Below are 144,179 nucleotides of genomic sequence, written 5' to 3'. Positions count from 1 at the left end.
GTAGGGTAAAGAGCAAACAAGCATAATTTTATTAAGTACCAGTCAAGCAGATTAAAAAAACCCAATTATTTAGATCAAACACAAATAGGTACATGGGAGTAGAGCTACACTACAAACAACTGACTTTGTTCTTTGGTCACCAAAAATACTTCCACATTTCAAATCATTATACTATCCCTAAAGAAAAGTATTAGTATTTTACCTGTTTGCCACTGCCTCGTTTCACCCCTTCTCCTCTTCTTGGCTTTTTGTTTAAGTACTTTATTCGTATTAATGCTATCACAAATCTGAAGGTACTGTGCTGCTGTACTACTTCTGTTTTCTAATGCTGAATCCAAAGTATTTCCTGAAATAAAAAAAATCAATACACGATTAAACTACATATGTTCATACATTTTTGTTTTTTGTTAGATGAATTACTAGAGATGACATGGCATCAAGTTGCCATTGTGATACTAAATTTCACACTGTGGGAGTAAATTTCACAAAGTATACCCCTCTTCTCTTCTCTCTCTTTTACACTCTTACATACACACACGTGAATAAACAAACACTTTAAAAAGGATATCATATGAAATTAACTTTAAAATATCCCAATTTATTCATCCTAAAGAAATTAACTGATATGGTGAATGTAGCATAAAAAACTGAAATTTGTGACCCTAAACAGGATTTTGGCATCAGATCAACTTCTCACCAATGAAGACTGATGAAGTTAAAGAGATTTAGCAAAGAAATACATGTGTCAGTGAATCAACATAGTCATGGTGACTATGTGTAATACATAACAAACAACAGATCTCTTGCTTTAGAATAGTTTACTTAATGTAAAAAGTATTAAGACTGATTTTAAGGGTTAAGATAGATGTGGCAGGCAGTTAACCATAATTTCAATGGGATCAGTGGATACAGAATAAAGAACTCAATAAACTCTCAATTCTCACAAATCTGCTGTTATGCAATTTAGTTTAAAATTGTAGACCTACAAAACTGTCTAGGTTATATGCTGTGATATCTGACTCTCATCAATTCCTTTGAAATCTACATTTAAATTTAGAGTCAAACACCTCCTAAGGGTAGAAATGGAACAGTCAGATACTTTATCATGAGAAAAAGTCTCCTTGTTTAAGAAAATAAAAAGAACTATCAACCATGGAATAACACTATATGGAGTGTATTAAAACTAAAAAACAGAGAAAAGAAAAAGCTGACACATGGGTTTTATGTAACAGTTACATAAATCTACTGTGTGCCATAAAAAAATAAGAAAACAGTTCTGCCCCAAGGAAGACATTAACAAGTAGTTGATATCATGGACAATTTTTACATGTCTGTCAATATAATGTCTATTTTATAATTTTTTTACATAGCAGCCTTTTATGGTCCTTGTGGTAAAGTAAGTTGCATGATATTTTTATCTTGAAGTAAATCTAAAATGAACTGCATTAACAGAATAACACACATTATGCTGTACAGATTAATCAATTCCCAAAACACGCAAGTTCCTATGTAACTAATTAGATAAGATATGACCACAAACTAATAACACTTCATTTACCAAGCAGAATACAAAACTGGCTATTAAACTTACATCTCACATGTAATACTCTCTTACCTGATGCTTGACAATCATCATACCTTCGTGAAACTCTTCTTTCATCTCCTAAAAAAAAAGACTAATTAAAAACTGATATATCGAGTATATTAGCAGATCACACCTTAATCTACAAAACCTTACTTTGACCAACGTTCCTTAGATAAAAATTTTTTTCTTGTTGAGTTCTTCCACTCCCATAGAGTAGATAATTTCAATTTCACACACTGAAAATAAGGGCTGCTGTCAGCATCCTTGGAACTGTTAACATCTAGAACCATCTTACTTTCTAAATAAAAACTGGGTGGCTATTTCTGCAGAGTATCCTCAAAATTGAAGATTCTCAATAAATGACTGTTGAATGAATGAGCCTTTAGAAAAACCAAGTTAAGATAAATTAATGTATTTGAACACCAACATTTTTCAAAGTAAAGAGTATACCTGGATCATCGTGTAAATTAAGTAGGAATGAGATAAAATAAAAAAGAAAAGAATAACTTGATAAATTTACCTTCCATTACGTACTTTCTAGAAGAGCACACCTGGATTTCTGGTCCTTTGCAAAAACCCCAAAATCTTATTATTTGTGGTGTTAGTACATGAAATAAGTTTTTCCAAAAGGGGGGAGGGGATCGATTTTCAAAGGATAGTCCTATTTTAGAAAAATAAAACTTTTTATGGCACTCACTTATACAGGTAGGATTTAAAATAAATCCTACTTGAAAAACAATGCATTAAGCAAGGTTCATTTTAAATAACACAAGATATGTGGTAGGAAAGTCAAGTATGTAATTAGAGATGAATCAGTCCACAGCAAAACATTTATAATATTAGCCAACTCATGGGGGCCTTAGCACAGCATATTTAATGACCTAAAAAGGCTGATCAAATAGATATGTTATGTACTTATCAGGTGAAAAAATGCCAGTGTCCTACCATATGCCGCAGCCCAGACAACAGGGACAATTGTTTTATTAACATCAGAGTCCTCAAGCTGAGTCTCAGGGAGAGAAGTTCCTTCCTCTTCCCCTACAATGACTTCCATGTAAACTTCATCTGCTATTTCAGCGCAACCTAAATTTTAGAAATAATTGCTTGTTTATAACCCTAAATATTTAATAAATGGGTAAAAATTTCCAAACAATTTAAATCTTTCAACTTTCAAGATTTCAATTTGGTTAATTTAAAAATTACATTAGGCACTTTGGAAGCTAGTGCCACTAGGAGACAATCATTTATCAAAACTATTTTTCTCCTCTTAGAACCTAGTATTATAGAAATGACTTTTAGATTACATAAAACATGTGCGCTTGAAATATGTTGACTGACTTTACAGTTCACTGGGCATTACAAATTTATAAAAAGGGTTGTATTCCATGATTCTGACTGATGATAATTCTTTGGAACTCAGAAAACATTTCCCATAGAATCAATACTAGAAAAGTAGTCTACTCTATCCCACATACTGTAATTTAAATGCAGTACTGTATATGCAATGAAAAATAGTAAAAAATACTAGTAACTGAAAAAATTTTAAATAAAAATCATTAAAATTATATATATATATATATATATATATATATATATATATATATATATATATATATATCATATTATATTATATATATAATGCTGGTGCTCAAGAACATGTAGACAGATGAGGCAGGATTTTCTGAGACCCTACTGAGGAAAAAGCATTGAGACTCATTTTTTTTTTTTTTTTTTTCAGTTTCAGGTGAGACTCATTTTTAAAAATACAGTATTGATGTAAAAAAATTTAAGCCTGGAGCGGGGGTGTCCAAACTTTTTTCAATGTTTTTTACCAAGGGCCATATGCGGTAAAATACACAAACAGCTGGGCCACTCACTCGAGGTGAAGTACGTATTGCCTCACCTGGTTTATTTAAGTAAACTAAATATATTTTTGGAATTTGCTGCAGGCCAATTAACAATGGATTGCGGACCGCAGTTGGCTCGCAGGCCGCAGTTTTGACACCCCTGGTCTAGAGGGTCACTTAGTATATTTCATGTGAAATAATCCACTTAGATTTAACCTGCTAAATAGTAAATTGGCTTAGATTTATGCTTTTCCTTTGATTCACATACTGGAATCTTCTATCCACTATAGAAGAAATGTGGGGAAAATGTCGGGAAAAAAGTGCTCCTCTTTTAAGTTTCTGTTCTTTCCATTAACCAAAAAGAGACACGGGTCTAAGTTTTCCACATCCCCATGGAATTCTGGAATCAGCTAACCTAAGTTTCAATCTCCCACCTTCTATTGTACCCCTTTACTGACCAATGACTATAAATAAATAAATAAATAAATAAGTAAATAAACAAACAAATACATAAATCATAGAATTTAGAGATCAAATAGAAATTGTTTCATTTAACTCTTTACCTCTTCAACCAAATCCTCTAGACTCACTCATTTTGATATTTTCAGGTGTGGCATATTATTCATGTTTGGGATTGCAATTCAGCTCCCCATGGCTTCTAAGGGAAGGAAATTTGAGGAGTAGGGATCAGAATGCAGTACAGGTAAAACTGAGAACTGTCCAGGTAATGCACTGAAGTGGAGGCTCTTACCCTTCTAGGGCAAAACAAAGTAGTTTTTTGTCTCAGCATGGCAAGAAAACAGAAGAAGCCTTAGGGTAGGGCTGCATTCCTACATAGAGGTGAAGAGAAAGTAGGCAGAGAATAAAATGTCTTCATAAGGAAATGGTAGGAAAGGAAATCTGAGGATCTCTTTCCACTCTGTGGAATTCAGCCTCAAGAAGCCTTAAGCAGCAACTACTTGGAGACCATCAAAGGCATAATAAGTATAGACTTTGGCAGCTTATCTTGGAATACTTACTCAACTAATCCCTCAGGGACAGAAGGAGCACAACCAGTTAGCCCTTCCCCTGCTAAATCCAGAGAGAGGCCAACAGTGCTCACTGCCATGTGTAAAGAACTCTGGCGGTAGAATTAGACAGATAAGAGTTCAAATCCTACCTTCTTCCCTTCATATTGGAATGATGTTAGGCAATTACTAAATTCCCTGAGCATTTTTCCCTTGCATAAAACAGAGATAATACCACCTACCTCAGAGATGAGTTGTGAGAATTAAATGAGATAATATACATGCAACATACATACTAACACAAAGTAGCTTCTCTGTATCTTTGTGGGCTGTACTGAGGTCAGCAACCACGTTGCTCATGTCTGTATCACTAGCATCTAAGACAAAGCATTTCATGTTTGCCAATTTCAACAATACATTTATGCATGAATGGTCAAAAAGACCCTTCCCTTTTAAATTAATTGCTGCAAAGGGTCAGGCTTATTTTAGTGAACTTGATTCCTACATAGTGCTTGTATCTCTGAGATTGCTTTATTCAAAAAAAACAAAACATGATGATTACTGATAAGTCACTACAGTGCCCTTTTCTCTTACTGATATCATCATCTTGAGAAGAATCTTTAACTGCCATGTAAACCATCTTCTCCCGCTGCATTCGGCTCTGGTCAAGCACTCCAGCTACAGAATGTCCATTGGTGTACTCACTCTCTGTGACAATTTCTGTTCCGCCTTAAAAATTAAAACACATATCAAAATAGAAAAGTATCATGGAACAATTTCCTAAATTAATAAGGAAGATATACAAGAAATATTTTCCTTTAGAAAAATATTTCCCCAATATAAATATCTGTCAAGAGAATTTTCTTATAAATTACACATTAACTTTTCAGTCACCACTAAGAAATAACAGATCATATTTATATGCCAAGCACTATAAGTTTTTTACATTTTTCACCCATTTAATCCTCACAATAGCCCTAATGAGGTAGTTACTATTCTTGTGGCCATTTTATGGATAAGAAACCTGAGGCAGAAGGTTATGTAACTCCCCAAAAGTCACTCAGCTAAATCGCAGAACTAAGATTAAAATCCAAGCACCCTGCCTCTAGCCTGCCTAAAATAGTCATTATTTCCTACTCTGAACCAAATCCTCTCCACTCATTTGTTTTGATATTTCAACTGTAATATTCTACTCATGTCTGAAAGAAATCTAAGAATGACATATTCTGCATTACTGCTTTATATTCATATACAACTTTTTAATATTCCATCCTCAAAGAAACCTATAAAAATCTGCACTTTGAAGACAATTTTAGAATAGTTGCCAGGAAAGTAAAGAGTAAAGAGTAAGTTCTAATTCCTATTATAGGAGTAAACTAACATTAGTCTTTGTACCTATTTCAACATCATCTTCAGCCTCAGCTTTAAATATATACACTTTTATTACTTCTGAACCAAATCCATCTTCTTTAACATCTTCTTGTGAACCATCACTGCCGATTTTTAACGGTGTATTCCCCATATGCTCTAATTTCTCCCCAACATCATCCACTGTAAAATATAAAAAGGAAACTATTTCAGTCAAAAAGTACCATTGAAATTTAGTGGGTGTTAAGCATAAGTGCAACATGAAATAAAGTGTTAATCACAGACCCACTATATTCACTTAATGACCTACTATGCCACCAGTAAGAGTGGTGTGTTTCATGAAAAAACAGTGTATAAGATCACATATACTACACAATCACAATTACATAAAAAACCTATTCACAGATTTCAATTTATATATATGAAATATTTAATAACCATACAATTTTAATTAAAATGGTTTGGGAAAAGATTAAATAATCTTCTATCACGTTCAACATGTTAAGTCAAATCCTAACACCAAAATTAATAACAGAAAAATTAAAAACATAAAATACATAGTACTCATAAAATAAGCTCACAGAAACAATTCCCAACTTAAATAGCAATATTTCTAAAACCAATCAACATGTGAAATCTAGGATTGAAAAAAGAGAAAACAGAAAACAACTGAATGGTTTTATTAAAAGGACTTTTCAGAAATAATTATAAAAATAAAATCTTAGTAAATACTTTTAATTTCTGTTGAGTCAACAGAAGACAACTTCAAACGAAATTTTGTATACTTCTAGATTTACTGACATACACTTTACTTCAAAATCATAAACAAAAGCAACAATATTTGAGATTAGTTACATTGTATATATACTTTAAAAAGTTGATTCTCTGCTACAGTGTTTAATATCTTTCAGTTTCGCATGAATACTATGCACAAACTATGCAATGAATACATATTAATAAACTTTCTTTTGGACCATAAATACTAAATACTGTATTTCCCTAAATATTACATGCTTACCATTTTTTTATTTCAATGCTCGTCCACCCAAAAAACTGAAATGTAATCTAAATTGAAAAATCTGTATATCATAGTATGATGTGTGTATGTGTGTGTGTGTGTGTGTGTGTGTGTGTATGTGTGTATATATATATATATATATATATATATATATATCATAGCATGATATATGAAAAAAATCCTGGCCTCTGACTACATCTAAAAAATTCCAGAACTAATGAAAACAAAATTAGAAGTTATTAACTCAGTACTCTTAAAATATGAATTTCAGTTAGATCTAAATGGGTCAAAGTCTAGATTTTCCCTACCTGTTTCAAATTTAATATAGCTTTTCAAAAATATTCCTTTGGCCTTTCAAAATGGTGAAAACAAATTTCAGAAATTCATTTTACAATGTATAGCTATTTTAACTTTATGATTAAATATAAATGATTTCATACTATTTAAGAATTCAAATAGTTTATTTGTGAAAGAAACTAAATATTTTAATTCCTTCACAGTCCCTAATTCTATTACTGCATTTTTGGCAAATATTTTTCAGGCAATGGAACAGATTAAAATAAAAGAACAAAAGATGATGAAATATCCGTTATTACTGATTTAATAGATTCTCTTCTAAAATATGTTGAATAAAACAAGATCATAGAAAAAATTAAAAGAGGCAAGTTAAGTCTTTAGTAAAAAAACTACTTTCTCATTCTTGAAAATGAAGACAAGATACACAGAAGCCTCAAAAAGTGTTCAAAATATGAATTTCTTAATTTGGAATAAGTTATAGTAAATTAATGAATAAAAATACACTCGTGATAGATAGAACTTTATTTGTACTTGAATGGTTTAAAGTGATCCCAGTTCCTTCTGGGATAAACTGAATTAAAACTATAATTCACAAAATTAAAACTCATGAAATAAAATACACATTTTTTGTCATTTTCAATAGTTTGTGTCATAATTTTCACGTTAAGTATTGAAATTACTGTTGCTACTCTGATTCCATTTATACATTTTTTAAGGTCCATAATTGAATGTATCCATTATTTTCTACTTAGATTCCTCAGAATGAACAATTTTGAAATGTACTGTGTAACTAAACTTGTTTTGTGTTTTAAGTTCGTAGAAGGCAACAATGTTATTAAAGATGTTAGACTGCAATTTCAATAGACAAGCCATCAACATCAAAATGTATTCTATTTCTGGGCAGCCAGATGGTTCAGTTGGTTAGAGCTCAAGCTCTTAGCAACAAGGTTGCCGGTTCAATTCCCACATGGGATGGTGGTTTGCGCTCCCTGCAACTAAGATTGAAAATGGTGACTGGACTTGGAGCTGAGCTGTGCCCTCCACAACTAGATTGAAGGGCAACAACTTGGAGCTAATGGGCCCTGAAAAAACACACTTTTCCCCAATATTCCCCAATTAAAAAAAAAAGATTTATTCTATATCCTTTGTTACAGGAAGTTCAAGGTTAACAAAGACCTAATAGGCAAGCAACTAACTTTAGAAATAGATCCTCAAAAATGTTCTTAACGCAGATAATATTCAAAATACCCCAAATTCAAACTTAACCTTTTTGTTCATTGTAAAGCTTGCAATATTCAAGTCCCAGTGTTGTTTCTCAACCCATATGCCATTTTAACCCAGTAATGAGCTAGTGGTATTATATACACCACAGAATTCTATTGGCGCTAAATAGATAGGGTTATCCTATATTACCGTTTATTTCCAAGTTACTTAGTTAGCACAAGTGGGAGAGTCTAACCATCTTCAAAGATAAAGAATTTGTGACGTTTCACCTGAAAGCGGAAAAAACTCAAACGCATCTCAGATACTGAGAGAAGACAAACTCTCCATCTCCTAAAATTCAGCTACTGACAAGATTTCCTTATAGCATTATCCAGAGATTCAGGAACAAATTAAACTCTTTGGTAATAAAGTGATCTAAAATTAAGACATTATATTTATTATAAATAGTTATAAGAAGGCAAAGGTCTGTTTTAAGTCCTCAACTTTATCTCTTAGATATTTTGAAAATCTCTATTTTTGGGAAAAACAGAAAAGGACTTTTTAAACTAACATTGAATCCTTTCAGGGCCATTTATTCTCTAACTCCTGAAAGATTCAATGGCCAACAGAAACCAAGAGGTACGGAATATGAAATAAAGATTAAGAGATAGAAAAAAAAACTAAATCAAAATAGAATATATGAAAATTGTAAGAAAGAGTATCCAGTCCCAATTTGAATATTATATTCATTATTAAAATGGTCAAGGACCTGGATGGTGGGAAACTGGGTGATATAAAAAATATTTAATTTTTGTATATCCCTTTTTCCAAAAAAAAATTGCTTGTTTTAAAGAGTTTTTTTTTTTTTAAAAAAAATGCTGCTTTACTAATGCTTAAAGATTTAATTAATCCCCAGTCCAAATTCACCTTAGAATGATCCCACTGCAGTTCCAACATTATTCAAGCAATACAATGTTATTTATAATTTTCAGTCCATTAGAGTAGAAGGACAGAAATCACTTGCATTTTATATATATGGTAATATCAAGATAAATATTCTAAATTAAAATTTTCTAGAAACATTTTTAAAAGCCTTTTGCAGAATCAAATCATAGAAGATATGCTAAGGTATGATTATTCATAATACATATGATGTCTAAATTTTAGATCACTTTAATACCAAATAGCATACTGAATTTATTTTGGTACAGAAAGATTGCCAATTTTTGCTACACAATTTTATATAACCATAACCATAGTTTTTTTTTTATAATGTCAGGTTAAAATGCAAATATGTAGTTACTTTAGTAATCCCTGTCAATTTAAAAAAGGTAGCAACATTTACACTCTTTCAGTGGCTTAAATCATTCCCTTAAAACCAATGCAAATATTCACCTTTAAAAGTTCTTATAAAGGAAAAAGTTAATACACTAAACTTCAGAATCGTATTTACAAAGTAAATTAATCAGTTTTTCATTTTAAATTCACTGATACATATAACATACAATCACTTTATATATACATACACATACTCTACCTGGCAATGTACTTCCCAATTAACCATTTTTTATTTTAAAAAGAAAAGAACAAAAATAGATACACTATAAGACCCAGCAATTCTACTTCTGGGTATTTATCGAAAGAAAACAAGAACACTAATTCGAAAAGATACTGGGGGTACCAAAAAATGTATACAAGTGGACACTTTGGTCAATGTTGCTCAAGCAGTAGTTCACCATAATCAGAAGTGTCTGGACGCTGATGGTAACCACTTTGAGCACCTCTTGTAATTGCAGAAGTCAAATGTGACTTGTATTCATCTTTTGTTATTGGTACATATTGAGTATTACAATTTTAATACAGTTTTCCTTTTTTAAAATGTGTATATATTTTTTGGCACCCTCTGTATATGCACACCTATGTTCATTTCAACATTATTTACAATAGCCAAGATATGGAAGCAATTTAGGTGTCCATCAATAGATGAATGGGTAAACGGGTAAAGATGTGGTATCTATCTATCTATCTATCTATCTATCTATCTATCTATCTATCTATCTATCTACACACACACACACACACACACACACACACATATACACTGGAATATTATGCATCAATACAAAATAAAACCTTGCCATTTGTGACAATATGAATGGATCTGGAGGGTATTACGCTAAGTGAAATAAATCAGGCAAAGAAAGACAAATACCATATGGTTTCACTTAGATGTATAATCTAAAAACAAAACAAAACAAACAAACAAACAAAAAACAGACTCATAGAAACAGAGACCAGAGAGATGGTTACCAGAAGGGAGGGGGTGGGGGTATGGGTTGAAAAGGGAAATCCATAATATTGTGGTAAGTTTACACAGTCACAGATGATTACTAAAATTGATGGGGTGATCACGCTGAGTATAAAAATGTCAAATCACTATATTGTACACCTGAAACTAATATAACCAATATAAGATTGTATACCAACTCTACTTAAATTTAAAAAATGAATAAATAAAAGGATAAACATCCTCCCCATGGAAAAGTAAAGTCTTCATCTAATCTTTACTACTTCCAGCATGATCCCCTCAAATTTTGTAAAGAATAGACATACTTCTTCCTCCAGCTCCATCAATAACTTATCATTATATTTTGACTATTGTTGCTATTCAGGCAAACCCACCACTTCAAATGAGAACAAGATAGTTCTATCCTGCTCCTTCAGCTAGAGTGTCTTAAGGACATTAGCTTTCTGAAATAAACACATTAAAGTGTTTTTGTATAAAACATACAAACACATATTTAGACAAACAAAGTAAACACAGGGAGAACTGTAGAATACAATCTAGGTTTATGATCTACTTTTCAAGTATTTAATAAAAAACCTAATTACACATTTCTTAAAATATTATGCTTAAATTCCTGAGAAAAAGTAAACTGACAACTCCGATAGCTGAGATATTAAAAAGTAAGCAGTGGTTACATAAAATAAATTTGCCATTTTGAAATACTATATACATTTACCATTAAAATTTTTTGTCAGTTAATCTTCAGGTTGAACCTTAGAATATATGTATTTCTGTTCTAAGATATTAATAAATTGCATTATTTTACTTCCTTTTGTGTATGCATTTTCATTGAGTAAATTTTAAAAATGAACAAATTTAAAACAGCATCTCAACAACACAGCTTTGAAAAAAAATATTTTTTTTCAAGAAGACTACCATGACTTTTATTAAATAGAACCCCCATCCCAGAAAACCTTTCCAGGTTATATATAAATCAAATATCCCGAGTAATTATGTTTCACTTACAAGATATCATTAAGTAGTCTTCAGAAGTGCTCTTGACATCATCATCATCGTCGTCATCATCATCATCATCATCATCTTCAGTTTTAATAGTTACTGTAGAACCAGGAACACCACCAGCTGCCTGAATCACAGTTTCTGTATCTGAATTAGTTACAAGAACCTCCTCTGATACCATTGTGGGAGAGTCAACTCCTGAAACACAATCTTGGACCACATGTTCTAAATGTCCATCAGGACCAGTAACAAGGTCAGCCACAAAAACCTGCTCAGGTACTCTAACTGTTTCTGTAATTAGCTCAGAAGTCAAGATGTGGTCACCATCATCTTCCTCTAAATCTTCTTCAATGGCAACATCAGCTTCAAGTACAGCTTCAGGAACAATTACACCTTCTGTAACTACATCAGTCTCGGTGATGATATCAGGCCCATGGACAACTTCAGCTGCAAGGCCATGATCAAGAGTTATCCCATCATCTGTGACAACATCAGAAACTAATACAGCCTCAGGAACTGAAACAACAATATGGTCTCCATCGATATGTGCAGTACCAGCCATTCCAGCCACTATAATACAAACAATTATCCAAAAAAGTAAAGTTATTTTATTAATTAAAAGTACTGTATTTAATATATCAGATGACATAAAATACTTTTAAGTATGAAATAGTCCTGGCCCAAACTATTATTTTTTAAAAATCACTGACAATTCTGACAATTCTACTGCAATAAAAACCATCACCAACTACGAATTGGGGTGCAGGTGGGTGAAAACAATGTTAGTAGATTCTAAACTAAGACCTTAAAAATAATGTACTTTATTTTCAAGAATAACATAAAATTCACAGTGAGATATCACTACACACTAATTAGAACAGCTAAAATAAAAAACAATGATACCACCACAGGTTGGTGAGAATATGGAGAAAGTCGATCTCTCACACACTGATAGTGGGAGTGTAAAATGGCAGCAGCCACTGTGGAAAATCGTTTGGTAGTTTCTTACAAAACTAAACATGTATTTACCAAATGACCCAAAAACGGCACTCTAGGACATTTCCCCCAGAGTTATTAAAACATATGTTTATAAAAAAATTGTACTTGACTATTTATAACAGCTCATAGTAGCTATTATTCATAGTAGCAAAAAATTGGAAACAACCCAAAAGTCCTTCAGAGGGGAATGGATGGTTAAACCAACTCTGGCACATCCTTACCATGGAATACTACTCAACTACTCAGCAATAAAAAGGGACAAATTACCAATACATTCAACAACCTGAATGAATCTCCAAAAAATTATGCTGAGTGAAAAAAGCTAATTACCAAAGGTTACGATACTATGTAATGTATAAATGCAATCATTTATATAGCATTCTCAAAATTATAAAACTATAGAGACAGAGAATAGATTGGCAGTTGCCAAGGGTATGTGTGTGTGGGTGTGTGTGAATATACTGGAATAGCATATATATGGTAATGGAACAGTTCTGTATCCTCATTGTGGTGTTTACACAAATCTATACATGGGACACATGGGGCACAGAAGTATACACATTCACACATACAAATATATGATAAAAATTGAATGAGGTCTGTAATCTAGTTAACAGTAATGTTAATTTCCTGGTTTTTATATTGTACCACAGCTATATAAGATGTCACCATTAGAGGAAGATGAGTAAAGAATGCATGGTACCCTATGCACCATTTTTTTCACTTCCTGTGAGTCTATTATTTCAAAAATTAAAATTAAAATAAAAAGCACACATGAACATGAGAGTGCTAATATGTTAAATTAAGTGAGTTAACAAAATGACAATCTTAATACATTATAAAATATGTATCATTAGTATAAACCTCTGGATTTCTTTAACTTAAGAATTACTACATTCAAAAGTAGACGGCATCTTTCAACACCTGGTTTTGGAGAAAAGAACAAACTCATTTTAGACAAAGATCTGGCTTGATTAAAAAAATCATACATATGGACTCTAAATTGTATTAAATTCTAAATTAGTAAATCTGCAGAACAAAGCTTTAAATGTTTTTCTTGAGCACCATGGTGAACACCAACTCCTACTTCCCTTGTAAATATTTTGAGTATAAAATCTCTTCATGAGGAACTGTTAAATTCTGCCTCCCTGAGGTAGTACAGTGAACAACTTAATAGTTTGTGGACCAGGTTATAATAAAATTATCTACATTAAATAATGCAGTACAAAGCCTTTTCCACATAGTGATCACTTTCTATAAAGTAATACCTGAAAGAATGCCATTTGCTATAGAGTGTTCACTATTATTAACCAATTCATTATGGAAGCTAATTAACAAGTTATGATGTAGACCAGTGGACACTGTGAATACACAAACCCATCAAAAAATAAAGTGAGAAGGGAAAGCTGCCTTTCAGTATCATCTTCCTTTCAACCCTTCTATATCCTCACTACTCTCAAACTCTTACCTAAGCACCATATTACCCCAAAAGAACATGGCCTCAAACTTGAAAATCTTGTAGATAAAACAAGTGCGTATGCAATTAATACTTTCTATTCACTTATTACTCCACTGGCCATTTCAGAAGGCAAGCGGAGTTTCAAATCCAGTATTCAACCAAACTGGAAATATGGTTTTTAGCAAGGAAAAATTAAATGGTAAGCCTATAAAATTCACATTATTGGAATTATATGTATATAAACAAGAAAAGTAATGCTCTAAAATCTTTTCACAAGTCTAGTATTTCAAAAATTAAAATTGAAATAAAAAGGACATATGAACATAAAAGAGTTAAATATGGGAAATTCCATTTATTTTAGAGCATTACTGGAGGTTAGTTTGGTTCCTGAGAGTAGACACTAAGGAAGGATGGAAAGATGGTTGAGAAGATTCTAAAATGATGGAATAAGTGCTTTTCAGTTCACCTAGCCTCTACTCTTAGAATACAAAACCTTATAGGTCAAAATAAATCAGATGTAAACCAAAAAAACCTAAATATGCTTGTTTACACTGAACTAAATAATGTCAAATATCTTAGACCAAGAATTGATGAGTTCCCCACAGTGTACTGGCAGATTATTCAGACCAAGATCCAAGATGTCCACTCTGAAATTTGCTCTTTCTTTTTATCAGTTCATCTGTTAGATTCCATTGAATTTCTAAACAAAGTCACTTATTTAGCTTTACACTAAGGCACATTATTGAGCACTGACTATGCACCAAGCAACCTACTAATACTTTTACATATATTATCTTATTCAAGCCTCAGAACAACTGTATATGCATAATAAGGTGAGTTGTTATTATCCCCATTTTAATTATGAAGTAACTATGGTTTAGGGAGGTTAAATAAGCTAGCCCATGACTCAAGCTTGGAAGTGAACTCATTGTTTGACTCCAGATTGGATTTTTTTCTACTTTCCTAAAAAAGGAGAATAGAATTTACTTACTCTAGGGACTGTTTTTTAAAATATTTATAGGGTTAACCATGTGAATCACCACTAAAGGAATAGTGTAAGAGTAAAAAGACTTATCACACACTCGCTCATTTAAATTTTAAAGCATTTAAAGCAGCATTAAATGGCATTAAAATTTTATCTCACTAGGTAGCAAATTATAAACAGTAAGACAAATCATTAAAAAGTATGAAATCAATTAGATAACCAGGTAACAGTAAGAAACAAGTCATCATTTCAAGCATTTGCCATTCTACTAAAGCTATTTTATTTAAATGTGAATACCTGGAATTTCACTAGAGGGGTAGCATAAAATTTGGTATTTTTGGGGTCTGTCTTGGGTCACTATCTAAGACTGTTTTCTGTGTAAGTCCCAAAGCAACACAGGCTTTTTGCAACAATAAAATCTTAAACAACTATTACATTCAATGGCACACAATCCAAGAAGAACCATTATACTGAGACATGAGCAAGGTTATTAAATAATGTTGCAAATTTTTAAATTTCAAATATCCTTCAAAAGAAACTGGTCTAATGAATTACCGAATTAAATTCATGTTTCAGCTTCTTAATACAGTAGCCATCCCATCCCAACCAAGCATCTTATATAATTTAGAGATCCTGTGCCACATAGTATATTTACTTGATGATCTTTATCTTTGTATGCTAAACTCTATTTCACAAATATCATTAATTTATGGAATTGCAGACATCTATGTTTTCATGTTAGCAGAAATTTCAAGAGAATGCATCTAATTTTGTTTGGTTTTTTTAAATTCTTTTTTTAAGTTAAAGTTTATTGGGATGACATTGGTTAGTAAAATATCATACAAAAGATGAAAACACCTATGCATGAAATTGAGCTCGGAACTGCACATCAAAAAAATACAAAGAGTTTCTGCCTTCTAAGATTTCAGAATTTATTTACCAAGGACAAATTCCTTTACCAAGGAAACCTACTAACTTATATTTTCGGTCGATATCATCCCTAAACACAAATGAGTGAACATTACCCATATTAGACATTTCTGATCTAAATGGATATTCAGAAGAATAATTTGACCAAAAATGTAAAAACAATTCAGCTGCTATCCATTTGTCTCAATTTAAAAAAGCATAAAAATTAAATTTAAAAATAATTTTAAAAGAATGCCTCTTTTCAAAAACCAATAACTACAAAATACTACTAAGCAGCTGAATCACGAACAGCTGCATAACCAAAAAACTGTGGCTTTAAATTTTTTGTCATAAATAAGTTGATTTACTCTACTAAATTCATTTTAGAAAGGGCTTTAAATTAAGTTTGGATAGTTCTCAAACTTTTCCATTTTATTATCCACAAAAAGGCAGAAGATAGTGAATGAAAATTTTGCTTTCTATCCCATAACACATTTATGTGAGTATAACTGTATCTATATGTGTGTGTATGTGTATTCTCCCCAATTCAAATGAAAAGTATTCCAAGCAGATGGACTGTTTATCCTGTGGTTTCAGGTACACCTTGGCACATTGCCACATGCCTCCAAGGGCACTTACACTCCAGTCTAAGACACAAAGCTTTAGGTCAAACAAAAAAAGCATTCTAATGCGTTAAAAATATTTCAAGAACTCAAATGTCTGTCAACTGGTGAATAAACAAACAAAATGTAGTTTACCCATGCAGTGGAATATTATTTAGCAGTAAAAAGGAATGAAGAACTGATACATGCTACAATGTGGATGAAACTTGAAAACATTATGCTAAGTAGAAGAAGCCAGATACAAAAGACCACATGTGGTATAATTCCACTTATATGAAATGTCCAGAATAGGTAAATACATAGGAAAAAAGATTAGTGTTTGCCTAGGTCTAGGGGTGGGAGGAGGTAGGGAGTGACTACTAATGAGTACGATGAGGTTTATTTTTACAATGACAAAATGTTCTGAAATTAGGTAGCGGTGATGGTCGTACAACATTGTGACTATACCCAAAACCTCTGAATTGTATTCTTTAACACAGGTGAATTATATGGTATATTAATTATACCTCAGTAAAAACAAATAAGAAAAAAAGTATTTACATAAAAATATTTCAATATGCATGTTCCACTTCCCTAGCAGCTAAAAAGAAATAAGGTACTAGATGTAATAAGGGAACTAATTAAACTTCAAAACATTGAGGAGGAACAATGAAAAGGATGGTAAGAGGAATACCTAATAAATATTCACCAGCACCAATCAGATATTTTTTTTAATCTTTGAAAGGAATCACGTTTTACTTGCTAACAGGCAACTTCTGGAATGAAGGGGGGGTCTGGCACTTACCAAATTTTAGAGTAGGTACCATTTTGTATTAAGTGGAGAAAATACTGCATTTTTTCCATTTCAAAAACATATTTTTAAAGGTAAACAATTAAAGTTGACATTTCAACCAAAACTTATTTAACATATTGAAGTTCAAGTGTTCACAAGTATTTTTAAAAATCTATCTATAGGAAAGAATTCACAAAATTATTTGTGAAATCTTACTCTTCAGCCCTTTGTCCTTCTAGATTTTATTCCTGTAATTGTTTTCCCCAAAAATCACTTCAAGTCATCCATAATCAACACAACTCAGTTCTGACTCTTAGCAGAATAAATCCATGATTCTTTTCTATTTCATCAATTAACTAGTCATCTTGATTGCCACTACATTCAATCTTCAACTACACACCGCACCTTTATTCATCAGGCAGAAATGTCAAGGAATCAAAGAATTGGAGAGGGCCTTAAATGTTATCTAGTCCAACCCCCTCATAAAAGTGAATTAAGTAATCTGCCCAAGTTTACACAGACAGTGAATACACTGCCAAGACCAGAATACAGGTTTTCTGACTCTCATTACTATGGGCTTTATAACAGGGGACAAAATTACATATTCAAGCATATTATCTGAAAACAGTAGTAGCATCTTCTTAGTTGAGCAAAGAATTGTCATCCTTAATTTTATCTTTGACAATTCCATAATACCTCATCTTTTCTGTTTACTTTTCATCCCAATTTATCATTTGTCTTTTGTATTCTTATAACTTTCAGTCTAATCTTTTCTTCAATTCTTAACACCCTATTCCTGCCTTGTACTTCAGATACTTCTATCTCTTCTATAATTCAGACTGACCCTGCCCAAACTCAGTTTCTTTGTGGATTGTCAATGGAGTCTTAGCATCTTCATCAAAATGATTACTGTTAAGAGGCTCCAGAAAAATAGCCACAAAAGTAGGAAATCTTTTCTAAAACAAACAAACAAAAAAAAGGTAATGCTATCAGTAACAACTTTCTGAGAATACAGTATCAGAATATAATTAATCACCTAGTACATAACTTTCCTATATCATTATATAAGCATTTAACTTTTAAAAATTACTGAATTACTTTTTTCCAGCTTTATTAACAATTTAACTTAAAATGTATTTTAGAAAGCTAATTTAATAGTTCCTATGTGTGAGAACTGATAGTTATTTATGCAAACTGAATTTTACATTTCTAATGATATATTACCATTATATTCCAAGTTTTCTTACTTCAACCTTCCCACAAAATTTTAAGAATGATTTTAAGTAGACTATGGACATACAGCTTTAAGGAAATAAGCCCTACAAATGTATTTTCCTAACAAAAAAACAAGTTTTCATTGTAACTCTCCCCTTCCTCAAAGTAGTTTTTATATTTAGTTTGTTCTGACTTTTAAACAAGAAAGAAAAAAATACAACAAAGAAAATGCTTTACCAAAATCCTGCATAATCATGGTATGGGCCATTCTAGAGTCTGATGTGTGCAATCCAAGACTTCCTCCAACTGAATCCATACTTAGCAAAGTTCATTCACAAATCTCTGTAAAAGAAATGGTTTTTAAAATAGTTTAAATACATTTAGGCTGGTCAGCTGTTTGAGAAAAATAATGCAATTGAAAATATGCCTCTCAACCAGGTATGCAAATCTCATTACAAAGGAAAACAAAACCAACAAAAACCTTGATTAGATGTTTTATGTGACAACCATAAATAAAAGAAAGGCCAAGCGGAAGTAAACCGAAGATAATGGAGAGTAAGACACAGTAAGGGTGATGAGCCACAGAGAAGTGATAGAAGCAAGCAAAAGAACGAAACTGGAGTGCTGAGGTTTCAGTTAAAATATAGGTAATAAAAGCAAAAGAAAAAGAACAAGATGACAACAGACAATAGTTGGGATATACATTACTAGAAGACTCAGGTGTCTAGTATTAGTGAATTTCATCCAGTGGCTCTCATCCATTTCTTCCAGACCCAGATCAGCCCTGCAGCGGAGCTCTGCAGATAAACCTGTGTTTCACCTCTGGCTCCCGGGATTCTACTAATAATGTAAAATGTTCTATCCCAGTTTCCCTGGAGTTCTTTGAGTCAGTAAGGACTTCCGAGCTCACGCTACTACATTCTCTTGTCTTAGTTTTGAGGATTCATGAAACATGACTGCTTCCTAAATATGGTAGAGATAAAATCAATCACATACCAACATTTAGCAAATTGTTTCTTTTAGAATATGGTTTACTTATAATTGTAACACGGACTTTTTTTATTAATGATTAATAAAGTCATGCTAGCCTCATGCTAGTTTTGAAAGCAAGAACTCAACATATTTCATTTCAAATGACTTATCCTGTATCTAAGATCACCAGATAATATGGAACCTAAAGATGTTGTTACTCAATATATTTCTTATAGTTACACATGTGTATTTCCCGTTCAAACATAAGATTCTAAGTAAATCAACCAAAAAATCTGCCAATTTTATTAAACATTTATGTCATTTTTTAGATAGTATTTAATAAATAGGGCTTTATTGCACAAAATATCATTAATGAAAGTTTTAGAATGCTGCCATGTAAAACAACTTCATCTATCCTTAAGTATAGGAGATCACTAAGATTTTGTTTTTCTCTTGTCTTAAAGTTCTATAGGTGTACAGGAGGCAGGAGAGTCTCACAGAATAATCTATCAACATTTTAGTCATGTATATAAAAATCCTACAGCAGTAGGTGACATTTCTGTGTATCAAATGATTCAGACAAAATTATCTTATGTTTTATGGATGAGCAAAATTACAAGATTATAGAAATTCTTAGTTACATTTTATCTTTTTTCAAATGCCACATTGTTTTCTGCCTTTAAAATGAAGTCAAGAGAGTTCACAATAAACTACCTGTGTGTTCAGAGATAAATTAAAATGCCATAAGGACTTATTTTTAACATCAGCAACGGTTTGCTGTTTGAACCTTAATTAGAGTAATTGCTTTCTTTGTCACATAACTAATAGAATTATAAATGTCTTAAAAATGTTTCAAACACTTAATTTTGTTTATTAGATAAAACATTGTAATTTCTTAATCACCTTATATAGTGTCTTGGAGAAACTGTAGATTTTCTTACATATTATAAAATAAAATCTGCAGCAATTTCATTTTTATTTTTCCTTCTGAACTGCTGTTTTCTTTGGAAAAACGTTCTTTACCTATTGTAAAAACACATTCAAAATGAGATATTTTAAAACATCTTAAACCACATCTCTTACACAACTTAAGAATTTTTCTTTACATTTTTAATGTGTAGGGTGAGGTTGGGAAGGGCTCATATGCTTAAATTTGTTAATCTATTAATAAAAAGCAACCAACAGAAACAACTACCTATTACTATATAAGCAAGGTTATTACTTAGAATTTGACCGCTTGATTAAACCAAAAGCTTCTCTAAAGCACATTTTAAAAATCACTAGCAACACCGTATTTTGGAAAGTGAAAAAGAACCAACCAAGGGCAAGCTTTATCCTTGCCAAATCCGTGGAGAAAAATCTGCACCAGCCCTCAATTAAGTCTAAAAATCTGAACACATAGTGCAACTATTGTGGGAAGTATCACACTGTGAATATCAAATAAATTGTAGCATCTTTTTTCCCATATAGGAAGTTTCAATAAGACCAATAATAAATGAGGTACGAGAACAACAGTGTAAGTACTCAATAGCCAGTAGATAGCTCGGCTTCTCAGTCTTCTCAAGAGACCTTCTCACATCCTTATTGAATGGAGGTAACCACTAAGTACGCTTCAAGTAAACACCTTTCCAGCAATGCACAGGGAGCAGAAATCTTTTTCACGCGCGCGCGCAAATGTGTGCGCGCGCGCGCACACACACACACACACACACACACACAGACACACACACACACATTTTACTCTCAGCCTTCTCCTTTAAACACAGCTCACTCAGGACCCAGCTTATCGGTGATGTAAACAGGGTAAGGGATGGAAGAGAAATCTGAGGCGGCAGAGCAAGAGAATGTGAAAGTACTATTTGCAAAGATAGGAGACAAAGGAGCCCTGGCAAGTAGCAGTATTGCAGCTTTGGACGCAACACTCTTCCCGCATAAGTCTCCCATTCCCAAGATCATGCCAAGTTTCAATCATTTCGAGCAGAACGCACACACACGTGGCCTCTCATATATTACCCTTCTGACCGGATCTTAAACCGAACAAGAGAACCCTCGCTGTGGAAAAGCGGAGAGCAGAGACAAGAATACCTTTTCCCCTCCTCCCTCCTCTCACTTGGTGCAGCGGTCGGCACCGCTGCTACCCTCGCGGTACTGCCCAACCCCTAATCCTCCTCCCGCTCCCTCTGCCCCGCTACAAGGGATACGGCTGGGAACCAAAATGGTGGTGTGTTAGCGGAGGCGACACTTGCCGCACACGCCCCCCCACCCCTCGGACTGACGGCTCCCTAGCCCCTAAAATGCCCGATTCGGTGCCACCTCCTCGCAAACGCCGCCATCCCTCGCGCATTCCAAGGTTACCATTCGCGGCGGGTGGGGGCGGGGTGGGGGGGGCGCCGAAAAAGAATGCCAGGGGGACGTCGCATTCTTCACTTCACCGTTTTGTTTTCCGCCATTTTCCCGTCACCCTAAACCACCGACGGCCTCAACGACGGCTCTCGCCCCCAGGGCCTCTGGCCTACGGGAAGAAGAGGTCGGCTGAGGAGGACACACTTCCCTCAATTCCTCCAGCCACCGCCTGCGGCTGAGGACAAAAACTGTGCGCCCGAGGCGGAGGAAAAGCTTAGAGACTAGACGCCACTTCCATTGTTCCCATCGCCCTACACCACACGCTGGGTGTGAGCCTCTCCCCTCACTTGAGCGACACTGAGCGCCGCGGACCCAGGTCCATCTACTTTCTCCTCAGGAGTCTCCTTACCTGCCGCCGCCGCCGCCGCCGCCAGTTGGATTCTGACCGCGCTCCAGATTTCTGCGGGGGGCAGCAGCTGTGGATCCGTAAGGTCCTCACATTCTGGTTTCCGAGGTTCCGCAGCCCGAGCCAATCACAAGCTACTCTGCGTCTGGGAGGCGCGCCGCCTCGTCCTCCTTTATATCGCTGCTGACATGCTGAGGTTGCATTACGTCACATTACCAATGCTGCAGGGTAGGGGGCCGGAGGGGGAGCGCGCGCAGGCGCGCGCGCAGGAGATCGAGAAGCCCGCGCTAGGTTTGTGCTTAGAGACCCCGCAGACTTGCAGGGGGGGCTGCAGCGCCGGGCGAGTCCAAGTGCGCAAACCTTGATCTTGGTGCGCCCCTGAGGAGTTTCTTTGGGAAGATTTTTCTGTTTTCCAGGTTTCCCAAGGGAGAGGAAGCGGGGAAAGGGGGAAATCAATGACTGAATGGCCACTTACTGAACCTCTAATAGATGTTGCAAGACTTTAAAAAAAAATCGGTCCTACCCTCGAGGATTTGACCAGTTAAAGATGACCAGAGTGATAAGAGGTATGCCTTCCCCCAGTAAAACCTGTGTGTGTTTTGAAGTTTCCCTCCCTCCCTTCATTCCTTTTATATTTCGTAATGGTAGACAAGAAGAAAGTAAAGACTGAAGGAAGGCAAGGAAGGCATAGAAGGGAAAGGTGGACAAGGCACCTAAATGAAGTGAACACTGAGTATCTCTTAAATGTGTCACTTTCAACTTGTATTTGCACAAAATGGGAGAACAGTGAGAAATTCAGTGGTGATGGGTGGGGGAAAAGTGATCAGATGTAAATAAAAGGTTGCTTTTGCAAAGGGCCTTATACTGTATTCTGAAATTTCAGCTTTGGCGCTTTGAGCATTTGGAATGAATAGCAGTGTTTTAGCAAGGAAAGGATTGGATTCTTTAAAAATAAAGAAGGAAACTCACTACCTTTGCGTAAATAATTTGAATATTTTACAAATAAAACATGTTATTGTTCTCAATTAGCTAGACAATTTCTCCAGGTCTCTTAACTTACTATGCCACTAAAGATTTTGACAAAAATAGAGACATGATGTGAAAGCCCTAGCACAGTACCTGGCTCATAGTAGACCAGGGGTCCTCAAGCTTTGTCTGTGCAGGACCAGGTAGTAAACATTTCAGGCTTTGAGGGCTATAGGATCACTGTCACAAGTGTTCAAGTCTGCAACTGTAGCACAAAAGCAGTTATAGAATGTATGTATACAAATGAGCATGGCTGTGTTCCAGTAGAACTTTATTTATGCACACTGACATTTGAATTTTATTTCATTTTAGGGTGTTACGAAAATTCGTCTTCTTGGAATATTTTTCAACTATTTAAAAATGTAAAAGCCATTGGAAAAAATATATATATACAGGCAGCCATCCAGATTTGGCTTGTGGGCTGTACTTTTCGCACCCCTATAGGTGTTATTTATTTACACTTTTACTTTCCCTCCTACCTAGGTAAAGAAAGGTGTTTTTATGAACGTATTCCTATACATGACGTGTTTCTATATTGGATACTCTGGCAAATACTGCTTGAAAGGTCTTCTACCAGTGACAATTCCAATAGGACACTGAAGGAAGAAAGCTGAGAAAGATGTAGAGTTTTTACATCAATCACCTTTGTGAATGGTACATTGTAATAGATAATTTTTAAAACCTGAAGATCATCCTTGCTCCTCCCTCTTTTCTCCAAACATCTGGTCCATGAAAATGTCCTCAGAATTCTATTGTCTTAATATCTGTGAAATTCATCCTTATTTTCCCCCCAGTCCTAGTGTCCTTACCTGTTTAGATCTACATCCCTTGTTAACGTGGATTACTGTAACAACTTCCTACGGTAACTAGTTCTTCTGTGTCCACTTGCTCATCAAATACTGAAATCAGAAATCACCAAATCAGAAAAAATATCTCAAATCAAGGCTCCCCACTCCATTTTCACTTCAGCTGAGGAGGCTCTCAATAAACAGGACTGCGCAATAGCCTCCTGACTCATTTCTCTGCTACAAGTCTCTCTTTACTTCACTTGATTATCTTTTACAGTGTAGAGTCTATACTATCACAGAGATCACTTGCATAGCAAAACTGATTGTCTTACTCTCCTGCTTAAATATTGCTGTCAATTCCATTAGAAGTCAAGGTTGATACCCAGACAAGGACAAAAGGAGGCTTGTAGGAATCCCAGCTGGGCAACAATGTGGAAGACCATCCAACATATGTCTTTTAGATATTTGGTCAATATTTATTTAAAAGAGTACATCGGATGCTATATTAAGAGTGGCTGTTTGTGCTATCATTTTAAATAGTGTTTTTATATCTGTGCTTCAGTGTTTTTGCAGTTTCATATTAGCCCCAAGACCAATAATATCACATAATTGTTTGTCACAAACTCTTCGTAATTTGTAGCTTGCTTTGTTTTGTAGCTTGCTCAGTTCATTCCCTCTACTTCCTCCGGTAATCTTGGCTAACTAATAGTGTACATTTAGAAGCTACATATTCCTGTCTCTTCTTCTTCATATGCCTCTGGAGTCACAGTTTGTCATCAGCTATATTCCCTTTAACCTCAATCTCTTCTATGAAAACTCTCTGCCTTCTTGCTTTACTAGTAACTTGACCATTCCCCAGGTAAATAATCTAAGATAAATTAATATAAGCACATTCTGGTCATCTAGAAGACCACCTTATAACTGAACACTGTCATACGTTATCAACACTCACAATTGTATTTGTATTTATAAGCACATTGACATCAGATAGTACCAAATTAATTGTTTTGGGTTGATTTGAAATGAAGGAGTCAGACTTTCGTTTGTAATTTATATGGTCCTATGCCAGGTGTGCTGTACATACACGTAATACAATTTCTTGGTAGTTAGAATAAAGTGGTGGGGGAAGTGAGTTATCCCATAGCATACAGGAAGACAAGCTACACTTGATATGCCATTGTGGAGTCATATTCATGTTGTGAACTATAATTTAGTTTCAGTAAAACAATATAATGTATAACATTAATGCTGTTAATTAAGTATTATAGTTTGTTGTTTATTGTTTAGGTTTTATAATTAATTTTTATATTTATATATAATTTTTATAATTAATAAACACCATAAGCCTAAGGCATTTATTTATACATAGCCCTACTCTTATATTCAAATAACATTATAATAAAACTACTTTAAATCAACATTCTCTGCTTTTCAACATAGTGTTGGAAGTCCTTGCCAGAGCAATCAGGCAAGAGAAAGAAATAAAAGGCATCCAAATTGGGAATGAAGAAGTTAAATTATCACTCTTTGCAGATGACATGATGCTATATATAGAAAACCCTAAAGACTCCACCAAAAAGCTATTAGAAACAATCAACGAATACAGTAAAGTTGCCGGCTACAAAATCAACGCACAAAAGTCCATTGCCTTCCTATATACTAACAATGAAATCTCAGAAAAAGAAATACAAAAAACAATTCCTTTTGCAATTGCAGCAAAAAGAATAAAATACCTAGGAATAAACTTAACCAAGGATGTGAAAGACCTATATGCTGAAAACTATAAGACATTTTTGAAAGAAATTGAAGAAGACACAGAGAAATGGAAAGACATTCCGTGCTCATGGATTGGAAGAATCAACATAGTTAAAATGGCCATATTACCCAAAGCAATATACAGATTCAATGCAATCCCCATCAAAATCCCAATGGCATATTTTAAAGAAATAGAACAAAAAATCATCAGATTTGTTTGGAACCACAAAAGACCCCGAATAGCTAAAGTAATCTTAAGAAAAAAGAACTATAATGGAGGTATCACACTTCCTGACTTTGGCCTGTACTACAGGGCCACAATAATCAAAACAGCATGGTATTGGCAGAAAAACAGATACATAGACCAATGGAATAGAATTGAGAACCCAGAAATAAAACCACATAAATATGGACAGATAATTTTTGACAAACAAGCTAAAAACATACAATGGAGCAAAGACAGCCTCTTCAATAAATGGTGCTGGGAGAATTGGATAGCCACGTGCAAAAGAATGAAACTGGACTGCTATTTGTCACCATGTACCAAAGTTAATTCAAAATGGATCAAAGACTTAAGCATAAGACCTGACACAATAAACTGCATAGAAGAAAACATAGGTACTAAACTTATGGACCTTGGGTTCAAAGAGCATTTTATGAACTTGACTCCAAAGGCAATGGAAGTAAAAGCTAAAATAAATGAATGGGACTATATGAAACTTAAAAGCTTCTGCACAGCAAAAGAAACCATTGACAAAATAAAGAGGCCACCAACTGAATGGGAGAAGATTTTTGCAAACAGTGCCTCCGATAAGGGGCTAGTATCCAGAATATACAAGGAACTCGTGCAACTCAACAACAAAAAAACAAACAACCCAATTGAAAAATGGGCAGAGGACTTGAAGAGACATTTCTCCAAAGAGGACATACAAATGGCAAATAAACATATGAAAAAATGCTCAACATCACTAATCATCAGAGAAATGCAAATCAAAACCACATTGAGATATCACCTCACCCCAGTCAGAATGGCTATCATCAACAAGACAAATAGTAACAAATGTTGGAGAGGTTGTGGAGAAAAAGGAACACTCATACACTGTTGGTGGGAATGCAGACTGGTGCAGCCGTTATGGAAGGCAGTGTGGAGGTTCCTCAAAGAATTACGAATAGAATTGCCGTATGACCCAGCAATCCCTCTCCTGGGTATCTACCCAAAAAATCTGAAAACATTTAGAGATAAAGACACGTGTGCTCCAATGTTCATTGCAGCTTTGTTTACGGTGGCCAAGACATGGAAACAACCAAAATGTCCTTCGATAGATGAATGGATAAAGAAGTTGTGGTATGTATACACAATGGAATACTATTCGGCAGTGAGAAAAGATGATATAGGAACATTTGTGACAACATGGATGGATCTTGAGAGAGTAATGCTGAGCGAAACAAGTCAGACAGAAAAAGCAGAGAACCATGTGATTTCACTGATATGTGGTATATAAACCAAAAACAACAAAAGAACAAGACAAACAAATGAGAAACAGAAACTCATAGACACGGACAATAGTTTAGTGGTTGCCAGAGGGTAAGGGGGGTGGGGGGGGAGGTGAGGGTAAGGGGGATCGAATATATGGTGATGGAAGAACTGACTCTGGGTGATGAACATACAATGGGATTTATAGATGATGTAATACAGAATTGTACACCTGAAATCTATGTAATTTTACTAACAATTGTCACCGCAATAAATTTAATTTAAAAAAAAAATCAACATTGAGTGTACAATTTTTTCCTTTACATTAGTCTATAATAAACAGTGCAAAATAATGCACAGAAGGTCTCTAAATACTATTCTACATAAAAAGTATCAGGACTTCTGGAGGGAAATAACTAATTCCAGGTTTGAGATAGGAAATAAATAAGATGAGATTGTGTTATATTGTTGTGTCAGCAAGAAAACCATCAGAGAATAATGGAATTATCTCAAAAATACATAGAGCATCAAAAGTTAATAGTAACTACAAGTGTTTGAAACACATTGAATCTGTTTTTAAAATCCTGAGTTTATTAAGGATACTGAAAGAGAGATAAAGACCTGCCTCCCAGTCTCAAAGAAAACGTTGGATACTATTTGAAATAAATTAGACATCAACTTCTTACTCTGACAATTAGCAATTAAAAGAAAAGAACTCAGTACTTCATTCTGCTTTTCCTGTACAAACTATTTCAGGTCAACCAAATAACCCTAGATTGATGAGAGCAAGTTATTTTCACAAGGTATACAATTAATAACTGTAGAAAAATGTAGAAATAAACGTTGAAAATCACAATTTTATAACCTCTAGTGAAGTAACAAATCAAGCAGTGATTCTCAGTGAGTGAAACATTAGCTGAAAGACTGGTGGGAACTTTGTAAAGGAGTTCAGGCTGCACTCACGTGAATCCTCTAATCAGTTTCTCAGCATCCTCGCCAGTATTTGGTGTTATCACTATTTTTTACTTCAGCTGGTCTAATAGGTGTGTAATGATATCTCATTGTGGTGTTAATTTGCATTTGTCTGATTGCTAATTAAGTTAAACATCTTTTCCTGTATTTATTTGCCATAATCTCTTTGGTGAAGTGTCTGTTTAAGTTCTTTGTCCATCTTTTAATGTGGTTGTTTCCTTATTATTGAGTTTCCAAGTTTTAAAAATATGTATTGTGGATACTTTCTACCCATCATCACCTGCTCTTTTCTTTTTCTTTATGGTGTCTTTGGCAGAGCAAAAGTTTTCAATTTTGATTAAGTCCAATTTATCAATTTTTTCTTACATGAATTGTGCTTTGGTGTTGGATTCTAAGGAACTCTTTGCCTAATTTCAGCTCATGGAGATGTTCTAAGTGTTGTTTTTTTTCTAAAAGTTTTGTTTTAGGCTTTACATTTTCATTTACGATCTGTTTTGAGAGTCTTTGAATAAAGTGTAAGATGGTTAATTTTTATGCATATGGGTGACCAGAGGTTCCAACATTTGTTAAAAAGACTCCTTTCTCCAGTGAGATTTTGTACCTTTGTAAAAAATCAAGTGGCCATATTTATGTGGGTCCATATCTGTCCTATTTATTAGGTTCCATAGACCTGTGTGTATTTATCCCTTCACCAATAACACATGGACTTGATTACTTTAGCTTTTTAATAAGTCCTAAAATTGAGTAGCGTGATTCTTTCAACTTTTTTTCCCCTCAAAATGGTATTAGCTACTCTCGTTCCTTTTGGTATTGCCTTGTCTATATCTACAGAAATTCTGCTGGGAGTTTTATTGATATTGTGTAAATCTTTAGATCTCTGAGGAAAATTAACATCTTATATCAATTCTTCTAATTCATATAACACAGTATATACATTTATTTAAGTCTTCTTAGGTTATTTCATCATCGTTGTGTAGTTTTCATTATTCAGATTCTGTACGTTTTGTTAAATTTTTACCTATTTCATTTTGGGGGAAACTCTTGCAAATTATTTTTTTCAATTCCTCTTTCCAATTGTTCTTTGTCTTTATTTTTAAGCAGTTTGATTATAATGGGTCTGGGCAGGGTTTCTTTGGGTTTACCCTCTTTGGGGGTTCACTGAGTTTGTCTTTATTTGTGTATTTCTATCAGATAATTTGCCAAATTTGTGACACGTTCAGCTATTACATATTTGAATTCTCTTTCAGCACCATCACCTTTCTGCGGTCCTTCTGAGACTTTGACTAGTTTAGGCATTTTGTTGTCCCACAGGTCCCTAAGGCTTAGTTCATTTTTTCTAATACTAATATATATTTTTTCTTTTAGCTGTTCAGAGTGAATAATTTCTGCTAGTCTAATTTCAAGTTCACTGGACTCCTTCTTTTGTCATGTCTGCTCTGCTATTGAATTCAGAAAGTGAGGTTTTGTGGGGTTTTAATGTTTTTAGCTATTGTGTTTTTCAATTCTAAAATTTCCCTTTGATTCTTTTTGGATTCTATTTCTTTGCTGATACTTTATTTTATTTTATATTTTATACAGACACATAGTTTATGTACTATTTTTCTTGTGTACTTTTATTCCAAAAGAACTGAATTTACTTTAAGATTAGTAAATACACTATTTAAAAAAAATAAAACATTAATTCCACTGATACTTTATTTTAATATTTGATTCAGGAGTGTTCTTCATTGCTTATCTGAGCATTTTTCTCATAGCTGTTTTAAAATCCTTGTTAGATAATTCCAACATCTTTGTTATCTCATCATTAGCATCTGTTGATTTTCTTTTCCCATGTAAATTGAGATTCTTATGGATCTTCATATGCTAAATAATTTGGATTGTGTCCTCAGTGTATTTTAAGTAATACATTGAGACGCTGACTGTTATTTATATACTATGGAGTATGTTGCTATTATTGTTTTAACAGACACTTGACATGTTTAGGTCTAACGATTGGGGGGAAAATGAGAGAGAAAAAAAGTCATATTTTTCTTACTCTCTTTGTGCTTTAGGAGTTCTATTTTCCTCTCCTCCAGCCAGAACTAGTAGATTTCTCATGGCTGTCTATCTCTGCCTCCCAGTGCTCACTTTTAGGTTTCAAGTTACATGGAGAACAGGTCAGGGAATACTGGAAGGGGTAAAAGGTTCAATTATCACTGGGTCAGTGGTACTTTTATTTCTGGTTTTCCACACTGCCCCTCCTGCTGATGTTTACTTCTCTGAGTTGTCAAACACCTTTCCATGCAGTCTGTTCAGATTTTATACTTGAATTCAATATGAGATAAAGGGAAGCATATGTTTACTTTATCTTACCTGGAAGGAGAAGTTTCAAAGTAAACATTTTAAATTGTTTGATATTTATTCAAAAATCATATTTAAAGAAAAACACTTTGTAACAAAAATTCAACAAATACTCAACTATATCAAATGTTCTTGACAATAGTTTGAGTACAAAAATAGCCAATAATTGATCACTGAATTTAGCAATATGAAACTTATTGGTAATCTTGACCAAATATTTTTTGGAAAAGTGGTAGGGACAAAAGTCTGGTGGGAATGGGTTCAAGACAGAATTGGATGAGGAAAGTAAATATAATGACTAGAGACAACTCTTGAATTAACCAGTTATGGTTTTAGAGAGCTGAGGCATTAAGGCCTAGTATTAACCATTAATTCATTTAAGCATCCATTTACCTGTTCATTCAATAAAGATTTAGTACCAGGCACTTCTAGACACTGGCAAAAGAGATGTAAACAAGACAGCCTTTGCCCTCATGGAGCTTATGAGGCTTGACAATTAAGATTGAGAACTTCTTGCAGTGATGTTGCTAAACTTTTATTGATATCGGATTCTTCTTTATGAATATGTACCAATTGGACAAACAGCTAACCAAGGTTACTATTTGGAAGTTCTGAAAAGGCTATGTGAAAAAGTTTGACGACCTGAACTTTTCCCCAACAATTCATGGCTTTTGAATCAGATTTGTGTGGAACCACAAAAGACCCTGAAGAGCCAAAGCAATCCTAAAGAAAAAGAACAATCCTGGAGGTTTCACACTTCCTGATTTCAGCTTGTATTACAGAGAAACAATAATCAAAACAGTGTGGTATTGGCACAAAAACAGACACACAGACCAATGGAATAGAACTGAAAACCCAGAAATAAGCCCACATAAATATGGACAGATAATTTTCGACAAAGAAGCCAAAAACATACAATGGAGAAAAGACAGCCACTTCAATAAATGATGCTGGGTAAATTGGAAAGCCACGTGCAAAAGAATGAAACAAGACTGCTATCTGTCACCGTATACGAAAATGAACTCAAAATGGATCAAGGACCTAAACATAAGACTTGAAACAATAAATTGCATAGAAGAAAACATATGTACTAAAGTTATAGACTTTGGGTTCAAAGGGGATTTTATTAATTTGACCTCAAAGGCAAGGGAAGCAAAAGCTAAAATAAATTAATGGGATGACGTCATAGAAATAGTGGTGTGAGGTGAGCCTCTTGAAATTGCCCCTGGAATTTACAACAAATTGAACAACTATAATTCCACAAAGGACTCCCTGTGCAGCAGACGGACAAGACTAAGAGACTCAACTGAAATCATGTAAAGGTGGGCAAACTGGGCAAGCAAGGGAGGAGGGAAGTGGAAAGTGCGGAGACATGGGCTTCTTAGGCATAGGATGCAGACTGGAGTGCACAGCTCCGACCTGGCTGCATTCCAGAATTTTCATAGCAGTGGGAGAGGGAAGAATTCTGACTGCTAGTGCTATGCTTATGGCTCACAGTCCTGCCTGAGGGATCAGCATGTAACACAGCTGAATCCAACGCACATGACAGAGACCTCAGAGCAAAGACTAAGGAAAGAAGGGTGAAAACAGAGGTTTAAGCCCTCACTACCAAGCAGAGGACAGAAGGCATAGGAACGGAGCCCAGCTGACCCCTTCCTACACTCTGAGAGCTCATCCCAACCCCACCTGTCCAATGCTAGAAGCAGAACGGAAGCAGTGTCAGATCAAAAGAACAGAATATTTGCAGTTCTCAGAACTGTGGCCCACAGCCACGAACTCACAGCCCAACTAGTTCCAGTGAAAGGGAGGGAGCCCTAGGTGCAGGACTGGCTGTACTGGTGGTCGCTGCCATTACTCACAGTTACCTCGCACAACCCATGTTGCCCCTGCCCCCACCTATCTAGGTGGATCCTTGCAGTGGGAAACAAAGCCAGCTACTGAAACACAAGGCCCTGAATCTGGTGCTGGAAGAGCTTTGGAACTTCAGAAGCTTTCCACGTCCCCCAATGGAGGCAGTGGCCGGAGACCCAGGCAGCCTGCTCACAGAGAAGAAGCCCACCTCCCAGGGAATCCCCCCATTGTGTGAGAAGCCTGAACAGTGCAGAGAAAATATAACACTACAGCATGAGAGAGAATTAAAGGCTTCAGTTGGAAAGAAAATAAAGCATTCTACCAACACCTACTGGAAAGCAAAAAAGAGACCTCTTCTTACAAACCTGTTGCAGTATCCACTCCAGTACATGCCCAGGAAGAGAAATAATAATTCATTAATTACCATGAATAAGCAAGGTAACAAGGCAGCTCAGAAAGAAAATGAAAAGTCTCCAGAAAATGAAATTAAAGACTTGGAAATATATGACTTAAATGACAGAGAATTCAAGATAGCAGTTCTGAAAAAACTCAACGAGATGCAAAAAAAGAAAAAAAGAAAAGAAAATCACAGACAGGCAGTTTAATGAACTCAGAAACACAAAGAACAAAATGAGCATTTTACCAAACAGATTAAAATTTTTAAAATGAACCAAAAAGAATTTCTGGAGATTAAGAACTCAATAAAAGAAATGAAAAATGCAATAGCCAGCTGAGGTAATTGAGCTGACCAGACGGAGGAAAGAATCAGTGACATCAAAGATAAAAATCTGGAAATGACACAGATTTAGGAAGAGAGAGACCTGAGAGTTAAAAGAAATGATAGAACTCTACAAGAACTTTCTGACTCCATCAGAAAGAGCAATATAAGAATAATGGGCATACCAGAAGGAGAAGAAAGAGAGAAGAGAACAGAGAGTATATTCAAACAAATAGTCGATGAGAACTTCCCAAACTTGTGGAAAGAACTGTATCCTAGAATCCAGTAAGCAAATAAAACACCTAATTATCTCAACCCCAAAAGGCCTTCTCCAAGACACATTGCATTGAACCTGTCAAAAATTAACAACAAAGAAACAATCCTCAAGTCAGCCAGGGAAATGAAGATGGTAGCCTACAAAGGAAAGCCCATTGGGTTATCATCAGGTTTCCAGCAGAAACTCTACAAGACAGGATGAAGTGGACTCAAATATTCAAACTGTTGAAAGAGAGAAATTATGAGCCAAGAATAATATATCAAGCAAAGATATCCTTTAGATATGAAGGAGAAACAAAGACCTTTCCAGACATACAGAAGCGAGAGAATTTTCTAACACATGACCTGCACTACAGGAAATATTGAATGAGGCTATTCAACCTGAAACAAAAAAGCAAAAGAATACAAAACCATGAGTAGTATTAGAAACACACAGACATAAGCAGAAAATGGCAACCCCTCTACCAAACAAGACACTGTACACTTAAACATAACATACAGGGTAAAGAAGAACATGAAGCACTTAAAAAAAAAAAAAAAAAAAAAAAACAGGAAGAAGACAACTTGCTATTGCAGTTCAGAAGTAAACTCACAGCATAAATAAGAATAATTTGTCACAACAAAAACATATAAGGGGAGAGAGTAAAGGTCTGAACCGGCACAAGGGAATAGAGAAGGGAAGCATGCTGAAGAAAATGGTATACTCTAAATATTAAACTTTCTTTTACAGAAACTTAATGGTAACCACTCAAAAAAAATCCAACACTGAAATATATACTATAAAAAAAGAAGAAACAGAACAAAAAATCATAGACTACCACCACACTGAAATAATAGACAGAAACAAAAAGGCAAAGAAAGAAAGGAGACACAATCTTACCAGAAAACCAGAGATAGAATGATAGGAAATCCTGATATATCAATAATCACCCTAAATGTAAATGGACTGAACTCACCAATAAAAAGTCACAGAGCAGGACATTGCATAAAAAAACAAAAAAAACAAAAAAAAACTAAACGAAGCCATATGCTTACCCCAAGAGACACAGCTCTGCTACAGGGACAAATATAGACTCAAGGTAAAAAGGTGGAAATTGACACTCCAAGCAAATGGTATTCAGAGAAAATCTGGTGTAGCCATACTGATATCAGATGAAACAGACTTCAGGATAAAAAAGTAACAAGAGGCAAAGATGGACATTTCATAACAGTAAAGGGGACTACATGACAAGAACACATAACAGTCATCAATACATATGCCCCCAATCAGGGAGCACCGAAATATACCAAGCAACTACTAACAGAACTAAAGGGAGAAATTGACCAAAACACAATTATACTAGGGGACTTAAATACATCATTGACAGCTATGGATAGATCATCCACACAGAAAATAAATAACGAAACAGCAGCCCTAAATGACACATTAGATGAAATGGACATAATTGGCATTTATAGAAAACTTCATCCTAGAACATAAGATTATACATTCTCTAGTGTATGTGGAACACTCTCAAGGATAGAACATATATTGGGACATAAAATTAGCTTCAGGATATTTCAGAAGATTGAAATCATACCAAGCATATTCTCTGATCACAAGGCATTGGAATTGGATATCAACTGCAAAAAGAAAGCAAGAAAAACCACAAATATGTGGAGACTAAACAAAATACTTTTAAGAAATGATTGAGTAAAAGAAGAAATAAGAGGAGAGATTAAAAGATACATAGATAGAAATGATAATGAAAATATATCCTACCAAAACTTCGGGATGCAGTGAAAGTAGTTTTAAGAGGGAAATTTATATCATTATAGGCCTATCTCAAAAAAGAAGAAAAATCCCAGATAAACAACCTCATGTCACACCTTAAAGAATTAGAAAAAACAAATGAAACCCAAAGTCAACAGAAGGAAGTCATAGCATAGCTAAGTGAAATAAGAACAAAAAGACAATAGGAAGAAATTAATGCAACAAAGAGCTGGTTCTTCGAAAAGATTAATAAAATTGACAAACCCTTGGCTCGACTCACTAAGATAAAAAGAGAAAAGAAGCAAATAAACAAAATTAGAAATGAAAAATGGGAAGTTACCATGGATGTCACAGAACTAAAAAGGATCATCCAAGAATATTATGAAGGGCTATACGCCACCAAATTCAATAACTTAGAAGAAATGGGCATGTTCTTAGAAACACATAGCCTTCCTAGGCTGAATCATAAAGAATTGGAAAAGATAAATAGATGGATCAACAGTAAGGAAACTAAATCAATCAACCAAAACCTTCACAAAAGCAAAAGTCCAGGACCAGATGGGTTCACTAGTGAATTCTACCAAACATTCAAAGAGTGTCTAATATCTGTCCTACTCAGACTCTTCCAAAAAATTGAAGAAGAGACAATATGCCCTAACTAATTTATGAGGCCAAAATTACCCTGACACCAAAACCTGGTAAGGATAATACAAAAAAAAAAAAAAAAAAAAGAAAATTACAGACAAATATCTCTGATGCATACAGACGCAAAAATCCTAAACAAAATTCTAGCAAATTGAATGCAACAATTTATTAAAAAGATTATACATCACGACCAAGTGGGGTTCATCCCAGGGGCACAAGGATGGTTCAATATACGCAAATCCATCAATGTGATACATCACATAAACAAAATAAAGGACAAAAATTATATGATTATATCAAAAGATGCAGAAAAATTGTTTGACAATATACAACAACCATTTATGATTAAAACACTTAATAAATAGGTATAAAAGGAAAATACCTTAACATAATAAAGGCCATATATGACAAACATCCAGCTAATCTCATAATTAATGGTGAAAAACTGAACCCCTTTGCTCTATGTTCAGGAACACGACAGGCCTGTCCCCTATCACCTCTGCTTTTCAACATAGTGTTGGAAGTCCTTGCCAGAGCAACCAGGCAAGAGAAAGAAATAAAAGGCATCCAAATTGGGAATGAAGAAGTTAAATTGTCACTGTTTGCAGATGACATGATGCTATATATACAAAACTCAAAAAGCTATTTAAAACAATAAACGAATACAGTAAAGTTGCTAGCAACAAAATCAATATACAAAAGTCCGTTGCATTCCTATGTACTAACAATGAAATCTCAGAAAAAGAAATTTTAAACAATTCTTTTTGCAATTGCAACAAAAGGAATAAAATACCTAGCAATAAACTTAACCAAGGAAGTGAAAGACTTTTACACTAAAAACTATAAGATATTTATAAAAGAAATTGAAGAAAACATAAAGAAATGGAAGGACATTCTATGTTCATGGATTGGAAGAATCAACATAGTTAACATGGCCATATTATCCAAAGTAATATACAAATTTAATGCAATCCCCATCAAAGTCCCAATGGCATTTTTTAAAGAAATAGAACAAAAAAATCATGAGATTTGTTTGGAATCACAAAAGACCACGAATAGCCAAAGCAATCTTTAAAAAAAAGAACAATACTGGAGGTATCACACTCCCTGACTTCAGCTTCTTTTGCAGATCAGCAATAATCAAAACAGTATGGTATTGGCAGAAAAACAGACACACGGACCAATGGAATAGAATTGAGAACCCAGAAATAAACCCACATAAATATACACAGATAATTTTCAACAAAGAAGCCAAAAACATACAATGGTGAAAAGACAGCCACTTCAATAAATGATGCTGGGTAAATTGGAAAGCCACGTGCAAAAGAATGAAGCAAGACTGCTATCTGTCTCCGTGTATCAAAATTAAAATGGATCAAAGACATAAACATAAGATGTGAAACAATAAACTGCATAGAAGTAAACATAGGTACTAAACTTACGGATTTTGGGTTCAAAGAGCATTTCATGAATTTGACCTCAAAGGCAAGGGAAATAAAAGCTAAAATAAATGAATGGGTCTGTATCAAACCAAAAAGCTACTGCACAGCAAAAGAAACTATCGACAAAATAAAGAGGCAACCAGCAGAATGGGAAAAGAATTTTGCAAACAGTGCCTCAGATAAGGGACTAATATCCGAAATATACAAGGAACTCATACAACTCAACAACAACAACAACAAAAAAAACCCAATTAAAAAATGGGCAGAAGACCTGAATAGACATTTCTCTAAAGAAGACATACAAATGGCCAACAGACATATAAAAAAAATGTTCAACATCACTAATCGTCAGAGAAATGCAAAGAAAAACCACAATGAGATATCAGCTCACCCCAGTCAGAATGGCTATCATCAACAAGACAAATAGCTACAAGTGTTGGAGAGGCTGTGGAGAAAAAGGAACCCTCATACACTATTGGTGGGAATGCAGACTGGTTCAGCTGTTATGGAAGGCAGTGTGGAGGTTCCTCAAAAAATTACGAATAGAATTGCCATATGACCCAGCAATCCCCTCTCCTGGGTATCTACGCAAAAAATCTGAAAACATTTATGCATAAAGACACGTGTGCTCCAATGTTCACTGCAGCTTTGTTTACGGTGGCCAAGACATGGAAACAACCAAAATGTCCTTCGATAGATGAATGGATAAAGAAGTTGTGGTATATATACACAATGGAATACTATTTGGCGGTAAGAAAAGATGAAATAGGACCATTTGTGACAACATGGATGGATCTTGAGAGTATAATGCTAAGTGAAATAAGTCAGAAAAAGTAGAGAACCATATGATTTCACTGATATGTGGTATATAAACCAAAAACAACAAAAGAACAAGATAAGCAAATGAGAAACAGAAACTCATAGACACAGACAATAGTTTAGTGTTTACTAGAGGGTAAGGGGGAAAGGGGTAGTAGATGAGGGTAAAGGGGATCAAACATATGGTGATGGAAGGAGAGCTGACTAGTGATGTATTACAGAATTGTACATCTGAAACCTATGTAACTTTACTAACAATTGTCACCCCCCATAAACTTTAATTGAAAAAAAGAGGGTAGTCCAAATGTCTCAGGTGGTTGGAATGCAGTGCTCCTAATGCCGAGGTCGCTGGTTCGATTCCCACATAGGACAGTGAGCTTCGCTCTCTACAGCTAAGATTATAAACATCGGTTCTCCCTGGAGCTGGGCTGCCGTGAGCTGCCAGAGGTCGGCGTGAACTGCTGTGTGCTGCCGTGGGCTACCGTGTGCTGCCATGTACTGCCAGTGGCCAGTGAGTGGCTGGCAGCCATTGTGAGTGGCTGGCAGCCGGCGAGAGCTGCCGTGAGCTGCTGTGAGCGCCGACCAATGATCAGTGACCGACTGCCTCGGCTGGGGGAAGCGCAAGGCTCATAATACCAGCATGGGACAGGGAGCTATATCCCACACAACTAGACTAGGCTTGAACCACATTGGGGGGGGGGTTGAAAAAAGGAGGGGAAAAGAATACTTTGTAGATGGCACTGTATACTTCCATCAGGAGTCACATAATGTTAAGTTGCCTCTCTTGTTAAAATGTTAGTAGCAATTGATTTTTGCTAGATCTATGAATCCTTTAGTGGTTGATGAAATTAGCTATAATATATCTAATCTGGGAAACTTCCTCTTATTTCTGAAAAGGTTACAGTGGTGTGCAGTTGGAAGTTTCATTTTGATTGCTTCAATTTTCTCAGTGAAATTGGAAGGAAGGTCATCAGCTCAAATGAGGAGATACAGCAAAGACATTGGAGATTTAAAAAGAAAAAAGTATGAAATAGACATTTGGGAGGATGGGAACATGATTGGACTCAAGAAATTTAGTGTGATTACCAGGTAGTACTAAGAGCACAGATGATGTGCATGGTCAAGAATTGTAACTAAGACGAGTAAGCATGGTTGTGTGCTTTTCTCAAGCAACCTTCAGCTGCATGGATGCAGAAAAAAGCAGGTGAAGAATTGGATTTAAGTAGGATACAGTTTTGGAAGGTGAGTACAACAAAGAAGAGGGCAAGAATATTGAGGGTATGTGCAAGGGGGTGATTATAATCATGAACCATGAAATTTGAACTAGGTAAAGTGGGAAATGAAGGCATGAGAATGATGCAGAATCATGACAAATGGATACAGTCAAAGGAGTGCATATCCTGTAAAGGTTGAAGAATTTAAAAAGTCAAGTACTAAAAAGAAATGTGCTGGAGAGACAGGAAGTGTCGAAATGTTTAAAAATTGAAATGGAGAAGGGAATGACTAGGGCTAGAGAAATATTAGGGGAGTAAGTGGCTGAAGTGGAGTGAGGGACAAGATCCCTGGAAGAGAGGACATCAAAGAAATTAAAGGCCAAAGTATTGAAAAATTCATTACTATAGATATTGATATCATTAAGTGTTATGATATTTAGTGGGCCAGAAGCTAAACTCCTCAAGGAATGAGTGGTATAACTCCAATAAGGAGGGGTGGCAAAATATAAGCTCTATGTAGATAGGGACTTTTGTCTGTATTTATTATTGTTGTATCCCTAGCTCTTAGAATACTACCTGGCATATAGTAGGGTGCTCAATAACTAATCGTTATATGAATGAATGGTGAATGAATGAATGACTCTAAATTCAAATCTGGGGAACATTTACGGAGTAAATTATCTCTAAATGGTCTGTAAGCAGCAATGAGGTATAAGAAGGACATCTAATCTACCTGTAGGACAATTGATTTGAGAGGTGTGAGAAACAAAACAGCTGCCACTTGATAGGACTTTAGGGGATGCAGTTTCTTCATGGGACAGCTAGAGTTCCTAGATCAAGAAGGTGAAAGGAATGATTGTTCAGAAAAGAGGCTGAAGATGACGTCAGAAACATGGCAGCATGAGGGGCACTCCTTGAGCTCTCGCCTTGAAGGTACAACAAGTTGAACAGCTATAATTCAACAAAGGACTCCCTACGCAACACACAAAGATGTCTGAGAGATCTGCGCATCGAAACATATGAAGGTGGGTGAATCAGGGCAAACAGGGGAGGTGAGAAGGTAGAAGAACAGAGAATGGGAACATGGGACACAGCCTGGAGCTCACTGTGGGCCTGGGAGAGGGGAGGAGTCAAACTGCAGGTGCACAGTCTGTGACCTCAGCCATTCTGCCTGAGGGATGAACGTATAATATGGCTGAACCCAGTGATCAATTGTGGCAGAAACCTCGGGGCAAAGACCAAATACAGACGTGAAACAACCTCAATGCCAGGCAGAAAACAAAGCAACAGAGGCTAGCCACCTCTCCGCACCCTGCTAGAGCTTGCATCCCCCACACCCTCCCAGTGTTAACAATGGGCCCCAGAAAAAATATGATATCAGTGATGGATTAAAGAACAGAATATCAACAGCCCTGAGAACTGGAGAGACTGTTCCTGAGTGGTAGATGTACAGTGCAGATCATTCCAATGACCAGGGAGGAGCTACAGGGGTGAGGCAGCATTAGTCGGGCAGTAGCCATTACTTGGAGGTGAATAAAGCCACAAACACACGTGCCACCTCTCCCAGCCCACCAAATCCCACCTTTCCCAGCTGATCCCAGCAGAGGCAGCCAGAGCTGCTGTGGTGCATAGGTCAGCACTTGGCTGCAGGGGCAGCACTGGGATTTCAGGGGCTCAGAAACCCATCACTCACCACATCCTCCCACAGGGGTGGTGCCCTGATACTGAAGCAACCTGGTCACTTACAAGATGCCCACCTCCCCAGGAAATCTCCATCTGTGTGAGAAGCCGAAATAGCACAAGAGAAAATAAAATGCCCCAGCACTACCTACTGAAGATAGAGGGGGAAAAAAAAAAGAACCACTTCATATGAACCTGCTGCAGAATTCACACTCGTAGATGCCCAGGAAGAGAAATAATCCATTAATTGCTATGAATAACCAAGATAACAAACCAGCTCAGAAAGAAAATTAAACACCTCCAGAAAATAAACTTAAAGACAAGGAAACATGTGACTTAAATAACAGAGAATTCAAGATTTCAGTTCTGAAAAAACTCAATGAGATGCAAGAAAACTCAGATAGGCAGGTTAATGGACTCAGAAACAAAATCAATGAACAAAATGAATATTTTACCAAAGAGATTGAAATTTTTTAAAAGAACCAAATAGAAATTCTAGAGCTGAAAAAACTCAACAAAAGACGTGAACAATGAAATAGCAAGCATAGGAAGCAGAGCTGAACAGATGGAGGAAAGAATTAGTAATATCAAAGACAGAAATCTGTAAATGATTCAGATGAGAGAAGAGAGAGATTTTAGAGGTAAAAGTAAGCAGGGAGGGGGGTGGTAGATGAGGGTAAAGGGGATCAAATATATGTTGATGGAAGGAGAACTGATTCTGGGTGGTGAACACACAATGGAATTTATAGATGATGTAATACAGAATTGTACACCTGAAATCCATGTAACTTTACTAACAATTGTCACCCCAATAAACTTTAATAAAAAAAAGAAATGAAAGAACTCTATAAAAACTATCTGACTCCATCAGAAAGAGCAATATAAGAATACTGTGTATACCAGAAGAAGAGAGGGAGAAGGGCACAGAAAACCTATTCAAACAAATAGTTGATGAGAACTTCACAAACATATGGAAAAAACTGCATCTTCAAACCAAGAAGCGAACAGAATACCTAATTACCTCAATGATAACAGGCCTTCTCCAGGACACATGATATCAAGGCTGTCAAAAATTAATGACAGAAAACGTCATCAAAATGGCGGCATGAGGTGAGCCTCCGTAAAGCTCCCCTGGAATTTAAAACTAATCGAACAACAATAACTCCACAAAGGACTCCCTGAACAGCAGACAGGCAAGATGAAGAGGCCCACTACTGAATTCAAATAAAGGTGGGCGAATCGCGCAAGCAGGGGAGGAGGGAAGGGAGAAATGCGAAGACGGAGCCATGGGGGCGCAGGACGCAGACCTAGCTCAGTGCTCCAAATTCGCTGCATCGCAGAACTACCTCAGCTGCGGGAGAGGGAAGAACTCAGACTGCTAGGGCTTCGCTTATGGCCCACAGGGCTGAGGGGGCAGCATATAACACAGCTGAACCCAATGCTCATGGCAGAGACCTCGGAGAAAAGACTGAGGGAAGAAGGCTGAAAACGGTGGTTTAAGCCCTCACTGCCAAGCAGGGAACGGAAGCCTTAGGCACTGAGACTAGCTGCCCCCTCCCTACCCTCCCAGAGCTCACCCCGCCCCCACCTGCCCGGTGCTAGAAGCAGAACAGTAGCAGTGTCAGATCAAAAGAACAGAATAATTTCTGTTCTGGGAACTGTGGACCACAGACACAGATTTGCAGCCCAACTAGTTCTGGCAAAGGGGAAGGAGCTGTGGAAGCAGGACCGGCTGTGGTGGTGGTCACTGCATGGCTCTGGGCCACGTCTCCCAACTCAACCCCCCCACCCCACCTATCTGGGCGGATCCCTGCAGGAGTAAACAGAACTGCTGAAACATAAAGGCTCTGAATCCGGTGTAGGAAGAGATTTGGAACTTCAAAAGCTCTCTGCATACCCACACAGAAACTGTCCCTGTGATCCAGTCGAACCATTAACACAGGAGAAGCCCGTCTCCCAGGTAATTCCCCCATTGTGTGAGAAGCTGGAATAGTGCAGAGAAAACATAGCACTACCGTGTGGGAGAAGAAAAATAAGCTGCAGTTGGAGAAAAAATAAAACATTCTACCAACAAATACTGGAAAACAAAAGAAAGACCTCTTCCTATAAACCTGTTACAGAAGCCACTCTTGTAGATGTCTAGGAAGAGAAATAATAAATCAGTAATTGCCATGAATAGCCAAGGCAACAAGACAGCTCAGAAGAAAAGTGAAAAGTCTCCAGAGAAGGGACTTAAAGATATGGAAATATGTGACTTAAATGACAGAGAATTCAAGATGGCAGTTCTGAAAAAACTCAGTGAGATTCAAGAAAACACAGAAAGGCAGTTTAATGAACTCAGAAACGCAATCAAAGAACAACGTGAGCATTTTACCAAAGACATTCAAATTTGAAAAAAGAAACAAATAGAATTTCTGGAGATTAAGAGGTCAGTAGAAGAAATTAAGAATGAAATAGCCACCTTAGGTACTAGAGATGACCAGATGGAGGAAAAATCAGTGACATCAAAGATAGAAAAGTGGAAATTACACAGATGGAAGAAGACAGATACTTGAGACTTAAAACAAATGAAAGAAATCTACAAGAACTTTCTGACTCCATCAGAAAGAACAATATAAGGATAATGGACATATCAGAAGGAGAAGAAAGAGAGAAGGGAACAGAGAACATATTGAAACAAATTGTCAATGAGAACTTCCCAAACTTGTGGATAGAACTGGATACTCGAATTCAAGAAGCAAATAGAACACCGCATTACCTCAATCCCAACAGGCCTTCTCCAAAGCACATTGTATTCAAGTTGTCTAAAATCAACAACAAAAAAAGAATTCTCAAGGCAGCCAGGTAAAAGAAGACAGTAACCTACAAAGGACAGCCCATTAGATTATCATCAGATTTCTCAGCAAAAACTCTACAAGCCAGGAGGGAGTGGAACCAAATATTCAAACTATTGAAAGAGAGAAATTATGAACCAAGAATAATATATCCAGCAAAGATATCCTATAGATATGAAGGAGGAATAAGACCTTTCCAGACATACAGAAGCTGAGGGAATTTTCTAATACACGACCTGCACTACAAGAAATACTAAAGGAGGCTATTCGACCACCATCAAGAGGGACAATTTGTGGCAACCGAACCATAAAATGGGGGAGACTAAAAGCCTGAACCGGAATATGGGAATGGAGAAAGTAAGTGTGCTGAAGAAAATGGAATACTCTAAATATCAAACTTTCTTTTACATAATCTTAAGGGTAACCACTCAAAAAAAATCCAGAACCGAAATATATACTGTAATAAAAGAAGAAACAGAGGGAAGCATCATAGAATACCACCACACAGAAATAATAGACAACAACAAATAGGCAAATAAACAATGGAGACACAGCCTTACCAGAACACTAAAGAGAGAATGACAGGAAATACGCACATACCAATAATCAACCTAAAAGTCAATGGACTGAACTCACCAATAAAAAGACACGGAGTAGCAGATTGAACCAAAAAACTAAACCCAACCATCTCAGCTACAAGGACAAGCATAGACTCAAAGTGAATGGGTGGAAATTGACACGCCAAGCAAATGGTACCCAGAGAAAATCAGGTGTAGCCATAATGATATCAGATGAAACAGCCTTCAAGGTGAAAAAGACAACAAGAGACAAAGATGGACATTTCATAACGGTAAAGGGAACTATACAACAAGAAGACATAAAAGTCATCAATATTTATGACCCCAATCAGGGAGCACCGAAATATTCCAAGCAACTACTAACAGAACTAAAGGGAGAAATTGACCGTAACACAATTATACTATGGGACTTAAATACATCATTGCCAGCTATGGATAGATCATCCAAACAGAAAATAAATAACGAAATAGAAGCCCCAAATGACACATTAGATGAAATGGACATAATCGACATTTATAGAGCACTTCATCCTAAAACATCAGACTATAAAATCTTTTCTAGTGTACATGGAACATTCTCAAGGATAGACCATATATTGGGACATAAAATCAGCCTCAGCAAATTTAAGAAGATTGAAATCATACCATGCATATTCTATGAAAAAAAGGCTTTGAAATTGGATATTAACTGCAAAAAGAAAGCAGGAAAAATCACAAATACATGGAGATTAAACAACATACTTTTAAAGAACTACATGGTCAAAGAAGAAATAAGAGGAGAGATCAAAATATACATAGAAACAAATGACAATGAAAATACATCCTACCAAAATTTTTGGGATGCAGCGAAAGCAGTTTTAAGAGGGAAATTTATCTCATTACAGGCCTATCTAAGAAACAAGAAAAATCCCAAATAAAGGACCTCATGTTACACCTTAAAGAACTAGAAAAAGAAGAACAAGTAAAACCCAAGGTCAGCAGAAGAAAGGAAATAACAAAAATCAGAGCAGAACTAAATGAAATAGAGAACAAAAAGACAATAGAAAAAATTAATGTGACAAAGAGCTGGTTCTTTGAAAACATTAACAAAATTGACAAACCCTTGGCTAGACTCACTAAAATAAAAAGAGAGAAGACACTAATTAACAAAATAAGAAAGGAAAAAGGGGAAGTTATCACGGACATCACAGAAATACAAAGGATCTTCCAAGAATACTATTAAACTTTGTAAGCGGGCATTTTCCCGCCAAATCGCGTCGTAACGCGGGGCTTTTTTGACATTTTCTTGCCAAAATTAGACTTTCCATAAAATATTCATATCTTTCGATCTATTTGTTATTTTTCTATGAAACTTTCAGTGTTTTAGTTTAAAAAAAGGTCTCTATTTATTTACTTTGCAAAATTTTTGCCGGTTCCAACTAGAGGCAATATGACGAGTTTACTCGTTTCCTGCAAAATTAAGGACTACATGCCACCAAATTCAATAACCTAGAAGAAATGGACAAGTTCTTAGAAACATATAGCCTTCCAAGGCTGAACCATGAAGAACTGGAAAATCTAAACAGACCGATCACCAGTAACGAAATTGAATGAGTCATCCAAAGCCTTCCCAAATGCAAAAGTCTGGGACCAGATGGCTTCACTAGTGAATTCTACCAAACCTTCAAAGAGCATCTAATACCAATCCTGCTCAAACTCTTCCAAAACATTGAAGAAGAGATAGTACTCCCTAACTCATTTTATGAGGCCAACATTACCCTGATATCAAAACCTGGTAAGGACAACACATAAAAAGAAAACTACACATCAATATATCTGATGAATACAGATGCAAAAATCCTAAACAAAATTCTAACAAATCGAATACAACAATGCATTAAAAAGATTATTCATCAAGACCAAGTGGGGTTCATCCCAGGGGCACAAGGATGGTTCAACATAAACAAATCCATCAATGTGATACATCACATAAACAAAGTAAAGGACAAAAATCATATGATTATATCAATTGATGCAGAAAAAGCATTTGACAACATACAATATCCATTTATGATTAAAACACTTAATAAAATAGGTATAGAAAGAAAATACCTTAACATAATAAGGGCCATATATGACAAGCCCTCAGATAATCACATAATTAATGGTGAAAGACTGAAGCCCTTTGCTCTACGTTCAGGAACATGACAGGGCTGTCCCCTATCACCTCTGCTTTTCAACATAGTGTCGGAAGTCCTCACCAGAGCAATCAGGCAAGAGAAAGAAATAAAAGGCATCCAAATTGGGAATGAAGAAGTTAAATTGTCACTCTTTGCAGATGACATGATGCTATATATAGAAAACCCTAAAGACTCCACCAAAAAGCTATTAGAAACAATCAACGAATACAGTAAAGTTGCTGGCTACAAAAGTCCATTGCATTCCTATATACTAACAATTAAATCTCAGAAAAAGAAATACAAAAAAACAATTCGTTTTGCAATTGCAGCAAAAAGAATAAAATACCTAGGCATAAACTTAACCAAGGATGTGAAGGACCTATGTGCTGAAAAGTATAAGACATTTTTGAAAGAAATTGAAGAAAGGCACAAAGAAATGGAAAGACATTCCATGGTCATGGATTGGAAGAATCAACATAGTTAAAATGGCCATATTACCCAAAGCAATATACAGATTTAGTGCAATCCCAATCAAAATCCCAATGGCATATTTTAAAGAAATAGAACAAAAAATCATCAGATTTGCTTGGAACCACAAAAAACCCTGAATAGCCAAAGCAATCTTAAGAAAAAAGAACAATACTGAAGATATCACACTCCCTGACTTTAACTTGTACTACAGGGCAACAATAATCCAAACAGCATGGTATCGGCAACACGTAGTCCAGTGGAATAGAATTGAGAAATCAGAAAAAAAAAGCACATAAATATGGACAGATAATTTTTGACAAAGAAGCTAAAAACATACAATGGTGGAAAGACAGCCTCTTCAATAAATGGTGTTGGGATAATTGGAAAGCCACTTGCAAAATAATGAAACTGGACTGCTATCTGTCACCATGTACCAAAATTAATTCAAAATGGATCAAAGACTTAAGCATAAGACCTGACACAATAAACTGCATAGAAGAAAACATAGGTACTAAACTTATGGACCTTGGGTTCAAAGAGCATTTTATGAATTTGACTCCAAAAACAATGGAAGTAAAAGCTGAAATAAACGAATGGGACTATATTAAACTTAAAAGCTTCTGCATAGCAAAAAAAACATCGACAAAATAAAGAGGCAACCAAGTGAATGGGAAAAGATTTTTGCAAACAGTGCCTCCGATAAGGGGATAATATCCAAAATATGCTAGGAACTCATGAAACTCAACAACAACAAAAACAAACAACCCAATTGAAAAATGGGCAGAGGACCTGAAGAGCCATTTCTCCAAAGAGGACATACAAATGGCAAATAGACCTATGAATAAATGCTCAACATCACTAATCATCAGAGAAATGCAAATAAAAACCACAATGAGATATCACCTCACCCCAGTCAGAATGGCTATCAACAACAAGACAAATAGTAACAAGTGTTGGAGAGGCTGTGGAGAAAAAGGAACCCTCATACACTGTTGGTGGGAATGCAGTCTGGTGCAGCCATTATGGAAGCCATTGTGGATGATCCTCAAAAAATTATGAATAAAATTACCATATGTCCCAGAAATCCCTCTCCTGGGTATCTACCAAAAAATCTGAAAACATTTATGCATAAAGACAGGTGTGCTCCAATGTTCATTGCAGCTTTGTTTACAGTGGCCAAGACATGGAAACAACCAAAATGTCCTTCGATAGATGAATGGATAAAGGAGTTGTGGTATATCTACACAATGGAATACTATTCAGTGGTAAGAAAAGATGATATAGGAACATTTGTGACAACATGGATGGATCTTGAGAGTATGATGCTAAGCGAAATAAGTGAGACAGGAAAAACAGAGAACCATATGATTTCACTGATATGTGGTATATAAACCAAAAACAACAAAAGAAAAACACAAACAAATGAGAAACAAAAACTCATAGACACAGACAATAGTTTAGTGGTTACCAGAGGGTAAGGGGTAGGGGGGTGGGAGATGAGGGTAAAGGGGATCAAATATATGGTGATGGAAGGAGAACTGACTGTTGGTGGTGAACACACAATGGGATTTATTGATGATGTAATACAGAATTATACACCTGAATTCTATGTAATTTTACTAATAATTGTCATCCCAATAAAAAAAAAATAATGACAAAGAGGGGGTGACGCCATAAGAATGGTGGCAGTGGGGCGCACTTTTTGAGTTCTACTCCGGATCTTATCACAAATGGGACATATAACCCATCAAAGGACACTCGGCTCATCACGCAGAACACCTAAGAGACTCGTTCAAGGATCACTTGAAGGTGGGCAAATTGGTCGAGCAGGGGAAGAGGGAAGGGAGCAGTGTGGAGACGCGGCATCTGCGGCTGTGGAAACACGCCCACATATGCGGTGGTGGAAACGGGCGGCATCCACAGCTGCAGAGACGCAGGGGATCCCAGGACGGAACAGAGAACACAAAAGCCAGGAGTTGGGCTCTTTCCCTGCGTCCCCCAGCTGATCTCTCCCATTGAGGAGGCAGCCAGTTTGGCCCTAGGTCGGACAAAGGACACAAACTCCATACCTGGCCCCCCCCTTCCACTCCTACCCCCACCATTCCAGAGACTTAAACTGGCCCCTGACCTGAGGAGTAGTGTCAGATTACAGAGGAGCCTTAGTGTTCAGGCTCTGGGAAGAACTTGTTTGCAGCTCTGACCCAGGGAAGACGCTGGGAAGAGTGTGATTTTTGCTGGGCTAGGAGAGAAGAGACTCCTCCATCCCCAGCCGCCACCTTTTCTGGCCTGTGGGAAGAGTGTGACACGGCTGGGCTGGGAGAGAGAAGACCCCTCTATCCCCAGCCCCCATCCTTTCTGGCCTGCCTAGAGCAAGGCAATTACAACTGAAGAGACACTCCCAGGGAGCAGCAGTAGGCAACAGATGCAGCTCTGGGCTTTCAGCAGCTCAGAAATCTCCCGCCCGCCACACACACACACACACACACACACACACACACAAGGAAGAAGTGCCCTAAGACTCAGGAGAACTGGACACAGGGCTGGTGGTGCTACTCTCAGTGTGCATATGCGCAGGCAAGGGCAGAAACTGCACTGGCTTTGTAAAAACTACCATCCAGATCCCTTAGCCCCACGCATCTAAATCTGCAGTCCCAACGTCACTCTGGGCACCAGGTGACCGGCTCTGCATGCATAATACGCAGGGGACTCATTGGTACAGCAGAGGACAACCTGGTGATTACTTGGTGGGCTTAAGCCAAGACTGGTGCTGCTTTTTTTTTTTTAGTTTTTTGTTTTTTGTTTTTTTAGTCTTCATATCTTTGAAATATTTGCCTGTGTTGAGGGTGGGTTGTCGGTTGTTTTTACATATGAATGTATTTGATTTTTTCTTTGTTGTTGTTGTTGTTGTGCTTGGTGATTTGCTTTGTCTGAAATTGCCCTACGAGGTCCCAGCTTAAGAGGCACAAGATTCAACATACCCAGAGGCCAACTCCAGACCAAACCAGAGTACTACCGGGTTTGACCTACAAGTGACACACCCAGAGGGAATTCTCTACAGGCACAAGAGCCTACAGAGGCCAAACGAAATTTAAGTGGTCAACCCTCACACAGCAGAACACCCTGCGGTGGGCAGAGCCAAGTCTCACAACTAGTCAGCCTAGGAGTTAACCCCACCTACTCACAAGCGAAAAGGAATTAAAGATCTTCTGTAACAGGACAATATACACAACACAAGAGTAACCTTTAGAGCACATGCAGAGAAGAATGAAGTAGTGCAAGTCAAATATAAAGGACACATACTACATAAGATAACCCAGCAAGAACTAAGAACTGTAGGGGATTTACCTAATACATCAAAGCAAACACAGAGAGTCAGCCAGAATGGGGAAACAAAGAAACATGTCCTAAATAAAAGAACAGAAGAAACCTCCAGAAATGGAACCAAATGAAACAGAGGTAACCAACCTATCAGAGACAGAGTTCAGAACACTGATGATAAGAATGTTTAAGGAGCTTAGAGATGACATAAAGAAGGATAGAGAAATCATAATGAACAATAAGTTAGAAACAAAGAATACAGTAACTGAAATAAAGAACTCACTTGAAGGAATTAACAGCAGGTTAGATGAAGCAGAGGATCGAATCAGCGACTTAGAAGACAAGTTAGCAGAGCTCACCCAAACAGAACAACAGAAAGAAAAAAGAATAAAAAACAATGAAGATGGTTTAAGAGACCTCTGACATAACATCAAGCGCAACAACATGCGCATCACAGGAATACCAGAAGGTGAAGAGAGGAAGCAAGGGATTGAGAACATATTTGAAGTAATAATGTCTGAAAACTTCCCTAACCTGATGAAGGAAACGAACATACAAGCCCAGGAATTGCAAAGAGTTCCAACCAGGATAAACCCAAACAGGTCCACACCAAGACACATTATAGTGAAAATGGCAAAGGTTAAAAACAAAGAGAGAATCCTAAAAGCAGCAAGAGAAAGACAGAGGGTTACATACAAGGGAACTCCCATAAGACTATCAAATGACTTTTCCACAGAAACATTGAAGGCCAGGAGGGAGGGGCTGGAGATACTCAAAGTGATGGAAAACAAAGGCCTACAACCTGGATTGCTTTATCCAGCAAGGCTATCATTTAAAGTTGATGGAGAGATAAAGAGCTTCCCAGAAAAGAATAAGCAAAAGGTATTTATTACCACCAAGCCAGTATTGCAAGAAATACTGAAAGGACTTCTGTGAATAGAAGACAGACAATCTAACTACAAATTTTAAAACGGCGATAACTATGTATCTATCAATAATCATTTTAAATGTAAACAGATTAAATGCTCCAATCAAGAGACATAAGGTGCCTGAGTGGATAAGAAAGCAAGACCCTTGTATATGCTGTATTCAAGGGACTCACCTAAGATCAAAAGACACACACAGGCTGAAAGTGAAGGGTTGGAGTAAGATATTTCATGCAAATGGAAATGAGAAAAAAGCTGGAGTTGCAATACTTATGTCTGACAAAATAGACTTTAAAATGAAGAACATATTAAAAGACAAAGATGGGCACTATATATTAATAAAGGGATCGATCTGACAAGAGGACATAACCCTAGTAAACATCTATGCACCCAACATAGGAGTAGCTAAATATATAAAACAGATATTGACTGACATAAAGACAGAGATCAACAGTAACACGATCATAGTAGGGGACTTCAACACAACTCTGACAACAAGGGAGAGGTCTTCCAGACAGAAAATCAATATGTAAACAATGGCCTTAAAAGACCCATTGGACCACTTGGATTTAGTTGATATTTTCAGAGCATTTCACCCCAATGCAACAGAATACACGTTCTTCTCAAGTGCACACGGAACATTTTCCAAGATAGACCATATGTTAGGCCACAAAACAAGTCTTGATAAATTTAAGAAAATTTAAATCATACCAATTGTCTTCTCTGACCGCAGTGCTATGAAATTAGAAATGAACAACAGTAAAAAAAACTGGAAGACACACCAATTCATGGAGGCTGAATAACATTTTACTAAATAATGAATGGGTCAACCAGGGGATCAAGGAAGAAATCCAAAGATATCTCGAGACAAACAAAAATGAAAACACAACGACCCAAAATCTATGGGATGCCGCGAAAGCAGTCCTAAGAGGGAAATTCATAGCATTGCAAGCCTACCTAAAGAAACAAGAAAAATCACTAATCAACAGTTTATCTTCACACTTAAGGGATCTGGAAAAACAACAGCAAAATACGCCCAAAGGGAGTACAAGGAAGGAGATAATAAAGATCAGAGCGGAAATAAATGAAATAGAAACCAGAAAAACAATACAAAAGATCAATGACTCCAAGAGTTGGTTCTTAGAGAAGATAAACAAAATCGACAAAACTTTAGCCAGACTCACGTAAAAAAATAGAGAGAGGACCCAAATTAATAAAATCAGAAATGAAAGAGGAGAAGTGACAACAGATACTGCAGAAATACAAAAAATTTTAAGAAACTACTATGAGCAACTATATGCCAACAAATTTGAGAATCTGGAGGAAATGGACAATTTTCCAGAGGCATACAACCTTCCAAAGCTAACTCAAGAAGAAAGAGAAAATCTGAATAGACTGATTACCACCAGGGATATTGAATCAGTAATCAACAATCTCCCAACAAACAAAAAACCCTGGACCAGATGGCTTTACAGGTGAATTTTACAGAACGTTCAAAAAAGAATTATCACCTATTCTCTTGAAGCTCTTCCAGATAATCCAGAAGGAGGGAAGACTCCCAAACACTTTTCACGGAGCCACTATCACCCTGATCCCAAAATCAGACAAAGACACCACAAAAAAAGAAAACTACAGGCCGATATCTCTAATGGACATAGATGCAAAAATCCTCAACAAAATATCAGCGAACAGAATTCAGCAATACATTAAAAAGACCATACTCCATGATCAAGTGGGATTCATCTCTGGTGTGCAAGGGTGGTTCAACATCGTCAAATCAATTAATATGATACACCACATTAACAAAATGAAAAATAAGAATCACATGATCATATCGATAGATGCAGAAAAAGCATTTGATAAAATCCAACAGCCATTTATGATAAAAACCCTTAAGAAAGTGGGAATAGAGGGATCATATCTCAACATAATAAAGGCCATATATGATAAACCCACAACTAACATCATACTCAATTGGGAAAAGCTTAAATCATTCCCCTAAGATCAGGAACAAGGCAAGGTTGCCCACTTTCTCCACTTCTATTCAACATAGTGCTGGAAGTTCTAGCCACAGCAATCAGACAAGAAAAAGAAATAAAAGGCATCCGAATCGGTAAGGAGGAAGTAAAATTGTCATTATATGCAGATGACATGATACTATATGTAGAGAACCCTAAAGACTCCACAAATAAACTTTTAGAGCTGATAGATGAACTTAGTAAAGTAGCAGGATACAAAATTCATATTCAGAAATCAGTTGCATTTGTATATACAAATAATAAAACATCTGAAGGAGAAATTAAAGAAAAAGTCCCATTTACAATTGCTCCAAAGACTATAAAATACCTGAGAATAAATTTAACCAAAGAAGTAAAAGATCTGTACTCAGAAAATTATAAGACACTGAAGAAAGAAATGAAAGAAGATACAAATAGATGGAAACACATACCATGTTCATGGATAGGAAGAATTAATATAGTTAAAATGTCCATATTGCCTAAGGCAATATACATATTCAACGCAATTCCTATCAAACTACCAATGACGTTTTCCACAGAAACAGAACATATAATCCTAAAATTTATATGGGACCATAAAAGACCCCAGATAGCCTCAGCAATCTTGAGAAATAAGAACAAAGTGGGAGGTATAACGATACCTGACATCAAATTATACTACAAGGCTACAGTAATCAAAATAGCATGGTACTGGCATAAAAACAGACACATAGATCAATGGAACAGAATAGAGAGTCCAGAAATAAATCCATATCTATATGGCCATTTAATCTACAACAATGGAAGCAAGAATGTACGGTGGGGTAAAGACAATCTATTCAATAAATGGTGCTGGGAGACCTGGACAGACACATGCAAAAAAATTAAGCTGGACCACCTCCTTACACCATATACAAAAATAAATTTAAAATAGCTTAAAGACTTAAATATAAGATCTGAAATCATAAAATTCCTAGAAGAAAACATAGGCAGAAACTTCACAGACATTACCCGGACTAAGATTTTTACTGGTATATCTCCTCGCGCAAGAGATGTAAGAAAAAAAAATAAACATGTGGGATTACATCAAACTAAAAAAATTTTTCACAGCAAAGGAAACCATCAATAAAACAAAAAGGGACCCTACTGAATGGGAAAATATATTTTTCAATGATATATCTGATAAGGGGTTAATATCACAAATTTATAAAAAACTCACTGAACTCAACTCCAAAAAAACAAACAACCCAATTAAAAAATGGGCAGAGGACATGAACAGACATTTTACTTAGAAGGACATACAGATGGCAAACAGACATATGAAGAAATGCTCAAACTCCCTAATCATTAGAGAAATGCAAATAAAAACCACAATGAGAAAGCACCTCACCCCAGTCAAAATGGCTATCATCAATAAATCAACAAAGAGCAAGTGCTGGCACAGATGTGGAGAAAAGGGAACCCTTGTGCACTGTTGGTAGGATTGCAGATGGGTACAGCCACTATGGAAAACAGTATGGAGGTATCTCAAAAATCTGAAAATGGAGCTACCTTATGATCCAGCAATTCTACTCCTAGGTATCTATCCGGAGAAATCCAAAACTCAAGTTCAAAAAACTTTATGCACTCCTATATTTATTGCAGCACTATACACAATAGCCAAGACATGAAAACAACCGAAATGCCCATCAGTAGATGACTGTGGTACATTTATACAATGCAATATTACTCAGCCATAAAGAAGAAAGAAATCTTACCATTTGCTATAACATGGATGGACCTAGAAAACATTATGTTAAATGAAATAAGTCAGACAGAGAAAGACAAATACCATATGATCTCACTTATATGTGGAATCTAAAGAAAAGAATAAGGGAATGAATTAATCAGAAACAGTTTTGGAGACATAGAGGAAAAACTGAGGGTTGCTAGATGGGAGGGGGTGGGGATAAGGGGGAAGGTGAGGGGATTAGAAAACAGTCAGTAACCACAAGATGGCCACGGGGTTCTGAAAATTAATTTGGGGAATGTAATCAATAATGTTGTAAAGATTTTGTAGGGTATCCGATAGACACTTGTCTCATTATGGAGACCACCTCAGGGATGATGTAGATGCCTGATCACTGCATTGTACACCTGAAGCTGAACAATAATGAATGTCAACTACAAGTTTGTATGTATAAATATGTGTATATACATGTATATGTATGTACTTACAAGAAGCGGAGTACAGCATTAGGAATAGAGACAGTGGAAATGTTATGGCTCTGTGCGATGTCAGAGGGTTAGTGGATGGGGAGGGGGGGTTCAAAAAATGTGAGGGATATAAAAGATTCATGTCTAAGTATTACTTTTTCTTGTGCACCTGAAACTAATAAAAAAAATTAATGACAAAGAAAGAATTCTCAAGGCAGCAAGGGAAAAGAAGATGGTAACCTATAAAGGAAATTCCACTGGATACTCATCAGATTTTTCAGCCCAAACTCTACATGGCTGGAGGGAGTGGAATCAAATATTCAACTATATAAAGAGAGAAATTACCAGCCAAGAGTAATATATCCTGTAAAGTTATCCTTTAGATATGAAAGAAGAATAAAGACCTTTCTAGATATACAGAAGCTGAGGAACTTTCCACCACAAGACCTGCTTTACAGGAAATACTGCAGGAGGTTATTCTACCTGAAACAGAAGGACAAAATGATCTAAAACTATAAGTAAGATTACTAACGGACAGACAGAAGTAGGAAATGACAACCCCTACAAAGAATAGGGCACTATACACTTAAACTTAACATAAAGGGTAAAGAAGACAAAAACATAAAAAAGAAAAAGAGAAGACAATTTGCTACTGCAACTAAGAAATGAACTCACAGCCTAAATAGGGATAATTTGTGACAATGAAAACATAAAAGGGGAGGGAGTAAATAAATATCTGAATTTGCAAAGGGGAATGGAGATAAGATGCATGCTGAAGAAAAAGGATTACTGTATATATGAAACTTTCTTTTATATAAACTTAATGGCAACCACTTAAAAAAAATCCAGAACTGAGACACAGAACATAAAAGAGAGAAAACAGACAGGAAACGTCAGCTATATGACTTCACTCATATGTGGGATATAAAACTGAAAGCAACAAACGAGCAAGACAAACAAAGACAAAAACGAAAACTCATAGACATAGACAGCAGTTTCCTGGTTACCAGAGGGTAAGGGGTAGGGGGGATGGTAGAAGAGGGAAAAAGGAATCAAATATATGGCAATGGAAGAACTGACTCTAGGTGGTTAACACACAATGCAATATATAGATGATGTATTATAGAAATGCGTGCTTAAACCTATATAATTTTACTAATCAGTCACTGCAATATGTTTAATAGGAAAAAAAGAGGTTGAAGATATATAGTCTTTTTCTGGTGGTGGACTGTAATTTCCAGTAGACATTGTAGAAGAAATTAAGGTGGTTGTGAGGGATGGGAAAAAAGGTCCAAAGGAGAATGTACAGACTTGTATGCAGATTAGGGCCTAGGGATTAGGATTTTGAGACTTCTGAACATCTTTAATAAACAGAAATAGAGATAAGAATGTAATGAGATGATCCTAATGATATCAAAGTAGTAATGGTTGTGAGGCTGTGAGTGTTGGGGGTGAGGGAGAGAGAGATGGGGATCCCTCAAAAAGTACAGACATATCCAAAGGCAATTCTTAATTCAAACAATGAAAAGGAGATCAGGGAAGTGTGGGTGGCTGTCTCCTAACTCCTGGAGAACAAGGAGATCTGGGGTTCCCTTTTGATTCTTGTGTATCATAGTACTGAATGACAGGGATTCCTTTTGACTACTTCTAAATGTTAACATTTCAGGAAAAAAGATATCTGCTCTTTAAGCCTCAGGCATGCATGAATTACTTGTAGTTCCCTCAATCCACTACCATATCTCAGAGTTCTTTGCCTGCTAGTCCCTCTTCCTGGTATAGCCCCTATAGCTGTTTGTGATTTACCTACTCATTCTTCAAGACTTAGCTTATGTCTCTATCAATACAAATTCTACCCCCTCCCCCACTTCCAAGGAAGATTTTGGTACTTCTTGCGGTTGCATCCCTTAGCATTCTATAAATATACCATCATGACAATGAATTTTTATTGAAATTTGATTGGGATAGTGTACATTCACATGCAGTTGTAAAACATAATACAGGAATATCTCATGTACCCTTTACCCAGTTTCCCCCAATGGTAACATCTTGCAAAACTATAGTACAGTATAGCAACCAGAATATTGACATTAATACAATTCACTGATCTTATTCAGATTTTCTCAGTTTTATTTGTAAAGGTGCATGTCTGCGAATTTAGTTCTATGCAATATTATCATATGTGTAGGTTCTTGTAGCCACCCTGACAGACAAGATACAGAAAAATTCCATTAACACGAGGATCCTTCTTTTTGCTCTTTTATAACTACAGCAAACTCTTTCCCATCTCCTGCAAGCCAACCCCTGACAACCACTAATCTGCCTTCTACGGTATTTCTAAAATGTAGTCATTTCAAAAATGTTATAAAAATAGAATTGTACAGTATGAACCTTTTAGGATTGGCTTTTTTGCTTAGTACAATTCTTTGGAGATCCATCCATGTTCCTGAATGTATCAGTAGTTCATTCCTTTTTATTGCTGAACAGTACTACCATGTTTCCTCGAAAATAAGACCTAGCCAGATCATCAGCTCTAATGCATCTTTTGGAGCAAAAATTAATATAAGACCCGGTCTTCTTTTAATATAATATAAAACCAGGTCTTATGTAATCTAATATAAGGTCCGGCTAGGTCTTACTTGTGGGGAACACAGTATACCATATGGATATATAACAGTTTATCCATCCACCAGTGGGAGGACATTTGGCTCCCCTAAACCCCCAGTTTTTGGCTGCTACAAATAAAGCCTCTATTCATGTACAGTTTTAGTGTGAGTATAACTGTTTCTTTCACTTGGATACTCCTGAGTATCCAAGTGGAATTGCTGAATGTAGTGGAAAGTCCATTTCTTCTTATCAGGAAGTAAAAAATTTTCCCAGAGACTTCTCCCCATTATATTCGCCCTTCAATCTCATTGGCCAGAACTAACTGCAGGGAAGGCTGGAAAAACAGGGACATGCTCAGATGTCTCAAACAAAATTGGGATTCTGTTAGCAAAGATGAAGGGGATACTGGTTATGAAATTAACAATATCTGCTAAAATGTCAATCTCTGAAAACAAAAGAAACTGAGTAAGAGAAAGTATATATCATAGTAGTCATAGTAGTCTGAATGATGCACCCTCCTCCCCCCAAAAAAGACATGTTCATGATCTAATCCCTGGAACCTGTGAGTATTATTTATATGACAAAAGATGCAATTAAGTTAAGGATCTTGGTTGCCTGTTAAGATAGAAACAGAAGAAGAGATAGACGCACACAAAGGAGAAGGCTATGGGAAGATGGCGGCAGATACTAGAGTGATGTGGCCACAAGCCAAGGGATGCCAACGTTATAAGAACCTAGAAGAAAGAGGTAAGGAACGATACTCTCCTATAACCTCTGGATGGAGAGCGACTGTGCCAGCACTTTGAATAAGGGTTTTGTACTCCAGATCTGTAAGAGTATACATATCTATTGTTTTAACTCACCCAATTTGTGGGAATTTTTGTGGCAGTCACAGGAAACTAACAGAGTAGTTAAGAGCAATGATATTAGAATCAGACCTGGATTCAAGGCCTTCCTCAGCTACTTAGGACTATGACCTTGGAGAAGAGACCTAACTTTTCTATGTTTAAGCTCCCTCATCTGTGAAATGGCGACACAAACATTAAAACGTTTAGTACAGTGCCTGGCACACGGTAAACACTTATTACCTTTTAGCCTTTAGCATTATTAAGAAAGGTGAAGCTACAAAGAAAGGTAAGAAATGCGCTGGCATTAGTTTATAATTAATCTCTCTCTCTCTCTCTCTCTCTCTCTCTCTCTCTCTCTCTCTCTCTCTCTCTCTCTCTCTCTCTGCCCCCTACTCTTCCAGTGTTATCATTTCCATAAAGAACATGCTGTTTTCATTTTTTAATCTGAAAGTAATAGGCAGTATACTCCCTTACTCTGAACTATGATTTATGCCTGCATTTATCTTCTATTTCCAGAGACATAATAAAACTATACAATGCCTTCTTCATTGCTATACTTAAGAATGTAGTCTTTTCCTCTAGGTCTGAATACATGATCTTTCAGTATTGACAGGGAAAATATCATAATGATAATGTAGTGACAGATATAATTACATCTGTTAAGCTAAGGTTCTGAGCATTGAAATAGTAACCTACTACAGCTACCAAGGCAGTTCCACAATATCAGTAATGAGTTCACCAGTGATAATTAGTGTTGCTTCAAGGAGCTCTGGGCAAGAAAATAATTTCATATATAGTATAATACTTCATTTTAATTATGTGATTCAAAAACAGGTAATACATGTGTATTATAGTTGATTTTAAATAGATCTACCTAATCACACACTAAACTTTTAAAATTTGGGGTTCCCATTAGAAATCAATATATTCAGCAGTCCTGTGTTTGAAAAGTAAGCATGCTATTGCCAACTGTCAGCTTTCTTAAAAGGACAACAATTCTACCATAACTTCTTTATGTAGGCTTCTAACACAGATTTTGTCTCTCATTCAGGGACCATAACTGGACCTTTGTCTGACTTAACACAAAAGGGAAAGCCTGGTAAGCTTATCAGGACTTCAGTGTTTCAGGAACTTTTTGAAAAGACAAAATGTGCTCTGATTTCTTTCCAAATGTAAAAAGCTCCATAGTTTTCAAATCAATGCATAATGGCCTACTACAAAATTGAATACAGTTTTGTTTTAAGGGCATGAAAATGTTAACCATCTTGTAATGTATCTCAATAGAAACTTATTTCTAAAAGAAAGAAAAATGTTTTCTTTCTAGAAATAAGATCTAGTAGTTTTTCAGGCTTTGCATAACTCACTCACGACATAGTTTTTAGGTAGGAATTTTCATTTTGAACTCATCCCCAATCCCTGACAAAGATCATTGCTATCATGGTCATTATCTAGAACTTTCATTTCCCTTGCTCCTCTAGTCTATTACTTCAGATGGTCTGCTCCTACTTTTGTGTCTATAGATTCAAGGTTGCACCTATGATGACAACCACTCTGAGTGACCCTGGGCAGGAGGCATGTAGGAAGTCACTGCTTAAAAAGATATTTGGCTCACTATCAAACATCCCTTTGGTTGATGATGCCCCGTGCCTGTCTTTCAGATCCCATAATTAGATAGCAACTCCTTTTGACACTGATTCTTTGGTCCAGGATTTTTGTTTCCCAGTCAGAAAGTCTGGGTTTCTGATCTGCTAATTGTCCTCCTATCATGTTTCCCCCCAAACAAGACCTAACCGGAAAATAAGCCATAGCATGATTTTTCAGGATGCTCATAATCTAAAATAAGCCTTAATGCGTTTATGGAGCAAAAATTAGTATAAGACCCAGTCTTATGTTCAGGGAAATATGGTAGGGCTTGTTTTATATTACGAACATCCTGAAAAATCATGTTGGGGCTTATTTTCCTGGTAGGTTTTATTTTCAGGAAGACACGGTAGACCTGACCCACTGACTGAACCTAGGCTCATTTTGGCTCATCCTCCAGGATTTGAATGATGCAATATAATGTCTGGAAGGTCATTTAGTCTAACCTCTTCATTTTACAGAGGAAAAAACAGAAAACTTGACCTCTCTTTTCTTTTATTTTCTTTTTTAAGTTTATTGGGGCGACAATTGTTAGTAAAGCCACATAGAATTCAGGTGTACAATTCTGTAATACATTATCTATATCTCACATTGTGTGTTCACCACCCAGAGTCAGTTCTCCTTCCATCACCACATATTAGACCCTGTTTACCCTCTTCTAGAGCCCTGCTTCTCCTCCCTCCTTACACTCTGCTAACCCCAAAACTATTGTCTGTGTCTATGAGTTTTTGTTCTTTCAGATGTTTGTCTTGTTCTTTTGTTGTTTTCGGTTTATATACCACATATCAGTGAAATCATGTGGTTCTCTCCTTTTTCTATCTGACTTATTTCCCTTAGCATTATGTTATCAAGATCCATCCATGTTGTCACAAATGTTCCTATATCATCTTTTCTTACCGCTGAATAGTATTCCATTGTGTATATATACCATAACTTCTTTATCCATTCATTTATCGAAGGACATTTTGGTTGTTTCCATGTCTTGGCCACCGTAAACAAAGCTGCAATGAACATTGCAGCACACTTGTCTTTATGTATAAATGTTTTCAGATTTTTTGGGTTGATACCTAGGAGTGGGATTGCTGGGTCATGTGGTAATTCTATTTGTAATTTTTTTGAGGAACCTTCACACTGCCTTCCATAACAGCTGCACCAGTCTGCATTCCCACCAACAGTGCATGAGGGTTACTTTTTCTCCACAGCCTCTCCAACACTAGTTACTCTTTGTCTTCTTGATGGTAGCTATTCTGACTGGGGTGAGGTGATATCTCATCGTGGTTTTTATTTGCATTTCTCTGATGATTAGTGACGTTGAGCATTTATTCATATGTCTATCTGCCATTTGTATGTCCTCTTTGGAGAAATGTCTCTTCAGGTCCTCTGCCCATTTTTCAATTGAGTTGTTTGGTTTTTTTTGTTGTTGTTGAGTTTCATGAGTTCTTGTATATTCTGGATATTAGCCCCTTATCGGAGGCACTATTTGCAAAACTCTTCTCCCATTCAGTTTGTGGTCTCTTCATTTTGTCGATGGTTTCTTTTGCTGTGCAGAAGCTTTTAAGTTTCGTATAGTCCCATTCATTTATTTTAGCTTTTACTTCCATTGCATTTGGAGTCAAATTCATAAAATGCTCTTTGAACCCAAGGTCCATAAGTTTAGTACCTAAGTTTTCTTCTATACAGTTTATTGTGTCAGGTGTTATACTTAAGTCTTTGATCCATTTTGAATTAACTTTGGTATATGGTGACAAATAGCAGTCCAGTTTCATTCTTTTGCACGTGGCTATCCAATTCTCCCAGCACCGTTTATTGAAGAGGCTGTCTTTCCTCCATTGTATGTTTCTAGCTCCTTTGTCAAAAATTATCTGTTCATATTTATGTGGTTTTTTTTCTGGGTTCTCAATTCTATTCCATTGGTCTATGTGTCTGTTTTTCTGCCAATACCATACTGTTTTGCTTATTGTAGCCCTGAAGTACAAGCCAAAGTCAGGAAGTGTGATACCTTCATTATTGTTCTTTTTTCTTAAGATTGCTTTGGCTATTCGGGGTCTTTTGTGGTTCCAAACAAATCTGATGATTTTTTGTTCTATTTCTTTAAAATATGCCATTGGGATTTTGATGGGGATTGCATTGAATCTGTATATTGCTTTGGGTAATATGGCCATTTTAACTATGTTGATTCTTCCAATCCATGTGCACAGGATGTCTTTCCATTTCTTTGTGTCTTCTTCAATTTCTTTCAAAAATGTCTTATAGTTTTCAGCATATAGATCTTTCACATCCTTGGTTAAGTTTATTCCTAGGTATTTTATTCTTTTTGCTGCAATTGCAAAAGGAATTGCTTTTTGTATTTCTTTTTCTGAGATTTCATTGTTAGTATATAGGAAAGCAATGGACTTTTGTACGTTGATTTTGTAGCCAGCAACTTTACTGTATTCGTTGATTGTTTCTAATAGCTTATTGGTGGAGTCTTTAGGGTTTTCTATATATAGTATCATGTCATCTGCAAGAGGGATAATTTAACTTCTTCATTCCCAATTTGGATGCCTTTTATTTCTTTCTCTTGCCTGATTGTTCTGGCAAGGACTTCCAACACTGTGTTGAAAAGCAGAGGTGATAGGGGACAGCCCTATCATGTTCCTGAACGTAGAGCAAAAGGCTTCAGTTATTCACCATTAGTTATGAGAATAGCAGAGGGTTTGTCATGTTTGGCCTTTATCATGTTAAGGTATTTTCCTTCTATACCTATTTTATTAAGTGTTTTAATCATAAATGGATGTTGTATCTTGTCAAATGCATTTTCTGCATCAATTGATATAATCATATGATTTTTGTCCTTTATTTTGTTTATGTGATGTATCACATTGATGGATTTGCAGATGTTGAACCATCCTTGTGCCCCGGGACGAACTCCACTTGGTCGTGATGAATAATCTTTTTAATGCATTGTTGCATTTGATTTGCTGGAATTTTGTTTAGGATTTTTGCATCGGTATTTATCAGAGATATTGGTCTGTAGTTTTCTTTTTTTGTGCTGTCCTTACCAGGTTTTGGTATCAGGGTAATGTTGGTCTCATAAAATGAGTTAGGGAGTATTGTCTCTTCTTCTATTTTTTGGAAGAGTTTGAGCAGGATTGGTATTAGATCCTCTTTGAAGGTTTGGTAGAATTCACTAGTGAAGCCATCTGGTCCTGGACGTTTGCTTTTGGGAAGCTTTTGGATGACTGATTCAATTTTGTTACTGGTGATCGGTCTGTTTAGATTTTCCAGTTCTTCATGGTTCAGCCTTGGAAGGCTATATGTTTCAAAGAACTTTTCCATTTCTTCTAGGTTATTGAATTTGGTGGCATACAGTCTTTCATATTATTCTTGGATGATCCTTTGTATTTCTGTGGTGCCCGTGATAACTTCCCCTCTTTCATTTCTGATTTTGTTAATTAGTGTCTTCTCTCTTTTTATCTTAGTGAGTCTAGACAAGGGTTTGTCACTTTTGTTAATCTTTTCCAAGAACAAGCTCTTTGTCACATTAATTTTTTCTATTGTCTTTTTGTTCTCCATTTCATTTAGTTCTGCTCTAATTTTTGTTATTTCCTTTCTTCTGTTGACCTTGGGTTTTACTTGTTCTTCTTTTTCTAGTTTTAAGGTGTAACATGAGGTTATTTATTTGGGAGTTTTCTTGTTTCATGAGATAGGCCTGTAATGAGATAAATTTCCCTCTTAAAACTGCTTTCGCTGCATCCCAAAAATTTTGGTAGGATGTATTTTCATTGTCATTTGTTTCTATGTATCTTTTGATCTCTCCTCTAATTTCTTCTTTGACCCAGTCGTTCTTTAAAAGTATGTTGTTTAATCTCCATGTATTTGTGTTCTTTCCCGATTTCTTTGTGCAGTTGATATCCAATTTCAAAGCCTTGTGATCAGAGAATATGCTTGGTATGATTTCAGTCTTCTTAAATTTGCTGAGACTGATTTTATGTCCCAATATATGGTCTATCCTTGAGAATGTTCCGTGTAGACTAGAAAAGAATGTATAGTCTGAAGTTTTAGGATGAAGTGCTCTATAAATGTCAATTATGTCCATTTCATCTAATGTGTCATTTAGGGCTGCTATTTCGTTATTTATTTTCTGTTTGGATGATCAATCCATAGCTGTCAATGATGTATTTAAGTCCCCTAGTATAATTGTGTTTTGGTCAATTTCCCCCTTTAGTTCTGTTAGTAGTTGCTTGGTATATTTTGTTGCTCCCTGATTGGGGGCATAAATATTGATGACTGTTATGTCATCTTGTTGTATAGTCCCCTTCACCATTATGAAATGTCCATCTTTGTCTCTTGTTATCTTTTTCACCTTGAAGTCTGTTTCATCTGATATCATTATGGCTCCACCTGATTTTCTCTGTGTACCATTTGCTTGGAGTGTCAATTTCCACCCTTTCACTTTGAGTCTATGCTTGTCCTTCTAGCTGACATGTGTCTCTTGTAGACAGCATATGGTTGGGTTTAGTTTTTTGATCCAATCTGCTACTCTGTGCCTTTTTATTGGTGAGTTCAGTCCATTTAGATTTAGGGTGATTATTGATATGTGAGGATTTCCTGTCATTCTATCCTTAGTTTTCTGGTAATGTTGTGTCTCCATTGTTTCTTTGCCTTTTTGTTGTTGTCTATTATTTCTGTGTGGTGGTATTCTATGACGTTTCCCACTGTTTCTTCTTTTGTTACAGTATATATTTCAGTTCTGGATTTTTTTTTTTTTTTTTTTTGAGTGGTTACCCTTAAGTTTATGTAAAAGAAAGTTTGATATTTAGAGTATTCCATTTTCTTCAGCACACTTACTATCTCCATTCCCGTATTCCAGTTCAGGCTTTTACTCTCCCCCTTTTTGAGTTTTGGTTGCCACAAATTTTCCCTGTTGATGGTGGTGGAATAGCCTCCTTTAGTATTTCTTGTAGTGCAGGTCGTGTATTAGAAAATTCCCTCAGCTTTTGTATGTCTGGAAAGGTCTTTATTCCTCCTTCATATCTAAAGGATATCTTTGCTGGATATATTATTCTTGGCTCATAATTTCTCTCTTTCATTAGTTTGAATATTTGTTTTCCACTCCCTCCTGGCTTGTAGAGTTTCTGCGGAAAAATCTGACGATAATCTAATGGGCTTTCCTTTGTAAGTTACCGTCTTCTTTTCCCTGGCTACCTTGAGGATTCTTTCTCTGTCGTTAATTTTAGACAGCTTAAATACAATGTGCCTTGGAGAAGGCCTGTTGGGATTGAGGTAATTAGGTGTTGTATTTGCTTGTTTGATTCGAGGGTCCAGTTCTGTCCACAGGTTTGTGAAGTTCTCATCGACAATTTGTTTGAATATATTCTCTGTTCCCTTCTCTCTTTCTTCTCTTTCTGGTATGCCCATTATTCTTATATTGCTCTTTCTGATGGACTCAGAAAGTTCTTGTAGAGTTCTTTCATTTCTTGAAGTCTCAAGTCTCTTTCTTCTTCCAACTGTGTAATTTCCAGGTTTCTATCTTCGATGTCACTGATTCTTTCCTCCATCTGGTCAACTTTACTACCTAAGCTGGTTATTTCATTCTTAATTTCTTCTATTGAGTTCTTAATCTCCAGAAATTTTACTTGGTTCTTTTTTAAAATGTCAATCTCTTTCGTAAAATGCTCATGCTGTTCTTTGATTGTGTTTCTGAGTTCATTTAACGGCCTATCTGTGTTTTCTTGCATCTCGTTGAGTTTTTTCAGAACTGCAATCTTGAATTCTCTGTCATTTAAGTCACATATTTCTGTATCTTTAAGTGCCTTTTCTGTAGATTTTTCACTTTCTTTTTGAGCTATCTTGTTGCCTTGGTTATTCATGGCAATTACTGGTTTACTATTTCTCTTCCTAGACATCTACAGGAGTGGCTTCTGCAACAGGTTGACAGGAAGCAGTCTTTCTTTTGTTTTCCATTAGTTGTTGGTAGAATGTTTTGTTTTTTCTCCGACTGCAACTTATTTTTCTTCTCCCACATGGTAGTGCTATGTTTTCTCTGCACTATTCCAGCTTCTCACAGAATGGGGGGATTCCCTGGGAGACGGGCTTCTCCTCTGTTAATAGTTCATCTAGGTCACAGGGCGCAGTGTCCTGGTGGGTATGCGGAGAGCTTTTGGTGTTCCAAAGCTCTCCTCCCAGCTCCAGATTCAGAGCCTGTATGTTTCAGCAGTTCTGTTTACTCCTGCAGGGATACGCCCAGATAGGTGGGGTCAGGAGTGGGGTGAGTTGTGAGAGGTGGCCCAGAGCAATGGCGGCGCCCACCACCACAGCTGGTCCTGCTTCCACAGCTCCCTCCCCTTTGCCGGAACTAGTTGGGCTGCGAATTTGTGTCTGCGGTCCACAGTTCTCAAAACAGCAAATTTTCTGTTGTTTTGATCTGACACTGCTACTGTTCCGCTTCTAGCACCGGGCAGTTGGGGGCGGGGCGAGCTCTGGGAGGGTAGGGAGGGGGCGGCTAGTCTCATTGCCTAAGGCTTCCGTTCTCTACTCGGCAGTGAGGGCTTAAACCACGGTTTCCAGCCTTCTTCCCTCAGTCTTTTCTCCGAGGTCTCTGCCGTGAGCGTTGGGTTCAGCTGAGTTATATGCTGCCCCCTCAGCCCTGTGGGCCATAAGTGGAGCCCTAGCAGTCCGAGTAGTTCCCTCTCCCGCAGCTGCAGTAGTTCCGGGAAGCAGCGAGCTCGGAGCACTGAGCTAGGTCTGCGTCCTGTGCCCACCTGGCTCTGTCTCCGCACTTCTCCCTTTCCTCTTCCCCCGCTCGCGAGAATCTCCCACCTGTAGGTGATTTCGGTAGTGGGCCTCTTTGTCTTCCTGTCTGCTTTGCAGGGAGTCCTTTGTGGAGTTTTTGTTGTTCTATTCGTTGTAAATTCTAGGGGTGCTTTACAGAGGCTCACCTCACACCGCCATTTTTCCTCTTCCCCCTATACCCTATTTCTGCAATGGATTTTTGTATGTTGATTTTGTAGCTGACAACTTTACTGTATTCGTTTATTGTTTCTAATAGCTTTTTGGTGAAGTCTTAAGGTTTTTTAAATATAGCATCATGTCATCTGCAGAGTGACAATTGAACTTCTTCATTCCCAATTTGGATGCCTTTTGTTTCTTTCTCTTGCCTAATGGCTGTGGCGAGGACTTCCAACACTATGTTGAAAAGCAAAGGTGAAAGGGGACAGCCCTGTCATGTTCCTGAATGTAGAGCAAAAGGATTCACTTTTTCACCGTTAATTATGATATTAACTGAGGGTTTGTTATATGTGGACTTTATTATGTTAAGGTATTTTGCTTCCAATACCTATTTTATTAAGTGTTTTAATCATAAATGGATGTTCTATCTTGTCAAATGCTTTTTCTGCATCAATTGATATAATCGTATGATTTTTGTCCTGTATTTTGTTTATGTGATGTATCACATTGATGGATTTGTTTATGTTGAACCATCCTTGTTCCCCTGGGATGAACCCCAATTTGTCATGATGAATAATCTTTTTAATGCATTGTTGCATTTGATTTACTAGAATTTTGTTTAGGATTTTTCCATCTGTATTCATCAGAGATATTGGCCTGTAGTTTTCTTTTTTGTATTATCCCTACCAGGTTTTGGTATCAGAGTAATACTGGTCTCATAAAATGAGTTGGGGAGTATCGTCCCTACTTCAATTTTTTCGAAGAGTTTGAGTAAGACCGGTATTAGATCATCTTTAAGGTTTGGTAGAATTCATTAGTGAAGCCATCTGGCCCTGGACTTTTGCTTTGAGGAAGATTCGGCATGACTGATTCAATTTTCTTACTGGTGATCCATCTATTTAGATATTCCAATTCTTCAAGATTCAGCCTAGGAAGGCTATGTGTTTCTAAGAACTTATCCATTTCTTCTAGATTTTTGAAGTTGGTGGCATATAGTCCTTCATAGTATTCTTGGATGATCCTTTGTATTTCTGTGACATTGGCAATAACTTCCCCTGACCTCTCTTTTCTCTTTGAACTGATCACATTTGCCTGCTTCTCTTGGTCTTAGCTGACCACTCTGACATTTTCATCTTCCCCACTCTATCTGTGAAATCTGAAGAGTTACATTCAACACTGGAGGCCATAGGATTTGCAAAACCCCAAACAGGTTTTAGGACTTGATAGGGCTCTTCAATAGAGCTCTTTCGGTAGGACTCTTCCTAGGAGAGACTGACCCAGAAAGTTGGCCAGGGAGAGAAGGGGCAAAAAGGAAAGGGGTGTTGGAAGACTAAATAGAGCAAGAGAGTAACAGAGACAAAGAGACAGAAAGAGAAATAAAGAGAGCTTGAGTAATTAAGCAATGAGGGAGGTCTATTTAGTTCACTCTTCAAAGATTTAGAGGGTAGCTAGATGCTTCCACCTCCTCTACAAAGGAGACCTAATAAGATCTTACCTCTTAGGCAATATAAGGGAGTAGTTTCCAGAAGCACTATGCTAGGTTCTTCCTCCTCCAACTTTGGAACAATCATATGAATCCCTTCTTTCCAGTTGTTAATAAGAATAACAACAAATTCACTGTAGAATACTAAGTGGCAATTGAACATTTTCTTGAAACAACAACCTACCTTGAGAAACTGTTAAGTCAATCCCCCATCTACCCATTCCTATCTGCCTTTATGTAAGGGAAAAAAGTGCTGCATAGGTTAATTGTTTTGGGGGCATGTGGCAGTTGTGTCTGGATACCATTCCAATATCCATTCTCTTCTTCCCTTTACCTAACATAAACCCTTATTGTGATCAAAGCAAGTTACTAATTTAGAAATTTAGAATACCTTGCAATTAGGACTGGCCATGTGACCTTTTCTGGCCAATGAGATATAAGGGGAAATTGCTGAGCAGGACATCCAGGAATGTTTTCTAAAAGAGAGAGACACCTGACAGATGTTCTGTCTTTCACACCTTTACTCATTTGCCATTATCCCTTCCTCTTGAACATGGATGTGACGCTGTAGGTGAAGCAGTCACCTTGTAACCATGGATGGTTGTCACATGCTGAGGATGAAAGCCAGATGCTGAGAAGAGTGGACTAGAAAGAAGATTTTCTTGAGTATCTGCACCAACACCAGACTGCCTAGCTCAGGACTTCATGTTATGTGAGATAAATAATCCTATCTGTTGAAGCTACTGGAATCAAGTTTTCTCTTACTTGCACACAACTATAATCCTAGTAAACACAGGGTGCTAAAGAGATTAACCCTCAGTTTTCTGTCTTGAACAATGCAAGTCAGAATAATGCCCCTCCCCCAAATTTATCCATGTAATAATTCCAGGAACCTGTGAACATTACCTTAAACGATAAAAGGGAATTAAGATTTCAGATGGAATTAAGGTTGCTAATCAGCTGACCTCAAGATATGAAGATTTTCCTGGATTTATTTGGGTGGACCCAAATTCTTAAAAGTGGAAGAGGGAGGCAGAAGAGAAGTTTGGAGTGATACGTGTTAGAAGGACTCAACCCACCATTGCTGACATTGACGTGGGTCATGAGCCAAGGGATGTGGGCAGCTCTAGAAGCTGGAAAAGGCAAGGAAATGGATTTTCCCCAAGAGCAGCAGGAATGCAGCCATGCCCACACCTTGCTTTTAGCCCAGTGAAACTCATGTTAGAGTCAGACTTCTGATCTACAGAATTATAAGATAACAAATATGTTATAAACCAGCTAAGTTTCTGATAACTTGTTACAGTAGCCATAAGAAACCAATACATGAAACTAGATAGGTGAGCTCACTTTTAGAAATATTAAGGTTTCAATGCTTTTGAGATATCCAAGTGGAGATATCCAACAGGCAAATGACTACATGACAAAGTCCGGAAGATGTCTGGACCGCAAATATAGAATTGACAGCTACTGCAGATGATAACTAAAATAATGGAGACAAATTAAATTGCTTATGGAGGATGAATAGGGTTAGAAGAACAAAAGGCCTAACCCCAATCGTTAGTGAATTGAGTAGGGGGAGAAGCCAGCACAAAAAGGCTGAGAAGGAGCAAAAATTTAGACATAAAACAAGAAGAGCATAGTATTACAAAACCAAAGGAAGATAATTTTTAAGGAGGGTCATTGTGATGAACGATGATGAGAGATAAAATAAAGACTAGAAATCATATATTAGATTTTGTGACACAGAGATAATTGATGACCTTAGTAAGAGCAGTTTGGATAGGGTAGTTTTTGTAGTAGGTATTAAAGCTAAATTTGTGTGAATTGAAGGATGTGGGAAAGGGAAAGGAATGAAGTCAAGGACTAAAGACAGCTCATTCCAGAAGCTTGACTGTGAAGGAAAGGAGAACAGTAAAACTGAAGGGGAAAATAGTGTAAAGGCGTGTTTTTAACTAGGTCCTCCCAAAAATAAACATTGAGATGGGATCAGACTATGCAAGGATTTTTTAAAAGAGGAAACACCTGTTGAGAGAAAATGGGGAGGAATCTTAAAAAGGCTGAGAGAGTCTGGCCCTGAGTGAGGGCGAGGGGAAGAAAGCTGGAAGTATCCCAAATGGCTGTGCAATCTAAGGAAGGTTCAACAAAGCCATTAAGGAGTCCACAAGCCAAAGTTAACCACCAGAGGAATTCCATGACTCTCAGAAAGGGACTCACGTTAGTATCCTTCCGTCTCTCGGGCATAAGCTAGGAGAAGCCTGTGGGGAGCATAGCCTCCAGGCAAATGCAGGGATGAATTTCAGAACATAGTAGCTTGGGTGTTGGTTAGAGGTCTCTGGAGCACATTCTCATGGCTTCCATAGAGGGTTGTTTTTGTTTTTTTGTTTGTTTTGTTTTTAAGTTTAGTGTATATTTCAGCTGATGCGATGGAGCCAGTAGAAAAAGAAAGAGAGGTTGAAGATACCCAGGAGAAAAGGAGGATGATTGATGCAGCAAGGTCCAGGTAAAGGCTGGGGAGGATGGGATTCAGAGAACAGGTAAAAGTGTTGATGTTAGATGGGATGTGAGACACCTTGAAATAAGAGTATAAACACAGGACCATTTGCAGGTTTGGAAGTTCCCATCTAATGGGTTCCACTTACTCTTTAAATTACAAGATGAAGTCATCTCCTGAGAATGGGGTTGTGAGAGTGGGGATGGGTCAAAGCTCAAGGAAAGACGTCAAATAATCACTGTGGGGGGTTATAAAGTGACATCCTCTGGTCACATGGCTGGGCGATGTTAATGGCCCAGTTGAGTCTGGAGGTCATAGATTTACATTGGCATAAATCTGCTTCTATTCTTCTAGCTCTTTTATTCTGTTAACCCACCCAGCCTGCTCACTTACCTGCTGACCTGTTAGAGACCTACCTCCATAAATAATGCTACCATCTTTTCAATCATAACTTCTTCCTCCCAACAGTGACTTCTCATGAACCTCCAGATCTTGTCAATTTACTCGTTATAGGACTCATCATCTCTACCTTCTAACTGGTTACCCTACATTTCATCTTGTCATCTTCAAATCCATCTTCCACACAACTATCAGCGTGATCAGTCTAAAACATAAAATCTGATTGTGATTACTTATAAACCTTCAATGGATTCCTGTAGCCAATAAGATTTAGTCTAAACAAAGCATATGAGACCCTCCATGACCTAGTATTTGACTATCTCCTCAGCATCACTTCTTTTGCTATTCTCTTCCTTACTTTTACACTCCATAAGTATTTGAAGTTCCCTGCGTCCTCCATTTTGTTTTTCACTTCTGTGCTTTTTATGACAGCTTAGGTATCACCTTTTTTTTAAATGGCCTTCTTCCTCCACCATTATCACACTTCTCCCTAGACTTGGTTAATTGTTCTTTAGCTTCCTACTTCTTTGTATATATTTTTATCATTGTATTGATCACATTGAAAAATAATAAGTGATTTTTGCCTCTGTCTGTTCCACCAGTCTAAGCTCCAGGGACTATTTCAGATTCATCTTTGTACCTTAGCAACTAACTAGTGCTTGGCACACAGTTGGTGTGAAATAAGTGCCTTTTAAAGGAAGGAGGAATAAAGGAAGAGAAGAATAAGGGAAGCAACGAAAGACGGGAAGGAGGAACCCAGATCTTGGGGTCATTCCACTCCATTACTCAGTTTACAGAAATCATTTAACAATTCTTAGTTTATGTTAAGGAATAAATTTATAATAAAATTGCACATTTCAAATAAAAGTCATTATTTATATGCCAATGATTTTGTACAATTCCTTAGATTTATCCAGTAACTCAAAAGTATTCAATATTCTCTATAAGCAATTTGCAACCAACCTTCTATGCATTTCACTGAGCACTTTATAAAGATACATGTCATAAATCAGTAACCAAGTATTATGCTGAAGTTTGGAGATAACAAATATTTATCATCCCTGCTGAGTTAATGAAGTTGGATATTAGAAATGAAAGTTTTGCTCTATGGTCACAGGGGGAGAGGGAAGGAAAAATTAAAGGTATAAAGAGATAAGAATTGATGACACAGATACATAAAGAGAGGTAAATTATAATTTACAGCATAGGAAATCATACAATGTTTTCTTAAAGTATCTCTAGTATACTTTCAAAATGATCAGATAATCGTGTGTGTGTGTGTGTGTGTGTGTGTGTGTGTGTGTGTGTGTTTATTTCTGCAAGAAACATTTAATAATTGGGTTTCATCTGCACATGTCCCATCCTATTAGGAATTTCTGGCTCTTCATAACTTGGGTATCCAAATTGTTGTCTCTCTCTTTGAATGTAGCTTGACTTTGGAACTCCTGGTGTCAAAAGATTCTGCAAGGAAGTTAAAAATAAAAAACATAATTAAATGCCATTTAATAAATTTTCTATTCCTGTTTAGGTATGCTTATGTATTAGAAAAATGGACATATAATATCTGAGTGATTTTAGAAATCAATTTAATTACCATTATAAATTTTAGTGATTTAAAAAAATATACAAAATATTTTCGTTAAGCAAATGAATTGCTGGCTGATTTTAAATAACCAATAAATACTGTACTTCTAATACAATTTCCCCAGACAAGTTTAGATATTGTGTAATCCAGAATCTCTGTACTAAAGGAAGAAGCAAAAATTACAGGAACAAATTTATATAAGAGAAACACATAACTTTTTCTGAAATTATAGTATCAAAGTTCACACTCTAATCTTGTACAGTGATGAATGCTAGTACTGCAAAATTAAACTTGTTGCTTTTACTAAGTATTCCACTTTCCTTAATCATATGCACAAGTGTTAAGTTACACATGTTTTCACATTATATGTTATAGCAACATTATGTAATATTAACCAGAGTTTTGCTACTGCTGTAGAATTGTTCTATGATAGGTGTTTCTGCTAAAACTTCATTTTCTCAGCATAACATGTTACTTTTTGACAAAAATCTCCACTCACAGATGTACTTTTCTGTTACAGAGACTCTAAGGAAACATGTTCATGAGCATTTAAAAATACCATTTTAAAACAGATCTGGGAAAGTATGTATCCATGCTTTATTTTGTACTGCAGTACTACATACTGTAGACCTTTGAGAATTCTCTATTTTTATTGGAAAACATTGTACTGATCTCCTTCTCCATTTGTAAATAATGATTCAAAGATATATACCGTGTTTCCCCGAAAATAAGACCTAACTGGAAAATGAGCCCTAGCATGATTTTTCAGGATGACATCCCCTGAACATAAGCCCTAATTCATTTTTGGAGCAAAAATTAATATAAGATCCAGTCTTATTTGTGGGAAAACATTATATATATATATATATATATATATATATATATATATATATATATATATATATATATATATATATGATGCTTGGGTTTATTTCTGAGCTCTTGATCTATTTGTCTGTTTTTATGCCAATATGGTACTCTTTTAATTACTGTAGCTTTATAGGATAGCTTAAAATCTGGAAGTATAATGCGTCTAACTTTGCTCTTCATTCTCAGGATTTCTTCAGCTATTTTGTACTTTTTTTGTGTGTGTGTGGTTCCATATAAATTTTAGCAGTGTTTTTTCTATTTCTGTAAAAAATGCCATTGGAATTTTAATAGTGATTGTGTTGAATCTATAGATGGCTTTTGGTAGTATGGATATTTTAACATTATCCCAATTGTTCCAATCCATGAACATGGGATACCTTTTCATTTATTTGTGTCTTCTTCAATTTCTTCCATCAGTGTTTTTTTGTTTACAGAGTAGAGATCTTTCACCTCCTTGGTTAAATTTATTCCTAGATAGATATCTCATTGTTTTTGATACTATTGTGCATGGGATCAATTTCTTTATTTCTTTTTCAGAAAACTCATTGTAAGTGCATAGATTTTTGTATGTGAATTTTGTATCCTTCAGTTTTACAGAATTCTTTGATTAGTTCTGATAGTTTTCAGGTTGCGTCTTTAGGATTTTCTATATATAAAATCACATCGTCTGCAAATAGAGATGATTTTATTTCTTTCTTTCCAATTCTGATGCCTTTTGTTCCTTTTTCTTATCTGATTGCTCTAGCTAAAACTTCCAATACTATATTGAATAGGAGTTGAATTGGTCCTATTCTTAGAGGAAAAGTTTTCAAAATTTCACCATTGAGTATGATGTAAGCTGTGGGCTTGTTATATATGCCCTTATTATTTTGAGATATGATCCTTCTATGCCTAGTTTGTTAAGTGTTGACTTTTGTTAAATGCCTTTTCTGCATCACTTGAGATTATCATATCATTCATTTCTTTCATTCTACAAATAGAGACAAATAATGCAATGTATCACATTGGTTGATGTGTGTATGTTGAAGCATCCTTGCATCCCAGGGATAAATCCCACTTGATCACGGAGTATGATCTTTTTAATGTGCTGCTAAATTCAGTTTGCTAGTATTTTATTGACAATTCTTATATCTATATTCATCAGAGATATTGGCCTTTAGTTTTCTTTTCTAGTAGTGTCCTTTTCTGGCTTTGGTGCCAAGATAACGCTGACTTCATAAGTTGAGATTGGGAGTGTTCCCTCTTCTTTGATTTTTTGGAGAACATTGAGAAGGATTGATGTTAATTCGAGTTTAAATATTTGGTAAAATTTACTAGCGAAGGCATCTGATCCTGGGCTTTTCTTCACTGGGAGATTTTTGATTACTGTTTTATTCTTCTTACTAGTAATTGGTCTATTCAGATTTTATATTTCTTCTTGATTCAGTATTTGTAAGCATATTTCTAAGAATTTTTCCATTTATTATACGTTGTCTAGTTTGTTGGAGTATAATTGTTCAAAGTAGCCTTTTATGATCCTTTGTATTTCTGTGGTATCACTTGTAATATATCCTTTTTCATTTATAATTTTGTGCTTTTGGTCCTCTCTGTTTTTTTTCCTTCATTAGTCTAGATAAGAGTTTGTCCATTTTGTTTATCTTTTCAAAGAAACAACCCTTAGTTTGATTAATTATTCTGTTGTTTCTCTGTTCTCTATTTCATTTATTTCTGTTCTAGACCTTATTATTTCCTTCCTTCTGAAAACTATGGACTCAGTTCTTCTGTATTTTTTCCTAGTTCCTTGAGGTGTAGAGTGAGTTATTTATTTATTTATTTATCTATTTATTCATTCATTCATTCATTTATTTTTATTGGGGAATATTGGGGAACAGTGTGTTTTTCCAGGACCCATCAGCTCCACCATTGATTTCAATCTAGTTGTGGGGAGCGCAGCTCAGCTCCATGTCAAGTCATTGTTTTCAATCTAGTTGTGGAGGGCGCAGCTCACTGGCCCATGGAGGAATCAAATCCACGACCTTGGTGTTATGAGCACCGTGCTCTAACCACTGAGCAAACCAGCCGCCCACCTGTGGCTCAGCTCCAAGCTCAAGCCATTGTTTACCACTGGGCCATGTGGGAATCCAACCGGTGACCTTAGTGTTATCAGCATTGTGCTCCAACCACTGAGCCAACTGGCTTCCCCTAGTTAGGTTGTTTATTTGGGATCTTGCTTGATTCATAATGTAGGAATTTATTGCTATGAATATCTCTCTTAGAAATGCTTTTGCTGCATCCCTTAATTTCTGGTATATTGTGTTTCCATTTTCATTTGTCTCAAGAAACTTTTTTATTTCCCCTTTAATGTCTTTTTTGAACCATTGGTTGTTCAGGACAGTGATGTTTAATTTCCATGTGTTTGCAAATTTTCTCATTTTCCTCTTGTTTTTGATTTCTAGTTTTATGCTATTGTTGTCAGAGATACTTGGTATGATTTTAATCTTGCTGAATTTTCTATAACTTGTTCTGTGGCCTAACATATGGTCAATCCTAGAAAATGTTCAATATGCTATTGAGAAAAAATGTGTAGTCTGATGTTGTTGGATAGAATGCTCTGTATATATCTGATAGGTCCATTTAATTACAGTGCTGTTCATATCCACTATTTCCTTATTGATTCTGTCTGGATGATCTATGAATTGTTGAGAGCATGGTATTAAAGTTCTCAACTATTACTATATTACTATTTATTTCTCCTTTTAGTTCTAGTAGTTTTTGCTTTATATATTTAGGTGCTCCAATGTTGGGTGCATAAATCTTTACAATTGTTATATTTTCTTGATGAGTTGACCTCTTTATCATTATATAATTATCTTCTTTGTCTATTTTTACAATTTTTAGTTTAAATTATATTTTGTCTGATACTAGTATAGCTCCCTGTGCTTTTTCACGGTTACCATTTGCTTGAAATGTCTTTTTTATCCCTTTTGATAAGAGAATTTAATCCATTTCAGTTAAGTAATAAATGACAGGTAAAGACTAACGATTGCCACTTTGTTAATTGTTTTCTGGTTGTCCTGTAGATCCATTGTTCCTTGTTTCTTATCCTGTTGTCTTTTTTGTGTGTGTGTTTTAAGATATTTTGGTATTGGTATGCTTTGAGTTCTTTATCATGTTCTTTTCTGTAATTGCTACAGGTTTTTCCCTTGTGGTTAAAATGAAGCTTACATAAAATATCTTAAAACTACAATACCCTATTTTAAGCTAAGAACAACTTAGTTTCAAAATAATTCCTAAACTTTATACTTTTACTTCTATTCCCCCTCACATTGTAGGTTATTATTTTTACAATTTACATATTTTACATTGCATAACTAATAACAAATTATTCATTCATTTTTAAATTTTTAAACTAGAGTTGTATGTGAATTACACATCACCATTACATTACAGAATCCAATTTTGACTATATATGTATAATTACCAGTGAGTTTTATGCTACCTTTTAATTTTTTATGAAGTTAAGTAGTGTCCCTTTATTTCCACACAAATAACTCCCTTTTTAGCACATCTTGTAACACAAGTTTGGTGGTAATGAATTCCCTCAGCTTTGGTTTGTTTAGGAAAGTCTTTATCCCTCCTTTACTTCTGAAGGCAGCTTCTCTGGGTATACAATTCTTGGTTGACATTTTTTTTCTTTCAATATTTTAAATATATCATTCCATTCTCTACTGGCCTGAAAACTTTCTGCTGTGAAATCTGCTGATAGTCTTATGGGGGTTCCCTTCTATGTAAAGTCACTTTTTACTCTTGCTGCTTTTAAAATTCTGTCTTTGTCTTTGACTTTTGACAATTTAATTTTAATTTGTCTCAGTGTAGCTTTATGTGGATTCTACCTATTTGGATCCTTTAGGCCTCATGGATCTGGATGTCCATTTCGCTCCCCAGGTTCAGGAAGTTTTCAGCCATTATTGGCTTAAATATATTTTCTGTCTTTTTTTTTTTTTTTTCTCTTCTCCTTTTGAAATTCCCATAATGTGAATATTGTTTCTTTTTATTGTGTCCCATAAGTCCGTTAGGCTTTCTTCACTTTTTTTTTCATTCTTTTTTCTTTTTGCTCCTCTGACTGGATAATTTCAAATTTCCTGTCTTCCAGGTTGCTGATTCTTTGTTCTGCATAGTCAAGTCTGTTTTTGAAACTATTGAATTCTTCAGTTTAGTTATTGTATTTTTCAACTTTAGGATTTCTGGGTGGTTTTTTTTTTTTTTTTTTTTTTTTAATGGATTTTATTTCTTTGTCGAACTTTTCATTTGGTTCATACATTGTTTTCCTAATTTCACTTAGTAGTCTGTCTGTGTGTTCTTGTAGTTCACTAAACTATCATAAGAGGATTATTTTGAATTCTCTGTCTTACTGTTCATAGATTTCCATTTCTTTAGGGTCAGTTATGGTTATGGGAGCTTTATTAGTTTTCTTTGGTGATGTCATATTTACCTGATTTTTCATTACCCTTGATTCCTTATGTTGGCATATTCATATTTGAGTAATCAGGCTCCTCTTCCAGACTGTATAGGTTTGCTTCGGCAGAGACAGACCATCACCAGTCATATCAGTTTGGGTTTCTGGGCATGTCTTCTGGTAGAGTCCTTAGGCAGGTGGTGCCTCTTATTATGGCCTATTTTGGGGCAAGACAACAGTTCGAGCTCTGAGGTCAGGGGTGGGGTGTGTGCCACTGACTGAGAATAGTTGGATAGGATTGCTGGCTTAGTTCCCTACCCAAGTGAGTCTGCAGGATGGGATCCATGGTTGCCTAGATTCTCTGGTCAGGCTTATTAGATAGGACTGGTTACTATATCCTGTAGTAAATGGGGCTATGAATTAGCTTCCCTGCCCTGGCAAGACAGCAGGACAGGACCCAGGGTTTATATGTGTCATTGTTTGTGTACTAAATTTTGTAGTCAGATGAAGCCATCAGTTTTGCTCTGTAGATGGAGAAAGCCACAGGCTATGCTCTCTGTTCAAGTGCCACTGTAAGCAGGGCTGTTGGATAGGCTATGCAGCTTTCCATGTGCTCTGGTTCAGTTCCCTTCTCAGGCAGTTTGAACACTGTACTCAGCAATGAGTGGGTCTATGAATTATTTCCCTGGCCCAGGCACAGCAGGAGAAGCAGTTTTTAAGCCAGCAAAGCTCTTTCTTTGTTGTCTTATACCATGCCAACTCACACCCCAAGTTCCCTGACTGAACAGGGCCACTGGCTTTCTCTGCAGGCTATCATCTCTGTCTGCCTGCCTCTTGGCTGGACTACTGCTTGTTTATGTGGCTTCCAGGTGCTCTCACCAGTCCTTCTAGTCAAATGGGGCTGAGAGATACAGTCCACAGTGGGTGGGGCTCTGTCTCAGTTCCTTTCCTGGACAGGACTGAGAAGGGCCACCCCAGGCCTCTCCCACTTTTTCTCAAACAAGCTTTCCAGTCAAAAAGGGCTGACAGCTACCCTCAGTTTTGGATATGAATTAATCCCTCTGCCGGGACATAGCAGGTAAACCCTCCATGCCAGGTACTGTCTTTTCTCTGGGGGCAATCAGCTCCGCCCATCTCTCAGCTGGAGCATTACAGGATACACAGCGTCTAGGTGTTCTCTCCACCTCATCTGGGCAGACGGGGTCAGGAGATACTCTCCTCTGTGGGTGGGGCTGTGATTCAGCAACTTGCCTGGGTGTGAGAAAACCAGGCTCTAGGGCCAGCAAAACTCCTTCTTTGAGGATCCAAACAGGCAAACATGTGTTCCATGAGTTCCCTGGTCAGAGTGCACCACTAACTTGGTTCTGCAGATAAACAAAACTGCTGGTTGGGATTACTACTTGGAGACTGCAGGTATGAACTGTCTGCCAAGATAGGTGTGCTGCTGTTAATATGTCTTATAACTAGAGATCTAGCGATCAGCATTAGCTTGAGCAATGTACTATGTAAAGTATTATTTAAGTAAACTAAAACACAAAATAGCAGTTACCTTGTTAAATTATCATGATTTAATGATTCTATTAACATAAGACCAGTCTGACCTTTGAGTTAGTTTCATGACATTTAACCAGTTTTCTTTTGATCTCTGATCTCCTTTCTAAAGATTGCAAATTTAAGTATATATACATATATGTATATATAGTATATTAACTCATATGAAGTATTATATATACCATAACTTTGACTATTATTTCTCATCTGATTCATATATACTTATATAACATTATATTATACAATGTCACATTATATATAAAGAAGATTAATACCCATGAAATATTATATATGAGGTCTGACAATTAAGTTTGCAAACTTGTCGAAATGATGTTGCTAACCTTTTTTGATATCAGAGGGATTATTCATTATGAATTGGTACCAACTGGACAAACAGTTAACCAAGTTTACTATTGGAAGTGCTAAAAAGGCTGCGTGAAAAAGTTAGACGATCTGAGCTTTTCACCAACAATTCACAGCTCTTGCATCACGACAATGCACCAGCTCACATGGCACTGTCTGTGAGGGAGTTTTAGCCAGTAAACAAATAACTGTATTGGAACACCCTCCCTACTCACCTGATCTGGCCCCCAATGACTTCTTTCATGACCTGCAGATAATGCAAATATTAAAAGGAAGACATTTTGATGACACTCAGGACATCAAGGGTAATAATACGATAACAGGTCTGATGGCCATTCCAGAAAAAGAATTCCAAAATTGCTTTGAAGGATGGACTAGGCTCTGGCATCAGTGCATAGCTTCCCAAGGGGAGTACTTTGAAGGTGACCATAGTGATATTCAGCAATGAGGTATGTAGTACTTTTTCTAGGGTGAGTTTGTGAACTTAATTGTCCTGCCTCATATACTGTACCTTTGACTAATATTTCTTAATCCCATGTTACAAAATGAAATAGTGATAGTGAGTCTTATAACCTTAACTTTCCACATTTTTATCTGTACTGATTCTGTCATATAATTTTGTTATAACAAAATCTTATCATCATGTTACCTTTATTTGAATTATGGTGATGATAACCATATATAGAAATTGAAATGCATGATACATACAGAGAATGGCTTCGTGTGCGTAGATGAAGAATACTTGTTCCCATAAGTTGTTTCAGGTTTAGCTGTTCCCGGAAAGCCATCCCAATAATTAGACAGATAGACGTAAGGACTGTCCTCTTTGGGCTCATGAATCATAAAGCTATTTTAAATGAAAAATAAAAATAAGGTACTTTAAGTTACTTAAAAAATCAGACACATAGTGTTGTGTTATGGTGAAATAAATTGTTCTCACTATATTTTATGGGAAGCGAGTAAATTAAATCATCCAGAAGTCACATTAGATTGATATAGCAGCTATAACAAAACAATGGCATCCTTATAAAACCAAGAAAACCATTCTCCTTTTATTCTATTTCTAGCTAAAATTAGGGTTTTTGTTAGGGAATATTTCCTATGTTCCTTCTCAGAATATCTGAGAAATTACTGTGATACTTAGATAAAATGAAGGAAGAACAATTAAAAAAAAATCTTACAAATTACTTTTGGTCAGTGCTGACTTTTTTCAGGAAATGTGTTAAAGAGTTATCTTCTGCTCTAGCATAAACACAAGTAGATATGCATAATTAGAAACATTGTTATCTCTTACTATGCTCTTCCTTTCTGCTATGCCACCTCCTACTAAAAAATAAATACTTAAAACTCTACTAAAATTATTTCCAAATAAGATCCCACTTTCTTTCTTTTTCAGTAGTTACAAGCTTTCACCTCCCTTTTAAATAGATAGCTTACTTGTGATTTCTTCCAGAGGACTCTGGTGGTGGAGATACAGGGCTTCTGGGAAGGACACTCTGAAGGGATGTCCAGGGATTCGTCACATCATTTTTTTTTTTAAGGAATAGAGGAAAGGGTTAACCATGATTTTAAGGAAATTTGAAATACAATAGCTCACATTGATTCTACATGCTAAATATCTAAATGTCAAGATATTGCCAGGCCTGATCTTAAAAAATGACAACCAGAGGGTAAGGGGGGTGAGGGGTGGGAGATGAGGGTAAGGGGGATCAAATATATGGAGAATGAGAACTGACTCTGGGTGGTGAACACACAATGGGATTTATAGATGATGTAATACAGAATTGTACACCTGAAATCTATGTAATTTTACTAACAATTGTCACCCCAATAAATAAAAAATTGACAAAGGTATTGCTAAAAGGCAAATGTTTAGGTATTACAATGATAACTTTGTAAGTCTCTCCCTTCCCCTCCTCTCCCCCTGCCTACTACCAAGAATGGAGAATGGCTTACTTAAGGGGAAATGCAAATGGAAGATTTATTTCAGCTGCCACTGTAAGCATTATGTGACCCTTTCAGCCAAAAAGATTAAATATGAATCCCACTTCCCATTGTCACTGTGTGTAAAACATCCCCAGAGAAAACACAGTCCACAAAAGTAACTTAGGTATGGAACAAGTAGGGTGGATATAGAGAAACTACATCATCAAACAGCCATGGCATACTGCAAAGAGTTTTGGAGGGAAGCTAATACGTACAATTCAGTTGATAAAGACTTGGTGCTTAAAGACCATACTTTGAGTAAGTGTAGCAAAAAGTAAATTGGTAATATGGAACTGAGGCAAGAAATTGTCATTTTAACACAGACATGAGGCATGGAACAATGAATCCAGACCAGACCTACCCAGAGCCTATTTTTATAGCCACACTATAAGAATAGGGTGGGTATAAGAATAGGTGGGTACAAAACATTGTGACATGGCCACTTTGATGGAGCCTTAAAATCAAGGATATTTTTACACAGTTACTTTGATAGAGATATTCTGACATGGGGAAATTTGATGCAGACTATAAAATAATCCTTTGTACTTTCTGATTAAAAAAAATTAGTAGTATGTGAAATATACACCATGACTCATCCCAAAGTTTTAATTCATGTCAAAAATCACCCCTGGGGACTGGTTAATCTGGAATTGGTAATAATGTCAATGATAAAGTTTGTGTCAAAGATAAAGGTTAGGTATCATCTGGAAAGATGAACTAATACAAACAGGAAGAATGAGACAGACCTAATATTTCACCTCTGTTGTTTAAATATCTTTCTTTTGTTTTCAGGCTTTCCTTTTCTGCTTTGATTTCATGATCTTTTAAAAATAAAACAAAAAACCCACAACAAAACAAAAAAAGAAAACCATGACTATTGAATGTGTGATTTCAGTAAAGCTTGGCAAGAAAATTTCACTTGTGTCTATAGCCAGTCTCTCTGATCTCTGCTTCCTGATGTCATTGTAGACCAAATAAAGGGTTCCCGAACATTCTGTACAGAAGATCTTAAAAGCGGCCACCTTTCCTTCCATGGTGGACTTAATTTCATTGGTCCAGCCCTTTTTCTCTAGCAGGCATAAGAACAGTATATATCTGATGTGATGGAAAGAAGCCTATCTAAAATTTGGATTTGAGGGCCATAAACCAGATTCTCTAGCTTCAGCAGCATGCTATATTGAGAAGGATCCCATGGGAAGCAGTAGGGGAGTCTCAGCATATAGGGGGTCTGTTCTGTACGTTACATTTTTCCAGTTTATCTCTAATTTAAACTCATTAATCCAGATCTAGCCCTTGATTTCAACTAGCTAGATGTAGAAAAGTGTCTCAGGCAGAACCAAAGAGTAGAAAATTATAAAGTAGAAGGCAGGGCCAGACTAACATGATGAGATTTTTTTTTTGAAATCAGGCCCTAAGGGTAGTGGTGATGATAGTGTGGCATGCTATTCTTATGAGCACTTGGGGGTTCAGAAAAAAAATAGCAGCTAGCTACTGAAGACAATTTTCTCCAGAATCAGTGGCTGTTTTCAGATCCTTGAAGTATGGTGACCATATAATTCATTGTCCAAACAAGAACATTTACAAGTGTGACAGGAGGAGCTGTTAAGTATCAGATTGGAACAACTGACAGAAAGTGGGACTATCCTGGTCACCCTACCTTGAAATCACTGCTGTTGGACCCAAAGCCTCCCCATGTTTTTCAGAAATGCAGTCAATGTGGCTTCCACTTTTTCCATCAAAAGAAATTCCTCTTCCATATCTTATTTCAGAAAACCCTGAAACACCCTACTTGGTGTAACATAGGCATAATCATTGATTCCACTGTTTGGCACCCACAATGAGGTGAATGATGTGAGAGTGTGGGACAGATGTGTTCAGTATAGCATTAAACCATGTTCCAGCTTGACAATTTCAAAGGACAAAGAAAAAGCCATGTGGAGGGGCCCATTAGGACATTATAACTATGGTAAAGTCAGCATATTTCTATTTAAATGTATGACCAAAGAGCAAAACATCATCTAAGGGTTGGGAAAAGTAAAGAAATCAACAGAAGTGTCTGGAACTATCTGATGACATTCCAAAGAGCAAAAATTCTGTGTGCAGTAAGTCACACAGGTCCATCTACTCTCTCTAGGACAGCCTGACTAGGTGCTCCTTGTATCGGGAGTCACTGACCAAGTAGTTGTCCTATTCATTCTCCTTTCCAATACCAATAAAGTTTTACCAATTGTTACAGATTAAGGTTATATCTGCGGCAGTAATACTTAGAACCAGGATTAGACTACAACATGGAGAGCTGAATATAAGTTTCTCAGATGAATTTTAGGTTTTAAAAATGTATGATAAAATATTTCCAAAGGGCTCAACAGCACTGCCTGGCCCTCCTACAATTCCCTAACTAATTAATTCTCCTACTCTCTGAGACAGGCATTCCATCACATGCGCCTTCCACAAACTTCCAACTTCATGTTCTTTATTCCCAGTTTGATGACTTCACATCTTATTTCACTAAGAAAATAGAAATGATCAGAAGGGAACTATTTCATTCTCCCATCACAAAATTTACAAACCTACCTGCATCTGTATCCACCTACTCGTACTCTATTATGGATAAGCATTGTATCAAAGACCAATGCCTCCAAATGTGCTCAGGATCCCTCTTCTTGCTCTCCCAAGGACTTTATAAAGGCAATTATTCCCATTCTACCCTATCACGTTTTTTCCCCCTCTACTGGATCATTCCTATTAATATACAGATTTGCTTTACACAAAACTCTCTTAACTCCACATTATCTCTCAGCTGCTGCCTCATTTTGCTGCTTCCTATCACTATAAAATATTTCAAAAAAGTTGTCTGCCTTCATTACTATAACCACTCCCTCACTTCTCTTTCACTTTTCTTTTTTATACATTAATTTAATAGGGTGACATTGGTTAGTAAAATTATACAGCTTTCAAGTGTACAGTTCTATAATACATCACCATATATTTGACCCCCTTTTCCCTCATCTACCACCCCCTCTCCTCCCTTACCCTCTGGTAACCACTAAACTGTTGTTTGTGTCTATGAATTTTTGTTTCTTTCTTTGTTTATCTTGTTACTTTGTTGCTTTCAATTTTACAAAACTGTCACTTTTTAATACATGCCAACCTTGTTTCTGTCCCCACCATTCTGCTGAAACAGCTCTTGTCAAGGTTACCAACCACCTCATGTTGCCAAATCCAATGTTATTTCTCTGTCTTCATCTGACTTTATCTCTCAGTAACATTTATATAGTGGAGCATTCCCTAATTCTTGAAATACTTCCTTTTCTCTTTGTTTCCATGATACCACACTCTCCTGTTTTTTTCCTATTGCTCTGTATGATCTATCCCAGTTCCTTTTGCTGGCCTAGCTTCTCCTTTGCTACCTGATCTCTAAATGTTGGAACACCAGAGAGCTTCTTACTAACCTCCTTTTCCCTCTATCTCTATACTCTATCCATAAGTCCAGTAACATGACTTTAAACAGCACCTATATCCTGATGACCATCAAATTTGTATCTCTAGTCCATACTTGTCTCCTGATGTCCAACTGCCTACTCAAGACCTCCACTTGGATGTATAATAGGCATCCCCAACTAACCATGTCAAAACCAAAATTTTGACACCCCCCCCCCAATAAAAAAACCCCTGCTCATCCTTCACTGTTCCTCATCCACCCAGTTGCTCAGCCACCATCCTAGGAGTCATCATTGGTACCTGTCTTTCCCTCATGCCTCATGTCCAATCTATAAGTAAGTTTTGTTTGTTCTGCTTGTAAAATAGATCACTTCTCTTTATCTCCACAGTCACCACCCTAGTTCAAGACATCAGTAGCTCTCTCTTGGACTACTGTCAGATTCTGGACCCTTCTTCCTCCTTCCAGTTACTATTCCCTCCAAACCATTCTCTGCACAGCATTCAGAATCATTCCCAAAGCAGAAAGTCCTCCGCTGTGACTTTCCACTAAACTAACAACAACAACAACAAATGTCTTACCATATCCTACAAAGCCAAGCTTGATCTGCCTACTTCATCAACATTTCAGCCATGTTAAATTATTTGAATACATCAAGCCTCTTTTTCTCTTAGAGTTTTTGAACTTGCTCTTCTTTCTGCTTAGGAAGTTTTTTCCCTGATTTTTTGTATGGAAGGATTTTTCTCCACTTCCAGTCTCAATTCAAATATCACCTCTTCAAGGAACCTTCCCTAACTTTCCCATCTAGTATTGCCCACCCCAAATTCACTGTTATATCACGCTGTTTATTGTACTTACAGAATTTAACACAATATGAAATTATTTATTTTCTTATTTGATTATTGTCTGCCTCTCCCTTTTCTAATGTAAGCTCCAAGCACATAGTAGTCACCCAATAATTATTTTGTTCAATGAATACATTAATAATGGTATCTATCTAATGAACACTACTGGGTACATTTTTATGCTAAAGTCCAAAGAGGATAACATTGGTTCCTCTCATATGGAGTCTGCAATTTCTTTGCTTGACCCTATACTTTAAAGGCCTCTCGATATATCTATCTTGAAAGAACATCAGGCCCTGATGACAAATAATGTGAACAATGAATAAGGCATAATGGGCTCTCAATCAGAACCAGTCTACTGATTATCCGGGATTTTTTACTTCTATATCCTTCTGACTGCCCACCTTTTGGTACCTTGGTACCCTCATAAGGAGAATAAGAATGAGAAATAAAATTTGATACTCAAACTCAATTTGGTTTGTACTAGCAGATCTAATCAAAAGTTGGTATGAGGAAAAGTATTCTAAAGGAAATCGGATTCATTTTTTGATTAGAGATTTAATATATCCATATTTCCTGTTGTCTCACTTCTTAATCAAGACTAAAGGTAATTAAGCATTTAAGATAGTGGTCACCTATCCAGGGAATAAATGTGAAAGACATGGAAGGAAGACAAAGAGATAAGTAGTTTTTCAATCCCCTACTCTAGGATTACTTCAATAATCAGAGAGGAACTGTTGTCACGCAACAGCCTACCCATCTGTCCCCTCGTACCTACCCCAAAAGAAAGGAGAGTCTGTGAGACTAATCCTTTCAGGGACTTTGCTTCACCTTTGGCTTACACCTTATGTCTCCCTGTTTGGCCCCGGAGGATGGCTGGTTAGCCAATGACGAGTAAGATTCCCCACAGGGGGGACAACTCAAGCCAGGCACAGTAGAGTGGGGACCAGCAGGAAAACCCACGGGGTTGATAGAGGTGGGCACAGACCCCCACCTTCCCCCGGCTAAGGAGAGCTTCTGCCTTTGTGGCTGCATTCCTTCCCACAACCTGCTTGGGAGGAGATTCAATGGTGTAATAACATCAGTTCTCCATCTATCCATTTCAGTAAGTTTCAGCATAAAGGTTTTGTCTCTTGGGGAGGTACATCCTGAAATTGACCATTCAGCTGCTTTCAGGCAAGGGTGATTAGTTCAAATCAGTTTCTTAGTATAATGTGTGAAATTCACAGACCTTGGAGAAAACAATGTTGCTTTCTTGTGTGTGCATCAATAAAAGCCACAAGGTGGCCCGATTGGGGGCTGTCAGTCCTTTGAGGCTGTGAGACCCTTGGCCCATGTTTCATAACTTTCTTGATTTCTGTTTCTTGCTTTCTTAACCCTTCACTGCCCCTTCTCGTTCACTCACTGTGTTGCGCTGGATGCGACAAGGAACTGTTTTGTTTCCTGCTTCTTCCTGAAATAACAGGCCTTTCACCCAAAAGAGTGAATCTAGGCTCCTTTTGAGCCCTTTTGGATCAGTTGTGAAGTGAATTTTAACTTTCTCAATGTTCTTTAATTCATGCTAAACTGGCCTGTGAAACTTAGAGAAAAGTTTCACACTGATTGGGGAAAAAAACAAAACACATCCATAAAAACATAGAAAGTATATATAAAAGGAGTTGAAACAGTTCATTGAGAGCACAACTTAAAACAAATCAACTATGTAGTAACACACACTGCAGTCTTAAACTTGGCCTTTAAAACCAGAATATTAGTCTTAATTTCCTTAAAAGTTTAATGTGAATTAACACTCTCTAGGCTAAGTTTAAATTCTCTCTAGCCAGAAGCACAGAAATATAATGAGATTGAGTATTTTAAAGTTTTGAGGAATACATTTTCTTACTGTTGCTCTAAGTCACACATACACATAAAATACACACATGCACACACAAACACACATTTATGTGAGTGTGTTGGAAGCTGCATTAAAATGCAGTCACCACCATTGGGTTCTATTTAGTATCATGAAACAGTACCTGGAGGCATTGTAAACCAGAAAGAGTGAGTGCATCTGCCAAAGGTACACATTTTACAACTGTTGAGTAAGTGAAATCCTCAGAGAATCTGAGTCATGTTATTCACAGTTTCCTCTAGTGGCACTACACCGAATAGACAGACCATATGTCTTAACATTTTACAGGGATAACACTGACTTCATATGACTTTTTTCACTTGATCTTAGCCAAAAGGCCGAGAAGCGATATATGACTTTTTTAAATAATGGAAAATTGCTAAATGTATTACCTAACTAGGATTTCATCCTTGTGTAACAAATACAAAGATGATTTTTGAAAACAGTGCCTCCAATAAGCAGCTAATATCCAAAATATGCAAGGAATACATACAACTCAACAACAAAAAAACAAACAACCCAATTGAAAAATGGGCAGAGGACCTGGAGAGACATTTCTCCAAAGAGGACATACAAATGGCAAATAGACATATGAAAAAAAATGCTCAACATCACTAATCATCAGAGAAATGCAAATAAAAACCACAATGAGATATCACCTCACCCCAGTTAGAATGGTTATTATCAACAATACAAATAGTGGTAAGTGTTGGAGAGGATATAGAAAAAAAGGAGCCCTCATACACTGTTAGTGGGAATGCAGATTGGTGCAGCCGCTGTGTAAGGCAGTGTGGAGGTTCCTCAAAAAATTATGAATAGGGGCAGCCAGATGGCTCAGTTGGTTGAAGCATGAGCTCTGAATAACAGAGTTGCTGGTTCGATTCCCACATGGGCGAGTGAGCTGTACCCTCCACAACTGGATCGAAGGACAACAACTTGGAGCTGATGGGCCCTGGAGAAAAACAATGTTCCCCAATATTCCCCAATAAAAAAAAAAAAAAACTAAAAAAAAAAAAAAAAAACCACACGAATAGAATTACCATATGACTCAGCAATCCCTCTCCTGGGTATCTACCCAAATAATCTGAAAACATTCATCCATAAAGACTAGTGTGCTCCAATGTTCCTTGCAGCTTTATTTACGGTGGCCTAAACATGGAAACAACCAAAATGTCCTTCGATAGATGAATGGATAAAGAAGTTGTGGTATACATATAGAATGGAACACTATTCGGTGGTAAGAAAAGATGAAATAGGACCATTTGTGACAACATGCATGGTTCTTGAGATAATACTGCTAAGTGAAATAAGTCAGACAGAAAAAGTAGAGAACCGTATGATTTCACTGATATGTGGTATGTAAACTGAAAACAAAAGAACAAGACAAACAACTGAAAGAACAAAAACTTATAGACATAGACAATAGTTTAGCCGTTACCAGACGGTAAGAGGAGAAAGCGGAGAGGGGCTCTAGAAGAGGGTAAATGGAGTCCAATATATGTTGATGGAAGGAGAACTGACTCAGAGTGGTGAACACACAATGTGAGCTATAGATAATGTATTACAGAATTGTACACCAGAAATCTATATAACTTTACTAACAATTATCGCACCAATAAACTTTAATTTAAAGAAAAAAGTAATACAAAGATTAAAATAAAACTACAGAATAAAATTTTTTTTTCGAGATTAGTATTAAAATGGCGGCGTGAGGTGAGCCTCTGTACATCTCCCCTGGAATTTACAACTAATCAAACAACTATAACTCCACAAAGGACTACTTCCACAGCAGACAGGCAAGATGAAGAGGCCCACTACTGAATTCACCTAAAGGTGGGCGAATCGCATGAGCAAGGGGAGGAGAGAGGGGAGAAGTGCGAAGACGGAGCAGCGCAGGTGCAGGACGCAGACCTAGATCAGTGTCCTAACTCGCTGCATCCCGAACTACCACAGCTGTGGGAGAGGGAACTACTCGGACTACTAGGGCGCCGTTTCTGGCCCACAGGACTGAGGGGACAGCATATAACATGGCTGAAACCAACGCTCACAGCAGAGACCTCGGAGAAAAGACTGAGGGAAGAAGGCTGAAAATAGAGGTTTAAGGCCTCACTGCCAGCAGAGAACGGAAGCCTTAGGCACTGAGACTAGCACCCCCTCCCTACCATCCCAGAGCTTGCCCTGCCCCCACATGCCCGGTGCTAGAAGTGGAACACTAGCAGTGTCAGATCAAAAGAACAGAATATTTGCTGTTCTGAGAACTGTAGACCACAGATACAGATTCGCAGCCCAACTAGTTACAGCAAAAGGAAGGGAGCTGCGGAAGCAGGACAGGATGTGGTGATAGTCGCCACCATAGCTCTGGGCCACCTCTGACAACTCACCCTACACCTGTCACCACCTATCTGGTCAGATCCCTTCAGGAGAAAACAGAACTGCTGAAAACATGCTTGCTCTAAATCTAGTGCAGGAAGAGATTTGGAACTTCAAAATCTCTCTGCAAACCCACATGGACACTGCGCCCTGTGATCCATGTGAACTATTAACAAAGGAGTAACCCATCTCCCAGGGAATCCCCCCATTGTGTGAGAAGCAGGAATAGTGCAGAGAACACAGCACTACCGTGTGGGAGAAGAAAAATAAATTGCAGTTGGAGAAATAATAAAACATTCTACCAACAAGTACTGGAAAACAAAGAAAGACCTCTTCATATAAACCTGTTACAGAAGCCACTCTTGTAGATGTCTAGGAAGAGAAATACTAAATCAGTAATTGCCATGAATAACCAAGGCAACAAGAAGCTCAGAAAGAAAGTGAAAAGTCGCCAGAAAAAGAACTTAAACATATGGAAATATGTGACTTAAATCACAGAGAATTCAAGATGGCAGTTCTGAAAAAACTCAACGAGATGCAAGAAAGCACAGAAAGGCAGTTTACTGACCTCAGAAACACAATAAAAGAAAAAAAATAAGCATTTTACAAAAGAGATTGAAATTTTAAAAAAGAACCAAATAGAATTTCTGGGGATTAAGAACTCAATAGAAGAAATTAAGAATGAAATAGGCAGCTTAGGTAGCAGAGTTGACCAGATGGAGGAAAGAATCAGTGACATCGAAGATAGAAACCTGGAAATCACATGGATGGAAGAAGAAAGAGACTTGAGACTTAAGAGAAATGAAAGAACTCTACAAGAACTTTCTGACTCCATCAGAAAGAGCAATATAAAAATAATGGGCGTACCAGAAAGAGAAGAAAGAGAGAAGGGAACAGAGAATATATTCAAACAAATTGTCAATGAGAACTTCCCAAACTAGTGGATAGAACTGGATGCTCGAATCCAAGAAGCAAATAGAACACCTAATTACCTCAATTCCAACAGGCCTTCTCCAAGACACATTGTATTGAAGTTGTCTAAAATCAATGACAAAGAAAGAATCCTCAAAGCAGCCAGGGAAAAGAAGACGGTAACCTACAAAGGAAAGCCTATTAGATTCTCATGAGATTTCTCAGCAGAAACTCTACAAACCAGGAGGGAGTGGAAACAAGTATCCAAACTATTGAAACAGAGAAATTGTGAGCCAAGAATAGTATATCCAGCAAAGATATACTTTAGATATGAAGGAGGAATAAAGACCTTTCCGATCATACCGAAGCTGAGGGAATTTTCTAATACACGACCTGCACTTCAAGAAATACTAAAGGAGGCTACTCGACCACCATCAACAGGGTCAAATTGTGGCAACCAAAACATACAAAGGGGGAGAGTAAAGGCCTGAACCGGAATATGGGAATGGAGAAAGTAAGCGTGCTGAAGAAAATGGAATACTCTAAATATCAAACTTTCTGTTACACAAACTTAAGGGTAATCACTCATAAAATATCCAGAACTGAAATATATACTGTAACAAAAGAAGATACAGAGGGAAACATCATAGAATACCACCACACAGAAATAATAGACAACAACAAAAAGGCAAAGAAACAATGGAGACACAGACTTACGAGAAAACTAAAGATAGAATGAAGGGAAATTGTCACATATCAATAATCACCCTAAATGTAAATGGACTGAACTCACCAATAAAAAGGCACAGAGTAGCAGATTGGATCAAAAAACTAAACCCAAGCATATGCTGTCTCCAAAAGACACATCTCAGGTACAAGGAAAAGCATAGAGTTAATGTGAAAGGGTGGAAATTGACACTCCAAGCAAATGGTATCCAGAGAAAATCAGGTGTAGCCATAATGATATTAGATGAAACAGACTTCAGAGTGAAAAAGGTAACAAGAGAAAAAGATGGATATTTCATAATGGTAAAGGGGACTTTACAAAAAAAGACATAACAGTCATCAATATTTATGCCCCCAATCAGGGAGCACCGAAATATACCAAGTAACTACTAACAGACCTAAAGGGAGACATTACCAAAACACAATTATACTAGGGGACTTAAATACATCATTGACAGCTATGGATAGATCACCCAAAGAGATAATAAATAATGAAATAGCAGCCCTAAATGACACATTAGATGAAATGGACATAATTGACATTTACAGAGCATTTCATCCTAAAACATCAGACTATACATTTTTTTCTTGTGTACATGGAACATTCTCAAGGATACAACATATATTGGGACATAAAATCAGTCTCAACAAATTTAAGATTGAAATCATATCAAGCATATTCTCTGACCACAAGTCTTTGAAATTGGATATCAACTGCAAAAAGAAAGCAGGAAAAACCACAAATACATGGAGATTACACAACACACAATGGGATTTGGGATTTATACATGATGTAATACAGAATTGTACACCTGAAATCTATGTAATTTTACTAATAATTGTCACCCCAATAAATTTAATAAAAAAAAGAAAAAGAAAAAGAACGACCGGGTGAAAGAAGAAATTAGAGGACAGAACAAAAGATACATAGAACCAAATGACAATGAAAATATATCTTACCAAAATTTTTGGGATACAGAGAAAGCAGTTTTAACAGGGAAATTTATATCATTACAGGCCTATCTCAAGAAACAAGAAAAATTCCAAATAAATAACCTCATGTTGCACCTTAAAGAAATAGGAAAAGAAGAACAAGTGAAACCCAAGGTCAGCAGAAGAAAGGAAATAAAAAAAATCAGAGCGGAACTCAATGAAATACAGAACAAAAAGACAATAGAAAACATTGATGTGACAAAGAGCTTGGTCTTTGAAAAGATTAACAAAAGTGACAAACCCTTGGCTAGACTCACTAAGATAAAAAGAGAGAAGACACTAATTAACAAAATCAGAAACGAAAGAGGGGAAGTTATCACGGACACCACAGAAATACAAAGGATCATCCAAGAATACTATGAAGGACTATATGCCACCAAATTCAATAACCTAGAAGAAACGGAAAAATTCTTAGAAACACATAGCCTTCCTAGGCTGGACTATGAAGAACTGGAAAATCTAAACTGACCAATCACCAGTAACGAACTTGAATCAGTCATCCAAAACCTTCCCAAAAGCAAAAGTCCGGGAGCAGATGGCTTCACTAGTGAATTCTACCAAACCTTCAAAGAGGATCTAACACCAATCCTGCTCAAACTCTTCCAAAAACTCGAAGAAGTGACAGTACTTCCTAACTCATTTTATGAGGCGAACATTTTCCTGATACCAAAACCTGGTAAGGACAACAGAAAAACAGAAAACTACAGACCAATATCTCTGATGAATACAGGTGCAAAAATCCTAAACAAAATTCTAACAAATCGAATGCAACAATGCATTAAAAAGATTATTCATCACAACCAAGTGGGGTTCATCCCTGGGGCACAAGGATGGTTCCACATCCACAAATCCATCAATGTGGTACATCACATAAACAAAATAAAGGAGAAAAATCATATGATTATATCAATTGATGCAGAAAAAGCATCTGACAAGATATAACATCCATTTATGATTAAAACACTTAATAAAATAGGTATAGAAGGAAAATACCTTAATATAATAAAGGCCATATATGAGAAACCCTCAGCTAATCTCATAATTAACAGTGTAAAACTGAAGCCCTTTCCTCTACGTTCAGGAACAGGACAGGGCTGTCCCCTATTCACCTCTGATTTTCAACATAGTGTTAGAAGTCCTTGCCAGAGCAATCAGGCAAGAGAAATAAATAAAAGGCATCCAAATTGGGAATGAATAAGTTAGATTGTCACTCTTTGCAGATGACATGATGCTGCATATAGAAAACCCTAAAGACTCCACAAAAAAGCTATTAAAAACAATCAACGAATACAGTAAATTTGCCGGCTACAAAATCAATGTACAAAAGTCCATTGCATTCCTATATACTAACAATGAAATGTCAGAAAAAGAATTACAGAAAAACAATTACTTTTACAATTGCAGCAAAAAGAATAAAATACCTAGGAATAAACTTAACCAAGGATGTGAAAGTCCTATATGCTGAAAACTATAAGACATTTGTAAAAGAAATTGAAGAAGACACAAAGAAATGGAAAGACATTCCGTGCTCATGGATTGGAAGAATCAACATAGTCAAAATGGCCATATTACCCAAAGCAATATACAGATTTAGTGCAATCCCCATCAAAATCCCAATGGCATTTTTTAAAGAAATAGAACTAAAAAATCATCAGATTTGTTTGGAACTACAATAGACTCCGAATAGCCAAAGCTGTCTTAAGAAAATAGAACTGTACTGGAGGTAACACACTCCCTGACTTTCGCTTGTACTACAGGGCTACAATAATCAAAACAGCATGGTATTGGCAGAAAAACAGACACATAGACCAATGGAATAGAATTGAGAACCCACAAATAAAACTACATCAATATGGACAGACAATTTTTGACAAAGAAGCAAAAAACATACAATGGAGAAAAGACAGCCTCTTCAATAAATGGTACTGGGAGAATTGGATAGCCACGTGCAAAAGAATGAAACTGGACTGCTATCTGTCACCATGTGTCAAAATTAATTCAAAATGGATCAAAGACTTAAGCACAACACCAGACACAATAAACTGCATAGAAGAAAACATAGGTACTAAACTTATGGACCTTGGGTTCAAAGAGCATTTTATGAATTTGACTCCAAAGGCAAGGGATGTAAAAGCTAAAATAAACAAATGGGACTATATGAAACTTAAAAGCTTCTGCACAGCAAAAGAAACCATCACACACAATGGGATTTATAGATGATGTAATACAGAATTGTACACCTGAAATCTATGTAATTTTACTAACAATTGTCACCCCAATAAATTTAATAAAATACAATAAAATAGAAAAAAGAAAAAAAAAGAAACCATCGACAAAATAAAGATGCAACCAATTGAATGGGAGAAGATTTTTGTAAACAGTGCCTCCGATAAGTGGCTAATATCCAAAATATACAAGGAACTCATGAAACTCAACAACCAGAAAACAAACAACCTAATTAAAAAATGAGCAGAGGACCTGAAGAACATTTCTCCAAAGAGGACATACAAATGGCAAATAGACATATGAAAAAAATGCTCAACATCACTAATCATCAGAGAAATGCAAATAACAACCACAATGAGATATCACCTCACCCCAGTCAGAATGGCTATTATCAACAACACAAATAGTATTAAGTGTTGGAGAGGCTGTGGAGAAAAAGGAACCCTCATACACTGTTGGTGGGGATGCAGATTGGTGCAGCCGTTATGGAAGGCAGTGTGGAGATTCCTCAAATAATTACAAATAGAATTACCATATGATCCAGCAATCCCTCTCCTGGGTGTCTACCCAAAAATTCTGAAAAGATTTATACATAAAGACACTTGTGCTCCAATGTTCATTGCAGCTTTGTTTACGGTGGCCAAGACATGGAAACAACCAAAATGTCCTTCGATAGATGAATGGATAAAGAAGTTGTGGTATATATACACAATGGAATACTATTTGTCGGTAAGAAAAGATGATATAGGAACATTTGTGACAACATGGATGGATCTTGAGATTATAATGTTAAGCGAAATAAGTCAGACAGAAAAAGTATAGAACCATATGATTTCACTGATATGTGGTATATAAACCAAAAACAACAAAAAAACGAGACAAACAAATGAGAAACAAAAACTCATAGACACAGACAATAGTTTAGTGGTTACCAGAGGGTAAGGGGGTGAGGGGTGGGAGATGAGGGTAAGGGGGATCAAATATATGGTGATGGAAGGAGAACTGACTGTGGGTGGTGAACACACAATGGGATTTATAGTTGATGTAATACAGAATTGTACACCTGAAATCTATGTAATTTTACTAACAATTGTCACCCCAATAAAAAAAAAAAAAACTTTTCAAACCAGATGTCCTCATTTTTAGATCAGAAAGTGCCATTACTATTCATGCATCACCTCTTCTTTTAAATTTTTTCATGAATCAGTGATAAATAAAACAGCACAAAGTTTAGTGGAATGGACTTGAAGATCAAGGGCAAGGGTCTATCATTACTCCTTTTTTATATCTATCTATCTATCTATCTATTTATTTATACATTAAAGTTTATTGGGGTGACAATTTTTAGTAAATTTACATGGGTTTCAAGTGTACAATTCTGTAATACATCATATATCATGTTGTGTGTTCACCACCCAGAGTCAGTTTTCCTTCCATCACCATATATTTGATCCCTTTTACCCTCACTTACCACCGCCATCCCCCCTTACCCTCTGGTATCCATTACTCCCTTTTTAAATCTATGTGTTCTTTTTTTATTATCTATTATTTTTTTAATTAAAATTTATTGGGGTGACAATTGTTAGTAAAGTTATATAGGTTTCAGATATAGAATTCTGTAATACATCATCTATATATCACATGGTGTGTTGACCACTCAGAGTCAGTTTTCCTTCCATCACCATATATTTGATCCCTTTTACCCTCGTCTACCATCTCCTCACCCCTTACCCTCTGGTAACCACTAAATTATTGTCTATGTCTATGAGAAACCATCGACAAATAAAGAGGCAACCAACCGAGTGGGAGAAGATTTTGCAAACAATGCCTCCGATAAGTGGCTGATACCCAAAATGTATAAGGAACTCATACAACTCAACAACAAAAACACAAACAGTAGAATTAAAAAATGGACAGAGGACCTGTATAGACATTTCTCCAAAGACGACATACAAATGGCAAATAGACATATGAAAAAGTGCTCAACATCACTAATTTTCAGAGAGATGCAAATGAAAACCACAATATCACTTCACACCAGTTAGAATGGCTACCACCAACAAGACAAGTAATAACAAGTGTTGGAGAGGCTGTGGTGAAAAAGGAACCCTCATACACTGTTGGTGGGAATGCAGATTGGTGCAGCCACTATGGAAGGCAGTGTGGAGGTTCCTCAAAAAATTACGAATAGAATTATCATATGACCCAGCAATCCCTCTCCTGGGCATCTACCCCAAAAATCTAAAAACATTTATCCATAAAGACATATGTCCTCTGATGTTCACTGCAGCTTTATTATGGTGCCCAAGACATGGAAGCAACCAAAGTGTCCTTCAATAGATGACTGGATAAAGAAGATGTCATATATATACACAGTCAAATACTATTCTGCTATAAGAAAAAGATGAATTAATACCATTTGCGACAACATGGATGGATCTCGAGATTATTATGCTAAGCGAAATAAGTCAGACAGAAAAAGTAGAGAACCATATGATTTCACTGATATGTTGTATGTAAAACTGAAAACAACAAAAGAACAAGACAAACAAATGAAGAAACAAAACTCATAGACATAGACAATAATTTAGTGTTTACCAGAGTGTAAGGGGGGATGGGGGTGGTAGATGAGGTAAAGATGGAAAGATGGAAAGAGAACTGACTCTGGATGGTGAACACACAATGTGTTATATAGATGATGTATTACAGAATTGTACACCTTAAATCTATGTAACTTTGCTAACAATTGTCACCCCAATAAACTTGAATTTAAAAAGAGTAGTAAAAAAATAAAAAATAAAAATTACCATTATAAATTTTTTTTGAAAGTTTTATTGCGGTACAAATCACATACCATAAAATTCTATTTAAAGTGAACAACTCAATGTTTTGTAGTATATTCACAGAGCTGTGCAACCATCACTATAATTTTAGAACATTTTCATCAACCCCAAAAGAAACTGTGTACCCACTACATTTATTCATTATTTCCCCCAAACACTCTCCTTCCCACCCCTGTCCTAGGCAACTATTAATCTGTCTGACTATACGGATTTGCCTATTCTACATATTTCACATAAATTAAATTATACAATATGTAATCCTTTGTGACTGGTATTTAGCACAATGTAGTCAAGGGCCATCCATGTTGTAGTGTGTATCAGTATTTAATTCCTTTTTTAAACAATAAATATCCCATTCTATTGATATACTACATTTTGTTGATCCATTCATTACTTGATGGACATTTTTAGTTGTTTCTACTTTTTGGCTATTATGAATAATGCTGCTACAAACATTCATGTATAAGATTTGATTGGACATATGTTTTCAATTCTCTTGGGTAAATAGCTAGAAGTAGAATTGCGGATCACATGGTAACTCTATGTTTAACTTTTTGAGAAACTGTCAGATTGTTTTCCAAAGTGGCTGCACCATTTTACATTCCTGCCAGCAGTTGTAAGAGGATTCCAATTTCTCCACTTCCTCGGTAACACCATATTATTGTCTGTCTTTTTGGACATAGCCATCCTAGTGGATGTGAAACAGAATCTCATTTTGTATTTCTCTGATGGCTAAAGATGTTGAGCATCTTTTCATGTGCTTATTGGCCATTTGTATATATTCTTCAGAGAAATGTCTTTGACAGATTTTTAATTAGGTTATTTGTTATTTATCTTGTTATTTTTGAGCTGTAGGAGCTCTTTATATATTCTAGATCCAAGTCCCTTATCAGGCATTTGACTTAGCAAAAATTTGGGGGCTCTCTTTTTTATTTTCTTAATGGTGTCCTTTGAAGCACAAAGGTTTAAATTTTGGTGATTTCCAATTTACCTATTTTTTTTTCTTTCATCACTTGTGCTTTTCTTGTCATATCTAATAAACTATTGCTTAAACCAATCACAAAGATTCACACCTGTTTTTTTTTCTAAGAGTTGTATGGTTTTAGCTCTTAACATTTAGGCCTTTCGCCAATTTTAAGTTAATTATTACATGTGGTGTGATAGGTATCCAATTTCATTCTTTTGGATATGAATATACAGTTGTCTCGGCATGATTTTTTTAGAAGACTATTCTTTATCTCATTGAGTTGTATTGGTGCCCTTTTCGAAAATCAGTTGACTGTAATGTGAGGTTTATTTCAAAGTACTCAATTCTATTCCATTGATCTATATGTCTATCCTTATGTCAGTATCTCACCACCTTGATTACAGTAGCTTTGTTAGGAAGTGTGAGTATTCTTTGTTCTTCTTTTTCAATATTGTTTTGGCTATTCTGGTTCCCTTGCATTTTCATATTTTGTATTTCATATTTTAGAGTCAGAACTTCCCTTTCTGGAAAAAAAGGCAGTTGGAATTTTGATAGATGTTGCGTTGAATCTGGGGAGTATCAATTTGGGGAGTATTGCAATCTTAACAATGTTAAGTATTCAAGTTCATAAATGCAGATGTCTTTCCATTTGTTAAGGTCTTTTTTTACTTTGTTTCAACAATGTTTTATAGTTGGTAGTTTTGTACTTCTTTTATTAAATTTATTCCTAAGTATTATATTCATTTTGATGATACTATAAGTGGAATTGTCTTCTTAATTTCTTCTTAGTATCGTTTATTGCTAGTGTATAGAGATACAATCTGATCATGACAGTCTTATATTTAAAATTATTTAATTATTCTCCCAATTCCCCACCCACTGTCACAGTCTTCATGATAAAAATCTTTTACCTTGACTTAGATAGGTCTTTGAGCTGGACTGTGCCTTTTTTTTTTTTTTTTCAATCTTTTGTCCCCCGTGTTCTAGATTTATTGAAACAAGCATATATTGTGTGTAGTTCTTCAAATAAGCCACACTTTCACTCACTTCCATGCCTTTTCCTGGACTCTAGTGCCTGGATTATCTGTCCTGTTCTTTGCCTGAATAAGTCCAACTCATCTCTGGGAAGCCTTCTTCAACATTCCCTGGGTTAGCCACATATGAGTTCACATAGCATTTGGTAAGTACTTCTCTGTTACAGAATTGATCACATTGTATTGTCATTATTTTTTCTCCCTATTAGAGTGTGACTTTGAGTACTATGTAATAATCATATTTTTTTCTCTAGTACTTTTTACAGTGTTTGGAATCAATTAGATGCTCATTCAGTATCTGCTGAATGAATGATATGGACTATACAGTACTGTTAGTCTCCTGATGCTTCCAAAAAATACATAACTCCCACTAAAGCTACAACATAGCTTGCCTTTAACTAAAACTGTTTTGTTATCTTTAGTTTTTCACTTTTTAAAGAGTGATAACATCAAGCATAGAGTACAGAGGAGGTCAATTATTTAAGATTAAAACTGCTGACCATGATTTTTAAAATGCATATGTGTTTTATTTATGGTATATTGTGTATAACTCATTTAGCAAATACAATCTATAAACCTACACACACAAGTGAACTAACAATTTTTGAGAACTTACTAGGCTGTAGGCATTCCGCTAAGCACTAAGTATATAAAAAAGAATATGATATAGTTTTTGCCTTCAAAGAGCTCAAAAACAAATGGGAAATATAGGTGTATATCCTTATAATTCAATGTAGTATACACTGTAGGGAAAGTGTATATGAGATGCTGTGGGAGCAAGTGGACAAAGAAAATGACTGTTTGACTTCATCAGTGAAGGGTTACACAAATAATGTGTTTTGTGAACTAAGCTTTAAAGGATGAGTATGAGTTTTTCAGGTATATGGAAGTAGGAATCAAATAAAAGAGAGAGCATTAGAGGCAGAGAGAATAGCATGTGCAACGCATGGGAAGTGCGAATATGTAGGGCATGCTTATGGAACTCCAGGTACCTTGAAATGGCTAGAACATAGGATAATGGATGGGGAATCACAGAAAATGAGGTTGGCAAAGAATGCAGAAGCCTACCAGGAAAGGCTTTATGAGTTATGCCAAGGAATATGGTATTTGTGCTATAGGTTACTGGACCCCATCAAAAAGTTTTTAGTCAGGGAAGTAATAGGATTGGATTTCTGTTTTGGAAAGATCAAGTTGGGCTTACTATGGAAAATGGATAGTAGAGTTTGTAGTGGGGCAGTAATAGAAGATGATAGACCTGTTAGAAGGCTCTGGTAATAGGCCAGGTGAAAGATGATGGCTAGTTGAAGTTAAGACAGTAGCAATGGAGATGGACACAACTGATGCATTTCAGAAATATGAAGAGCTAGCAGGTGGGATTTGGTAATTGATATGACAAGTGAGGAAGAGGGAATAGTCAAGGATCAAGCCCATGTTTCTGGATTCAGTATCACGGGTAGGTGATGATCTCCTACTGAGACAGATTAAGCTGTCAATAGATTACACTGTTAGGTGTTTATAATGGATATATCATACATTGAAAGATTACTGAACAGAGGTTTTAAGAATAATGGAGCTATTAGTTTGTTTCAGGGAATGGAGAAGAGAAAACACTAACAAATCCTTAAATCCCCATTCTCTCATATTCTCTCATATAACTTGAATATGTGCCAGGGATTTGACGTGTAGGGCAAGAGCACTGGCACTGACTATTCTCAGCTCTATCTCTGCCTCAGAAGTCAGGCTGTATATTTCACAGGGGTATTTCCCACAAGGTTATAACCCTCAGTCCTAGTTGAGGTTTGGCCACACAATGACCCCACAACATTGTACCCAGATCATCAGCTACATTCTGGAGAACATCATGTTACTATTACTTGAAACTCAAGCAACACATTCACATTTTTAAAAGAAACGGTTGACCTCAACTGAGGCTGAAAAAATATACTTGCTAAGGAAACATCACCCAGCCACGAGTATGCCTATAATACTGACCTTGATTCTCATTCAATATTTTAGCAAATCTCTTATGACCAGATGTCAACATATGTCACATAATGTACATTTAGTTTTAATTTTTTCATGGTAGTGCATGCTTTATACTGGTTGATACATCATTTTTCTTCTGGACATATATGCATGAGTGTTCAAGTTTTCATCTGGTTAGTCTGGGAGTGAGTTTCTTTTTAATCAAAAATGAATGGGGGGATATAGGTGCATATACTAATAATTCAGTGTAGTGTACACTGTAGGGAAAGTGTACATGAGATGCTGTGGGAGCAAGTGGACAAAGAAAATGATTGTTTGACTTCATCAGTGAAGGGTTCTATAAAGAATGTGTGTTTTGAACTAAGCTTTATTGAACTTAGTCTGTAAAATGAAAACAGAGAAAGTTCAACACAGGCACTCTATTTAGGCTGAAACTATAATCTCTCTGTACTTAGGAAATAAAAAAGCACCACATACATGCATTTGACATTTTAATTTTTGTGTACTGATCTGGATCTTTTGCCAAGTAAATTGCAATGATTCATTATTGGCACATCTGTGATAGCGTAATCCTTTAAGAACCAACTCAAGTCCTTACCTCACCATGATTAAACTAACTATTCTAGCCCACACTGACTTCTCTCTAAACTAATATTGTTCTTATTGTCAGTTTAGCTTTTAACTATACTTAAATGCATATATGTTGTTTTAGTCTTTCCAACTTTATTATAAGCTTGTCAAGGCAAAGAAATGCATCTTTTACTTCTTGATTATTCCATACATTTAGCATAGAGATATTGAATTGGTTGCTTGAAATACCATGTATATAGAAATACTGTCTTCTAGGGTACCTGAAATTACTCAATTGACTATATAATTGACATTATTCTAACAATCTCAGATTTCACATTTGCATCACCTCTTCTGCCATCATCACAATAGGAGTATGATAACAATTTAATGCAAATAATTTTTTTTTTGGTTAGCTTATAAGAACTGGCCTCATTATTTTATAATAGAATTGTGAACTTTCTTCTCTTTTGAATGAATGGTAGGGTCTAGTGATAACACAATTAAGTAAAACTGCTAACTGAATAAGTTCCATTTTTTAATTAATTTTATTAAATAGCAGAATATTTGTTCTAACATCCAGTATATCTTTTAGTGAGTATTATCTAAGATATTCTATCATTCATGTTGATAGATTTCTTATAGCATGTTTGCTAGTGATTGATCTTAACAGTTATAATGCTTGTTAGGGGAATAATGCAAGTTGGACTGAGTTATCTGAAATATAGGACCATTACCTTTACCCAGCTGGGTTAGATGCCAACATGTGTGGATTAACCCTTTGAAGATAATTGTTAATTTTCAGTATTAATACTATTGTTGTTTTATTTTTATATCAAATGACTATGACTTTAACTTATTCTAACAGAACACATACTATTGGACACAGACGTTGGTTATTAGAACAGAATTTTCCTGGTGAGACAAAAATTTTTTAGACACTAATTTTGATTTCTGTTATTTCTAAATTTTATTTCTGTTATTTCTAACTTTATGTGTCTATCTTACAGGCTACACTATTTTGTCCTTAACTCATTTTAACAAATAGAGGCACTATTGGCCAAACATAGCTGTGTTAAAACAGCTATAATTTCAGAATAAATATGTTTTTAAACAATTTTATTAAATACCAAACTGCAATAACTATAAAGGCTGAGACTGGATATTACGCTTATTTGTAATTCAATAAAAGAACATGTAAGTACAAATAATTGAATGCTCAATAAAAGAACATGTAAGTACAAACAACTGAATGCTCAATTTTTTAAGTTCATACATTTTACATAAAAAGGAGCTTGATAATCATATTTTTCAAGTTAGTAATAAATTGGTATGAGAATAAATTAGAACTCATCAGCAAGGAAATGATTAAAGAAGGGATAAGAGGTTGCCTTCTCTGTGCATTCACTTATCAAATGCTGCTATTAGCTATTCTGACCATGCTGTATAACTAGCAGTTGTCTGGCTCCAACTGTGCAATATCCATATTAGAGCGATACATACCAATTGAATATCAAATCCTGCTAAGTAGCATTCATAGTCTTATGTTACAGATGTCTTGCTGTGCCTGATTTCTGAAAACCCCATATATAATTCAAGTGGATATTAGCATTCATTTCACAGAGAACTTTTATCTGAGGGAGGTTTTGAAGCAGTAGTTACACAAAGTGGCTCCCTTTTCGGGTGTCAGGCACACACACATATTACACCAGCTGTTTTTTACTTATTTTTTTTTCTAGTTGAGATATTTTATCAAATGATAAGTTTTACTCTTGTTAAATGATTTTTTGAACTTGGCCAGCTCCAGCTCTAATCTTTCCACTTAAGTTGTATTTATGTCTCCTACAGCAAAGAAGAGGAATTAAAGAAGATAGGGAAATACATTTTAAGCCTGAAAATGTCTACAAATACATTTTTGAGTGTTGTGATAAAGAATAAATGATTTGGAAGGGGAACATTGAGATACATGAGACAAGGTAGAATATCTAAGTGATGAAGCAGAATAGGAAAAACTGGATCAGGAATTTATAAACAAAAAATAGCCTCTTACTTCACTGGTAATTTTGAGTCCAGTCTGATAATCTATAAACACCTTCCATCTTGGCCCTGCCTACCTCAACATCATTAAACTACGACTTGCATCAGTGATCAAATTTGCAATAAACGAAAATTATATATCACTGATTTTGCTTTTAGATTGAATATCTTTTGATACATTTTATACAATGTGAATAGGGGAGGGAAGGGGTACTGAAGAGAAAGTAAAAGCAAAAGGTTTTTTAAGACAAAAATCTGCTTTTATGTATCTTTACAATCTGCCCATTCTTCCCAAGCCTAATATAGTACTTTGTACATGATGAACACTCAAGATTTATTTTCAAATTGAAGCGTAAAGAAGACTTCAAACCAGTCAATTATCATGCTTAAAGAAAAATGAGGGTGGTAGAAGAGCTGACTTGTCAAATCTTCCTTGACTTCCTAAAACATTTGACCCTGCTAACTTAAAGTCATTTAACCTGTGTTTTATAGTTTCTTCTCTGTAAAACTCATGGGGTCATTGTTAGGATTAAATGGTAACACATGTAAAGTATTTAGCATACTTCCTGGAACATAAGTGCTAACCTATGTTAGTTATTATTACTGTTTTTTAAAAAATTATTCAGGAAACAGCTGTGGTTTAGTGAAAAGAAGATTGAACCTAGACTTCAAAAACATGGTTTTGAATCCTGGTTCAGTTGCTTAGGCTCGTGGCCATGTGTGAGTCACTTAGCTTATCCTTAATTTCCTCATTTTAAAAGTGGGGGAAATGAGACTATGCAGGGCAGTCATGAAAATTAAAACAGATATCCTATGTTGTAGGTCCCTATGATTTAAAAAAATGCCTGGTATATGGTAAGTGTTCAATATGTGTTAGTTCTTCTCTACTTCATTACCTTGCTCGTATCCCAGAGTACCTTGATCACAGTAAAGGCTTAATGAATATCAAATGGATGGTTGACTGGGAAAAAAAGTCACTGGAACTACTTGATGACCATGATCCAACAGATTCAGATTTTATAAATTCAATATGTAAAAAAATCAAGGTCACAGACCATTTCTCAGACTCTGATGACATGATTCCAAACTCAGAGCTTTTTATACTATAACTCCAAGAGGGAAATGGAGAACAGACATAAAAGCCACTCTTAAAATAAAATAAAAAAATAGAAAAAAGATTACATGAATTATTTTCATTGTTTTTTACTGAGAAAAATTAAAAATAATACTTGTCTAAAAGTGTTAATAAATCAAATAGGTCAGAGGTGTCAGAGAAAATTATTTTAAGAGTGTAGGATGGTCTATCCTTGATCTATAAGATTTGGTAGCCACTAGCCAGATTTGTCTATTTAAACTTAAATTAATTAAAATAAAATAAATCCATTCCTTAGTCAAACAATTCCACTATAGCCACATGTAGCTAGTGGCTGACACATTGGACAGCATAGATTTATATATTTCTGTCATCGCAGAAAGTTTTATTTGCAATCACTTGCCAAGACTTAATGTACTAGGTGTAGGAGAATCATAAGGGCTGGAGAACACCTCCCGAGCTATTTGAAGGAACTCAAAGTTGAAATTGTGGAATAGATGACCACAAAGTATTACATTTTGTTATAAATGACCACAATGCTAACTCCAATCCATAAGGATAGAATCCTGAGAAGTATAAACCAATAATTCTTATTTGCCTGTTGTGGGTGAGGTGACTGATTAACAAAGAGCAGTATCATCAAATGCTTAAGAAAAAAAAATATAACCTATTAGGTACAAGCAATCACAATTTCTGTAAAGGAAAATTATGACTGATGAAATCAAGTAGGGTTTTTTGATCATTTTGAGTAAGGGAGCTTAAATGGTTATAAGTTATATAGACTTTCAAAAATCTTTGACAAGTTTCTAAACCAAAGGCCATTTAAAATTTATGTCATCGTGGGGCTAGAGAGAGTGTCTGTTATTGAATTGATGTTTCTAAAATTTCTCCAAAACTAGCATTTGATGTTAGTCTTCCTGAAAAAGAACTACCAATCTGACAAGGACATCTGCATGGAGATCTCCCAAGGCTGGATGAGCTGGTAGAATTCAGCAGATAAGCTTCAATGAGCTAAATGTTATCTACTAGAAAATGGGTTTCAAACAATAACCTTGGCATTTAACATACTGAGAACACAGAGTTGAAGGATAGCAAAAAACAAGAGCTCCTTTGATTCTTCAGACATGAAGGAAGCTGAAGCAAACTTAAAGTATGATATACCAAAAAGGCTACAGAATCGTAGAGTTGATTATCATAGAATATTAGCTGTTATCTAGTCTGTTCTCCCACCTGAATATGTAACTCCTGTCTCATCCTAACCTCTTCTGGAATACTTCCAGTTTTGAGGAGTGCGTCCCCTCACTAGCACAATCTATTTTAATCCCTTGCTCCAACTGTTAGAAAATAAATGTGTTGAGCTGAAATTTGCCTCCCGTAATCACCACTACTGTTTTCGGTTCTGCCTTTTGGAACTACGCAAATTAAGCATAATCCCTCTTCCACTTAAATGCCCTATACATGCTTTAAGACACCTATCACATACAACACATGCATAGATTTCAGTGCTCCTATTAAACTTAGAATCTAGTGGGGAAGCAGACTTTAAAAATAACCACCCAGTATATAGTTGCAAAGTCAGATGTGTTATGAAGGAAGAAATATCTCCCTACAATAGTGTACAGCAAAGGAACTTGACCTAGACTGGTCCATTGTTTCATGGATCTTTTTCATATCCCTGGATACAAGGGATAATGATGTTCTTCTGTCTTCCCACACATCCCAGCAGGACTGGGGACCAAAAAGATTTTCATTCAATGTTTTTTTAAAAAAGTAACTTTATTTTGAAATAATTTTAGACTTACAGACAAATTGCAAAAATCAGACAGTGAGTTCCTGCATTCCCTTGACTTGGCTTTCTCTAAAGTTAACATTTTACATAACTGTGGTATATTATCAAGATCAGGAAAATAACAATGGCACAATATTACTAACTAAACTACAATCCTTAGGTGAATTCCAACAGTTTTGCCACTGATGACATTTTCCTGGTCTAGGATCCAATCCAGAATCCTACAATGCATTTACATGTCATCTCTGCTTAATCTCTTCCAATCTGTTACAGACCCTCAGTCTTTCTTTTTCTTTTTCTTTTTTTTTTTATGACCTTGATGCTTTTGAAAAATTCTGGTGTTATTTTGTAGACTATCCCCTTAAATGAGTTTGTCTGATGTTTACTCATGATTAGATTGAGGTTATTCATTGTTAGCAACAAAACCACAGACCTGATGTGCCATTCTTAGTGCCTCATATCAGAGAGTACATAATGTCGATATGTCTCATTACCAGTAATGTTAACCTTGATCACATGATTAAGGTGGTGTCTGCCAGAATGTTTTATTAAAGCAGAGTTTTATTTATTCCATTATTAAAAGAAAAGTACACTTTGAAAATATTTGAATGAGTAATACTTTAAATAGTGAAGTTCTCACTTCTGTCCCATTCCCTCTAGCCCCCTAAGCAGTAATCACGTTTATAGTTGCTTGTGTATTCATCCAGAGTTTCTATAAATATAAGCAAATATGAACACACATATATTCTCACTTTTGCCCCTTTCTTACACAAAAGGAAACATACTACACACTCTTTTGCACCTTTTATTTTCACTGAACATATCTTGGAGAGCTTTTCCTATCAGTACAGAGATAATTTTCTTCTTGTTTTGTAAAGCTCCATAGCATTCCATTTTATGGGTGTACTATAGATTATTAACCAGCCTCTCTTCATAGGCATTTGTGTTGTTTCCAATCCTGTCCTATTGCAATCGATGCTGGAAGAAAAATCTTGTAAATACATCATTTTGCACCTGTGGGAATGTATCTGTAGGATATACGGCTAGAAGTGATACTGCTGGGTCAAATGATACATGCATTTGTAATTGCCAAACTGCCTTTCACCAGCCATTGTCCTCACAGCCTTTTTAACACCTAGAATACATTATCAAGCTTTTGGACCTTTACTAAAATGATAGGCAAAAATGGTATTTCCGTGTAATTATAGTCACATCTCTCATTACAGTGAGGGAAGGTGAACATCTCTTCATATGTTTAAGAGCCATTTGAATTTCCTTTTCAGTGAACTGTCAGTTCATCTAATTTGCCCATTTTTATTGAGTCATTGAGAGTCTTCACATATTAAGGAAAACTAGTCCTTTGTAATGTTTATGCTGGGTATCTTCTGTTTGCCTTTTTAGATCTACTTCCCATCTTCTCCTTCCTGTTGTCTGCCCCACAATGCTTACCCATATCATATCAGTGGGCTCTTTGGCCTAAAATGTGTTCGGTAAATTGGAAGTCTCATTAGGAGATAAGAGGAAGGGAGGAGAGTGACATTGAAGTATTTATTCCCCCAGTACCCTCCCTACAGGGTTGCCTTGAGATGACTGCATTCCTTGACCAATGTGGTCTTCTCCACACAACTCTTTCCTTTCAGGGTCCAGTAACCATTCCCTCTCCTCACTCCTTCAAACCTAGGGGTGATGAAGAACCCTGATATTACTACCGTATTTCCCCGAAAATAAGACCTAACCGGAAAATAAATCCCCACATGATTTTTCAGGATGACATCCCCTGAACATAAGCCCTAATGCGTCTTTTGGAGCAAAAATTAATATAAGACCCGGTCTTATTTCCGGGGAAACACAGTAGCTCAGGGGTACTGCATTACCCTTGTGGTTCCTACACTTTTCTAAATAGTCCCTTTATTAAACTCTCTTGAATTGACCATCAGTTTCTTACTAGGACGCTGATAGGTACAATATGAGTTGCAAATACTTTTTCCTAGCTTTGTTATTTGTTTTTGCTCATGATGATTTGACTATATAGAAGTTTTGTTTTGTTTTTAATGTAGTAAAATTTCATTAGTCACTTTTTATGCCTCCTGTATTTTGAGTCATAATTAGAAAAAATGTCCCCATTCCGATGGTAGAATTTCTCCAATGTTGTCTTCTAGTAGTTACATAGTTCTAATTCTTTATATGTAAATATTTTATCCTTTTTATTGCTATTGTAAATGGATTGGTTTCTTCTATTATAGCTTCTAAACTTGTTATTTGTACAAATGGAAGCTACTGAGTCTATGCAAAATTCTCTAGGCTTTTCTTTTTTTAACTTTTTAAAAAATTTATTAGGATGACAATTGTTAGTAAAATTACATAGATTTCAGGTGTACAATTCTGTATTACATCATCTATAAATCCCATTGTGTGTTCACCACACACAGTCAGTTCTCCTTCCATCACCATATATTTGATCCCCCTTACCCTCATCGCCCAACACCCACCCACAGTACCCTCTGGTAAACACTAAACTATTGTCGGTGTCTATGAGTTTTTGTTTCTCATTTGTTTGTCTTGTTCTTTTGTTGTTTTTGGTTTATATATCACATATCAGTGAAATCATATGGTTCTCTGCTTTTTCTGTCTGACTTATTTCACTTAGCATTATACGCTCAAGATCCATCCATGTTGTCACAAATGTTCCTATATCATCTTTTCTTACCGCCGAATAGTAGTCCATTGTGTATATATACCAAAACTTCTTTATCCATTCATCTATAGAAGGACATTTTGGTTGTTTCCATGTCTTGGACACCGGAAACAAAGCTGCAATGAACATTGGGAGCACAAGTGTCTCTACGTATAAATGTTTTCAGATTTTTTGGGTAGATACCCAGGAGAGGGATTGCTGGGTCATATAGTAATTCTATTCGTAATTTTTTGAGGAACCTCCACCATGCCTTCCATAACGGATGCACCAGTCTGCATTTCCACCAACAGTGTATGAGGGTTCCTTTTTCTCCACAGCCTCTCCAACACTTGTTACTACTTGTCTTGTTGATGATAGCCATTCTGACTGGGGTGAGGTGATATCTCACTATGGTTGTTATTTGCATGTCTTTGATGATTAGTGATGTTGAGCATTTTTTCATATGTGTATTTGCCATTTGTATGTCCTCTTTGGAGAAATGACTGTTCAGGTCGTCTGCCCATTTTTCAATTGGGTTGTTTTTATTGTTGGTGGTGAGTTGCATGAGTTCCTTGTATATTTTGGATATTAGCCCCTTATCGGAGGCACTGTTTGCAAAAACCTTCTCCCATTCAGTTGATTTCCTCTTTATTTTGTCGATGGTTTCTTTTGCTGTGCAGAAGCTTTTAAATTTCATATAGTCCCATTAGTTTATTTTAGCTTTTATTTCTATTGCCTTTGGAGTCAAATTCATAAAATGCTCTTTGAACCCAAGGTCCATAAGTTTAGTACCTATGTTTTCTTCCATGCAGTTTATTTATTTATTTATTTTAATTTATTTTTTAAATTTATTGGGGTGACAAATGTTAGTAAAATTACATAGATTTCAGGTGTACAATTCTGTATTACATCATCTATAAATCCCATTGTGTGTTCACCACCCAGAGTCAGCTCTCCTTCCATCACCACATATTTGATACCCCTTACCCCCCACCTCCTACCCCCCACCCCCCTTACCCTCTGGTAACCACTAAACTATTATCTGTGTCTATGAGTTTCTGTTTCTCATTTGTTTGTCTTGTTCTTTTGTGGTTTTTGGTTTATATACCACACATCAGTGAAATCACAATGTTCTCTGCTTTTTCTGTCTGACTTATTTCGCTCAGCATTACACTATCAAGATCCATCCATGTTGTCACAAATATTCCTATATCATCTTTTCTTACCGCCAAATAGTATTCCATTGTGTATATGTACCACAACTTATTTATTCATTCTTCTATCGAAGGACATTTTGGTTGTTTCCATGTCTTGGCCACCGTAAACAAAGCTGCAATGAACATTGGAGCACACGTGTCTTTATCTAAAAATCTTTTCAGATTTTTTGGGTAGATACCCAGGAGAGGGATTGCTGGGTCATATGGCAATTCTATTCGTAATTTTTTGAGGAACCTCCACACTGCCTTCCATAACAGCTACACCAGTCTGCATTCCCACCAACAGTGTATGAGGGTTCCTTTTTCTCCACAGCCTCTCCAACACTTGTTACTATTTGTCTTGTTGATGATAGCCATTCTGACTGGGGTGAGGTGATAACTCATTGTGGTTTTGATTTGCATTTCTCTGATGATTAGTGATGTTGAGCATTTTTTCATATGTCTATTTGCCATTTGTATGTCCTCTTTGGAGAAATGTCTCTTCAAGTCCTCTGCTTTTTCAATTGGGTTGTTTGTTTTTCAACTATGCAGTTTATTGTGTCAGGTGTTATGCTTAAGTCTTTGATCCATATTGAACTAATTTTTGTACATGGTGAAATATAGCAGTCCAGTTTCATTCTTTTGCACGTGGCTATCCAATTCTCCCAGCACGATTTATTGAAGAGGCTGTCTTTCCTCCACCGTATGTTTTTGGCTTCTTTGTCAAAACTAATCTGTCCACATTTATGTGGTTTTATTTGTGTGTTCTCGATTCTATTCCATTGGTCGATGTGTCTGTTTTTCTGCCAATACCATGCTGTTCTGATTATTGTAGCCCTGTAGTACAAGCTAAAGTCAGGGCGTGTGATACCTCCAGTATTGTTCTTTTTTCTTAAGATTCCTTTGGCTATTCGGGGTCTTCAGTGGTTCCAAACAAATCTGATGATTTTTTTGTTCTATTTCTTTAAAAATGCCATTGGGAATTGCAAAAACTGCAATTACTTTTGCACCAACCTAATAAAAGGGATGTCCTTTGTATGTGCAACATCACCTTCTAGCATGTCACCCTATCAATGACAGCAGAACATTCTAGTTTTGTGTCCATTTAAGTGCCAAAATTTTCGGTCTGGAAGTTGAATAAAATATGTATCTTTAAAAAAAATGCCATTGGGATTTTGATGGGGATTGCACTGAATCTGTATATTGCTTTGGGTAATATGGCCATTTTAACTATGTTGATTCTCCCAAGCTACGACCAAGGAATGTCTTTCCATTTCTTTGTGTCTTCTTCAATTTCTTTTAAAAATGTCTTGTAGTTTTCAGCATATAGGTCTTTCACATCCTTGGTTAAGTTTATTCCTAGGTATTTCATTTTTTTCTGCAATTGTAAAAGGAATTGTTTTTTTAATTTCTTTTTCTGAGATTTCATTGTTAGTATATAGGAATGCAATGGACTTTTGTACGTTGATTTTGTAGCCAGCAACTTTACTGTATTTGTTGGTTGTTTCTAATAGCTTTTTGGTGGAGTCTTTAGGGTTTTCTATATGCAGCAGCATGTCATCTGCAAAGAGTGACAATCTAACTTATTCATTCCCAATTTGGATGCCTTTTATTTCTTTCTCTTGCCTGATTGCTCTGGTGAGGACTTCCAACACTATGTTGAAAAGCAGAGGTGATAGGGGACAGCCCTGTCGTGTTCCTGAATGTAGAGCAAAGGGCTTCAGTTTTTCACTGTTAATTATGAGATTAGCTGATGGTTTGTCATACATGGCCTTTATCATGTTAAGGTATTTTCCTTCTATACCTATTTTATTAAGTGTTTTCATCATAAATGGATGTTGTATCTTGTCTAATGCTTTTTCTGCATCAATTAATATAATCATATGATTTTTGTCCTTTATTTTGTTTATGTGATGTATCACATTGATGGATTTACAGATGTTGAACCCTCCTTGTGCCCCAGAGATGAACCCCACTTGGTCGTGATGAATAATCTTTTTAATGCATTGTTGTATTGGATTTGGTAGAATTTTGTTTAGGATTTTTGCATCTGTATTCATCAGAGATATTGGTCTGTAGTTTTCTTTTTGTGTGCTGTCCTTAACAGGTTTTGGTATCAGGGTAATGTTGGCTTCATAAAATGAGTTAGGGAGTACTGTTTCTTCTTCAATTTTTTGGAAGAATTTGAGCAGGATTGGCATTAGATCCTCTTTGAAGGTTTGGTAGAATTCACTAGTAAAGCCATCTTGTTCCGGACTTTTGCTTTTGGGAAGGTTTTGGATGACTGATTCAATTTCGTTACTGGTGATGGGTCTGTTTAGATTTTCCAGTTCTTCATGGTTAAGCCTAAGAAGGTCATATGTTTCTAAGAACTTGTCCATTTCTTCTAGGTTATTGAATTTGGTGGCATATAGTCCTTCATAGTATTCTTGGATGATCCTTTGTATTTCTGTGGTGTCGGTGATGACTTCCCCTTTTTCATTTCTGATTTTGTTAATTAGTGTCTTCTCTCTTTTTATCTTAGTGAGTCTAGCCAAGGGTTTTTCAATTTTGATAATCTTGTCAAAGAATCAGCTCTTTGTCACATTAATTTTTTGTATTGTCTTTTTGTTCTCTATTTCATTTAGTTCTGCTCTGAGTTTTGTTATTTCCTTTCTTCTGCTGACCTTGGGTTTCACTTGTTCTTCTTTTTCTAGTTCTTTAAGGTGTAACATGAGGTTATTTATTTCGGATTTTTCTTGATTCTTGAGATAGGCCTGTAATTATATAAATTTCCCCCTTAAAACTGCTTTCACTGCATCCAAAAATATTTTGGTTGGATGTATTTTCATTGCCATATGTTTCTATGTATCTTTTGATCTCACCTCTACTTTCTTCTTTGACCCAGTCGTTCTATAAAAGTATGTTGTTTAATCTCAATGTATTGGTGTTTTTCCTGCTTTCTTTTTGCAGTTGATATCCAATTTCAAAGCCTTGTGTTCAGAGAACATGCTTGGTACGATTCAAACTTCTTAAATTTGCTGAGGCTGACTTTATGTCCCAATGTATGGTCTATCCTTGAGAATGTTTCATGTACACTAGAAAACAATGTATAGTCTGATGTTTTAGGATGACGTGCTCTAAATGTCAATTATGTCCATTTCATCTAATGTGTCATTTAGGGCTGCTATTTTATTACTTATTTTATATTTGAATTATCTTTCCATAGCTGTCAATAGTGTATTTAAATCCCCTAGTATAATTGTGTTTTGGTCAATTTCTCCCTTTAGTTCTGTTAGTAGCTGCTTGGTATATTTCGGTGCTCCCTGATTAGGGGCATAAATATTGATGACTGTTATGTCTTCTTGTTGTATAGTCCCCTTTACCATTATGAAATATCCATCTGTGTCTCTTGTTACCTTTTTCACTCTGAAGTCTGTTTCATCTGATATCAGTATGGCTCCACCTGATTTTCTCTGGATACCATTTGCTTGGAGTGTCAATTTCCACCCTTTCACTTTGATTCTATGCTTGTCCTTGTAGCTGAGATGTGTCTCTTGGAGACAGTATATGGTTGGGTTTAGTTTTTTGATCCAATCTGCAACTCTGTGCCTTTTTATTGGTGAGTTCAGTCCATTTACATTTAGGGTGATTATTGCTATGTGACGATTTTCTGTCATTCTATCTTTAGTTTTCTGGTAAGGCTGTGTCTCCATTGTTTCTTTGCCTTTTTGTTGTTGTCTATTATTTCTGTGTGGTGGTATTCTATGATGTTTCCCTCTGTATCTTCTTTTATTACAGTGTATATTTCAGTTCTGGATTTTTCATGAGTGAGTACCCTTAAGTTTATGTAAAAGAACGTTTGATATTTAGAGTATTCCATTTTCTTCAGCACGCTTACTTTCTCCATTCCCATATTCTGGTTCAGGCTTTTACTCTCCCCCCTTTTATGTTTTGGTTGCCACAAATTGACCCTGTTGATGGTGGTCTAATAGCCTCCTTTAGCATTTCTTGTAGTGTAGGTCGTGTATCAGAAAATTCCCTCAGCTTCTGTATGTCCGGAAAGGTCTTTATTCTTCTTTCATATCTAAAGGATATCTTTGCTGGATATATTATTGTTGGCCCACAATTCCTCTGTTTCAATAGTTTGAATACTTGGTTCCACTCCCTCCTGGCTTGTAGAGTTTCTGCTGAGAAATCTGATGAGAATCTAATGGGCTTTCATTTGTAGGTTACTGTCTTCTTTTCCCTGGCTGCTTTGAGGATTCTTTCTTTGTCGTTGATTTTAGACAGCTTCAATACAATGTGCCTTGGAGAAGGCCTGTTGGAATTGAGGTAATTAGGTGTTCTATTTGCTTCTTGGATTCGAGGATCCAGTTCTGTCCACAAGTTTGGGAAGTTCCCATCGACAATTTGTTTGAATATATTCTCTGTTCCCTTCTCTCTTTCTTCTCTTTCTGGTATGCCCATTATTCTTATATTGCTCTTTCTGATGGAGTCAGAAAGTTCTTGTAGAGTTCTTTCATTTCTTTTAAGTCTCAAGTAATATGATTAATTATATTATATACCCGTGTATTCCTGGAATAATCCCAATCATGATGGGCTATTTTTCAGTATGTCACTACATTTTGTTTGTTAATATCTTATTCAGGATTTTAGAATATGTATTCATAAAAGTGATTGGTCTATGCCTTTCTTATTTTCACAAAGAATTATTGTTTTAATTAAACTATAATTTACATACAATAGTGTATGTTTCTGGTGTACCTCATAGTTATTCAATATTTATATAGAAGTGATCACAGAAATAAATCTAATAGTCATCTCTCTCTGAACAAAGTTATTGAGATATTATTGACTAAAACCCTATGCTGTACATTAAAACCCTGTGACTTATTTGTTTTATATGTGGAAGTTTGTACCCCTTATTCTCCTTCACCTTTTTCACACTATCCCGTCATGATTTTCTTTTTAAATGCAATCTTTCTCAGATTTTGATATTAATGTTTTACTCATTTCATTAAAATTATGGAAATTTTTTGAAACCTATGTAGGTTTACTAACATTGTCACCCAAACAAGCTTTAATTTTTTAAAAATTGAAGTTTTCCTTCTTTTTATGCTCTGAAATACTTGAAATATCATTGGAACTTCTCGGTGAAACTGCTGGGCCTCGTGTTTCGTGTGTGCATATATGTCATGGGCAGTGGGGCTTTCTCTGTTAGTTCCATGGAAATCAGTCCGTTTAAATTTACTGTCTTTTCTGGAAGTAGTTATATTTTCCTAGAAAATTATCTAATTCATCTTTTAAAATATACCTGTATAGGGTTGAGCAAAGCTGTCTCTTCTGATTCTTTAACTTTCTTCTGTTTTGGATGTTATTTCCCTCCTAACAATTTATTTTGTATATTTTTTAAAAAGGAAATAATTTTTAATTTGGAAGTTTGAAAAACACAAGAAAATTGAAATAAGAGAGAAAAAAAGCACCTATAAGCTCCAATTTAAAAAGTATGATGAATATTTTGGTAAATGCATTTCTATCATTTATGTGTATTTTAGAAAAAGGATAGTTGCAGTCTTTCAACATCTGTACTTTTTATTTTCCTATTTTTTACTTGATTGATTCTCGCTTTCCAGTGCCGTTAGTGTGATACAATCAATTAAAATTTTATCAAAATTGCAATAATTTGACATTCATGGTACAGTCCTCTGAAAAATTTGGCGCTGAGTCCTTACCTACAGGTTTTCTGCTTTTGAATATTTTTAATTTTTTAATTTTTTTTAAATTAAAGTTTATTGGGGTGACAATGGTTAGTAAAGTTACGCAGCCTCAGCTAATTTAAGAAGATTAAAATCATACCAAGCATTGCTGCTTTTGAATTTTTACGAAGGAGGCTCTTCCTCTCCAAACTGGGATCATCAACAATGAGGTATAATGGTTATTCCCTGCCATCTACTGGTAAAAATGGAAAATTTCATCCAGTGACTTCCTGATGGCACGGATATTTTATTGTTTATGAAAACATATATAAAAATAATTCCAAAAATTTAGGGGCATGATAATCTTAAAGAAAATGGCAAGAACAATAGGAATAAAACTTAAGGAGCCTTAGGACTTTAGTCAAAACATAGTGTTCTTTTTCTCAGCTTTCTTTTCAATATAGACGATCATCTTATAGATGTACAAAACTAATTTAATCTTACTGCTCTCAAATCAGCTAATAACTCTGTAAAACCAGTTTTTTATGTTTACCATTAGCTATGGTGCCATGAGACCTGAGCAATATAATAATAGTGGTTTAACATAAGGTAGAGATAGAAAATTTAATTTTAATTATTTAGTTTTTATTGTTGATTCACATATTAATTTTGCTTAATACATATGTATATAAGCCCTAAATTAAGGCAGTCAGTCTAAGGCACAGGGAACAGGAGAGAGGAAAGAATAGCAAAACATTTGAGGCACGGAATAAATGAAAGCACTTTCCTTTCCTTCTGTTCTATTACACATACCATATGAACTCTCTTAGCATTGCCCTCCTTCTAAACAACTATTGCAGTAAGAATTTCACTTTTATTTGTGTAATCATTTTATGTATATCTTCTTTTTTTTAAAACCTAAACTAGAAGCTCCACGAGAGGCAGAGCTGTTTGTTTTATTTGACATTACATCCTCAGCACCTAGAAGAATGTCTGACGTATAGTAGGTACTCAATAAATATTTTTAAATAAATGTCTATATAAATGAATGTAATGGTTAAACACTTTATACATCCCCCACATACATGTATATATCCTTTTAATAAATGTCCACATATGAAATTCTTTTTTTTCTCCCAGTACAAGTTCCAGAGAGTTTGAAGGAAATGAGATATAAAATAATGGGTTGATAACTTCCCTTTCTAGCTTTTTTAATGTAGAAGTGGAGAATTCAGTGCAATGTGGCCACACTGATCTCTTCAAAAGGAATGTGAGTGGTATGATTTTAGGGGAAATAATTATCTATTAAATGATATCTCCTTTCAACTTGCCATAATGTCAACCAGAAGTTCTCACTATTAGAGCCATTTCTGTGGCTTAGACATTGTCTTTAAGTCATTCTTGCAGTCTAGATATTCATGCTCACATACACAAGAAAGGATTTGTTTACCTAACACAATCCTCTTTTGAACAGAACTTGTAGAAATACTCACAAGAGGCTTTATTTTCCATTTCTTAAGCAAAAGAATGCTAGCTGTAGCCCTCATTTATTGAATGATTTACTGCTGTACATAGGTACCCCAAAGTATGTGGGTTTTGTCCTCATTTTTTAGATGCTAAAACTGGTATTTGGTGAAGTTAAGTAACTTGCCCAAGCTCACACAGCTAGTAAATGTTGGAGTTCCTCATTCTAGATCCTCTTCTATTCTCTATATTTTCTCCCTTAGACAATCTCATTCACTCTCATTTATAGGCCAGTAACTTAAAGCTCTTCAGTCTATTATACCTCTCATCACCTGTTATCTATAGACCAAACCTCTAGCAGTAGCCTGTTAAAAAAAATATCATAGAAAAGTCATAGGATGCAGGCAAGAACATACATCCTGCTGTTCCTTCAGATTAGGATTGTGTGGTGCTCCCCAAATTTTATTATCTGCTGCAAAGTTTTCAGGCTAGAGAATTTCTCAGAGTAGGATAGCCTCTACTGCCTTTTAAAAATTCTGGCTCATGACATAGAAAGCCTGCCTAGTGTTTTTAGCTGCCCCGTATGAACATGATGAAGAAGACTAGCCAGTTGGAGATGATGTTTCTATTGTTTGACATGGGCTGCTCTAGGTGATGGGGTTTGGAAGCACCACTACATGGTACCAAGCCCCTTCAAGGAAGTCCTTGAATATTCAGTGAAATATTCATAGCCAACAGCTTTAACTTAGAATGGGAAAAGTACCTCCTAGAGAAGTAAACGTGGAGATTATGGGCTAGCATCTGAGTTCCCCTGTAACAGAATAACCTGACTGCTCCATAGTCTCAGAGGCACTGACTCCAGGACCACTAATCTCTTGTCTGGAATTATGAGAATTCTTTGATTGAACAGGGCTTGATATTAGAACTAGAACTCCACTTGCAGGCATTCAAATACACTTCTCAGGATTGGCCCAAAGGTGGACAATCTAGTACCATCTGATTCAAAGGTTCTAGAGGCCAGATATAATGATTAGATCAAGATATCATTAGGTAGATGAAATACCCTTTTGTCTAGATCACTACCAAGTTACTTTACTCTCATTCAGTAATCACCGGGAGAGAGTAGGCTTATTTCATAGGTTATAAAAAATCACTGTGTACTTAAATTGAGACATATTTGGAAGGCTCTTTTATATACGTTGAGATATATTTGGAAGGCTCTTTTATATATAATGTTCCTAAAGTTCCAGCTTTATTAATACTTTTGCTCAACAGATAGGGAATGATGGGGTCATAGATTGCCAATCAGGTGAGGTTGAAGACTAAGTAGATGATAGATATTACTAGCTTCTCCATGTGTCCCCATAAGTATAGCTCAATTAATAACTATTCTCTGAGATGGGAGAAGAGTTGCTGAGGGGAGTCACCCATGAGCAACAATTCTGAGTCAGGTTTAGGTGAGATAAGCTATGGGGCATGCTGAGCCAGTTATCGGCCCACAAGCATGCCTTCTGTTCTCAGGTCTGTCATGGCCTAGACTTGAAATCAGATATCTGCCACCTTCTTTTTCATTGAGAGTGGATGTAAGGCATCAATTCCCTACCATTGCTGAGGGAGACTATATTGGATGGAGTCCAGTTAGTTCTCAAAACTGTCCCACCAATATCAGAAACTTGTTTCTCCAGCAGCCAGCATGAAATTTTATGGGCCTGATACCAGCACTCAGTGAGTCATCTTGCCAGCATGCAGACATTTTTTTGTTTGTTTGTGAGGGATCCAGTAAGGACAGGTACAGAGAGTTAGCTTTATGGGTTCATGCTCGTCCCAGAGGGATGAGGGAATCTGTTGAGATACCAAGGAGATGTGAGTTGGATACAAACCACTTCTATCCTGGCACAAAGATCTGAGCTCTAAGAAGCCTGGAGTCTCAATGCCTCTTGCCCCATCATAGGCCCTTCTGGAATTAGGTCAACAGTTCAGGTTCATTCTATGACAGTTGCTGAGCAAGAAGTAATGATAAATCAGGCTACTACCTCATGCCTCCTTCACTATCCCTTTGTCCACTGTCAACATTGTTTCTTTGACCACATATTGGTGGAACGCACTATAAGAGTTTGCTTTTCAGCGTACTAGGATTATTCTGTCTGCACTCATAGACTGCTGGAATGCCACAGTGGTATACCTGCTTGTCTTCTCCTGATACAGCCAACATGGAACATTCTACACTTGCTTACCTACTGCAAATATTAAGAACAGACATCATCTTGAGAGTGTTAACTATATTCAGGCATTTCTCCAAGCTTCTTGGAGCAATGCTCCTAAATGTCTTATTTAATCCTATCAACGACCTTATAAAATTAATTACTTTAAATCTCAGAGCCATAATGTTTAAGTAACCATTCAACAGCTAATAAATTCCAGGCCTCTGGCTCAACATGTCATGTTCCTATAACATTATCGTGTTGCCCCATGAAATTCAAACTCTGGCTTTACCTGTTCAACTATACCCGGACTGTAACCACCCAATTTGGAGCTAGGTGGTCTAGAAAAATTCCCTGGAAACGTTTCAGGTGCTGGGAGCATCAGAAGCTTGGGGAGAAAGTCAGGCAGTGGGCAGTTTGTAAGTGCAGGGTCAGTGGCTCCAGCTTCATCTCTGCAGCTGTGTGGTGAGCACGCTCAGTGAGGCATGCTCACCCTACAGCACAACAGTGTTACCTGTATAGTGAGATTCAGATTTTGGATGTAGGCTAGCTACATAAAGGACCAAGGAGAGAGAGGACATTTGCCAGCAATGATACAAATGCTGGAGAGAGTTCTAAAAAGAGACAATATGGATGAATAAAGTGGGGAAAGAAAGATATTGTTGGCTAGTAGGGAGAAGAGAACCTACCAAAGGTTTAACTGGAACATAATATTTAAATTTATCCAATAAATTTGTGTGCCGTCAAGTGGATTAAGGTTTTGTGTTTTTTCCCTCTTACTAACTCAGAACAAAAGAAATGATCTACTAAAATACTTAGGAAATAGAAGATCAAAAGATTTTTTCCCCTCACCGTTTTGGTTGAACATTTCCAAAGAACTATCTCAGGAGATAAACTCTCAATGCCAAACTCAGGTGTTTAAATACCAAAGAGGAAACAAGTAGATCAGTTCTGAGGACAGATTTAAGAAGGAGAAAATATCCAAATGTCACATCATGTGTGGTATTAATAATGTGCTACATTTTTTCTTTTCAAACGTCTCTTATTATCAATTCATGTCTAAACAATTTTTATTGTGAGCCTAGACAAAGAGTAATGTCTTTTATAATGACCTTCTTGATTAAGGAATCTTTAATGATAAAGTTTCTGGATGTGAAAGAAACTTTGTCTCTTCTTTTCTCAGGCTTGAGGTATTTACACTCTTAACCATATAGGCAAGAAAACATAGAATTTCTTATCACAGTTTGAACACAAGCAGTAGAAGGGCAAAATTTTCTAAACATTTGTTGAAAACCACAGTGAGATACCCCCTCCACCTAAAAGAATGTCAATTACCAATAAGACAAGAAATAGCAAGTGTTGGAGAGGATGTGAAGAAAAAAGAACCCTAGTACACTGCTGGTGAGAATGTAAATTGGTGCAGCCACTATGGAAAACAGTATGGACGTTCCTCAAAAGATTAAGAATAGAGCTACTGTATGACCCAGCGATCCCTCTACTGGGTATCTACCAAAAAATTTTAAAAACATTTATTCATAAAGATATATGTACTCCTGTGTTCATTGCAGAATGATTCACAGTAACCAAAACATGGAAACAACCTAAATGTTTTCAACAGATGATTGGTTAGAGAGGATGTGGTACATATGTACAACATAATACTGCTCAGCCATAAAAATAATGAAATATTGTCATTTGCAACAACATGGATGGATCTCGAGAGTACCATGCTAGGTGAAGTAAGTCAAGCAGAAAAGGACAAGAACCATATGATTTCACACATATGTGGGACATAAAACAGAAAGCAACAAACGAACAATCAAAACAAATAAACTCATAGACACAGACAACATTATAGTGGTTACCAGACAGGAAGGGGTCGGGGTGATGGAGGGAGAATGAAGACGGTAAAGGGAGTCAAATATATGGTGACAGAAAGAGACTAGACTTTGGGTGGTGAATATACAATGTAATATACAGATGATGTATCATAGAATATAATACAGAGCTACTGACACTGTACTTACAAACTGCCCACTGCCTGACTTTCTCCCCAAGCTTCTGATGCTCCCAGCACCTGAAAGGTTTCCAGGGAATTTCTCTAGACCACCTAACTCCAAATTGGGTGGTTACAGTCCGGGTATAGTTGTACAGGTAAAGCCAGAGTTTGAATTTCATGGGGCAACATGATAATGTTATAGGAACATGACATGTTGAGCCAGAGGCCTGGAACTTACTAGCTGTTAGACGGTTACATATAGAATATAGTATATAATTATAGAATATACACTTGAAACTTATATAATGCTAGAAGTTGTTCAGGCAAAAAAATAGGAAACATTTGAATGATGTTGCTGATTATGATTATAGATTCATTAACTGTATTTCAATAGCACCCTGGAAATAAAGATACCAAGAAAGTATAGGCGTTTCATAATGTGTTGGGGCTATTATAGAAATAAATACTCATAATTAAGCTTTAACGTCATCTATGGATTTAATTTTATGAGATTGAACAGTAAATAACACACAATAAAAGAAATATTAAGTTCTAACAAGATTACTAATTTTACTTTAAACAGTGTTCTGCACTTTCTCTTGTGCTCACAACGCAGGAATGGGAATAGGCTTGCCCTGATTTATGCTGACTCTCATGTTTGGTCCCCTTGTAACTAGAGGCTTGCATTTATGGTTTCTAACCATGAGAAGCTATTTATTATTCTATCAGTATTGTGTAGCTTCAAATCACCAAATATGCAAGATTTTCTTGACTCCACAGGTCCCTTTTTTGGTGACCAGATCATCAACATATGACACAAGTGATAATATGACAATTTATGTGTGTAGCAGAGTAAAACTTATAGCGGAGTACTGATTCACTCATTCATGCTTTCATTCATATATTCAAGCATTCACTTAGTTTCTATTGTACTCCCAGTACTTGTAATAGCCAATGTTGACAATAGGATGAAAAATAACCAATTCACAGGTGATCCTCCACCTAGACCTCTAACAAAAGAGATAACTTCTTTCCTTTATACATGGTTTCTTCATTAAAAACTATTTTAACTGCATTTGCATTCACAAATGCTTGACTTTCACAGGTTTTGCATTTTATACTAGAGTACAAACTCAGTGAACACTTTCATATGGAAATTCCTGATTTTCTCAAGGTATGAAATCTGGTTATATACAAACCAAAATAAAAATTTTGAAATGAAAGTGAAAACAGAAGGGTAATTCATGACTTCGCTAATTGTTGTTTCCTACTGTGGAATTAGCCTAAGATCATAAGACATACTATTTGCTTTTCATCAGCCCGTACGATAGCTTTAAATCATCTTTTAAGCCAATTAAACTAATATTTAGTGGAAACTAAATATCTCCAACATAGACGTGAAAAATAAGATAAAATGTTACAGAATAATATTTCCTTTTTAATTACTTAGATTCCTTCACTGTTTCTAGCCAACTTAATGTTTTTTTCCTAAGCAAAACATTGGACTTGAGAAAAAAATAATCACAGTAAAAGATGTTATTTCTACCTTGCTGATTTCCAGTTCACTTTACATAACTGGTTGTTTTGAAAAAAATTAAGTTCATGAATTGGATAAGTAGCATAACATAAGGCTTTAACTATGGAAATACTCATAAAATTGTGACTAGTCATTTACTAATTAGGCAGAGTTAATGTACATATCCAGTGATAATACATACTGAAGATGTAGCAGTGGTCTGGAGATTGTCACCGTTTGCACAGTGCTATCTGTAGTGGAGTGCTTGATAATGTTTAATTATTTGAAGATGATATTAACAACTTCTAATGAGAGATCTATGATAATATTCTCAGGTATATAAAGGTATTTAAATTATGATAATATTCTCAGGTATGTAAAGAATACTTTATGATTGGATGTTATTTTCATTTATTATCTAGGGAGAATAATTTTCTGGATTTAGTAATGGATAATTCAAAGCTTATCTCATCATCTTCCACTTTCAATTTATTCTATTTGAAAACACAATAAATCCATCAATTTAGTAAGTTTGTGATTATCACTGCCAGATTTAGAAAATCTTATTGTTAGTCAACATTCTTTCTTTTCAGTGAGCGTTTCTCAGTATTTGTTATCTCTATTATGTGGTTTATTATATGCTGTTTAAGCCATCTCAGTATTTACTTTTATGCTTTTCAGACTATGCCTGTTCCTGGGTCTCTATGTAACACATGTAACGTTTTAAAATAACAAAGTCAATGGTGAATTCTTCTCACAGGACTAAACTATACAACACACCTTCCTGACAGAGATTCACAGAATATATTGGGATTTCTAATTATATGCTATGCTAGGATTGTAACAACTTTGAAAGTAACAAGTTACTTGGTGCTAAATGTAAAAGGAGGTGGGTGGGGTGAAGAAGAGGTAGCAAATATGTAGTCTTATCTCCACCCACTTAAATCTAATTGTTAAGTCAATTAGAAAAGAATAGCGTTCACAATTCAAGAATGAACTTAGGCTCTGCTTATTAATTCCTGGTTCTGTATGTGTGAGCTACCTGAATAAAGAAAATGATAATGAATTTGCATGAAAAAGCATTATTCAATTCTGTGGAAACCTGAACTGGGCCTTAGCTTCTGAGAAGTCATCACACACCAAAGTCAAAATTTTAAATGTACATTCAGAGCACAGTGCACCTGGACACCTTTCTAAACAGTTTAACTCAGTTGGAAAGTTTCCTAGTCCTCCATTACATTATTAACTTGCAGTCCTTTTCTGCTTCCTAATTCCCCAGACTTTGGGAAACAATCAGGAAGAAAAGAATATGGTAGATTGAGACACAGCATGGTGGTTCAGTTATGGTATCCCAATTTAGGAAATGGTCACAGCACCGAAGAGAAAATGTCTACAATGGAAGTACTCAGATATATGTAACAGCCACCAAAGCAGGCATTTAGCCACAGGAAGATTGGGTCTGGAGAATGGGAGAGTAACGTAGTCTAAATGATGGGCATTATATTTGGCATTCCTTCTGAATTTTATCCACAATCAGAGCTTCTATAGCATTAAGTCAAAAAGAGATGATGAGAGGAGAGAAGATGAGAAGGCCAGCTAGATTTGAAATATAAGTGGGTGGCAGAAGTAACAAGGGAGGCTAAGAAGTGAATCCTTAGAAAAGGAAAGGCACCTCCTACCTGTTCGGTTCTCTAACTTAGGATCCATCTACAAAACAATTGGTAACTTCAAGAGAAAAATTGACAACTAAAGCCATTTGACCACGTTGGAGTAAGACTTTTGGAGATATCAACATTATTTACCACAGTATATTCACCCAGAGGAACTTAACTTTCTTTTTTGAAGAAACGCTACATATAATAGACATACATAAATCTCCCCTCCACGTTGTAATTTAAGTCCCAATGTTTAATTGTTCCGACTCTGAGAAAATTTCTGACCACTAACCTTTGTCATCAACCCTTTATCAACTTTGTATCTGAACCTTTTTGTGAGTTTCAGTTTTAACTGTTCTTGATATTATTGAGAAGGTACCATATCAAGACATATGTAATTGGGCATATTTTAGGACTTAATATGCTATAAAAAACAATACTTTTATGGCATCTTACTGATTTGTTTGATTTAAAATAATAAAAGCATTACTGCTGCTTCTGATACTTGTGGTCAAATACGACACCCAGACCTTTTTCTGTATTTAGAGCTGTTCCTGAAGTACAATGAATTAACAAAATCCCAACAAGTCTACTGTTTCAAAGGATCTACTGAGAACAATTAGATAAAAAGGTATTTTCAGCTAGTATAAAAAGAAGCCATATCGTTCAAATTCTTGTCCTCTTATTCATATCTTTCTGTCCCACCTCCCACTTTTAGTGACTTCCTTTCCCCTTTGTTACGTGTTTTAACTTTCCTTAAGACTGACTTTGATACGTGTTTTAACTTGATTTTATCTGGAAACAAATGATGGAGAGAAGTAGAGATCACTCCCATTGTTATTTGCCCCAGGCCTGGCCTGTACTCTACTAATAAATAACCTGTCACCAACCATTCCATACTTGTGCAATTTGATCTTCTGATAACACTTCATTTTGTTGTCTCTGACTACTTCTTTAATCTCCCAAGTTTCTTTTTGTTTCTCCAAGACATTTCTCTCCTGGGTGCCTTCTGTAAACTTAGTTTATCTGATAAATGAGTTTCAGTGTTTACCTGGCCTTGATCAGGTTGAGAAGGTCTCGTAGCAGTAGTAAGAGCATATGCAGAATTATGCTGAGGTTGGAGTCCTGATAAATTCCTCTGTTCTCTGGCAAGTTAAATAATAGTAATAATAATTAAAAAAACATACTTAGGATAGAGCGTTTGCTAAATTAGTTATAAATCACTTTTTTGATAAACTCATTTTTGACTACACAGAATGAGTGTTCCCATATTACGACTATTATTATATTTACCTGAGACAAGGCAATAATAATGGCTACCATTTGTTGAATGATTTCCATGTTCAAAATGCTTAACATTATCTGATTTTCCCAATAATTTATTATGAAAATTTTCAAACATATAGCAACATTAAATTTTAAAGTGAATGCCCATGTTTCTACCACCTCAATTTTATCACTAACATTTTACTATACTTGCTATGTGTTCATCCATTCATCCCTCTATCCCTCCGTTAATCCATCTAATTTTTTGACACAATTGAAAGTAAGTTTCAAATATCACTTTATTTCACAAAATTACATTATCTTATTTGATTATTTACAAAAAGCTTGGAAGATAGGTATTATTAACTCCATTGTGCAGATGGAAACCTGAGGCTGAAAAATTTTCAGGAAATTCCCCAAGGCCACACAGTCAGTGACTTTTAAGGCAGGGATTTGAGCCCCAGTCTGTCTGGCTCCATGACCATACTTTCCCGACTCTATATTAAGAATCTCCCAGAGTACCCACAGAATCACTTTGTCAATTGACAATTCAGGGAATGGCAGAGGGGAAAAAGGGACCTCAAACTAAATTATATTTTAACTGGAAGAAAACAAGGAAGCTTAAAATTTTACCCAAATGCTTGTGAACACAACTACGATCCTGATTTACAATCAAGCTTTTTGTTTTGCCTTTGTGTCTCAGTGCAATGTTCCATTAATTATTTCATTTGATTCTTGCAGCTATGGAAAAGCTATGGAAGCGTAGTATATGTGTTATCCAACTCCCCATTTATAAAAGAGGAAATGGGCTAAGTGAGCCATTCAATGTCACAGCCAATTAGTAGAAAAGAGAGGACTGGAAAACTAATCCAGTGTTCTTCAAAACTTTGGAGTAGGAAAGCTATGGAGAATGCTTAAAAGGTGACTTGTTTATATGATAGTATGATTTCTAATTATAATAATTCTTTAAAATCATAGGAGGTTTCCAACATAAGTCAAGTGGTAATATGAAATTCTCCACATTAATGTCAATTTATAAAGTTAATGTTGATTAACATTGATTTTACACATATATACATGTGTACTCCATGGTATTTTAAAGAGTATGGAATGGTGGTCCAAACAAAGATTAGGATTTTTGAAATGATAGAAAGGTTGGAGAGTTTATCTCACCCAGCCAGGGGCAGTTATCTAAGACTGTACAAATTGCTGATTTTGTTGCAATTTACGAGCCTATTCTTAGAAGTGTGAGGCTCACATTACCAGTTACTTCCAATTTTAAAGTAATATTTCAAACTCTCTTCAGACTGCATACAGGGTAACATTATCTTGTCATGGAGAATGATATTTCAAAGTAGATGCTAATTTGAATTAATTGGTATAAAAATTGATGAAATTTTTACCCTACTGGTATTTACCCCTCATATTTCTATTGTTCAGAGGCAGTGCAAAGTATAAAGGGTACTGTTTGCTTTTAAGAAAAGAAATAAAGGGGATGCAGCCGGGCTTTGCAGCTTTCAAAGCAATGTTCTATCTCATTAGATTCCATTCATATAGCATGAGGGTTAAGAGTTTAACCCTAGAAGCCAGATAGCCCAAGTAAAAACAGCCCTGTAACCTCAGCCAAGTTATTTGATCTTTTTGTGCCTAAGTAACCTTATACATACTTTCTAGGGTGCTGGTGAAGATTTAAATGAGTTGATAGGTATTAAACATTTATAATGCAGCCTGACATACATATTAAACCCTCAGTAAGTGATTGTTGCTTTCAGTATCATTCTCACTATCTCTGTGAGGTGGGTAGGCCAGATTCTAACAATCTTTATTTTATAGATGAGAAAATTGAAGCCCAGAAAGGTAAAGAGATTTACCCAAGATAGAGTCAGATTACAGCCAAGTTCATTGGATTCCTCTTTGCATTTCTCTGACATTGCTGGGGGTTGGGGGTGAATAGGAGGTACAGGTACAGCACTCCACCCCCTCTTAGGACAGTATGCATGTAGTGCACACAAATAGAAGGAAAGCACTAAAGCAGGACAATTCTTCAGTGAATTACACTTGGCTTTTCTCTGTGGAAAGGGCTTTCAGTTTTTGCTGTATTCAAATCCTGACCAAAATGTATTTTGTTATCCTGACTTTTGTTCAAATTTAATTAAATGTTGATGAATATGAAAGAACATACTAGCTGTACGCATGATAAATGATATCCATTATTTCTTGATTCATTTGCTGATCACACAAGAGATTTCCTATCATTCTCAGAGGTATTTAGAAATTTCTTACTGTTCATCATTTATATTCTCCTTTGACTTCTTTTTACAGTAGTGGATAGTCTGGATTGTTACACCAACTATTAAAGCCAGTCCTATTCCAGGCAATGTTGCTACTAAAATCAGGTCCAGAGTATTCCAGAGCTGGTCACATTTGGCCCCCAGGTACCAATAATTTCTCCACTGACTTCTGTAATTTGGACATCTAGAGAGACATAATAGAAATAGAACAAGCTCACAAATTAGAAGAAAAATTGTCTCCTCTGATTGAATCAAACTTTTCATTAGTATTAATCCATGAGGTTTCCCTTTAAGGCCCTTAACAGATTTATGTTGTCCTATTTTCCACTTAAGCAAACACTCTAAAACCTACAGGTTTGAACACATTGAGTCAGCATTCCGAAGGCTGTCAGGATTTCCCAACCATTAACTAATGAAGATGTGGCACTTAGGGGGGAAAAAAAGGCAACCACTTTTAAAACTATCCATATTTTGCCCACTGTTCATACTTCTCTTTACTCCAGCTACTTTAGTTCTGTCAGTACTATGAGAAAAGTTTGAAACAGCCTAGTCTACCAGTTATATAACCGCAGGCTGGGTGTTCTCTCCACCCACACTTACAGCGATGAATGCAGGTTAACAGACTGACTCTGCCACCCTACAACAAATACAAGAAAAAACATGAGAAGGCGAGAATAGACTGTCTGCCAGCAAAATCTATCCCCATCGTTCCCATTACTCTAGATTTTCTTCCTCTAGTTTATAGAAATAAATGACTCAGATAGAAACTTCCAGTGTTTTTTTATAAAGCCTTGACACTCTGCCAAATAACCTGAATGTGGTTCTCTGGTGCATAGACTGAACTGGCATGGCATATAACCACATAGAAACGTCTATTGGTTTCGGACAGGAGTAATATGACTTCTCACCATCCTCTATGGGAGTGACTAATGGCAAGGTTAGTTCAGGTAGTGTCTTTAGAGATTGCTTCATTGTCTCCTGTAGAATTGATTACCCAGTTGAACAGTAAATGTCAGATCCTAAGTAAGCTTCTCCTGGTTTGTATTATTTCAGTATATTAAGGAGTATTTTCATGGGTGACATGAAGGGATTGATTAGGTGATTATTATAATCTTTTCTACCTCTGACAGTCTAGGATTCTATAAGAAAATGAATCTATCAGCTTCAAGTAGGTAGTAATCTACTCAATAGGACATGGCTTTTAATATGTAACACATGTCATTCATTTAAGGAGGTCAAAATATATTTGAAAATGTCTTATCAATCCTCATGGACTTCTTGGAAAAAAAGACATTAGCAAGAATATATTTCTTGTTTAGCTTAGGAATGAATCACAAAGGAATTATCTATTAAACAATAGCATTTCATTCATTAATTCAAAAACATTTATTGGGTGCCTACTATGTGCCAAGTATTGTTCCAGGCATTTGAGATAGACCAGTGAATAAAACAAAGATCCATGTCCTCAAGTAGCTTAAAGTATAGCAGAGAGACAGACAACAGAAATAAGCATAATTACTAAATAATCTAGCATGTTTAAGGGTGATAAGAGCTAGGGGAAAAAAGAAAAAGTAGAGCAGGGTAAGGAGGATTGGAAATGTGAGGGGGAGGATACTGGGACAGGTTGCATGATATAATAGGGTAGTAAAGGGCAGGGCTAATTGAGAAGCTAACATTTGAAGGAAGACTGAGGAGGTGAGGGAGTTAGCCATAGGGTATTTTGGGAGAAGAGAGCATTCCAAGCAGTGGAGACAGCAAGTACAAAAGACTCTAAAGCAGGAGGGAGTGTGCCTGCATGTTTGAGAAACACAAGGAAATCAGTGTGGCTGGAGCACAGTGAGTTAAGGAGGTAGAAGATAAGGCCAAGGAAGGAAAAACAGATAAAATAGCTTATAGGTCCTTGTGAGGACTTTGGCTTTTACAATGAGAAGACGAGTGATGTGATCTAGGTTGTTTTGAAAGGATCACTCTGTTCTTTACTGTTAGGGGACAAAGGTAAAAGCAGGGAGAAAGGTCACAAAGCTGTTGTTCAGTAATCTAGGCAAGAGACATCCAGAATAGCTTAGATCAGAATGATAACGGTGGTGGAGAAGGCAAAAAATGGTTTATTTCTACTTTTCTTTTTTAAGGTAGAACCAACAGGATTTTCTGATTGACAGAAAGTAGAGTGTGTGGGAAAAAGATCACTGAAGGATGACTTTAAGGTTTTTGACCTAAGGAAATGAAAGGATGGAGTAGCCATCAACTAAGATGGGAAAAATTGTAAAAAGAAAATGTTTGGGGTGGTAGTGATAGGGGTTGAGGAATTCACTTTTGTACTTGCTGATTTTGAAATGCGTATTAGATATCCAAGTGGAGATGCTGATAGGCAGTTATATCTCTGAATCTGGAATTATGAATTTTCCCAGCTTGGATAGTATTTAAAGATGAGACTGGATGAGATCACCAATGGAGGAAGTATAAAGAGGACTAAGTAAACCCTGGGACAGTCCAACATTAAGTAGTTGGGAGACTAAAGACTAGCAAAGGTAATTGAGAAGTGGACAGCGAGGCCGAAGAACAAAATAGGAGAGAGGGACATCCTGGGAGCCATGGAAATTCAAAGAGGAGAAAGTGATCGATCAAGTGTGTTAAATGCTGCTGATGGGTTAAGTAAGATGAAGATTGAGAATTGACCATTGTGCTTAACACCATAGAAACCAGGGAAAAGAAATGAACCAACTTTTTGGAGCACCTCTCTGAGCCAGTTACTATGTGAGGGATTTTGAATAATTTATCTTATTTAATTCTCATAGCAATCCTGGGAAGTATGTGAATGGTTTCTTTTGATCATCAATAGGAAATAAAACCTTTATGTAAAGATACATTTAAAATGTAGTTTACATTTTTTCCTCAATATCCAGTAAGTATGTGAGAAATGTCGCGATATACATCAACTATTCCAAATAAAAATAGTCAAACTCATAGAAGCAGAGTTTGGAGGCTGTTAGGGAGGGGCTGGAGGAAGGGGGAAATGGGGACTTGTTTTTCACTGTGTATAAAGTTTCTGTTATGCATGATAAATAAGTTCTAGATATCCATTGTACAACACAGGACTTACATTTAACAATTCAGAATTGTGCACTTTAAAATATGTTAAGAGGATAGATATCATGTTCTTACATAAAAAAAAGGAGGGAAGGAAGGAATGAAGAAAAGAAGAGAGGGAGGGAGGAAGAAAAGATAAGATACCACAAAAGAATACAAGGAAATTTTTGGAAGTGATAGATACACTCATCAAGATGTATACATTAAATGTGTAATTTTTGTATACTAATTATACCTCAGTAAAGAAAAAAAAAAGAATCCTGTTCAGATCTATAGCATTAGTAATTTTCATTTTGATAACAGTGATGGAGGTAGGGGGTCAGAGTTAGTTGAATTTTTTAAATAAAATCTAAAATGATCTTTAGTCCTTATTCTATTTGTAAAAATGTAAAATAGAGTTCTTAAAAACTATAGAAATAATAAATAAGAAAATACTTTAAGAAAAATGTAAAAATAAAATGACTGAAATTTTTTTTTTTTTAACAAAAGAACAAGACAAACAAATGAGAAACGACTGAAAATTTTAAAAATTATATATCAGACTCTTGGTTTGGTCAATTTTATTAAGTTCTCTGACTTTAAAAATATTCTAAATTTGGCTTTTGTTCATTTTTTATATAAATGAAACATTTGGGATGTGTGTGTGTGTGTGTGTGTGTGTGTGTGTGTGATATCTGCCTATAGGGGTGTGGGTGCTGGTGATGGTATGTGTATCCTAAGACAATTTTGGCAATCTCATTAAAATGTTTTAAGAATTTAAAAATAACGATAATATAATTTAGTCTAGTATGTTCAATTCTGATTTGTTAGTGCCTAACTCTGATTAACAATGTCAAAATAACTGACCCAAATAGTGTGGTGCTAAATACATTTAGTAATAAAAAATGATCACTTGTCATCAGGTAGACATTCAAAGAAGCTAACAGACATACCGTGTTTCCCCAAAAATAAGACCTAGCCAGACAATCAGCTCTAATGCACCTTTTGGAGCAAAAATTAATATAAGACCCGGTCTTATTTTACTATAATAGAAGACTGGGTCTTTAGAATAGAATAGAATAGAATAGAATAGAATAGAATAGAATAGAATAGAATAGAATAGAATAGAATAGAATAGAATAGAATAGAATAGAATAGAATAGAAGACTGGTTCTAATATAATATAATATAATATAATATAATATAATATAATATAATATAATATAATATAATACTGGGTCTTATATTAATTTTTGCTCCAGAAAACACAGTAGAGCTGATGGTCTGGCCAGGTCTTATTTTTGGGGAAACACAGTATATTCACAGGCACACCAACTCCAGAGCAGCAATGCCCCATGTTGAGATCCACCAGTAAAATAAGTTGAAGTAACTTGTCTTAATCAAATTGGTGGAGAAAATTTTCAAAATAGGCATAATGTCAATGTGACATGGCAATTAACAACTGTAAAGACTTGTAAAACAAGTGAGGCAAATATTATAATAAGGATTAGGACAGTAGATAAAGGGCAATTAGCTTTTAGAAAAAAAGTTGAATATATGCCTCCAGAATTCCACCAAATCGGAGCTTACAAATAACATTAAAATTATCAGGTGACTTATATATGTTTCTTCATTGCTGTATTATATTTACTTTTCACTTCTTGGATGTAATTTCACAATCTGGCTTGTATTCTCATCTGAACCTTGGAACGACATTCTCAAAGGGTATCACCTACAATTCCTAAGTGCTAAATCCAATGGCTTTTTAAAATAACTTTTCATCTTCAATATTCTTCCAATATTTTCCACTATTGAGCAAACCACTCCCATTGAATGACTGATTCATTCAACAAATCACTACAGAACACATTCTATATGACAGGCATCATGCTAGGGGCTGGAGGTACATAAAACAAAATTCTTGTTGTTTTGGTGCTCTCAAAAAGGAAATATATACCCTACATTCAAAGAAATTGCAGTGGAGTGGTTTAAGTGCTATGTTAGTAATATGATTGAGCTTAATCTCAAAGGTTAAATAGGAATGTGTCAAGGGAAGAAGAGCTGTGGTGAGAGGAGAGAAGGTGAAAGAAGAATAATAGAGAGAAGTTGTAGTATATGTGAACATCAAGAGGTGAGAGAGAAAACAGTGCACTTAAGGAACTGAAAATACTGTCATTCAGCATGTCCAAATTACTCACATTTCTGAACACGAAATTCACTCAAACCTGTGTCTTTGCGTATACTGGTTCCTTTGCCTACACCTGGTTTTCTTACTACCAGTTTGCAAAATTCAGTTCAACAGGCATGGACTCTGGAAAACCTTTCATTATTGCCTCCTGACTACCTATCCTCTCTTTCTCTCAGAGATGCACTCTTTCTTATTCTTATATTATTCTTTTTCTTAGGTCTTCTCCCCATTTTTGACCAACTACTCTCATTTTTATGGTGTGAACAAAATAGAAACTCTGCCTAACTTTTGAAAGAAAAAATTATTTGTGACTCAAAGAACATACTTTTTTATAAAAAGTAAACCTCGAAAATAGGGATGGAATCACAGTGCATTTTAAATATTTCTTGATTTACAAAAACTTTATCAATATATAACATGTCAGGATTATTGCCGTTCCATAACATGAGACACACCTTATTTTTTTCTTCTTTAGAACAGTAAAACAGTTTATTTATGAATATGTGTAACTTATCTGTAAAAAGTCTGAGAAAAGCAGTTTTGAATGATGTTAATCTTTTAAAGTTAATATACATTGTCTCATTTAATGCTTTAAATTTTATTATATTGTTTTTAAACAGTAGATTAAACTATTTTAAGGAATCTACAAAAACTATGCTATATGTATAGGAGCCATTTCTGATTAAAATGCTATTTTAAAACAAGTATTGTATCTGTTGAATATGGCAAACAAATAAAAACAAAGTGAATTATTACAATACATTGTGCTTAGTCTGCTTTTACAGCATGCATAACCACTTACTTGCAAAAAGGCTCTCCATCTTTGCATGCACAAACAATATTCTCTGGACAGAAATCTTTTACATCCCCTGGACAGTCATCAAAGTCAGTCACAGATGTGCAATTGGCTGTAAATAACATTCAAACATCCCTCAACAATATAGAACAAATGGTTCAAATTTGGCTAATACACATGTGAAAAGTTCTACATGTTAGAATAACTATTTATGTTAAAAAATCTTAAAATATGAAAATAAAAATAACTTTGTGGTTCTTTAAGAATGTTCACATATCACATTTTCAGGTACCAGGCTCCAAAAATCTAGATGAACAATAAACATGATTTCATTCTATTATTTTGTACCTGATGATTTTCACAGCATGGCTTAAAAAAAGTCAACACACAGCATTACAGCCCAAAAGACATCTAACATTTGAAGTTCTTTTGGACTAAATGGGAGTATCATCTCTGGCTAAGGAAAGACAAAACAATTTATCCAAAGATAAGGTCAACATAATCCTGCTTTGTTAGTACAGTTCCAGTTTGTGCCTGTTGTCTTGAATTAATTCTTAATAATGCTCTTTTTACTCTCAAAGTGCCCTGGTTGATACAGATACATTGGTCACCCTACTAGCAGGCCACTGGGGTTCTAAGTCATTCTGCCAATGATATGGCTGCAGTACCCCTTCTACTGTATTTCCCTGAAAATAAGACCTAGCCAGACAATCAACTCTAATGCGTTTTTTGGAGCAAAAATTAATATGAGACCCGGTCTCATTTTATTATAATATAAGACCAGGTATATCATATCATATCATATCATATCATATCATATCATATCATATCATATCATATCATATCGGGTCTTATATTAATTTTTGCTCCAAAAGACCCATTAGAGCTGATTGTTTGGCTAGGTCTTATTTTTGGGGAACACGGTAGCAATCTGCACTGAGCAAAGGTTTTCCAAAGTCTGAAAATCAGTGAGTAGGAAATTTTATTAGGAGTCATAGGACTTATTAACATGCACAGAAACATGTAATTCCAAGAAAGGGAGAACTATTTTGACCCTCCGCCAGCCGAAACACAAAGAAGAGATTCTATACAGTGAGATTTCAGATTGCCTGAGTCGCAGGCCTTTGAGTATCTATTTGGGGTTAGAAGTGGCGGGCAAGAAGGGAAAAGATCTCTGATAAGATCAGGCCTATAGAATGCAAAGGAAAATTATGTGTGCTTTGGAAAGCGTATTTTTTCTTAACATAAAACATGACACACTGATTTTGCCACATAAACATATTTGGAAAAAAAAAGCGAAAGGGTGACATCAGAAACATAATGACATTTTAAAGTGAAAACAAAATATAGTACTTTAAGAGTTTCACTCTAATTTTTGAATATGGAAACAATTTCAGTTGACCAAAATGGTCCACTGAACATCTAACTACCCAACATTGCAAAAATCCCTCACCAGAATTAATGGATCTAATGGTGCTGCTTGGGGAAATTTAAGTCACATCTGTTTTCAACAGGCAGTGTTTTGAAAAAAGAATTGTAATTCTTGGCTTAGCAAAGATTTTAGGCCATGTTTTATAGAAGATATGATTTCACCATATTGCAGAGTGAAAATTTTCTGAAAAATAAAGTGCAACCTCTATTGCATTTTATGAGAAACAAAGTGCTAATTTTAAGTAGTCTAAAACAATCACTAATATTGATGCAAGTTAAAATTTTAGTTGGTAGTCCATAGAATTTCTTATATTTATCTCAGAGATCAGAGACAAGTATGTTAGCTTCAGGGAAAAACAATTATTTATCCTGTCTAAAAATAAAGACTTTTAAGGAAATCAGACTTTCAGGCTTGTGAATTTTTAACAATAAAATCTTTGCTTGGAATACTGTTTAGTCCCTTAAGCTACCTACCACATCCTCGATTCCCACTCTAATTAAAATCTAATCGATTATTTATATGTTCAACCTATAGAAATTAAGTAATTTAAAATTTTCTTACGTTGTACACAATGAGCAGTCAGAAAATAGCAGGAGAGGAACAGAATTCGAGTCCATATAAACGTGTAATCCACCATCGTGAGAGCAAGGCAGAAACACAAGCAGTCTTAACAACTACACTTAAAGACTAATGCAGTTGTGACAGATGATCATTGAACAGAGATTGCGAGTGTTTTATATAGGAGATAAGTGAGCATGGATTTTGAACTTTTTCCTTCCAGCCTATGTAAATTACTAATTAACTTTTCGGTTGTACACTTATTGCTTCCCCATATCTACAGGTTGTATATATATATAACATCATGACTTGTCTGAGTTGTATACTGCTATTTTATTACTTATAAGAACTATTTGTTCATCTTTGTACTAGGTTTCATAATGTTTTATTATTTGCCAAGAAAGCACACCTTATGGTATGAATGCAGTTTTCAATCCTGTTTGAAATCACAGACCTCTAACCTTATAGCCACCTGGACTACTACGAAATAATGTGAGGATATCATTGGGAATCACTGGTGAAACAAGAGGTGAAGAAAGAGGAAGGAAAAAAAGGAAGCCGAACAGGGCAGAAAGAGAAACAGAGTAAGGAGAGTTGCCAGGAAGAGAAAATAAAGAGGAGATGGGGAAGTGTTGGGCAGTGCAACAGACACAGATGAAATCAACCTGGGACAGTAGGGTTTCATTAGGATTCTCCTTCATATTTATTCATATATCGCCCCCCCCTCCCAATCTTCACATTTGTCAGGATATCAGTTCATACACTGCTACTATCACCTACCCTATATATTTCCACCTAGGTCATTTTGATAAATTGTTAACTTTGTACCTACTGTTATCTAAAAATCTACAAATTCGCCTACCCACTGACAACATATTTATGTACTATTTCCTCCTTGGAATTTATCCATCATTATACTTTATTCTTCATTCTCCTTTTTTTAAATTAAAGTTTATTGGGATGACAATTGCTAGTAAAGTAATATAGATTTCAGGTGTACAATTCTTTATTACATCATCTATAAATCCCATTGTGTGTTCAACACCCAGAGTCAGTTCTCCTTCCATCACCATATATTTGATCTCCTTTACCCTCGTCTACCACCCCTCCCCCTCTTACCATCTAGTAACCACTAAACTATTGTCTGTGTCTATCAGTTTTTGTTCTCATTTGTTTGTCTTCTTCTTTTGTTGTTTTTGGTTTAAATACCACACATCAGTGAAACCATATGGTTCTCTACTTTTTCTGTTTGACTTATTTTGCTTAGCATTATAATCTCAAGATCAATCCATGTTGTCACAAATGGTCCTATTTCATCTTTTCTTACTGCCAAATAGTATTCCATTGTGTATATATACCACAACTTCTTTACCCACTCATCTATCGAAGGACATTTTGGTTGTTTCCATGTCTTGGTCACTGTAAATAAAACTGCAATGAACATTGGAGCACATGTATCTTTCTGGATACATGTTTTCAGATTTTTTGGGGTAGATAACCAGGAGAGGGATTGCTAGGTCATATGGAAATTCTATCCGTAATTTTTTTTTGAGGAACCTCCACACTGCCTTCCATAACGGCTGCACCAGTCTGCATTTCCAACAACAGTGGATGAGGGTTCCTTTTCCTCCACAGCCTCTCCAACACTTGTTACTATCTGTCTTGTTGATGATAGCCATTCTGACTGGGGTGAGGAGATATCTCATTGTGGTTTTTACTTGCATTTCTCTGGTGATTAGTGATGTTGAGAATTTTTTCATCTCTATTTGCCATTTGAATGACATCTTTGGAGAAATGTCTCTTCAGGTCCTCTGCCCGATTTTCATTTGGGTTGTTTGTTTTTTTTGTTGTTGAGTTGCATGAGGTCCTTGTATATTCTGGATATTAGCCCCTTATCGGAGGCACTGTTTGCAAAAATCTTCTCGCATTCACTTGGTTGACTCTTTATTTTGTCGATGGTTTCTTTTGCTGTGCAGAAGCTTTTAAGTCTGATATACTCCGATTCATTTATTTTAGCTTTTACTTCCCTTGCCTTTGGAGTCAAATTCATAAAATGCTCTTTGAACCCAAGGTCCATAAGTTTAGTACCTATGTTTTCTTCTATGCAGTTGATTATTTCAGGTCTTACGCTTAAGTCTTTGATCCATTTTGAATTAATTTTGTACATGGTAACAGCAGTCCAGTTTCATTCTTTTGCACGTGGCTTTCCAATTCTCCCAGCACCATTTATTGAATGGACTGTCTTTTCTCCATTGCATGTTTTTGGCTTCTTTGTCAAAAATTATCTGTCCATATTTATGTGGTTTTATTTCTGATTTCTCAATTCTATTCCAAAGGACTACGTGTCTGTTTTTCTGCCAATACCATGCTGTTTTGATTACTGTTGTCCTGTAGTACAAGCTAAAGTCAGGGAGTGTGATACTTCCAACACTGTTCTTTTTCCTTAAGATTGCTTTGGCTATTCGGGGTCTTCTGTGGTTCCAAACAAATCTGATGATTTTTTGTTCTATTTCTTTAAAAAATGCCATTGGGATTTTGATGGGGATTGCATTATATCTGTATATTGCTTTGGGTAATATGGCCATTTTTACTATGTTGATTCTTCCAATCCATGAGCATGGAATGTCTTTCCATTTCTTTGTGTCTTCTTCAATTTGTTTTAAAAATGTCTTGTATTTTCAGCATAGAGGTCTTTCACATCCTTGGTTAAGTTTATTCCTAGGCATTTTATTCTTTTGTCTGCAATTGCAAAATGAATTATTTTTTTCTTCAGTTCTTTTTATGAGATTTTATTGTTAGTATATAGGAATGCAATGGACTTTTGTACGTTGATTTTGTAGCCAGCAACTTTACTGTATCCGTTGATTGTTTCTAATAGCTTTTTGGTGGAGTCTTTAGGGTTTTCTATATATAGCATCATGTCATCTGCAAACAATGACAATTTAACTTCTTCATTCCCAATTTGGATGCCTTTTATTTCTTTCTCTTGCCTGATTGCTCTGGTGAGGATTTCCAACACTATTTTGAAAACCAGAGGTGATAGGGGGCAGCCCTGTCGTGTTCCTGAGCGAACAGCAAAGGGCTTCAGTTTTTCACTGTTAATTATGAGAGTAGCTGAGGGTTTGTCATATATGGCCTTTATTATGTTAAGGTATTTTCCTTCTATACCTATTTTATTAAGTGTTTTAATCATAAATGGATGTTGTATCTTGTCAAATGCTTTTTCTGCATCAAATGACGTAATCATGTGATTTTTGTCCTTTATTTTGTTTATGTGATGTATCACATTGATGGATTTGTGGATGTTGAACCATCCTTGTGCACTGGAGATGAACCCCACTTGGTCGTGATGAATATTCTTTTCAATGCATTGTTGCATTCGATTTGGTAGAATTTTATTTAGGATTTTTGCATCGGTATTCATCAGAGATATTGGTCTGTAGTTTTCTTTTTTTGTGCTGTCCTTACCAGGTTTTGGTATGAGGGTAATGTTGGCCTCATAAAGTGAGTTAGGGAGTACTGTCTCTTCTTCAATTTTTTGGAAGAGTATGAGCAGGATTGGTATTAGATCCTCTTTGAAGGTTTGGTAGAATTCACTAGTGAAGCCATCTGGTCCTGGACATTTGCTTTTGGGAAGGTTTTGGATTATTTATTCAATTTTGTTACTGGTGATCGGTCAGTTTAGATTTTCCAGTTCTTCATGGTTCAGCCTAGGAAGGCTATATGTTTCAAGGAACTTTTCCATTTCTTCTAGGTTATTGAATTTGGTGGCATACAGTCTTTCATAGTATTCTTGGATGATGCTTTGTATTTCTGTGGCATCCGTGGTAACTTCCTCATTTTCATTTCTTATTGTGTTTATTAGTGTCTTCTCTCTTTTTATCTTAGTGAGTCTATCCAAGGGTTTGTCAATTTTGTTAACCTTTTCAAAGAACCCACTCTTTACCAGATTAATTTTTTTCTATTGTCTTTCTGTTCTCTATTTCATTTAGTTATGTTCTGATTTTTATTATTTCCTTTTTCTGCTGATCTTGGGTTTCATTTGTTCTTCTTTTGTAGTTTTTTAAGGTTAATGTGAGGTTATTTATTTGGGCTTTTTCTTGTGTTGTGATAGGCCTGTAATGATATAAGTTTCCCACTTAAAACTGCTTTTGCTGCATCCCAAAAATTTTGGTAGGATATGTTTTCATTGTCCTTTGTTTCTGTGTATTTTTTTATCTCTCCTCTAGTTTCTTCTTTGTACCAGTCGTTCTTTAAAAATATGTTGTTTAATCTCCATGTATTTTTGTTTCTTTTCCTGCTTTCTTTTTCCAGTTGATATCCAATTTCAAAGCCTTGTTATCAGAGAATATGCTTGGTATGATTTCAATCTTCTTAAATTTGCTGAGGCTAGTTTTATGTCCCACTATATGATCTATCCTTGAGAGTGTTCCATGTACACTACAAAAAAATGTATAGTCTGATGTTTTAGGATGAAGTGCTCTACAAATGTGAATTATGTACATTTCATCTAATGTGTCGTTTATGGCGGCTATTTCATTATTATTTTTTCTGTTTGGATGGTCTATCCATAACTGTCAATGATGTATTTAGGTCCCCTAGTATAATTGTGCTTTGGTCAGTTTCTCCCTTTAGTTCTGCTAGTAGTTGCTTGGTATATTTTGCTGCTCCCTGATTGGGAGCATAAATATTGATGACTGTTATATCTTCTTGTTGTATAGTCCCCTTTACGATTATGAAATATCCATCTTTGTCTCTTGTAATCTTTTTCACCCTGAAGTCTGTTTAGTCTTATATCAGTATGGCTACACCTGATTTTCTCTGGATACCATTTGCTCGGAGCATCAATTTCCACACTTTCACTTTGAGTTTACGCTGTCCGTGTAGCTCAGATGTGTCTCTTGGAGACAGGATGTGGTTGGGGTTAGTTTTTTGATCCAATCTGCTATTCTTTGCCTTTTTATTGGTGATGTCAGCCTATTTTCATTTAGGGTAATTATTAATATGTGAGGATTTCCTATCATTCTATATTTAGTTTTCTAGTAAGCCTGTGTCTCCATTGTTTCTTTGCCTTTTTGTTGTTGTCTATTATTTCTGTGTGGTGGTATTCTATGATGTTTCCCTCTGTTTCTTCTTTTATTACAGTATGTATTTCAGTTCTGAATATTTTCTGAGTGGTTGCCATTATGTTTATGTAAAAGAAAGTTTGATATTTAGAGTATTCCATTTTCTTGAGCACGTTTACTTTCTCCATTCCCATATTCCAGTTCAGGCCTTTACTCTCCCCCTTTTTTGCTTTATTTGCCACAAATTATCCCTGTTGATGGTGGTTGAAGAGCCTCCTTTAGTATTTCTTGTAGTGCAGGTCGTGTATTAGAAAATTCCCTCAGCTTCTGTATGTCTGGAAAGCTCTTTGTTCCTCCTTCATATTTAAAGGATATCTTTGCTGGGTATATTATTATTGGCTCATAATTTCTCTCTTTCAATAGTTTGAATATACGGTTCCACTCCCTCCTGGCTTGTAGAGTTTCTGCTGAGAAATCTGATGATAATCTAATGGGCTTTCCTTTGTAGGCTACCGTCTTCTTTTCCTGTTTGCCTTGAGGATTCTTTCTTTGTTGTTGATTTTAGACAACTTCAATACAATGTGCCTTGGGGAAGGCCTGTTTGGGTTGAGGTAATTAGGTGTTCTATTTGCTTCTTTGATTCAAGGATCCACTTCTTTCCACAAGTTTGGGTAGTTCT

General features: G+C 36.0%; 2 protein-coding genes across 7 annotated transcripts in view; both read right to left on the bottom strand.

Moving 5' to 3' along the window:
• The window catches only part of ZNF711 (ZFX family zinc finger ZNF711), a 25,501-nt gene extending 3,011 nt beyond the window's left edge, over positions 1 to 22,490 (bottom strand). The window contains exons 1-10 of one of the 6 annotated variants that reach the window (XM_019717435.3): positions 22,319 to 22,490; positions 20,470 to 20,589; positions 19,298 to 19,557; positions 18,832 to 18,936; positions 11,639 to 12,202; positions 5,835 to 5,990; positions 5,034 to 5,168; positions 2,531 to 2,668; positions 1,616 to 1,663; positions 203 to 346 (exon numbers count right to left, since the gene is read on the bottom strand). In XM_019717435.3, coding sequence (XP_019572994.1) covers positions 203 to 346; positions 1,616 to 1,663; positions 2,531 to 2,668; positions 5,034 to 5,168; positions 5,835 to 5,990; positions 11,639 to 12,202; positions 18,832 to 18,910 — 1,264 coding nt within the window. In that variant the 5' untranslated portion in view covers positions 18,911 to 18,936; positions 19,298 to 19,557; positions 20,470 to 20,589; positions 22,319 to 22,490. The remainder of the gene's footprint in view (positions 1 to 202; positions 347 to 1,615; positions 1,664 to 2,530; positions 2,669 to 5,033; positions 5,169 to 5,834; positions 5,991 to 11,638; positions 12,203 to 18,831; positions 18,937 to 19,297; positions 19,558 to 20,469; positions 20,590 to 22,318) is intronic. The other 5 variants (XM_019717434.3, XM_088794708.1, XM_074323540.2 and 2 more) reach the window with 5 other exon arrangements.
• Positions 22,491 to 72,767: 50,277 nt separating this feature from the next.
• Positions 72,768 to 138,534, bottom strand: LOC109437909 (uncharacterized). Its single transcript, XM_019717431.3, has 7 exons — positions 138,438 to 138,534; positions 136,451 to 136,556; positions 130,387 to 130,578; positions 127,889 to 127,982; positions 82,185 to 82,243; positions 81,456 to 81,594; positions 72,768 to 73,404 (listed from the first exon to the last, which is right to left on the bottom strand). The coding sequence occupies exons 1-7, from the start codon at positions 138,511 to 138,513 to the stop codon at positions 73,273 to 73,275; spliced, it is 798 nt and encodes a 265-aa protein (XP_019572990.2). The 5' UTR covers positions 138,514 to 138,534; the 3' UTR covers positions 72,768 to 73,272.
• Between the last annotated feature and the right edge of the window lie 5,645 nt (positions 138,535 to 144,179).

Source organism: Rhinolophus sinicus, chromosome 18, assembly GCF_057876585.1.
Source record: "Rhinolophus sinicus isolate RSI-liver-muscle chromosome 18, RSI-T2T, whole genome shotgun sequence".
In the NCBI taxonomy this organism is placed as follows: Eukaryota; Metazoa; Chordata; class Mammalia; order Chiroptera; family Rhinolophidae; genus Rhinolophus; species Rhinolophus sinicus.
Note: the sequence above shows the minus strand (reverse complement) of the source record. Positions and strands in the feature narration are given on the sequence as shown.

Excerpts from the sequence above, each read along its gene's own strand:
- LOC109437909 (XM_019717431.3), bottom strand. The coding sequence starts at position 138,513 with ATGGTGGATTACACGTTTATATGGACTCGAATTCTGTTCCTCTCCTGC. Across the intron at positions 136,557-138,437 it reads GACTGCTCATTGTGTACAAC|CCAATTGCACATCTGTGACT; the intron begins GTAAGAAAATTT and ends TGTTATTTACAG. Across the intron at positions 130,579-136,450 it reads GATGGAGAGCCTTTTTGCAA|ATGTCCAAATTACAGAAGTC; the intron begins GTAAGTGGTTAT and ends ATGTCTCTCTAG.